Source organism: Cucumis sativus, chromosome 1 (genome assembly GCF_000004075.3).
Source record: "Cucumis sativus cultivar 9930 chromosome 1, Cucumber_9930_V3, whole genome shotgun sequence".
Taxonomy (NCBI): Eukaryota; Viridiplantae; Streptophyta; class Magnoliopsida; order Cucurbitales; family Cucurbitaceae; genus Cucumis; species Cucumis sativus.
In genome coordinates this window covers 28,420,683-28,552,993 of record NC_026655.2, presented here as the reverse complement: position 1 = coordinate 28,552,993, position 132,311 = coordinate 28,420,683, and the positions used below count along the sequence as shown (strand labels likewise).

Sequence of the window (132,311 nt, the reverse complement as noted above, 5' to 3'; positions counted from 1 at the left end):
AAATGCTTAACAAATTATTTTTAATAATATCTATTTATTTCACACTAATTAATTCACACCATAAAATCATTGATAATATTATTCCTTCAAGGTACGTTTCATAAACTTTGCTTAATAAGGCCAAATATCACATATAGTGTATTTGCAAACTACAATCAGTTTAGAAAAATATTAACTATGAAATTTCGGGATTGACAAGATTTTCTCAATATCCACTAAATATATGTCTATAATTCATAATAAATTTTTAGATTTTTAGTATTTAAATCAAATTAATTAACTGTTATTTATTTAATTCATGAAAGATGTTTAATAAAGATTTACCTAAAAAATTGCTAAAAGATTTTTAACTCTTCCTTATTCATTAGATTTCATAATATTTTGAATTCAAATATTATGAAACCTAATCCCTAAAATAATGACAATTAGTGATTCAATATTTTTCGTATGATTTATATTTCAAATTATTTTTAAAAAATTATTAGATAATAAATAGTACGTATGGTTAATATAAAAAATGCTTATGAGAATTTCAACCATTCCCGAATCATTATATTTCATCCCTACAATCGTGCTGATTATAAATACACTTATTTTAGTTGATTTTTATTAAAAAAATTAATTTATTGTGCCTCTTGTATCGAATAATTATCTTTTCATCTTGCGTTTTTTAATTAGACATTTTATTTTGTTTGTGGCATTTTATTTCCTATTATCTTTGCTATGCATGTCTAAATCAAGAAATATAGTACGTGTTTATACCTTTTTCTATAAGATAATACGTATTTTACAGATACGGTGTATTTGCATGATACAAATAATGAGACAAAATACCATACAGTCACATATACAATATATTTGCAAATTGCAATCAATTTTAAAAAATATTAACTAATTTATGATATTATGATATTTTCGAGATTGACAAGATTTCTTCAATATCTTCTAAATATATGCTTATAATTCCTAATCAATTTTCAGATTTTTAGTATTTAAATCAAATTAATTAACATTTATTTATTTAATTTATAAAACTTATCTTTAATAAATATTTCCCCTAAAAAATTGGGAGATTTTCAACCATTCCTCAATCTAATCCCTAAAATAATAGCAATCAGTAATTTGAATTTGAATTTATTATATTTTATTATATACAATATTTTCAATTTTGTTATATTTTAAACCATTCATTAAATAATACATAATATATATATTTTTAATAATAATTTGAATGTGAATATATATTTTTAATAACAATTTGAATTTAAATTTTGCAACCTAATTATGCCTCAATGTTATTTTTGCAATGATTTGAATCTTCATCTTTTAGGTTGTATTAGAGAAAAAAAGAGATTGAGAGAGGGGACAGTCGACCAAAAACAAACACAATGACGGGGAGGTTACATTGATGTATGAGTACTGTAGGCTATTGCTTTACTCTTGGCTATGGTGTTTTCTCACGAGGCTCAGATAAACGAGAAACTATAGCCCAATCCACCAAGCAATGTTTATTGCTTTTGTTGAGTGAAATAATAGTAAATCTAAACTTGTCTTCATATATTAAGTCCATAACAGAAAATGTCGAGTGATATGATATTAAATTTGTCTTAACTTAAAAGCGGAAGCTTAACCTTTTTTAAGTGATATAATTTTATTTTTTTCTTGATCTAGAGGATTAAGGAAAACACATAGATCCTTGTTGACAACCAAGATACTGTTTAATTATCTCTCATAATCTTCAGTTTCACAGGGAGACTAAACATTTTAACATGGAGTTCCGTTCATGGAATGAAAATTGTTCCAACTAAACTCTTTACGCATGAATTAATTTCCATTGTAGAATAGTTTCTTTATTCCATGATAGTTGGTTTTTGCATATTCTAATACTTTTTGGGTTTGATGTACTTGTAAATTGTGTCAAACTTGATTGGAAATATTATAATTAAAGCTAAGGTTGTTGTTCTCTTCTGTTGTGTACCATTTTCACTGTCCATTAATTAGCTTTAAATAGAACTTTCTTTTAGATGATGTTCTTTAGTTATACTCTAAAATGAGATTTCGTTTTCTTAATAGGTTTGGAAGAATCCATTGGAGCAGTGAAGCCTACATGGAACAATGGATTGATATAGGATTTTTTGTATGGTTGGTGGAAAAATCTTGGTTCCAATGTACTGATGTTAGACTTCTTAGTACCTAAAGATGTTAATGTTTATTCTTTTTGTATGTAAACTACTTTTTAACAAAAAATGATTATTAGTCAATGAGTGTACGAATATTACAAAGTGTATTATAACGTATATATATTAAAGTGTCGACTATTTATTTTTATATGGGTGTGATGTATTATAATATTATTGTCATTCAAATGGTTTGTGTAATGGCAGAGCGGCAAGAAGAACAGGGAAAAACTGTAGTAATTGAGGAATTTGCAACAGAAAATAAATGTCATAATACATGAATTTGTGACATTCTTTAATTGTTGTCAATATTAAAACAATGACAATTTTTTGATAAAAAAACTGTCACGATTGGCCTATCTTTGATAGGTAAAAAAAGTTGTCACAATTTCGAAAAGATGACATTTATTTTTATAAAAACTGTCATGATTGACATATCGTTGACATTTAAAAAATGTCATAATAAACGAAGTTGCGACATTTTTTTAACTGTCGTTAATACGCAAATGATGACAATTATTTGTTATCATAATATAAAATATGACAGTTATTTGTTGTCATAAAATAGTAATTAACGACATTTATTTTCTGTCATGAAAAACCTCGTTGCGATAGTTTTCAAAAACTGTCATGGAAGGACTTTCCGTGACACCCGATATGACTGTAAATAACTGTCACTGATTTTATTCGTGACAGAAAATAACTGTTGTCGTAGACCATTTTTGTTGTAGTGAGAATTACACTATTGTGTAGCAATGATCTAAATGATTGTATACCATAGTTAACCTGATCGTTTAGGGTGGTAAACACGATCGATCGTTTAGATTATAAGCAATTTTTTCTATTGTTAAAAAGAACTACACGATCGTGTATCATTTCCTACATATTGGTGTATCATGTAGAAAATGATAATAAATATTGGTTGTGAGACCTTGATCGCAATCTAACTTTACACGATAAGACCCCGACAATCTATGCGATAAGAACCACTATGTGATGAGAAAAAACTACGTAGGAAGCCTTGTTGCAATGTAAGAATTCTTCACCCTTAACTAGTTAGCATCATCCTTGCATAAGAAGGCCGGTGAAAGGATTTGATCTTGCCACCTAATTGAATTTAGGATAAGGTGATGACAATAACACGTGGTGTTCGGGCATTGGTTAGCTCTTTTCGTCGGGTAGAAGTCATCATTTATGCATGAAAAATGCTAGTGGAAAGACTTATAAATAGGTGAAGTTTGACCATTGTGAAGCTGTTTTTACTTTATGATTGTTTAAAATAGAACTAGAAAATTTACACTTTTTCAGAGATTTTTAGAAACTTGAATTCGACTAGCAGTACAAGGTAATGCAAGAGAGTTCGTGGCTAAGGAGTAGGCCAATAAGCTAACTTATCTGTGAGTGGTTCTTTTGTAAAATGTTTTAGAAAACAAAAAGAATTTCTAATGTATTCATATATTTTAGTATGTTCCATTGAAACCTTGAGAAATACGATTTCTGTTATGTTTCCAAAGGCATGTGATTTATAAATGTATAAATTTTGATGTGAACTGAAATGATGAAATGAAATGATCCTTGTACCTTATGTGATGAGATGCCTCAAACTTGTTGTGTGTTCTACTGTGGGATGCTTTATCCTTGTTATGTGATCTAAGATAAAACGTTTTATTCTTGTTGTGTTCCTTATACTTGCTGTGTGATCTAGTATGTGATGTTCTTTGCTTGTTGTGTGATCTAGCACTGAAAGATGCATTATGCATGATGTAATTGATGGAAACTTGTTAAGTGTGTTGAGACTACTACGAGTAGTTGTAACTTGGAACAAGAGTGTGGTAAACACTCGAGCTGAGAAAATGGTACAAGATATATATAATTAATATGCAAAATGATTCTACCATACAATGATGAAATTATAAGAATGAATGTGTTTTCGTGTGATATGAGACTTGAACTTGATTTTAAAAGGAAAGGATCTTCCATTCGATTTTAAATGTTGATAATGAGATTTGAATTGTGTTATTTGGTTAATGCATTAAAAGAACTTGTTTTGAACTCAATAATCTAGTATTAAAATGCAAAATGTTTATATCCCATAATTTGGTGAAATAATTGTAATGCATCTAAGGCAAATTTTGATTTATAAAAGTATCTTAAGTGGGCCCAACAACATCGGAGCCAAGCAAACACTCCAATGGCGATATATATCCAGTAGCACATGTATTGAAATATCTTTAAGTAACCATGGTTAGAGACTAATTTGAGCTTTGATTGATATTTAGACTATATGATTTCCTGTTTCAAGTCACTGGAGTGAACATTTCATTGCAAAAGAAGACTAACTGAGGTCTTGGGTCACTGTTGGGAAACTCTACCCCAAAGAGAAAATTAGATACTGATAAATGCTATTACGTTAGTTGAGCATTCTTGTTTGTGTACATCAGAATTGGCTGAAGACATGCCTTGTAGCGATGAATTACTTATGATGTTGACTCAATTACAGAGATTTTAAAGTAGTTGTAAGCTTATTTTTCGGCCACCATTGATTGCAGATAAAGTTGATGGAAAGAAAGAAGAAAATGGGAGGGGACAAAACCGCGAAGGAAAAAAATGTGTCTCACCTATCACCTCCTTAACAATGTCTTCATCATTATAGAACCTTTTTTTTTTACTTGGACAGTCCTTTAGTAATACTACATGATGGAAATTCTAATGTTTGTCATGATAAAATATAGTTTGATTTGTTAAAGCTTTCTTTGTTTCTTCTCTGCAATTGATATGGAAGTTAAAATTGATGCAGTTTATTAAGATCTTAGAGTTTTGATTGATATTAATAGTAGATTTCCAACAATAACCTACCTAAAAGAGATAAAAGAGTCTTGACACCCTATTTGATTCTGGTAGATTTAGAAGTATATAGATGGTAGTACTAGAATTTTCTAAGGGTTATAGTTTAATGGGTTTATGCTTGTTAAAGGCTTTGGTTGCTGATGGGTTTATGCTTGTTAAAGGCTTTGGTTGCTGATGGGTTTATTGGTATTTACTTAATGTAGTTTTTTTGCTTTGTATGTACAACAAACTTCATAGTGATGCGTTGAGAGAAGCCATTTCATCTATATTTGCTGATAGCGGTGAAAAGAAGCGCAAATTCACCGAGACCATTGAACTTCATATTGGACTGAAGAACTATGATCCACAAAAGGACAAGCGTTTCAGTGGTTCAGTGAAGTTGCCGCATATCCCTCGCCCTAAGATGAAGATCTGCATTCTTGGAGATGTTTCACATGTTGAAGAGGTAACTTAATCTCCTCTTTTACATCTTCACTTAATCACTTGTTATGCTCAGTTACTGTTTTCCTTGGTTTTTTTTCCGTAGAGGAGATGATTACTAGTTTGTATGTTGCTTGCTTATTTCGTTATGCTCGATGATGTGCGATGAAATTTATGAAAAATCTCAATAGTTGGAGTTAAAAGTTAAAGGTCAGAGTTTTAATGTTATTCTTATTTCATTTGTAGATTTCAAGGAGTTGAGGACAACAATCGGTGAGACTTTGATCAGTTTGGAGTTATCTAAGAGTGTTGTGGTACTTGGAGGAAGGTGATGTCTCCGTTTCTTATTATTACATATACTTTGTGTTTATGATTAAGAACAATGTTCATAACTCATTTTGTAATATGAATAAGAACGATATGTTTCCATGTTGTAAGTATATTGTAATGACAAACTATATGTATATGTTCAATGATATATATGCAATTTGTTAGTTATTTGATTGAAGTTTGGGGTTGATTAAAGAAATGTAAATAGTTCAATTGATCGTGTTGTATACAATTGTTGGACTTCAAAACAGGTGCAAAATATAATTATATGGGTGTTTTAAATTGTACAATTTTTCATTTGAAAAAAAAAATTCTTGACATGTAAAACGTGTCAAGAATAAACAAATTCTTGACGTTTATAAACTGTCAAGTATATATTTACTTGACGCATAAAAATTGTCAAACAAAAAACTCTCTTATTCTTGACACTGGATTACTTGACGCGTGAAAAGAGTCAAGTAATCTTATATATTTTATTACTTGACGCTTTTTACCTGTCAAGTAGAATTGTACTTAACGCTTAAAAACTGTCAAGTAAACCTCCATTATTCTTAACACTGGATTACTTGACACATTGAAAAGCGTTAAGTAAACAGATACTTGACAGTTTTTAAGTGTCAAGTATTGCCAGTTTTATAGTAGTGTTTATCGAGTTTTTCTTCTGCAAATTCTACTTTTGATAGTACAACTGCTATTTCCATTGATCGAAGACTTCTAGCCACAACATTTTATTGCAAACATCTTTTTACGTGTGAGAACCACGTTGGTTTAACACTTTTTTTTTCTAGATTCACAAGTTAAATCACAGCTATAGCTAATCCTTTAACAAACATAGGATGTAACCTATTCCTATCTTTTTCGATAGGTTGGAGATCAAAGTATTACAAATTTATTTTTTAGTTTTAAGAATTAAACAACTACACTCACGAATCAAACTCTCATAATAAGTTAGATGTAGAAAAGTTTAACTCCAAACGATAACAAATGTAATTCATAAAGATAACAAATGAATCCTGAGGTAATTAATACTGAGCATTTGGAGGAATTGAAATCATCGTTGATTTTTAAAAGGAAATTACATCAAACGACAAAAACATTTAGAAAAGAACAGTTCAATGGCACCAAGTTTTTGCATATTACGAATATGGCAAAATTAGCGTTATTAGACGACCATCAGACGATAATTATAGGACCATCAGACGGTAGTTATAGGACTATCAAAGAGTCATCACTTTTAAATTTGCTACTTTTGTAAATTTAGAAGATGTTGATAACATGGACTCTATTACCATAATTTTTTCTTTGCTATTTTTACTAAAACTTCATTTTCAAATAGGTAATTATTGAAATTTAAAAAGAATTTTCAACTAGTTACAAAGACTAATACTATTAAAACGCACCATTCTATCAGAATAGAACAACTTTTTAGGTGCTTAAAAATATATTAACACTTGAAAAACTGTTCTAAATATGACAGACATCTAATTCTAAAATCAACAGTCTAATAATAAACTCAACTTTTCTATACAGATGAAGTAAGATAATCAAGTCATAACTATTTATCTTTAAGTCTCTCTTTCTTATCTCTTTCACTCTTTTCTTCCAAGTCTGTCTCTTTTAGTTATGAAACAAGATCTGAATAATTTAGGAATAACAATTCCACTGTCCACACACTATTATATCATAGGTTAACAATTCCACTTTCCACACTATTATATCATAGGTTTTGTCTCAATGACTCATTCCAATTAACGTCATACTTGATTTAATCGGTTCTCTAAGTAACGATGAAACTAATTTAATATAATATGATGAGTTTGTTGAGTAGAAATGATGTTAGGATCCAAATTTAAAGAGTTAGTAAGACAAAAGTTTAGATCTATGGATTATTATTAAAGAAGAGAAGGGTTTTGTGGGTCACAAATCACATGGAGATGGAGAAAGAGGCATGTGATGAAATGTTCAATATGTCCACAGCATTCATTCAGAACCTCTGACCAAATTCAACACTTATTATTTTGGAATAGAATCTTCCTCATTATTCAATTCCATTCCCCTAACAAACATCTAACCCTTACTCTCTTTTCATTTCTTTTTTTTTCAAAAAAATCACTTTGTATTCCTCAAATGATTTATTTACATAAAATCAATCTCTTTCCCATCTAAATTTCTTATTTAATTATAAAATAAATTGTTATTGAAAATATTTACAAATACAATAAAGTTTTACATTTTATCGATGTATTATTCATATATAGATCCATATGGTGATGATAGATGTTTATCTGGATCTATTGCGACGTAAAATTCTGTTATATTTATAAATATATTGACTAATTTTGCTATATTTGAAAACATTTCTTCTTTAAAGCTTATTTTATTTTCAGAATTTATCTAAGTATTATCAACTATTTTATTCAAGAAAATTAGAATAATCATAAGAACGAGAGAAAATATACTTAATTTTAATAAAACAAAAAGCTAAATAGTTACCTATCAAACTTTAGTTATAATTTTTAAATGGGTTCTTATACCAAACTAAGATTAATTTCTTTTTAGTTTTTATAAGTAATACATTTGATATTTTCCAATCAATTTATTGATTTACATACATTTAAAAAAGGGATATATATTCAAATACAGAATGATTAATCAAAATATAGTAAAGTTTTACGTTGTATTAATATATTCACCTATTAATTATTTACAATAATTTTCCTATAAAATAATTGTTATTCTTAAAATAAGATTTTACATGGTTGGGACCGGGACTACATTAACTTTATTGATTTACTTTCTCTCTTCTCTAAATAGCTTTTTGGAATCTCTTAGTAAAATAAACATTAAATTAAAAGCTAAAAGAAATTAGTTTGAGAAATGTCTTTTCTTTGGTTTGTCTAGATTTTATGGTTGAGATTTCAAAATATGCTTTTGGAAGATAGGAAGACAGTATTTAACAAATTCATCTTTATTAGATAACTAACCCTAAAAACACATTTCAAAATCTATGCCCAAACTTTAAAATAACATAAAATATATATACAATTTTAGTTTTGAAACTATTTCCTCTAAACCTCCTCCCATCAGACTCATGATTTAAATTGTCAAATAACATAGATTCAATCTATTTTATACTCTGGTTTAGAGACAAAAGTTATATTGTGTTACTCTCCATTATATCATCAAAATCAAACAAGAAATTAATTTAGTATTTGCTTGAACGTTGAATATCTCGCATCAAAAGGTGTATAGATCTTATAATCTTAAAAAAAAAAACATATGAGTTACTCCTTTTATACCTATTGATTTTAAGATAAAATCTCGTCTTATCTAATATGCTATTAGACTTAAAAAAAATTAAGATCAACGTTAGTGAATTCAAACAACATGTTAAAAACGGAGCGAAACCTTCTGTAAGTTTATACTAGTCCGATAAGTTTAAAAAGAAAAAGAAAAAGAAAAAGTCCAAATTCTTTTGAAAAAAGAAAAAGAGAAAAGGAGAATTGAAGGGGTTGGGGGATACAGCAGTAGTAGGGGGGTGGGAATGAGATGGCTGGATTTGTCCTAGAAACTAGAGAAAGGGCTCTCAAAAGTGCAAAACAATAATAATAAGAAAAAGAGAAAAACAAATATTCTTTTTAAAGACAGTGATTCAGTGTCCCCTTTCCCAGTTTTGGCAGAAGAAGTAGGAAAAAAGAAGCATATAGAATATATGATTTTTCAGTTCTCAGATTTTCTTTTTTTGTACCACCAAATAATATTATTATTATTATATTAAAGTTACATTATTCCCTCCTTTCCACACACCAAAACAATAATCCTCTACTATATATATATATACACATTTCTTTAATTTTAATCTTAATATGTGTCACGGGCTTGCATTGGGATATACAAAGAACAAATAATATACAAATGAATAAAGCCTAGGAATGTTCCTACCTCTCCCTTTGCCTTATATGCACAAAATAAAAGCTTTTCAAACTTTGGGACCCTTCTCTCATCTTTTTGCTTTCCTCTCTTTGTTTTTATCACATTGCATTTTTATTTATCACCTTAATTTCAAATGTCACGCAGTACTCACAACTATTCCAAATTTGATCAACTATAGGTAGGGGTATGAACATTCATATAATGAAATTGAAATGCATGGTTGGATTAAACGTTTTGAAACCCCATCTACAATATTAAATTCATTTTGTTTCGATAGTTCCAATTGAATCTCTATTTTTCATCGCTTTCACTTTTTATGATTTCATTTTTATTTCACTTTTAGTTCAACACACATTCTAAGGAGCAATGGTACGTCGAGGTGTGGCTCGAGTAAGCTTTTAGAGTTGTGGGGTTCAACCTCTTCTAGGCTTGGTTTGGAAGAAAAAAGTTAGAAAAACTCTTATGGTCAACTTCAAATCATTGTAACACTAGCTAATATGGAGACATGTCTTACTGAGTCAAACCTCGTTTTTAAAACCCTAACTTTACAATATCCTTTTACTCTATTTTTCTGACTTACTTGAAGCTAGTGTTACAAGTACCCCCACTAACTTTATATTTATCATCAAAATAGTGTTATTGATGGCATGGTATCTACAAAAAGTTAGGTAACTTAGCTTCTTTTATCTATCCTAATGTAGTTATAAGATTATTTCTATTTCACAGCTATCTAACTATCATCAAATAAATTAAAAAAAATACAGACGTTTGAATTTATTTTTAATGATCGACAAAAATTACTAACAATAATCAACAATTTGAAAAATTAACAACCAACACAAAATAGGCATGACAATTAATTAGACACTAAACATATACATGATATAGAACAATATACAATTGTATATTGTTCTATATCATGTATATGTTTAGTGTACACTAAAACATAACACTGGTGTGTTTTGCTTTCGTATATACACATACATTTCACCTATTATAATTATAATTAGCCATAATGTTAGAGGTTCAAAATTCATCATATGTTAGTTTTGTAAAAAGAACAAAAAAAAGACACAAAAAAAGTTGAATGATATAGTATTAAATTTATCTTCACATATTAGCTTAAACTTTTGGATCAATCATTTATTTAAGATGATATCAAAACAAGTGGTCTATAGAGGTCTTGTATTGATTTGAACATGTACTACTCCAAAAACATGTTTATATGAGTAAAGAAATGTCAATATCACTTTTCGTTACTCTTTTTTTTAGTACTATATTCCATCATCAACCTAAGTGAGAATAGATGTGAAAAAAGTTTCATAATTGGTTGTTCAATTTGTATATAGTAGTGCAATTGCAATGTTATTTACTCTTCAATTAAAATTAAGTTCAACTTGTTTAGATTTCTAGCCAGTCTAATGATTATCGTCATGATATAATGAAATATAGAGATAGATTTAAGACAATAATATTCATAAATGCTTAAATTTTAAACTTGGTCTTCTATGGGTAAGAGAAAATAGAAAATTAGAAATTAGTTATTATGATTTTAAAAGTTTAAGTTGTAGGGTTTTGATTAAATCCTTATTAATAATATAGTTTCTATATGAAGGATTTTTTTTTTTTTTTGACAAAACCGAGACTGAATCCTAATTATAAACTGAAGTAAAATTACAATTTAATCATTATAAATGTATGGTATATGTAATATATATTATAATATGGTATAGAAACAAATATTTTACATGTGAAGGTCATGTGGCTTCTCAAAGGTTGAGTGAGAGAGAGAGATAAAAAAATAGGAAGAAGAATAATAATAGCTTTACACATTAGTGACATAGTCATATGTTGTTGTTTCTTAAAAAGTAAAAGCAATTATATATAATAATAATGAGAGAGAAAAATTAAAAGGAAAAACAAAGTGGGTGTGTGTAAGTGTGAGTGGGTGTGTGTATATAGAAGAAAGAAGGGTGTGAAAGAAGAAATTAAATGGAAGAGAGAATGGAAGAGAATTATAATGCAGGATTGTGTAGTTCATCAGTTGAGTCTCAGAAGGCAAATAATCCGGCGCCGTTTTTAAGCAAAACTTATGATTTGGTGGAGGATCCTACCACCGATCACATTGTTTCTTGGGGCCAATCTCTTACAACTTTTATTGTTTGGAGACCCTCTGAATTTGCTACTCATATTCTTCCCAACTACTTCAAGCACAACAATTTCTCAAGCTTTGTTAGACAACTCAACACTTATGTATGACTCTCTCTCTCCCTTTCTCGTTCTCGTTTTGTTCTTGTTTTTTGTTTTTCTCTCTCTCCCTTTCTTGTTCTCCTTCTCCCCTCATAGCTCATTACTAGAATGTAAGGGAAAAGAATTTGAACTTGTGGGCTGTTGGGTATAGGAGAAATTAAACTACCTGAGATAGCTATGATGATGTAGATTAATTCAGTGATGGGGATTGAACCTATTACTTGTAAATAAAGGGAAAAGGGCACTAGGGCACTGGGGCACTGGGGTTTAAATATTTGAGCTATATACTTTTTGCTTCATTTTCTTTTTTACTAAGGGTCAATGTTTAACTAGGGTTAGCTATCTCTTGATGGCATTTTTAAATTAAACCTAGTTACCTATAAAACAAGATCACATTAGCTAGTATCTTCAATTACCACCTCAGCATTATCTCAAGCATTATGCGGATCGATCATGACTCTTTTCGTAAAATTCAACCCCTACTACACCTATATGAAAAAGGGACCTAAAGCTAAGTCATATGACTTTTGAGTTATATGTTTAATGTGCTCTCTCGTTTGAAGAATAATTCCAACACTAACAACTCTCGAATAGAAATATTATATTAGGAGTGTTAGAATACGAATTGATTATAAAAAATACTGTTAATTAATTTTGTAATATGTAGTTTTACGTATTATAATGTATAATAACAAATTATTGTGTAATACTTTGGATTTTTTTTGGCTCTGGTAGGGATTCAAGAAAATAGTAGCAGAGAGATGGGAATTTGGGAATGAGAACTTCAAGAAAGGAGAGAAGCAATTATTATTAGAGATTCAAAGAAGAAAATCCCATAATCACAACAACAATAGTCAACAAATTCCATTCCAATTATTCCATCTACATCAACAACAACAACTAAGCCTTTGTTATACCACCACTTCCTCCTCCGATCCCGACATCCTGGCGGCCCTAACACAAGACAACCGCCGTCTACGGCGGAGAAACTTCATGCTATTGTCAGAGCTGGCCCAGATGAAGAATCTCTACTCCGACATCATCTACTTCATACAAAACAACGTCAAACCACTCGATAACAAATATTGCAACAGGTCGGTTCCCAAATTGGTCGAGCTGGACCCTCCATCATCACCGACGCCAATGTCGCCCGAGATCCGATTAGAAGAGGGAAATGGAATGGTGAAGCTTTTTGGGGTTCCTATTAGAGGGAAGAAGAGAGTGCTTCCTGAAGAGAGTGAGGTTTAGATCATGATGAGCTCTCTCCCATGGTGGATATGATTTTTACATTAATTTTTATGTTTTGTTGTAATGTGTTATTGAGATTTTTGTACATAGATATTGATGGAATCATCATGATATTTTGATTGGGAATGGTGATCATGATTATTCAAAATAAAATAAGGTTTAATTTCATTTTATTCTTTGTAATTCGTTTATTTTGATCTCATGACTATTTCGGTCATCATTTACATAAATTTAATTAGTACAAATTTTATGTCTAATAATGAAAATATTTAACTACTTAAAATGAACGTAACTAACAGTGTAAGATGTGTATAAACCCAAAGAAGTTTGAGGTTCAAGATATTGAATTCAAAAATGGAAGGAAAAAAAAACCTTTAATATAAAGTTATGGCATGCTAGTTTTAAGAGATGATCTATGGAGTGTAGGGCTTTTGATGATCACTTCTAAAAATATGGGAAAGGCTATAGTATCCAAACATTTTAACTTCCTAATTTCCGTTGAAGGAAACTTTTTTAAATGATTTTTTTAGAAAAAAAAAGTGAGGTAAACACTACTATAAATATGGACCTAGTGTCACGTGAAAATCTGACTTTAATGTCGTTTTTTAAAAGACAGATAAACCGACATTAATGATCCATTCGTTTTTAATTTTCTTTTAAAAACTTTATTGGGTGAAAAGTGACATTAATGACCCTTAATTTCTTTTTTAATTTTTATAAGTTGAAGAAATTACATTTCTCTTTCTCTCTTGCTTTACCCTTTTTCCTATCAAAATTTCTTTTCTCTCCAATTTTGTATTTCCTTCTCTATTTGCTTCTCATTCTGTGACCTAAAACTCATCGTCGTCTTCGTGCCAGAACTCATCCCAATCGCCGTGTGGCCGCCTTCAACTCTTCGTTCTTCCGTTGCAACTCTTTTCCTTCAATTCTTCAACTTTTCCAGTTGCCTTCAACTGTTTGTCGCAATTTCTTTTCTCTCCAATTTCATATTTCCTTCTCCCTTCGCTTCTCATTATGTGACCTAAAACTCATTGTCGTCTTCGTGCCAGGACTCATCCCAATGGTCGTGTGGCCGCCTTCAACTCTTTTCTAGTCGTCGTCGCAGTCGCCTTCAACTCTTCGTTCTTCCGTTGCAACTCTTTTCCTTCAATTCTTCAACTTTTTCAGTCACCTTCAACTCTTTGTCGCAGTCGCCTTCAACTCTTTACTGGAATCATTAAGATCTTATATGGACATGCCGTAAACAATATGAAGGATGTAGATATGGTTCGCATCCCAATGACGAGCTAATATTCAGTAAAAATAAATTCGTTTATTTAGCTCGTGAGGACTTGCTTCATTATTACGGCATGGTAGAAATAGGCTATATGTGCATCCTAGCATACATTACGTAAGTAAACATCTTTTACTCGTCTTTATGTCCAATACTATAGCTATAGTTATTTTGTTCCTTTTTAACTAAGGTTGCTTTTACTTAGATGTCTTTGGGATGAATATTCGGTAAAAATAAATTCATTTATTTAGCTCGTGAGGACTTGCTTCATTATTGCGTCATGGTAGAAATAGGCTATATGTGCATCCTAGCATACATTACGTAAGTAAACATCTTTTGCTCGTCTTTATGTTCAATACTATAGCTATAGTTATTTTGTTCCTTTTTAACTAAGGTTGCTTTTACTTAGATGTCTTTGGGATGAATATTCGGTAAAAATAAATTCATTTATTTAGCTCGTGAGGACTTGCTTCATTATTGCGGCATGGTAGAAATAGGTTATATGTGCATCCTAGCATACATTACGTAAGTAAACATCTTTTACTCGTCTTTTTATCCAATACTATATAGCTATAGTTATTTTGTTCCTTTTTAACTAATGTTGCTTTTACTTAGATGTCTTTGGGATGAATGTGATTGTGGAAGCAAGTTTTTTGTTATCGACCAAGCAAAAATAACATCACATATCAAGGATCGTGATCTCCGATCTAGAAATTTTGCCAACCAGTTAGAAGCGCCTACCTTGGAACAAATAGTTCTAATTTCGTATAATACTTGGTAAATAAATAAGAGGAACACATTATTATGTTTTTCATTGAGGTTAAATGTATACTCACATTGAAGATGTTTATTGTAGCTTTCATTGGATGTTTCATGTCATCGATCTTCTAGAGAACTGTGTTTATGTTTTGGACTCTCTTCGAAGTAAAGCTAACGAAGACATCCATGGAGTCATAAACCTTATCCAAACTTGGACTTAACGCCTGAAAACCTAAGGGAGGAAAAACATAAAACATAAGTCAAAGTTTAGTGAGTGATAGTTTTGAAAACCTTTTTGGCATACAACATTTGAAATCATTTTCATAAACATGGGTTTTAGTGCCTCATTTCATAAAACAGAAATCACTCATTAGTCTTTTGAATTCCTATCTTCCAAGAACATGAACTATTTTCACGCATAGACTACTGTGATGTCCTTTTCATCAACAACATCCCTTGGAAAATTCCTTGGTTCACTTCTCGGTGTTCTGGTCTCTAAACTCAATATGCTTCTTTTACGCATTGGCCAATTTTACTCCACCATACAGTCCATTTCTACATGATTGTCATTTCTCCTTATGTGCACATAATAATTAGTGTAACAACCCAAACTTTTAAACTAAGGTCATTACTCTAAAGACAAATAGCAAAAGATATTTTCTTGAAAAGAGGAAACTAATTTTTTTATAAAATTCATATTAAATAAATTATCGAAAGAAAAAATTTGCAAATTCAATAAAATACTGCAAAACATGACCCGCGGGTTTTAACAATTTTAAAGAAAACAAAAATAGATAAGATAAAACTTTAAATAAAATTTTTAAAAAATCATAATATTGATAAACTGATAAATAAACGGGAAAGCAAAACTGAGTCTCCATATAGCATGCCACATATCCTTCATGTCGCTCGCTAGCTTTCCAAATCTTTTACCTTTATCTGAAATATTAAACATCGAAAAGAGGAGTATATAAAATATACCTAATAAGGAACTCACAATTAATCACACTTATAACTTGTAGAAATACAAGTTATTATGGCTTTTTAGGTAGAACAATGGAGTCAGAAGGTGAGATAAAGTGTCAGAACTCGTAGCTTTCATCGTAAATTTATAAAGATAAGAGAATATAACTTGCATGATTATGAAGAAAAGAAAAAACATTGTGAATCGCAAGAAAAGAGTGTGCAAAAGCTCTATGATAGGAAGATTGTCTAGCGATTAACTTCCGTAGGCAAGACACCACATCATCATGCGATGAAGATTCACTAGAAGACAAGAATGGTAGTTGGAGCTGATTTGACTTGACAGGACTGCAATCGAAGCTGACATGTGCAGAAGAATAGGAGTTTCCTGCCTAAAGTAGTCTATATAAAACCTTCATCCCTACCATGTAAATTTGTTTGGTTTGAATGAACCAAACCCTAAAAAGTGTCATGTAAGGCAATGGAAAGGACTAACCTTTCCCATTCTATAAAAGTTCTTCCACCTCTTCTCCTGTCTACCTTATGAGTGAGAGCTTAGAGAGAGAATCCATCATCTTCTTCCCCCTAACTTGTAAAAGAGCTAAAGAGCTTAGGTATTATGCAACTCGACTCCCTTCTTACTTCCCATTTTTGTACTTTCTTTGTAATGTTTGACTTTTATACTGTACAATGGCAGGAACGCCTACAACTTTCAATACATTGCATCTTTACACCCTATCAATCTATCATTCCTTTATTGTTCATCTATTGAAGTGTTATAAGTAGTTATGCTTGTGATAAGTTCTTGATAAGATGACTTTACTTAGAGAGAAAGAAATTCATTGAAACTATCATTAAATAAAACATTGAAGACTGTCAATTGTAAAAAAGAAAAACTTTGATTGCAAAGAGTACGACAAGGTTTGGTCGGGGATTCAGTTGCAACTACCTATAAAAATTTTGAACATTTTTAGCTTTGACACGCTTGCATATAAAAATGTCAAAATGTCACACCCTAGGTCGGCAACATAAAAAGGTGTAAAATGATTATGACACACGAAAAGACACGAAACGCGAGATGACTTGTAATAACGGATAAAAAAATTATTATGATTTAAAACATATGATCTTACGTTGACTCAGTTTGAATATTGTCTATCTTGAATGATTTATGTTTATTGAATAAAAGATCTCATTCACTAGACCTTTTTGTCTAATCCTTTCCTTTCATGACTATTTTATTCCCCCCCCCCCCCCCCCCCCCCAAGTAGTGAAGAACATCTAGCGTTGAACTTGCTATCTTGACCATCTACCGTGCCTCCTTGATTGTATCATTTTGGTAGTGGTCACTGTCATCTCGCATATAGTTTAGAAGCTAGGCGAGAAAGGTGTAAATGTTGTTAAGTTGTATTTTGTTCTCTTAGGAGAAACTTTGTACTAAATACCAAATGTAGTCACTTGTTTTGAAAATCAATGAAGTTGTCTTATTCAACTCATATTCGCATTCCACATTTAAAAATTTTGGTTGTATTTATCTCCGCTTACTAAACGTTTAGAAAATGACTTTTGGGGCAGGACGTGATAGTCATTGTGGATAGGCTCACTAAATCATTAAATTTTCTTTAAGAAAGATCCACTTATAAAACAAGCAAGTAGGTTGGGTTATGCCTGATAGAAATAGTGAGACTACATGGAGTGTCCATGTTGATTGTTTCTGACAGAGATGCTTATTTCACCTCTAAATTATCGAAATGACTTTAGGCTGTCTTAGGCACAAGATTAGACTTTAGTACAGTTTTCACCCTCAGATGGATGGTCAAAGTGAGCATTTGAACCAAATCTTAGAGGATATGTTGTGAGCTTGAGTGTTAAAGTTTTCAAGGAGTTAGGACTCTCACTTGCATTTGATGGAGTTCGCATATAATAACAATTATCAAGCTACCACTGGCATGTCACCGTTTAAAGCCTTGTATGGTAAGTGTTGTAGTTCCTCTATTTGTTGGGATGAGATTGGTGAGCATAGGATGATTCGTTCTAAGTTAGTTCAGTTCACCAACGAAGTCATATAGAAGATTAAAGCATGTATGCTGACAGCGTAGACCAAACATAAAAGTTACGATAATGTATGGTGTAAGAATCTCAACTTTAATACAAGAGACATGGTATTCCTGAAGGTAGAACATATGAAAAGGTGTCCTAACGTTTGAAAAGAGAGGAAAGTTGAGTCCTCGTTTGTCGAGCCATTTGAAATACTTCAGCAGATTGGTTCTATAGCTTACCGTTTGGTGTTGCCTCCGTCACTTTCAACAGTTCATGATGTGTTTCATGTCTTGATGCTGAGGAAATCATCGCATATAGTGGATTATGAGTCATTGGCAACTAATGAGAATTTGAGCTATGAAGAGCAACCATATGAGATATTAGCAAGAGAGGTAAAATTGCTCCATAACAAAGGAATTGCATTTGTGAAAGTCTTATGGTGAAACCACAAAGACGAAGGGGTCACATGGGAATGAGAGGATGACATGAGAGCTCGATATCTTGAGCTGTTCAAGAACTAAAACTTTCGAGGACGAAGAGGCCAAAGATTTTCTTTTGGCCAATCTTAGATAAGAGATTCTACTACTGAACCTTCAAATGAAAATTAAGAGTGCTACAGGTACTGAATGATTTATGCATTGAAGGTTGCTAAAATGCATAGATGAGTATGTAGGAGTTGTTGACTGATCTTACATAATGTTTATGCTTGATTAATTATATGATTGTGGATTGTTGACTGATGTTGCATGTTATGCTTATTTTCGACTGAGTTGATTGTTACTTGCTTTTTGGATTGTTGGTGCTTATTAGCTTTGGCTATTAGGCTATGTACCATACATGTAGGGTGTACCTCGGGATCACCACCTTTCTACTGATATAACTTTATCTGTTCAACGGGACCATCAGACTGTTATGATTTATGTGTGATTCGATGGGATCACCAAACTACCCGGCTTGATGTATGCTCCTATGGTATCACCAAACTAATGAATGTTCCTGCGGGATCACTAGACCATGTGTGTTCTTTCTGGATCAAAAGACTAATACGACTGAGGATGCCTCCTAATAGAAAGTTAACAGTTTCATCTAGCAAGACTAGTAGTGGCTCCCTTACTAGGTATATTCATTCTTTTTCTATGTTTAATGTTTGTAGAGAAAATGAAAACCTAGCAAACAACAAAAAGGGTATGTAATTGTTTTGCTTCCACTTTTCTATTTGTGATTTTCATGATTTGACTGTTTGACATTTTATTTTGAATTTGATGTTTGTTTGATGTTTGTTCTCTTTAAAATTAGATATCTCAATGTACCCAAAAACCACAACTCAAAAATAATTTAGTGCATATTCTCTAGTCAAAATGTTCAAATTCTCATACTTCAAAAAAATAAAAATAGCTGTGTTGGATTATTGTGGAATTCTACCAATCTTTATTAAGAACATTACCAAACATTATCTTGACATTCATCAAGTTCATTCATTGACACAAGACTCAACTTCATGTATACGACAAATCATACATTCCTTAAAAACGAAATTACTCCGTCTCCTCGGTAGCCTTCTCTCTTATTTCAGTAAATTTCGCCATGTACTATTATCTATAATATTTGCTAATGGTTTCTCATCTTAAGAATATATTACTACGATGATCTATTCAATTATATCCATACAGGATTACATGTTAGATAATTGTTTCAAATCATTTTGTGAAAAAATTAAATCGGTGGAAAATTATTCAAAATGGCTCAAATCACTTTCAAATTTTATTTTAAACAATCTCAACATAACTTAAATAAAAATACCCTTTTTGAAGGACACTTTTCTAAACAAGCCCTTAAAACATGGATACATTTGAGAATAATCAATTCCTACACTAAAATGGAAAATTCAATACTCTTTGAGGAAGTAAAGGTTGGTTGAAGGCAGGGCAATAATACAGATTATAGCTTGGGATTTTTTTTTTTTTTTTTTTTTTTTGTTCTCAAAATGTCAACGAGATCAACAAAGACACAATTCTAAATTATTACATTTTCATATAAAAATTATAAATGACCCTTATAATTTAGAGAGTTTAGAATATCACCACTACAGTAAGTATAAATCAGCAATTATGGACATGCTGATGTCAAAAGCATAAATTTCCATCCCCAATTGCACCAAAAAATAAATAAATAAATTGCATCTTAAAGCCTCATAATTGTCTCGAACCATAGGAATGAATTCTAAATTTAATCCATGAACGCTAGATTCTAACTTTCTCTAAATCACTGGGCCAAATTCCAAATTGAAGGTTCTTTTTTTACATTCTTTCCTTCCGTGTATTAGTTAATCACAACCTTGCTAAACAAAACACGTTAATCCCAACCTAAAATCGGGCAATGTGGACAAAAATAAAAGGAGTGAAGTTACATTTTCTGAATAGTATAAAAATTCTAAGCCTCCCAACTAGCAACTACTGTTAGAAATGTATCACGAAGCAAAACAAGAGGTAATAATATCCAAGGAACCTGACACTAAAAGGGCATACAAAGATGCACAAAATTACGAGGAATGAAGGTGGGTTAAAATTAAAAACACAAAATAATAAGTTAGCATCCCTTTGATCTTACACGGATTTGCCCTTTTAGTAGATGATACAACAGCCTCTTCCGACCCCATCGCCAACATATCGGAGCCACCACAGCACGTCTTCTCTGCTTACATGGTTTTACTTTTCCTCCTGCATATGAGAAGTCTCAGCATAGCATCATTAGTCTAGACTGTCGCACAACATTTTGAAGTGCACAAATTTATAGGATACCATTCCTTCTAGATGTGCAATCACTAATAAGACTAGGAACGTATAACTTAAATTGATTTTCAGGCTATCCTTCAGGCCATAGACATACAAATCATTGTAACATGACCAAAACCCACGTGACTATTTTTTAAATCCGATCGTTTTTTAGGTTTGTACATATTTGCACTGCCCAATTATAGAGTAAGAGGTCTCAAAACACAATATTACAACTTGAGACAGGCAACAGATGTCAAATATTCTAACATAACAATCCTTAGCAACATGAAACTCCATAGAATCATACTGGTTCGCTTCAAGGATTAGTGTTCTCTGCTGCTTTTCTTTGATGCCTAATTAAGCAGTCTTTTTTCTCATTTCAATTTATCATACTTATGTTCTAACTGGTGTTTTTTCTATTGTAACCACCTAACGGTGTTGTATTCATTCCTTTGTTTCATTTAACCATGAAATGTTTCCACTACCAAAGAATCATATCGTGGTTGATAAATCCATTCTCTAAAAAGCATAAAAACAAAAAAGGAAAAAATTGATAAACCCATGCACATAAAAGGTTTTTCTTTTTATATCCGTGAGTGTCTGAGCTAGCTTACGCGCACCTTTGACTAATCTCACAGAACAGCCCGTCTAACCCTACAACATTTTGGGTGTCAAGAAAACTCATAGGAAATTAATTCCTAAGTAGGTAGCCACCATGGATTGAACACATGACCTCTTGGTTAGTAACGAGACTATCTCATTTCTTACCACTAGGCCAACCCAATGGTTCATGCGTGCGTAGAAGTTTGAATTCTTTCAAACCCTAATCCTTACTTCCTGTCACTGCTTTTTGCTTGAAAGGGAGAATTTTCCATCATAGCTAAATTTGCTTTATCCAATTAATAGTGATAACGACAAAAAGGATAAACTTAGTTGGAAAGGTTCTTTAACTTTATTTTATATCCAATCACTCAAGTTGTTTACCTCCAGCTTGGTTGGAATAGTTCTTTAACTCAATTTTATATCCAATCACTCAAGTTGTCCACCTTCAGCTCCAGCCTAATTAAACCCCATTAAACTAACTGCTCCACATAGACATGCACATCAGAGGGAGAGAGTGCTTACTTCTTTCGGTGGCAAATATCTCCAACATTGACTGCAGTTTTGAAAAGCTAGATTCCAGCACAGGCCAGAAATTTTTTTGAATCGCAAGCACATCTAATACTGTTTTCATCCCAGCGCTGGAGGGTAAGTGATCATCCAAGTCACATTCAGGACTTTCACCCAGCAATACCTTTTTCAATGTCATAACAGAAACGGAAAAAAAATCAAAGAATCAGTGACACCATGTACACCCTAAATAGACATCATTAGGATTCAGCTTAATATGTATATTTAGATATATGAATTGGAAACTATAAAAAAATTGCAACTTATATAACAAAAGACGATATCCTGTTCAATTTCAAATTTGATTTTTCCATTGTTCATAAGAAAGCACCTTGATAACTGCAGTAGCTGAAGATGAAATGGAACGAAGATTATAGCTGCAAACAGAGATCTCAATCGACTTAGCACTTCGCAGGTGAAAATCTATTTAACCTACCCTAAGCACAAGCCAGAAGGATCAAGAAATGAGCAACAGACCCGCCTTCCAGGATAACAAGCAGTTTCCCACCAGAGACGGTATTCAACAAATGAGTCATCTGTGCATACCCGGTAGGAGTTACCTGGAATATGAGAAGAATAATGAAGTTTAATAGAACCCACAAGTCAGATAACACATACACCAAGAAATTTTAAATATTGAATCTAAATAAGGGTCATTCTTAATAATAAAAATAACTCAAAAAAGAAATCTTTACATCACACATTCCCAATGGATCACCCCTAGCAGCATCAAACCCTGCTGATATGATAGTGAGATCAGGGGCAAAAGCAGAAGCTGCAATGAGACGGATAAAAAATATACATATATCAGGATGCAGATTTAAAATTAGCACTATATGCCATCTTTAACATTTAAAAGTTAGTGGTCTAGATATTCTAAAAACTAATGCTCTAGAATATATGGTAACAAATAAACCAACAAGAGACAAATTATAAGCCTATTCCAGAATGGTAATACTGAGTTGATCCGTCAAATTTTCTTCTCTTCATGTCACCAAAGAAATATACCGAGTTGATCGTTTGTTGAGATTTTAGATACAATATTATTTACTATTATCCTTCAAATATCATTTCTTGAGATTATAGATACATTGCTATGTCATCTGAGAAAATGTCACCAAACTAAAACAAAGACATTAAAGTGAATTATGCAAAATGCAATTTAACGTAATTTTGACCTGCGGTCAAATCCATAAAAAATCTTTTGAACCCAATTATCATAGGACAAGGATAAGGGAAGCAAACAAATGACGGCGTGGTAGGAATTATAAGCCTAACCCATTTATAAGCCCCGACCGATTTTTGATGTTATGTTTCAAGGATATGAGAGGGTGCTAAGGGGTGTCAACCTAGTTGAAATGTTCGGGTGCGCCTGCTAATCCTAGTTATGCTTTATGCTTTACGTTCTTTGTATAACCCTCATGTACTTAGAGGATTAGTCACTTTCATTGATAGATGTATTTTTCCCTTTTCAAAAAAAAAAAAAAAGTGCTATGGTCAAATCCTTAATTTATTAGAATTAGGATTAGTTTCGATGTTTATTAGGAGTAAGATCAGTTTTTTTTATTAATTAGGATTAGGACTAGTTTGTTCAATTATAAATAGAGTACATGTATTCACAACTTTTAAAACGTTAACAAAGTTCTCTCATTTGGTATTACATCAATTTGGTATCAAAACAGCCGTTTGGACCAACGTTAACTGGCACTGATGGAAGACCAGGAAACTCTTCGTGACGCCGATCATAAGAGAGAGCTTTGTGAGTTGTGCTCGTTGTTGAACAACACACATCTAACAAGGGGGAACCCTTAAGATTCCAAAAAAAAAAAAGAAAAAACCAAAGATTTATCGAGATTCTGCAAGAATCGTCTATTACAGATCAAGGAAGACAGCGAAGAAAAAATATATTTTCCTTCATTCCTTGAAGAGTCTGCTTATATTTTAAGCACAAAGGATCTTTTTAGAATAGTTCTTGGATTAATTCATGGTGATTTTGCTTAAAACTTATTCCGTTTCAAAAGACAAATATTGGCTCGACTTGTGCAATTTGGATGTTGATATTAGTTTTTCAGTGTTGTTTTTGTTCAAGTACCTTGTTGTTTTTACCTTCATTTTTGTTTTAAAACTCCTGGACGAGTTTTTTTGCTTTTAGGGATAGAATGATATAGTAGGAATAAAGTATGTGCAATTTGGATGTTGATATTAGTTTTTCAGTGTTGTTTTTGTTCAAGTACCTTTTTATTTTTACCTTCATTTTTGTTTTAAAACTCGTGGACGAGTTTTTTTTTTTTTTTATTAGGGATAGAATGACATAATAGGAATGATGTATTATGGTCAAATCCTTACTTTATTAGGATTAGGAATAGTTTCTTTGGTTTATTAGGATTAAGATTAGTTTTTTTATTAATTAGCCTTGTTAGTTTGTTTTTCAATTATAAATGAAGTACTTGTATTCACAACTTTTAAAACATTAATAAAAAACTTTCATTTGGTATAAATCAAATTAAGAAAGCCTCAAAGATAACATTCATGACTAAATTATAAATATAATCACATTAGGTGAAGGTGTAACAACAAATGGGACTTTATTTATATAATTAGTTATTTAGAGAAGAAGAACCCAGAGTGATAAATCACCATGATACATCTGGCTTCCCTTGAAAGAAAAACAAAAATAGAAAACTAGACAATGAAGAGGTGAGGGGCTGGAGTTACATCATCATGCTTAAAAAAGATGGGGATAACTAAAAAAGATCAAAATTGAGAAGTAGACAGACAACTCATAACCATCCTAAGTATGACTTCTATTTCTAAGACCCTACCAATGTGCACGCACAGATGCGAAAGAGGACAAAAGGGAATGATACTTGGAGAGAATGTATCAAGCACCACTGGCCGGTTATGCAATTCAGGGAGTTTATTGAAGGGTTTTGGCAAAGTGAATTGGGTGTGAAGAATATTGTGAAAGAATCTGAGGCTTAGGAAAGGATTCGTCTAGCCCTCTAGAATGCACCAGTGACTTAGTCTATATTTATTTGTTCCTCTGTGTCGATCTTCTATGATATGGCAATCATGAGAATATTCTTTATGTTTATCAATTTAGGAACAGGGGATTTTTATTACCCCGTTTTGCATATTTGTTGGGTTTTGCTGAGTACAGGATATTTGATGCCTAACAGTTAACACTATCCATATCACTTTAAATCATCACATGCCACATTTCAACACAATTTATCTTCCCTGTGTCAGGTAAAATAAGTGTTGTGGTTGAAAAGCATGATTACTAGTAGGTGCAATAGAAAAGGTACAAAATTCTATTCAGAAAATAGTTTGACACAAGCTAAAACAAATAGCAGTGAGGGAAATAACCTATGGGAAGCACAACTTGCTTAAACGCAAAAATGTAATCGTTATCACCAACTCCTGACCGACTCCAAGGAACATTTACACAATATCCTTCTGCTCCCATAGTGCCAACCTGAAGAAGTATATACAAGTAATAAATAATAATGCTCCCACAGTAGCAGGCCCACTCTAAGGCAAGAAGCTATTTGGTTGCTTGGAATCCAAAGTGCAGAAAAGGAAACTGTATGCTTGAAGAAAGGCACAGAAGATGAATTTTATAACAATATCTGCACTATGCGTTAAGAAAACAAAAGGAAAAATGAAAAATAAATTTCAAATGGAAACAAATATGATGATTGTCTCTAATTGCTGGAGCCTGGATACAAATATTATTTAAAAAGTGATGAAAGAAAACTACAGTTCTTTTCCCAGAAACGTTCGATCAGAATTTCATGAGTTTTAACAACCATACTACAATTCAGTTTCACTAGTTAAATTGTAGTAGATCTCATGTAAAAATTAGAACTAGCTTCGGCTTCACAGCCATGTATAAGTACAACAAATTTAGAAGACAAAATACTTGATTTGTTGGACAAATTTAGGACACGTGCTAAACACATGTCAGACGGTAACATACATGTCAAATATATGCTAAATACAATAAAAAGGTAATTGTTATTACAAACTTGCAAACATAACTTGAACATCTGTGACTTGTTTGTCAGACGGTGGTATACATGTCATATATATGTTAAATACGATAAATAGGTAATTTGGTATTACAAACTTGCAAACATAAGTTGAGCGTTTGTGATTTGTTTGCCACTTGAACTGAAGCGTTAACTTTTTTCCTTTTGCGACAAAAAAATGTTGAATGTGTAGTGATCATCGATTAAACTAAACAGGTACTGCAGATTAGCTATTTAGTATAAGACTACATGATTAACTTATGCCACGTGACAGAATGAGGTGGCAGATTTTAAGAGATGACGAGGTATTACCTCATCAGCAGCTCCTGTTCCAGGATAGAATCTACCAAACTCATGCCTATGTAAAGATATATACAAGACCTACAAAAGTGAGTCAAATTGTCATCAAAGCTTATGAAGTCTGGAAATGTGTCTAAAAAATAAAAAGGAAAATCAATCTACCCCTGTTTGTAAAAATAAGTGAAAGAGCAAAGGTTGAAGACATGCATGTTTGAAAACGTGCATTAACAAATTAAGTAGTTCTAAAATGGCCCCAAATTATAATAAAGAATGTTCCAGACATCAATCAACAGTACATTCATGAACACCAGTAAACGCTTGTGATTATAACTTGCAACAATTAAATCATCTTGGGCAAAATTTTCCATCTTTTGAAAATCAGAGATTAGAAAAGGAAGGTAGACCACAAGGTAAAAAAATTCATTTCATAATGCACATACCGATTTATTTTGCTCAAATATTTCCTGTGTTCCATTTCCATGATGAACATCCTAAGGTAGATAGAATGAAAAGAAAAGGCATTGTAAGAGTAAATATAATACAGTTATAGGCCCTGCTACTTGGGAGAAAAATAGAGACCTTACCCAATCAACTATTAACACCTTCTTAGCACCAGCAGCCTGAGCTGCCAATGCAGAAACTGCCGCATTGTTATGGAGGCAAAACCCCATGGCTTGTTTAACACCTGCATGGTGGCCAGGAGGACGAACCTGAGATATAAAATAGTCAGACAACATTCTAAAGGAGAATTCACAATGAAGTTCATTTTATAATAACGGCAAAATAAATTTTAGTATTCAAAAATGTTATTCTCCATACCAAAGCAAAACCATTTTTGGCACGACCAGAAACGATTTCTGAAGCAAGATCGGCACATAACCCTGCAGCAAGCCTAGCAGCCTGTGCCGAATGCTTATTTGCATATGTGTCAGGGGTAAAATAACTGTCATAAAAAATAAACCCAAAACCAATCTTACTAACCATCATGAAGATCACACTCACAACCACACCTCATAAGCAAAGTTATTTGATTCGATAAATCTTTGTTCCAACTTTCCTTTTGATGATAACTGAGTTTTCATAGAAAGGAAAAGAAAGAATACAATAGAATATAAAAATAAACACAATTCAAACATGACTACCCACTTCTACGATTTCAGAGAGAACTTAACCATCAGGTAGTGGCTTTTTTATATCAATTTTTTTTTCTATGAGAAAATTCAATCAGAAATTTATTGATGTATGAAATTACAAAAGGGCAAAATGTACCGTGAGAGATTACATCATACTATTCCATGACAATATAAGAGATGTGATACTTTAATCAGAAATAAGAAGGGAATTTACACCAAGAAGATTTTTTTATGATAACAACTTTCACTGAGAAAGAATGAAAGAATACAAGTGCATACAAAAAAAGCAGCCCCACAAAACCACCCCATTGAAAGAAGGGGGGCCAACAAAGGAGAGATTTCCTCTTTTGTTCCAAGGGAGTGGGCAGATAGCTTAATTATTCTTTACTGGTCTTTATATTCCAACGTAGAAGGAGATTCATTTGTAAATATATTGATTTGGTTGCAGATAGTACTGGAAGTCGTCTTGGTGATCGAGCATCTACGTCTTTTTGACATGACTTGGCTTAATTGTGGTGTTCATATCAGCGGCCTTTTAGAATTCAATAGTCTGAGCCATCTGTGGCAAATGTTTGGATTCCTTCTACATTTTTTTGGAATTTAATTTATGTCATAATCTTACAGAGTGGGAGATTTCTGAATGGTCCTCTTTATCTATTCATTTGACCCCTGTCAGTTTGTGTTCCTCTCCCGATACTTGGTTCTGGCTGCTTGATCCTTCTGTAAATTTTTCTGTTAAAAGATCTCATATGGCAGGGTCAGTGGTTGCTATGGATTCAGTTCAATCAGATAATTACTCTATGATTTGGAAAGATGATATCCCAAAAAGATTACAAACTTTCTTTGGGAGCTTAGTTGGGTGCTATTAATGTTATTGATTATTTGCAACGCCATTTGCCTTTTATGTATCTTTCTCCCTCTTGGTGTCATATGTGTCACATGACAGTCATGCCAAAACGCCAGTTCACTTGTTTCTGAAGTGTTCTTTTGTTGCTAGTTTTTGGATATTGTGTTGACTGCATTTGGTTTGTCCTACACTCACCTTCATAACATCTCTGATGCCTTGACATTGATGTTGGTGGGTCTTCTTTTGGTCGGTCTTTGATAAAGCCCGGGATATAGTAAGGCGCAATGGCCCTCTCAAGCCTAGGCGCAAGGCGCACAAAAAGGCATAGGCTTTTTTTAAAGCACGCTATGGATAAAAAAACATAAATATATGTGTGTATATACAAAACAGAAAATGTTCATGGGTGTCAATGAGGCCCAACTACAATGTATAAAATATAACCAAGGTTATAATATTAGCTTTTCTACACAAAATCATGCGAGAAACTACCTCACTAGTCAATTATCGCCCCAAAAAAAACAAGACACAACACGTAACTACACAATAGTCAGCATTCAAAATAGAAGTTAATTCCTAAAGATCAAACTCATCATCACTAAATTGGTCATCATCTTCATTCACTCAATTGTTGAACTTATAGCCATCTATATCTTCTTCTTCCGACTCAGAGTTATCCATATTTACTTGTGTGGGTGTGGGTTGAGTGATGGACGAGGATGAACATGAAACATTAGTCTTAGCTCTTGAGGTACTAGCTCTAGAATAGTAGGCTGTTTCTTTTGCCTAACAACTCTTGAAACATGATCCCTACTAGCTCATCCTCCTCAAAATCATCATCCAATCTTCCAATCAATCATTCATTACTATCATCAATATCATTTAAAGAGATGAGGTCGATGATATCTTGAAGGTTGAATTGACATTTTAATGCTCTATTGTATTTGATGAACACTAAATCATTTAGACGATTTTGAGCAAGCCTAAAGCTACAAAATTAGAAAGTTCCATTGTCATTAAATCAACAAAACTTGATTCTCATTCTCAAGGTACTTAAAGGAGAGAAAAGCTAACATGCTCAAACACGGATCAATTACACATTCGCATCCAGAAGCACTATAAAAAAGACCTAAAATTCTTATCGCAGACTTTTGCAAGTTGGAGTTGATTGTTCAAAATTATCCCATCATTTCACTACAGACACGAACCAAAAATATATATTAAAAGAATAGCTTATAATTAAGCATCGTTGAGTAATCATTTAGTTGAAATTTACCTAGAGATATGTTATCCCTTTGTCTCATTGCTAAAGTTTGTACAAACAATGCTTCAGCTCTCTTGTACTTGCTTAGCTCATGCAAGTATTTTGTCTTGTATGTCCAATGAAGCAACCATTTTTGTTATACATGAGTACAGAACATTAACTATTTCATCATTCTCTTGAATGGTAGGATTCAAATAATAGAATATCGAGTTTAAATAATACTTTGCTGCATGTAGAGGATGATGGAACTGAAGATTCTTCCATCGATCATGGTGAAAATGTCCTTGTATTTTTCTTCCTTGTTATTGAAAGATTTAACAATAGCTTACTTATCTCTGTCCATGGCCTCATAAATATATTCCATAGGAGGCTACTTCTCGCCATCAACCAATCTAAGTACTCTGATTAGTGGGCGTGATACTTTAAGAGCAAAAACAATTATAGTCCAAAAACTAGCCAACAAAATAGTTTTAACTAGTCATTTGCCTAGTTGCTACTTGCTCCATTAGTTATCCTACCATTCACATAAAGCAAACTTCCTCAGGTTGTTCTTTTGACGATGTATACTCGATAAGGTGATGCAAGCAGTAGCAAAGCGAATCTCAGTTGGTCTAACTAAGACCTTTTCATTAGTAAAACGTCTTATCATGTTTAAAAATCCAGGACGAACATATATGAAATTGCTAATCTTCATGCGTCTTTTCAATGATTTACAAATATTCGAGATCTTGTATATATCTTCCAACATCAAATCTAAAGCAATGAGCGGCACAAGGAGACCAAATTAATAGTAGTCACTTTGCTTCTCCCTATTAATAAAGAAAATGAGTACACATTTAGGCTTCTGAAACGTGTAAATATAAGTGTAGCGTAGAACTAAGTCTAACAAATTGAAGGTGTAAGTACTCTACATTCTTAACTGCCATAACATTTGCTGAGGCACTATCCGTAACTACTTGTAAATCATAATTGCTTCTCCGATGCACTCTACAAAATTGAAGTAACTCAAACATCTTTCCATTCTTCACATAAGATGAAGCATCAATAGACTCAATAAACACGGTGCCTTTAGGACTATTAACCAAAAAGTTAATTAGTGTCATATTTCTTCTATTGGTCCATCCATCAACCATAATAGTGCATCCAACCTTGGCCCACTCTGCCTTATGGCTCCTCACCAACTCATTTGTTGCTTCTAATTTATTCTTCAAACATGAGACTCTCAACTCATGATACGATGGTTTCAATCCAGGACTGAATTGCCCTATTGCCTCAATCATGGGGGAAAATATCATATGTGCAAGCATTTAGAAAAACTCAAGCATCATAAAATCATCAAGCAATTCTTTGGATGGTGTGCTCCCTCATTTTCCTTTTGTATGTCGCATTCATCGAATTTTGTTTTCCCTTTCCTTGTCATTCTTTCTATTTTGAACCACAGTTTTTGGGTTGAGTGTAAAAAATGCATCCATAGACATTAAACCCATCTATCTAGGCTTCTTTAAGCTCGAGACACTTGGTGTTGCTCTTTTATTCAAATTGTTTACACTAACACTCCCTTCATCTTCATCCGCGTCCTTGATACCGTAATCTTCTATACCAATATCCACAATCAAATTTCTTTGTTCTTTAATCATTTTTTTCTTGGACATGTACTTTTTAATTTCCTCCTTCACATAATCCGGACATTTTCTACAAGTGGTGACATTTCTATAACCACCAACGAGGTGTTGTTGTTTCATTATGTATGCCCCTCCTTTTGTTATTTTCGAACAAAATCCGCACACATATGTATTTATATCTTGGTCATTTTGTAATCGACCATATTTCCATGTCGGATCTTTTCTCAAACTATCATCAACCATCTATGACCTATGTTATGAAAATTAGTATGAAGTAACAAAACAAAAATAATTAGAAAAAATTTGTCAATTGTATGGCAGTAGCATAGTACATCATGAAGATTGCAACTACAAAGCTTGGCTAACCACTAATGATTTTGCAAGGATTAATGATGAAAAAAATAGACTTGGAAAGCTTCTTAGTCTTCTCTGTTTTTGCTCCAAAAGAACCGAGTAATGGCACCAAATATTGGTTCTGAAGAAGATGGGATGGAGACCAAATTGAAAAGCTTGTCGTGAATTTGAAGTTATGATCGTGATTTGTATGAAGAAGAAAAAGGGTGGCAAATGCCGGTCACAGACTCACAACTTCTTTGAAAAAGAATAAGGGTAGACGCTTGGGTTAAATAGCAGAGAAGAAAGGAAAATGACGGATTTTTTTTACTAACATTGAAGACATGCAATTAGGGTTTAAAAGAATACATTTTAACGTCTTTTTTTAATTAAGAAAGCCATCAGAAGTCCCATAGAAATAAATCCCACATCTTGCCATTTTTTTGCACCTTTGCACATCATGGAAAGCGCGCGCCTTAGTTAAGACTTATGCAAAACGCCTCGCCTCTTCAAGGAGAAGCCCCAACCGTGCAACTTGAGCCTAGGCATGCACCCAATGGCGCCTTTCAAAACACTGCTTTTGATCATATTAAGAAACTGATTTGGTTGGCTCTTATTCACGTTTTCCTTTGGAGTTTATGGAGTGAAAAGAACTGACGGCTCTTTAGTGATTCCTCTCCTTTTCACCTATTTTATGGAACTTGTTTATCTATGGCTTTTTTTTTGGTGTAAAACTTAGCACACTTTCACTCAATTTTGTTTATCTTTTTTAGTTAGTAATTGAAGTTCTCTCTCATAATACATTGTAATGTGTTCTCCCCTGAATCAATGAATTGTTTCTTTTACAAAAAATTCCAACGTAGAAAATGTCTTGCCATACAAGAAGACCGAGGTGGTTCAACCAACCAAATTCTGTGAATTGAGTTCTATTTTCTTCTATTAGTGTCACCCGTGTTTGACTTGTGGTGTGATTTTTCTTTAATGAGAAACAAACAAACTGAATTTCATTGATTGGTTGAAATTACAAGGGCAAAGGATGTTATGTAGATTACAGAAAGCAAATCTATTGGGTACAAGAGATGCAAGACCGTAGTCACAAAAAATGGAGAAAATTTTCATCATGATCAGTGTTTTAAAAAAGCCCTCCCAAGCACCCACCTAGGAATTATGCACAGTCCACAGATATGTCCTTTCACTTTGTAAAGAGGCGTCTTAAAGCTATGCATTAGGTACACACCTTTTGTGATACCCCAAGGCTGGAACTCTAAACTCCTAAGCCGTGAGGCTTTTTTGTTATTCTTAAGAAATGTTTGAGGTTTTTCCTTCTTTATTAACTATACAATAACTCAAAATTCACTAAGCCTAAATGCAAAATTCCTCATGTATAAGGGTTTTTCTATATTTTCACATCAATTATGCTTTGTCTCCTTCATGCAGTAATATACAGTGCACTAACCAGAAAAAAGGTCCACACTTTTTTTGTATGCTTTAAAAACAGACCAAGATAAGAAAATACAAGTAAAGGTGTCCAAAGAAAGATGTGAATTTCTTCTTCTTTTTTTTTTTCATTTTTGATATCTGTGAGTGTTCAGAATAGCTTATGAACACCTCAAATAATCTAGCAGGACAACTCCTCTAACCCATCAATATTTGGGTATCAAGGAAATTTTCTTCCCAAGTAGGTGGCCACCATGGATTAAACCCTTGATCTCTTAGTATTTATTGAAATTGACTACTTTTTACCACTGGACCAACTCAAGATGATTAAAAAGGAAGTGAATTTCGTAGCTTTGTCCTCAAAGGTGGGGTGGTTATGCTCGGGCCAAATATGCCAAAATATGCTTTGATGAAGAAAGACCATAGGATCTCTTTCTCTTGGGCTTCACTTCCATCATCCATGGTCCACTAGGAAGAGAGCATATATCAGCTCTTTAATTTAGGACCGGGAATTTTACAAATTATTTGAGGAGGAAGGATATTTATCTCAATACCAATTTAGCCTCGCTTTGTAAAGTTAAGTTCTCGAGAAGGTCACACTTATCTGAAGCAATAATCCACAATAGAGTTAACATCTAGGACAACTTAAGGAAATCGTCCTCCTTAATAGGATCAAGGACATTGATCACCTTCTAACTTGCAATTATACCATCGATCTCATTTTGTGGATGGAGGCCCTAATTGGTTTAGGTTGCCTCCTCTCCTATGGGGCCTTTTTCTCTTTTACGTTTCTAGTATTTTTTATTCATTTAATCAAAAATTGCCTTTTAAGAGAAGAAGCTCTTTTCCTCTAGTTTCCATGAGTTGCAAAAAGATTACTTCATAAAAACGTCAAATATATTCTATTTACATAAAAGCGAAATACATTCTATCATTCTATATGGGAAATGATAGAGAGAGAATATGATATACCAAGAGATAACATTGCTTGTAACCTCAACAGCTTGAATGTTCTCCAGGGAATGAACCTATTACCCAGTACATGGTCAAAAAAAAATCACAAAATGTTTCTCACAAAATAACTGAAGGAATGTCTATGTTATAATCATCGATTTATATCAATCCACAATTTTAAATAATGCATATCGGTTCACATGATATTTCATTGACGCATGTACGAAAATCCTCACTCATTCCCACATCATCAATATTCAGACATATCCAATTGATATATCAGTCTAAGATTAGTAGGCAAATCTGTACAAGCCAACATTAGGACAATGCCTGTGTACAAAAATTACCATCATAATCTCTTAAGAGTATGCTCATCAATCAGTTTTTATGTTTGGTATTACATATTAACTTAAATTTCACTTTCTAGTCATTTTTGCAATTACTCTTTTTCAATGATCATCATTCATACCCAACTTTTTAGGACTCCATGGTATTTACAGGGCTTTAGCTTCCTATTGTATACCTCATCCACCAATGAAAAGTGTTCGCACCAAATTCTTAAAAGAATCCCTGAAAAATAAATGCAGTTGCTTACCATCTCAAGTTCTTCTTTGGTAATTTCTCTAGCTGGAATTGGATAGCATTTTCCAGGAAAGATTCCTACAGCAATAAATTAACTTATAGTCCAATGATAAAATGTTGAAAGCAATAAACTACATTACAACATATTAAATTGTAAACACCAGCCCAACTATTTCCTACCTTAAAAACAAAAGAAAATATGAAATAATGATTACCAGCTGTAGCCAAGCTAGCAGCAATAGCTCTCAGACGATCCGGTCTTTCTGGGTGTGGGTGTGACTTCATTTCAACCTTCTCTAGCAAGAATACCACAAGACAGGAAGTAAAGCACTAGAAAACTAGAGATTAAAAAGTTTACAACAAAGCAAAAATCCTTTTGAAACTAAACCACAGACTAAGACATATGACAATAATATTACAAAATAAGATCAGTGTCATGCCATTTCATAAATTCATAAAAATGAATAATATAAATTAATTAAATTTAGATTTAAAAAGAAAAAGAAAACTTAAAAACATATTAATGTAGGCATGTTATATTTTTCTTTTTCTTTTTCTTTTTGTTTCTTTCAAAGAAACTACATTTCCATTGAAAAAGTGAGGATTGGAAGAAGGAATGATAAGGATGTATCACCTCCAATTGTGAGTACATACTCCATGAAGGGTAAGAAAGTAATTGAGCAAGAGTAAGTTTGTTGTTTATCAGAAGGTAGTGCTTTGGTACAGAAATTGATGACTGAAGGTTTATGTAGGTTTTTCATATGCAGGGGAGGGTGTGAATTTTGGTTGTTTGGCTCTGGAGAGAACCAATTCTCCAGACTAAAGTATCGTTTTCTTTTCTCCTTTCTCCTGTTTCGGTTGATATTCTATCTATGTTGCATGTGTGTAGATTTTTATGTTATTTGCAGGAACTATTGATAGATATGTCACAAATGAATTGCCCTCAGGGCCAACAGAATTTAGAAACAGCTCTCGGTTGGCATAAACCTTGTCATAAAAACAAAAATATTAGGCAGGAGAAAGCAAAACATTTAACTAAATACCAAAGCACTTCCAAAGGATGGTTCATGTCCGCATTTGTCCAAAGAAATTGAGCTTTGCTAGAAAAAATCGGCACATAGCAGCTGAATCAAAGCCATGGCCATCTTGTACTATCGAAGGAGGATAAACCAAAAAGTTGGATAGGAAGCTTCAGCATTTAGTTGCAACTAGCATAGACACAATGAAAGAGAGGAAGGTTTTGGTCCCCTGTAACATTATTGTCAAGGAAACACCAGATAGGAGCGGCATAGAGGGAGTAAAACATATTTTTGCAATTAGAGACTCCTGATATTGGAGCTTCTGCTTACAAGACAGTCCCCATATTGCACATGAATTTTGAACTGTGATCCAATTTTTAAATTAAATTCGAATCAATTAAATAAATAACTGAAAAAAGACTTGCATCTGAAATTTTTCCACCACATTTCGGGTTTAATCTTTCAGAATCAGGCACGAACAATAGTATTATAGTATGATGTGACATAGACACAGTACAAACATGTAAATTAAACTAGACGTCAAAAAAAGAAATTACATCAAAAAAAGAGTAGAATAGCTGTAAACTTTGAAAGTATGAAGATTTCCACAGGAAAATACATGCATTTGCATCCAACAATCAGAGCCGAAGACACAAAAGAAATGACAAAAAGAAATTGAATGCTTGAGAATCTACAAAATAAAAAGTTCTGAACGAAGTCCCATACTTCTGAATGCAGCAACATTCTCTCATCAAAGCCTATTGCCGTGGAACTATTAGATGTTGATACTTGTGAAACCATGGCTACAAATACAACATAAGAATAATTGCAGTTAGACACTTAAAGCTATAAATAATGACAAATGAAATTATAAAGAAGACGTAAGAACAGGAATCACTCTGAATCAACCGAAACCACCCAAATATATTTATATCAAAACACACACACACACATTACATTTAAGCAGGAGATTCAACTATTGGAGTCCAGAAAAAGGGGATAAGGGATGCTAAAAATTAGTAAAATTCCAAACCCTTCCGAGACCCGTTATACCCAAGAGAGCTCTCTAATTCAAGTGGCAAACAAACCTAAAAGAGAAGGTCCAAGATAAGTTCCTCCATCATTTTACAGATATTAAAGAGGACCTCTTTTCCCTTGGCAAAATTGTTTTGTACGCTTGTTTTCTGCCGATGTTAGGCCCCTTGTATTCTAAAGGGCAACACTTCCGAGATTCATTTTCCTCCAACGACAGTGGTGTGGATTTGCATTTGTCTTGTTTAATTGAATGATATGATATTAAATTTACCTTCACCCATAAGATTGAGCTTTTGGATTAATTGGTGATTTAGATGGTACCAGAGCAAGTGGTTCAAGATGTCCTACACTCAAACCTCTGCAATGCTATTTCCCCTCCAATTAACATTAGATTTCAAGCCGAGGAAAAGTGTTAAATGATATAATATTAAATTTACCTTCACTCGTAAGCTTAAACTTACGGGTCAATCGACTAATTTAAAATTCATATGATTTGTATTAGTGTAAACTTTATAGGCCCTTTTTTTATAGTCTTTCTTGTTTATTTTTCCACTGACAAAATTTTATGTAATCGTTGGGTGACTTGGAGTTCTTCCTCCTTTATTTCATTTATCAATTAAATTGTTTCCATTTCTCTTTTTCTTTTTCTTTTTTTCTTTTGTGAAAAGGAAACAAAGACTTCCTGATAGTAAAATGGATACAAATAGGATAACTTATGTACAGCCTTGTTACAACAGAAGAAACATCCAAGGAACATAAGAAACAGTACGGAGAAAATACATTGAAGTGGAAAGCTCAACAAAGGTCAATGGAAATACATTATAATGTAAAAAGGAAAGCATTCGAGTTTAGGCAAATTTCTTGAATTGAATAATCTGTGAAAAGCCGAGAGAGATAACCAAGAGGAAGCTAGGAGTCATGCTGAGGCAAACAAGTCAGACCATGCAAGGTATGTTATCATGGAAAACTCTCTGATTTCTTTCAAAACAAAGTTCCAATAGCAGTGCTTTGACTGCATTAGACCATAAGATATTCGATTTTTTAGGAAGGGATGGGTCACTGAACACTGAAAGTATATTGTCTTTAAAGCAAAAGCCAAACACCCACGAAATCTGAAAAAGTGAGAATAGCTTTCACCAACATTCACGAGAGTAAGAGTAAACGAAGAAAAGATGTTGAAGATCCTCTCCTGCAGCATGACAAAGTGGACAAACTGAAGGGGAATGAGCTTGGAGTTTTTGTTGAAGAGTTGCCGCACAGTTTAAGATTCCAAACAACGTAAACCAGACCAGAATGTTTAGTCTCTTTGGGCTCTTAGATTTTCATAGAGCTTGCTGAATTCATTTATCAATCTGTGAAGAGGCAGTTAAGAACTTAAAAGATTTTACCAAGAAAGTTTCTGAAGAATCCAAGGACCACGCTCTTGAATCTAAGGCTAAGGAAATGGCTTTACCTTGTAGACCACCGATTAGAAGCTGAAATTCTTCAATTTCCTCATCTTTTAGTGCTCAGCGAAAAGAGGGGCTCCATAAAGATGTTGAAGAGTCCCAATTTGCAATAACCTTGGCCACGGGATTGGCTGCAATTCGGAAGAGATTGGGGAAAGCATGACTGAAGGATTGGGCTAACTGCTAAGCACCAAGGATCCTTCCAGAATGTGATTTTTGGCCATCACCTAGCTTGAAAGATACATGATGGTTCAATGAACACCAAATTTTTTATATACTAATCCCGGGGCTGCGAAGACTTAGACCAGATTTTCCAGAAGAGTGCCATTGGGAGGAGTTAGATCCATGGATGCTTCTCGCTATTTTGCACCAAAATGCATTTGGATCCTTTAAAAATCTCCAATTCCATTTAAATAGAAGAGCCAAGTTTCTGTTTTTCAGGTTTCCCACACCAAGACACCCAGTCTCCATAGTTTGTGAGCAAGGTTTCCAATTTACCAAGTGAATTATTTTGCTGCCTTTTTGCCCTTCCCAGAAAAAATTGCACATGATTCTCTCTAATTCTGCTACCACCGTGCTTGGCATGACAATGTTTCCCTTCTCAACCAACAAGTTAAACTAAAGGAAGAAAAGAATCTGGCACGATGGAGGATGGCAAAGGAGAACAACTGCCAATAATAGGAGTAGACGGCTAGGAGAAAAGAAAACCCAAAAAGCGTTGAAAACCCACAACGACAGTGAAACGACAACAAGGACAATGATAATGACAATGGTGACAGAATATGATGATAGAAACAATGGCAGATGGCAACGGAAAGACAGGATATTTTTAATTCAAAGACATCGAAAAGCCAATGCTAGAGACACAAAAGACAGAACGAAGAACCCACAAAGGTTCACAGTGATGGCAATGACCGTTGACAACGAAGACTATGGCAGCAGATGGTGATGGCTGCATCAGAGGCTGGAGTTTAGAGTTAGTGTTTAGCAAGAGGGGAGAGAAATATTCAAAAAAGAACTAGTAACTACGTACAAGAATTTATAGAAAAGCTAATTAAAAAAAATGGGCATGTATCAAACAAGGAGAGGAGAAAAGAAACAGCATACATGGTCAAATATTAACATCCAATTAAATTCAAAATAGTATAAGTTCACTATACATACTTAACAATAACATATCTAGGAATATTTCAAGGAAACCAATGGTCAGCTGTCTTAAATTAAAAAATAATAATAAATAATACAATATGACATGAAATAGGGCCACCCATTTACCAAGCAAATAAGACTAAAAGTACAAGAATGAAGAATACAAAGACAAGAAGAAGCTTTAATGGATTAAAATTAAAATACACAACACGTGTATTTGCAACAAGTGACTCACCTTTATCAGTTCTTTTCATTTCAAGCTCAGTCTTTAAAAAATTTGAATCTTGTACAAATGAAGGAGCAAAAAACCCATGCTTGAGAATTGCAGATTCTTTATGTTCGCCACATGACTGTAAGGGAAAATATACATTCAAAAATGCGAATCGCATCCTGAAACCAAAGGTTAAAGAAAAAACAAAACATAACAGAAGAGAGAAAAATTATGTTGAAAAGGAGCACAAACAGACGTCACAGTGTACAGCAACATCAAGGTTGGCCATGGTACAATTGGTGCAGAACCACTTCACTATTTCCCTGAGTTTCTGTAACGGTTCCCAGTCACTATCGTCGTCATCGTCATCATCACCATCATCAAATATGTCGACGTTGTTACCCATATCTTGGAAGCTTATTTCTCTCTGTTTTCTTGTCTTCTTCTGAAGTAAAACAGTATTGTATTTACTCACAGTGCAGTCAAAAGACACAATAACATTGCATGACAACTTTAAACGCACTTACTACTAAACAATGTTTTCACTTACACGTAAAGAATCAGGTTGCATATCTATATCTACACTGCTTGGTACATCTTTATAAGAAGCTACACCTGTATTATCTTCTCGACAACTATCATCTGGACAAGATCTAACACTCTTTCTTTCAGAGCCTGATTTTCCACATCTTCCATTTAAACTATGACGTGGGTGTTGCTCGCCTTGCTTCTGAAGATTTACTTCAGCCTCTCCATTCACCCTCTTTTGAAGAGCTTCTGAAACCATTTTGTCTTGTTTTCAGGGGTTGGATGAAAAATGATCAGCAGTGAATACCATCGAGATGACAATAACCACTAAAAACCAGATAACCAAAATTATGATATGGTAAATAAATCGTGAAGAGAAGATAAAGGTCCAAATGATTGTACGATGAATAATTATAAATAAATAAATAAACAAAACAGAGGGTGAGAAAGAGCAACATAAGTCTGATAAACCCCGATAGTAAAGGTGTACACTCGGAGGCAACAATGTCTTGAGTCTCTTGCTTTGTTATGCTGTTTTGCTGGTATGGTTAGGTATTCATCATGTAATTGGTTTCTCTTGGGTAGCTAAAATTGAGACTAAGGCCTATCAATTTTGGTATCAGAGCGGTTGTTTCTCAAATGGTCAGGAAAATAGAGGCAAGAGTCGTAGAGCTGGAAGAGAAATGGCTGGATTCGCGATCAAGTTATCGGAAATGGAGAGAAATGTGAAGTTTCGATTCCTTGAGGCAGGTGAGCATTATTCGAAACCAAGACAGAATCACAGTTCCAATGGAAGAAGGATCGACCAAGAAACAAAGGGAGATGATAATACTAACCTCTCGAGTAGTGATGGAATAAGCGCCCCCAGTGCCCCCAAACAACCGTGAAATTCCTCCTTTCGAATGCGAGTACGGAAATTGGAGGTAACAATGTTCAAACCTTGATGGATGGTTGCATCGTGTCTAGCGGTAGTTGGCGGTAAATCGGTTGACGGAGGACAAGCTTGATGCGGCTGTACTGTGCTTGGAAGGAGAAGCGCTTGACTTGTATAAATGGCAGAAGGACGGAGCAAAGGTGGTTTAGATTTCGGAAGCTCCTGCGGGGAAAGCTTCTGGGCCTCCGATCAGGGACACAGACACGAGCGATTGTTGAAGCATCAGCAAGAGACGACCGGTCATGAGTATCGGCGGCGATTTGAAAGATAACGAGTGATGCGGCCCTAGAAAGCAAATTGGGAAGTTAAGTTGTACTACTACACAGTAACATTTTAAGTTCGACTTTTGAATTTTGACCAATATAACAAAAAGGGGTAAATTTGTGTGAATATAACAAGAGTGCTTGACAAAATATTACATTTCATAAATTTTATATTGCGAAATTTTATATTTGTTTAATGTTTCGTTGATTTTTATGTATGTAGATATGAAGTCTAACTTTCTGAGTTGTATACATGAGGAAGATTATTTACTTAATCTTGATGCGTTAGATAACGCGGGTGGTTCGTCGTCAGTACGCGACGTTCATAATAATATCAGCATATTTAATACAATTTCTCTTTCATATGATCATGTCTTTAAGTTATGCTTGTTGTATATAATCATAATATCGTTTTTAGTAGACCCCTCTCATTCGACTCCCACTGCGAAGAGACTACGACGACATTCTAGAAACATAGATGTCGACCGATACGTACAGCAGAATGGAGGGGACAGGTCGTCTCACCACATGCCCCTTGTTTAAGAAAATCCACAAACTCACCAGAAAGCACCAAATCTGCCGACATGAACAGATCCGCCAAGCTAGCAACGACACAACGCAACGTAAGGAGCTACAGACGAGGAGCAATGCAACAACTTTGAACGAACTTGGCTTTGCATGGCAAATCTGTAACCTGAGCAACTCGCAACAACTTCATCATATGTAAACTCGGTCTATAGCTACACAACTGATGATGACGAACATAGTGGCTCACATGGCATGTTGGTCATCGTTCGATGGCGCAACGACAGTCAAGGTTCATGGTGGTGTCAGCGTGAAGGAGAGGGAGAGATGGTGAACGAACCAATAGAGATAGGAGGTCAAAACATGAAGACGAAGACTCTAGATTTCTTTCTATTTTTTTTTAAAAAAAAAGTAATACTAATAATATAAAAATGACCATATTTCCCCCTTACTTCAAATGAAACTACATTTTTGCCCTTAGTTTCCTTCTTTCAACATTCAAAATTCCAAGTCGTATTCCAAACTAAATTTGTTCCAATTTCATTTTTCTCAACTTAGAAGATAATAAAATAAATGACAAATAAAGGAAAGTGGAATGAGAGCTTACGGTTGGCTGTCTTGCATGGTTGTATAGACAATTATGCAAGGCCAACAGTTATTGATGGGAAGGACATTGCAGACTCTCTTCTATTGCTACACATTCAGACATGGGATCGATTTTCTCTCCTAAAACCTCATCGACTACATCGGTATGAGGATCACTTAGGTGACAAACCGCGAGCAATACAATAAGTACTTTTATTTGTTAACAATATTTAACATGTTTATTAACAGCTCCTTATACTGAACTTATGATTGGTATTGTAGATGAAATGACAACTTCTCCGTCATTAGAACACCTACATATGTTCTACTTCAATATCGGTATATATTGGACACAGTTGTATATACTCAAGTACGATTCAGTTCATGATATTACTTTGTTTTTTTACCCTGGAATAATATTTATCTTCTTTGTTTGATTAATAATTTAAAACACATATAGATTTGTTGGGAGCAATATAACTACCTAATACAAAGCTTTCCACTTTATTGTATCGTGGGTATGAGTTATGGACATCTAGATGTCTGCTCATATGCTTTTTCGTGGTGGAATGACATTATCCAGATCGTGTAATGCGTCAGTTTGGGATGATACAACAAATATCTGAACCTTGTGACATAGACGCCTGATTACATTCAAATGATTTACGTGGTCGGCACGAGCGTGATTGGGTTAGATATTTGGCTATCCAAATTTCACTTTGGGAAGATCGAAGTAGCTTTATTGCAAGCGCGCCTCTAATCAAGGACAACATAGATGTTGCGCTTGGGTACATGCAATGGTATTCCAATATTAGCCGATGATACATCACAAAGGCAGAAGCATCATACCAATTTTTGGTAAGAGTTTATTATTTAATTGAATTAGTTAAGAACGGTTTAGTTGCATAGTCTAATTATAGTTCTGTGAATTATAGGAAAAGTTTGCACAGTTGAAAATATCTAGTACACCATCAAATGCGGTGGCTATAACGAAAAAATTGATATGCTTAATTTGACATCCATATACAGAGTAAGTTATTTTGAAGGTGATGTTTTGGATGAAAAACAAGGTGATCTAGCTAAACATGAGCATGTTCCATTTCAACCTGATTTTCAAAATCAGTATGCAACATCCTCGACTGATCATTTCACCAATACTCCCATAATTACCATTGACATTCGACTTCTTTTGGACAAACCATGACACATTGCACATGGAGGAAGGTCAAACCTCACAATTTCATTCAAACATGGGGCAATAAGCAAATGTAAGAGATCATAGTGATCTTGGACACTACATGAACCAATAGGGTCGGATTCAACGTAATAAGTGATCTTCCTCTGCACAAGAATAAAATTATATGTATTATGAACATTGTTAATTCTTTTAATGTTTTATTTATTAGTATGATTGATTAATTATTTTTTATGTTTTAGTTAAATTTAAATTTTATGTATTTGAATCAATCTTTTTAAAAATGGTGCCGATTTAAGAGTGATAGTATAAACTCGATACATCCAAAATAACAAAAGAAATGAAACTATAGAGATTAATTATTACATAAATCTTAAAAAGATCATTCCCTAAACCCTAAATTATTGGCAAGATTATCAAATCATCATGAACATTATTATTAAATAGATTTTGGAGAAGAGCATACTACTAAAAGAAGATATTGTCAAACAAATTACAAAAGAAGTACAATAATAAATTATTACAAAAATCATTAAAAGTTATTAAGTATATAATCATTAAAATAACATTAAGTAAATATGAATCTACAGACAAAATCAAAAAGTATTAAGTAATAAATAATAATAGTGAAAAAATAAACAACTAAAAGTACATTAACCAAAATTGAACAAAGATCAAGATATAAATACCAAAATGGTATTTTAACCTAAACAAGATATGATGTTTTCAATGTAAAAAAAATAATAACTAAATATTTCATATATGTTTCTTTTTATGGCATATGTTGGAATTTAAATGGACTTACTATTTGAAGAAAATAAAAAAAAATAGTAAGAATATATAAAACAAAAAATGATATTGAAGAAATCATTAAGGGTCAAGAGACGCATTTCAACGGTGCCAAAAATTCTACCCCATTCACCTAAATAGTTTTGAAGTCGCTCATATTTTTTCAATTTTATTTTAAAACTGTCCGATTTTTCCAAATCACCATTTTCTTTCCATACTAACCATACATACATAAATACATATAATTACCCAAAATTTCCTTAAATCTACAACTTTACTTAAAAACCTTATAACATATAATATAATTAAAATCCAACAAACACCATAACAAATAATTATTTCGAGTTAATTACGCTTAACTTTGGAGTTCCTATTATCGAGCCATTAAAAATGAAGGTGCACCTTGTTGGTATAAATAGTAAATTTTTAAATTTTTTTAAGTATTTCTTAACCTTACTCTCATGTCCTCAAGATTCCTCTAATTTGGATGGGATATTGGTTCATTCATGTCCCCCTCTAAACCCAGGACGTTACAAATATGTTACATAATTACCCAATAAACATAAGTTAGTAATAAATAACTAAATTTTCATTTATTAAACCAAATAAAAGGTGTAATACATTGATTACAAAAGTGAAAAAAAAAAAACCTAACAATATCCACACACATATTTTCTCAAATAGATTTGCTACAACATTTGGTAAGCAAAAGTTCTTATTCAACCTTCTAAAGGTTAAAATTGAGATATATACTACATATAATATTATATGCGCATATTTTGTAACTTGAATGTACCATCATCGATCTTAGAGAAGCTTTGAACTTTAAAAATAGGTAACGAGAACAAAGCATTGAAATCCACAAAGGGTAAAACCAACTGCTACCGAACGGACTGCAGTCGACTCGCACATCCTCCGAGATGTCATTTCACAACCCAACGGACTCAAGTTCCCAAAGGGTAAAACCAACTGCTACCCCACTATCACGTTCCTTTGTTTAATACCCTTGTTTACAGTATAAAAATAATCGTTATCATATCAGGGTATTACTTCCTTTACAACATGGGGTACCCAAATGCGGAAGGATTTCTGGCCCCTTGTAGAGGCCAACTATATCACCTCCAAGAGTGGCATGGAGCCGAAAATGTACCAACAACGTCGAAGGAGTTCTTCAACATGAAACATTCTTTCGCATGGAATGATATTGAACGAGCATTCAGTTTATCAAAGGATCGTTGGATAATCCTCCACCAAAAGTCATACTACCCCGTTCAAGTCCAATGTCGCACAATTAGGGCGTGTTTTCTACTACATAATCTATTAATCGAGAGATGACAAACGTCAACATCTTGGACGACGACGAGGGTAACTTGAACTACTAACAACTGGAGGTGACAACATCAACTACATTAAAGCCTCAAACAAATAGATTCAATGGAGGGATGACCTCGCAAAGGTGATGTTCAGTGAATGATAGTTGCGTAACCACCAGTACCATCTTAGTTGTTGTAGAACCACGTTAATAAAATGTTTTTACTATGCCGCATGCGATTCACTTTTTTATAGAATGTTTGTTTGTATTGACGAATTTGTTTTACATAAAACCTATTTTTGTAATTCCCATTTTTTGAAAAGTGTTCATTGTCTACATATGTCACTTACACTTTTTTTTTAAAATTCCATTTGTTTGTCAGTATAGCCAGTTCATCGAGGAATCCGAAGCATCCATAGATGAAAGCAGAGGAGTCATATCTCGTTGACTGTCTTGTGGACTTGGTTAACACTGAAGGGTGGAGGTCAGACAAATATGGGACCTTCCAACCCGGTTACTTGGCCCATTTGGTGAGAATGTTGGGAGAGAGGATGTTAAGATGTCGTTTGACGTCGACCACTGTTATCAAAAGTAAAATCAAGTTACTGAAAAGATCGATCCAGACAATTGCAGAAATGAGGAGACCGGCGTGCAATGGCTTTGGCTGGAACCACGAGCTTAAATGCATCATTGCGGAGAAGGACGTCTTCTACAATTGGGTTAGGGTAAGTAGCTAAGTGAATTTAAAGTTTTTACATCATGATAATCGAAAAATGATGACCACTTATTTATTGTTTAACAAACGCATCCTACAGCCAAAGGCCTACTGAACAAGTATTTCCCACATTACGACGAGTTGTCGTGTGTCTTTGGGAAAGATAGCACAACGGGGTCCTCCACAGAGACATTAACTGATATTGGGTCTAATGTGACAAGCGGAAGCAAGGGAGTTGAACCGAAAGTGGGTTGGATATGGAGTCTCCCGCTATGTTTAGCGCGGGAATGAACATGTCGCCTAAAGACATGATGGGCGCACGACCCGATAGGTCCAGCGACTATAAATCGAATTCCAGCGGATCCAAAAGGAAGCACGAATGGCATAATTTTGAGACTGTCGAGGTCATTCGCGACACAATGGACTGTGTTGAAGATAGGTAGACAAAAGGAAGATGCTCTGCGGTAGGAAGTCATTACGCAGGATATCCCTCAGCTTTAGTGTATAGGACAGTATCCAATGTATGATGGTAATAACACAGAAGTTGGCCGTCATGAAAGTTTTCTTGGATCTGCCTAATGAGATGAAGCTCGCCTACTACAAGGTCATTCTACGCGATAACCCATAATTTTCTGTTCACTTCAACCACATGACTCGTATTTGTTTTAGCTTTTTTTTCTTGTCTCAGCATGATGTCCGATGTAATTGACTTCACCATTTAAATGCATTCCTAATAATAACTATACATTATTTCGTATTTCATTTTAGTTCAATTCAATTACGTTGGTTGTTGCTAGTTTAAACCAATTGTTAACTATACACAACTTCCTGATATTGCATTCACAATATTAATTAAAAAAAGAAGTATAATTTGTTCGCACATAACGTATCCATTGATTTATTTGCATAGAATACTTGCGTAAAAAACCTTTAAAATTTACCTTGTATTTACGAAAACTAATGGAACATGTTTTCCAAAAAACAATTAACAATCTCAGTAAATTAAAAATGCGAATATAATTATGAATACGAATTTAAAAAATAATCATACAATAATTAATTTTCATAATTCTTTCGAGAAGGGTTATCTCTCAAACAAGGATTATCATAATCCTCTCGTAATCCTTAATCCTTCTCACATAATTCTTCCTCCAAACGAGAATTATCATAATTTTTACTTTTTCATAGTCCAAGGATTATCATGATCCTTTCCTTCCCCCAAACGGTCTCTTAAAAAGTAAATACAAACACGCATTAGCTCACCTCCAACACCTAATAGTTAGTCCCAACTCAGTTTCTAAACTGTTTATTCTCGTTGGACTTCTTTTTAATGCAATTGTTCGAAGTTGAATCAATTAAACCCAAACTAATGTTTTTGTATCATTTTATGCCCAAATCAATTAGAACCATTTGTTAGTGATTTAAAATTATTTTTACCAATCTAATTTAAAATCAACTCAAAATATCTCTAACCACAAAATCTATTTACCTAAATCATCACCTAAACAATATCATTTTAAGTTTGAATAAACTTACTATGTTAAAAGTAACCAACCACCCTTTTTAATATTAAAGAAAATGAGCTCAAATTAGAGTGCAGTTGACTAGAATTAATCATTGTGATGAGTACATGTTAACGTGGACGGACACTCACGAATAAATCAAATAAATAAACACTTTTATAAACCTATGTCCAACAAACCAATTAACTGGGAATTTTCATTGACAATTCATCAATGCTGAAAGTAGGAGGCTGCAACTTCTCAATCCAAAATTTGCTCAATTGAAATAAAAATAGACAGTATGAACAACTTTTGTACCAAAAAATAATATCACTTGAAACGAGCAGGAAAAAAAAAAAAAAAAAGAACCAGTACTACATCCGATGGGCATTTGTACAGTAATAAAAGAAGAATTTTCTTTTCTTTTTTACGTTATGAATTATTCATATACATTCTGTAATGAAAAGTTGATTTGTATCTCTGACCTTATCAGTAACTTGATAAAACCAAAACTCAAGAAGATTAAAGTCCGTGTGGGAGGTTTACATGTTTGTCTCCAACCAGAAATTCCTCAGGACCATTACTGCAGAAGAGAGGAAGGAAAAGATTACTGAACAGCAAAAAAAGGATAAATTTTAAATTTTAAAATATATATATACACACTGCACTTCGAATCAATAACCGTTAGAATGTTTGAAAAGAAGTCAATGTGTCTTAAATCCGTTCTTTTAGACTTAGATAAGTGTCTTAGTCAAAACCTCAGTGATCTTATGTTCAACATTCTAACAAATTTCTGTTTTGAAGGAAATCTTGAAACGTTTATAAAAGAAAACATGTAATACTACAACTAGTGAAAGAATATAGATATAATTGAAATAGGACAAAGTTTAAGGCTATTTTTAATAATTTAGCAAAAAAAGAAAAAAACCTTGTCTATACCTAAAAATAAAATGAAAAATGGGTTACCTGAGATGACTCAGTGCTGACATCCTGTAAAGACATGTAAATACCAAAATATGCAACCCGATTGTGTAGAAAAATGCAAAAGCTCTGGCATATCTGAAAGAAGGTTAATGTCTTAGCGATGAACTAAGATACCAAATGTTTCCACCAAAAAATGAAACAAAATAAGAAGAAACAAGACAAAGGAGTTGACGATGGCGTTTGGAAGTCATAAATGATCGTAAGAGGGAGAAGCACGTACGTATAATGTTCATAAATGGCGCAGACATGATGGAAAATGGAAATAACTTCTCAAGGATTTGATGCATAATTCAGCTATTGCAAAAGATGAGAGTGCTGTTACCCTCCAGAGTTAAATAGGTTGGGTTTGTCATATCTTTTGGTTTAAGTACCTTTTTTTGAAAAAAAAAATAATCTCTTTTAATTAAAATACTTACATGTATCACATTTTCTTAAAATTGATTATAATACTAAGTTTGTTAGGATGCACCTTGGATTCTAAAAATTTCAAACTAACACAAGGTGATCAGTGATTCAGTCCATCACCTCTTGATCAACTAGTTCCTTAAAAAATATTTCTTTAAAAGAACTTTTATTTGTTACCGAAAATTTTAGATTTCAGGAGGGAAAAAAATCATTTAACCATCCCAAATAACTTGAGGATGTACTGTAAATCCTCAGCCATTTCTCCTAAAACCAGACTTGGCCAGATAGTGATTTAAGAATATCTGATATTTATTGTGGTTTAGAAGGAAGTAACGTTTGTTTGAATGATAGAGCATGAAATATAAAGTGGTTATATCAAACTATATAGAACTATTTACGCTGCTTGTGCACTCCACATTGACAAAAAAAAGAGAATGAAATTATAAAAATCAGAGAGAATGTGGAGTCATACTTGTTCCCCAAAAGAAATCGCCCACTGCTGAGTGTGATCCTGTCTCTGAAGCCCAACTCTTTGTACCTCTGATCCTTTTCCTAAAACAAACAAAGTCAATAGTATACAGTGTGATGGTTATGTGATTTGGAACGAACAAGTAAAAAAGAATCAGTAAATCAACAAGAGGCATTATTGTTCCCTGAACCGTGCACATGGCCAAATTTTGCAGAGGTGGAAGATGTCATGTCATTCTATTATAACATTATTGATTAGAGTGTTGCAAAGAATGTAGGAAGGAAATTACTGGTCCTAATGCAGCAGTGTTTTCAATTTTCATTTAAAAAGTGAAATGGTATGTTTCTATATACTTTCTTTTTTGAGAGAGAGAAAATGCAATGTACGCATGACCTAGAGAACTAGATGAACATCTAAATTCTAAAATCAATAAGAGTGAGGAGCAAAAAACCTTTCTGGAGAACGCAGCAAATGGGTTTATATCATCCTCATATATTTTTTTATACTTAGATTCAACGTCAGACATTGAACCACTTTCGAGATCCTCTGCATGCTGAAGTAGATAATTGAAGTTATTGAAAGAAGCAAAGAAATAAAAAATGATGGGGGAGGAATGATGCTCTATTTTAAACAATGACACAAATATGAGTACCTTCTTTGATCCCCTGGACACTACTTTTTCAAGGTTGTAATCCTGGACATAACGTATCTTTCCATACAATTTGACGTTATCAGCTTTTGTCTTTTCTAGATCAACTGTAAGTTGTCCTATCTTCTCCTTCAATTGTCTTATTTCCTAATGCATCAGAAGAAAATATTACACTGCTGGATCTGTTATCTCAAGACAAAAGAAAGGTCTCATCCTAATTAAAAATAAATTATGCAATGAGGATAGATACAAACTAAGAGCACCTCTTCTGCCTCTCGCAAGCGAGCTCTAAAACGGTCCCTCTGACTACAAATTACTTTTAGCATTGAGCTTTGATCTTGATCCAAGGGGAAATGTTTTCGATCTACATTCTGACATACAAGTGGCCACATACATTAGGACTACAAATGGAAAAGGAAAGAATTATACAATATGGAAAAATATAACACCAACATAAACTCATCAATAAACAATGAAACATATGGATGGATATAATATTAAATTTGTCTTCACCCATTTGCTTAAACTTTTAAATCGACTAGTGATATAAGATAGGACCAGAGTAAGTGGTCCTAGAAGATCATGCCTTCAAGACTCTCGTTGTTATTTCCTTCCCAATTAAAATTGGTTTCTACTTGTTGGGTTTTCTTCATAAATCAAGCCCACAATTGAGGGAAGGTTGAATGATATAATATTAAATTTTCCTTCACCCATTAATTTAAGCTTTTGGGTCAACCGGTGATTTAAAATAATTTAGTATAGCAGATCAAGGGCCTTTTTATTTTCATGTTTTTTATTTGTATATTTTCTGCTATGCTGTGGGGTATTTGGCCTAGGGGGAATAGAAGAATCTTCATAGGGTGGAGAGGTAAGGTCTGGAGGAAGAGGGGAAGGATCCTTAGGATTTGATTAGACTTAATTCCTCTATAAACATGTTTGTTAATAAGGTTTTTGTAATTCTCGGCCCAACTTTTTTTTTTAATTTGCTAATTGGGTGGTATATTATTTTTTATCTTTTATTTCTGTTTTTATATGCCCTAGTATATTTCCTTCAGCATTCTAACCTAAATGTCAGAGATCTGTGATAATATTCTTACATAAGAAAGTAAGAAGTGGAATTAGTTATCAACGATAATGCAAACTAAGATGCTTGGCCAGGAAAATAATGATCTTCAATGCAACTGAGTAAAAATGTGATCATAGGTCTTGGTTTGCCACAGAGAATGCATAAATGAGGTTGAGGTATAAAAATCACAGAAAATAAAAATATGAGGTTGAGGTATAAAAACCATAGAAAAGAACTGAGATTCATCTACATTTCCAATTTTTTAGAACATCTTGGAAACTTCAATGATCTTGTGTGTAAATCATCCACATGTACAAAAAGGGGACAAAAAGGGAACGTCACAGATGGCTATGCATTAGGGTATGTGGATCAGTGGAGAGGTTTATGAAGGGTTTTGGAGGTATTGGTCTGGGGGGGCATGGATAATTTGAGCTCAGAATCTTGAGAAGGAGAGGAACAATGCTCTCCAATCGACTAGAGGAGATCTTGTTCTTATTTCTTGCTCACATGATTCTCTTGTTCTGTTTTTGTAGTTGAACTTGTTATAGGTTTTTTTCATACTTGTTATTATATTCATTACCGTATATCGAAGTACACGAGGAAATTTTCCTCTTTTCTTGGTTGTTGGGTAGTGTAGGGTTAAACTTGGATACCCAACATCCTGTATTTCAAATTTCATTTTTGCTTTAAAATAAAAACCAAAACATGTTGATAATTGGTTTTGGTTTCTAATTCTTTATTTTTTATTAGAAAAAGGAAATGGGAAACAGAAACTATCACCCAGATTGCTAAAAAGATCATTTTGTTGTCTCCCAAAAGTCAAGGTCATTATTGCAACTTCTAAATAAAAGTAAATAAGACCAAAAGTTACATTACGGTCGGAATAACAAACCACTTGTTAGAGCTTAAGCTTTCAACAACCGCAAGAGGATGAAGATTGACAGAAAGAATACCTCAGAAAGCTCACCCCTTGCCTCAGAAAGATCCCATTCATCAAATAAACTACCCTTTTGGTCCTTGGAGTTGTAACCCTGCTTTCAAAGAAACGGCACTTAAGAGTTACTATCATAACTCTAAAGGATTATCAAATATCAAAATAACACATACGAGCGCAAGAGCTATTTAAACTGAATGTCAAGTCAACAGTATATATGTAAATAACCCTTTAAACAGGAGCCAAACTTGCATTTATTTTGGAAAAATCAAATTCAACTTTCTTGACCCAAATAAAGAACACCCTCTTTCCGGAGAAGAAAAAAGAATTTAAAACAGAATACCCCTGGTCACCTGATGCTTCCACATATACACATCATTTTGAAAACCAGGATGTACCAGAAGAAGTTAAATGAACCATAGAAGGAATTTCTGCTAGCCAAAGATCGAAACCTTTAAAATGTCTTCTTCCAACTTCTGAATCAACTTCTGCTGTTCAACAACCTTTTCTGTGAGTTCAGCTATCTTGCTTTCAGCTGTATCCAGTAAAGATGACTTTTCTGAAAGTTTAACCTGAAAAAGACATAAGAATCACACTAAATGATATGAGAAAAATAATTTCCTTCCACCTACTGATGAACTAAAAACTACAGCACCATCTTTCAAGTTCATGTTTTGAGCACTATCCACATTATCCAATGTCATCTTATCAATTATCCATTATCCACATTGATTTGAGCATGTAAGAAGAGATAGCAGAATTGTAAATTGGCATCGCACCTTAAACTGTGTAAGTTCATGTTCCATTTTTCGGTTCTTATCAAGAAGAAGAGACTCCATTTTGCTCATCTCTTCGCCACTGGTGGCAACTTCCCAATCTTCAGCCTCAATTGAGTTATAACCTACAGCCTGAGCATGCAAGTAAAGTTATTCACAGATGAAGGAATACATTATTAGTGTACCATGCCAAGAAAACTATTCAGAGGAAGACTTTGGTTGCATCTAACCTGAACCATTTCAGATTGCTAAAAAATATAAAATTCATAATCGTAGGACTTATATATGATCACACGAATCAGAAAAATAAATTCTAACATTTGGCAACACTTTTGACAGACATCTTAAAGTAAGATGCAACACAAATCAGAATGCAGAATCAAAATCCGGAGAACAAGTCTTCAACTATGTGCCACTGCCTAATGGACAAGGACAAGTCTTTGAGAGGCAAGGAACCAAAATGCAAAGGAACCTCACTATACTACATAACCAAAATATCATTCATGCTTTAACAATGTGCCACTGGCTAAAAAAGATGTGCATAGTCACCCATATTATATAGTATATCTATATATATACACATATACATACATGCATACATACATACAGCATACGTGTGTGTGTAGAATACGTATTTAACCTAAATATATATAATTCACTAAAATCATTGAAAGTTAAGTCGGTTAAAAGATGTAAAAGGATATAATTGGCTATGAACAGAGAAAGAATATGTCGTCCTAATGCTTTCATAGTGATCAATTTATAAGGATATAGGGAGAATCTCTATGCTTCCCCCCCAGTTTCTAGGATAAATTTTTCCAGAGTTGTGGCCAAGTCATGTCTGGTTGTGTTTAAATCGTGTCCAAAGTTTTAAATAAAATATATTTGATTCAGACAAATTTTTTAATGTGTCTGGAGGTAGACAATTTATCTAAAACAAGGTGTTCATACTTCCTAGGAAATAGACAACTTTAGAATTTTGAGAGATAATAAAGGTAGATGATTTTTCTTTTTCATGAAGGTAGATTACTTACTTGCAAAATCTTCACTTTTTTCCGCAAATCATCAACCATTTTTTCTGTTGGTCTTGATTGCAGCTCTCTCTTCATCTCATCAATAGCAGTTTCCTATTTTATCATAAAGGTAGAAAGTAGTTAAACAAAATTCAACCATCAAATAGTAGGGCATCTTGTCGATTAAGAAGAACAGATGTTACAGACAATGAAAATATATACCAGTTACTTCCAATTGCATAGAAAATGAACTTAAATTCGTAAGGTTGATGCTTATTGATTCAGATTGGCATATTCAAAGTTAAATAGTTCAAACCTGGTAACTGAAAACATAAATTTGGTGACAATTTTAGTTAAGAACCTTTCCTTTGTGTAAAGGCAAAGAGAACTTGTCTCATCTTAATCCACAACAGCTTAACCGCTTGTTTATAGAGTAGAATTGAGGTTGGTAGCTACCTTTTCATTAATCAATGCATTCAGATTCTTGATCTCAATAATATGTTGTTCTCGTTCACTTGATAAAGTCGTCTCAATGTTGTGAAGTTCCATGTTTAATTCTGAGATAATCTTTTCTTTCGCACTCAAAGAATTCTCAAGGACACTATTTAAATCTAAATTATCACTGCAGCCAAAGAACAAAAACCAATTAGCACAATACAATTCTACCTTTAAAAACTTTGATACTTCCTCTTAATCAAAGTATTGGAGAAGAATCTTTTCTTTTTTTAAAAAAAAATTGAACTGAACAAGATGAGAGCGCCTGTGTCGTCACGATTGAAAAGCGGAAAAGGCGAGCGCCTTACTAAAGGTGCTCGCCTTGGGTACTTGCAAAACATTAAGGCCTTGCCTTGCCTCGTCTCTCGCCTCAAGAGAGTGCCCAGCTGTGCCTCAACAACACTGATAAGCATGAGGAAGGATGGTTTGGGGGAAAAAAGAAAAGAAAGAAGATATACTATTTTTCCTTTTAATTTTGTTTCTACGAAAACAACTTTCAATGAGAAAAAATGGAAGAATACATGGGCATACAAAAATCCAGAAACACAGCAAAAAAGGGAGTATCCTCTAAAGAAAAAAGGGCTACAACCATGTGTAATAGTGCCTATAGAGTAGCAACATAGGGACTCCAAGATTTATTGCACAAGGAAGCAGGTAAAACAAGAAATTTCTCTTTTCTTTTTAAGAAAATTGTGATAGGTTCAATAATCAGACATAACGAAAGAACAGTCTCAAATAGAATGTAGTACAAAAAGAAACATTCCAACATGAATCAGAGAGGAGAGTAACTTTCAGACTAACAAATACTGCCTTCATCAACGTGTACATAGTATTAAACTGGATAAAATCCATATTTCTTTAAAAGATTATTATCAGAAAGGGAAAGCATACCATTCTTTTCTGCATCCATTTAAACAGTAGATGCTAAAGATAAAGTTTCACCACAACAGACCCGGAAAGTGGTCAAGAAAAATGTTAAAATAACTCAAATTAGTGTCTTCCGTGCATCAAAAACACTAAATTTCAGAAGCATCCCTTGACTTATGGTTCCATTAGAGCCACAGGGATTAGAAAGCTTTGTTTTTTCTGGCATCACCTGGGTTATTCAAGCAGTTTTTAAAGCAAAAGTTTGGTGCTATCACCCCTCCAAATCTAATTGCTGAAATTAGCAGCCCCTTTGGCTCTTTTGGATAGTGAGAATTCATAAGGTTTTTTAAGATAATTGTAGAGGATTGAAGGAAGGTTAAGATTTTATCACACTTCTCGGTTCTTCTTCTTCCTCTTCTTTGTTTTTATTAATCAACATCTCAGTTCTTCTTCGTGTAGCTAAATAAGTTCTTTTACAATTATCATATTTCTTCTTATTAATCCCAAGTGGAGTACTTTCTAGCAAACTTTGCCACGTTACAAGTTGAAGTCTTATATCACTGTACTTCCTTTTGTTCCAAATTTTATCATTTCTTTAGAACTCAGAGCACAGTTGTACAACCTAGAAAAGATCCTTCCAAGTAAATTATAGTAGGGCATCTTTTTATGAATCTCAACCTAATAATTTTGAATAATTAATTCTTAGTTAGGTGACCAACCTGGATTGAACCCATGACCTCTTAGTTATTGAGACTATGTCTCCTTTTCTACCACTAGGCCAATCCATAGTGGTTAGGGAAAGTAAACTACTTCAATCCAAATCTATATACTGAATATCGAAACAGAACATTGATTACATTAAGTGATTCCTATATGGAAAGAAAGCCTATATTTTTATTTTTTTTGAAAAGGAAAACGGATCTCTTTATTAATATAAAATAATAAAAAGACAAAGCTCTGTGGACATGAGGGATATACAAAAAGCAATAAAACTATAAAACTGAGAATCAGTAGGCACACCGGGACATCTCAACTAGGTTGTGGAAAGAACATACTAAAACAATAAATGTCATTCATCAACATATTGATGTGAAGATGATATGGAAGTAGTATCTCACCTTTTCTTATTGCCAGTGTCATCGTTCGCTGATTGTAACTGAGAGCGCAGGAGTCCCTGAATATTCGGCAGATAAAAAGTATAAAAAACATAGGCAGCATGTAATACCTAAATATCAACAATTAGCATGTATTGAACCCTCGAGATAACTCTCCTCTCGCACCCACACACTGGTTCTAATCAATGTACTTCATAAAAAAAATCGGTAAGAAGAAGCTGTTAGTAGTCTGTGCAGTTAACAGACACTGTTTGATGGTTTAATCATGAACCATAATCTCCACATGCTCAATCCGCACCATCACCACCACAAAAGAGAGAGAAGTGAGAGAGTGAGGGAAAAAAACTAGCCATGTGCAAATATTTGCAACAAATCAGGCACGATTTTCACATAGTTTCTTCTACAATGATGTGAAATTAAGTTACTAAAACTTTGAAATCTTGATTTGCAGCAATTCAGGCACAATTTTACACATAATTTCTTCTGCAATGATATGAAATTAAGTTACTACAACTTGAAGTCCTTTTTATATGGGAAATACGGACTCCAATAGAAAGACTTATTGATGATACGTTGTTACTAATAAGAGAACAGTTTTCTCTAATACAATTATCGATAATGAATCCTTTAGAAGGAGAATTTAGTGAAAGAAAACCTTTTCCCGTTCAAGGCTAAGAAGCCGTGTCTGAGCCCTCTCAACTTCATCCATTAGAAGCGTCACCTCTGACTGCTTTGCAGCCCTCTCTTCATCTAAAAATATCAATTGAATAATAATCAACATCTAGTATCAATGCATGCTAAGGAGAAATGGCTTTCTAGGGCTTAAGTACAACTTCAATAGAGTGAGACACAAAATAAATAAGAACTTTATTAAGAGATTGTTCACATTTTTGGTTAAATATGTCATCTAAACTACATACTAGAAACTGGCAAATTCACCTGACTGAGCACGAAGTTCAAACAATTGACTCTGGGCACGTTCATGTAGCTTTTGCATGTTTGAAACACTTTCTTGTTCTCGTCTTAGTTGATCTTGCAACAATCTCTCCCTAAACATTATTAAAAATAAAATGAAAATCACAGTAGAATTCAAGGTCCAGTTAAAATGTTTAACATCAATGACCAAAAAGAAGGCTCTACTATCAACAAACACAATGCAACCTCCGTTTATGTTTCCACACATAACCCCAAAAAGATGTAAATATCCATAGTATTCAACAAATTACCGTTGGCAAAATTCTTTGCTTCAATTTTTAACATCAATATCATTGTGGAAGAACGTTTAGTCGGATACTGGTATGGCTACAAATTTTAAGAAATAAGAACCATACATACTTTCTCGTCCAATAGATTTCAAAATTACATCTAAATTTTATTAAAAAAATTGAATGAGAAAAAAATATCATCAGTATCCTTCATCATATCAAGTATCGATAATGCCATTTACATTCTACATACCACACATATAAATCTATATAATTACTTTTTTTATTTAAAAAAAAAAAGAAGAAGAAAAGAGACTCAAATTTTATTAATAAAACGAGACTAAAGTCTAGATAATTCCATTACCCTAAAAGAAGGGTACCTTTCTTTTATTGCATCTAATGCCTTCTGGTTTTCTTCAGCCAAACTGCGTTGCTTGATTTCCACAATTTCCTTTATTTTCTCCTCCATCTGGACAACTAAAAGAAGATTAGCAGATGAAACGAGGAAGAGGGTAATAACTACATAACCTTTTCATTCAAAATGTGATCGAATAGGAATCGTACAGGTCCAAAACATTATTAAGTATAGTTAAAAATAACAACACAAGTAATAAGAACATTTTTAGGTAAGAAGCCGAGCTTTCATGCAGAAAAATGAAGCAATGTACAATAATGACATACAAAAACAAAACCATGAAAATACTCATCCACTACAAAAAAATAATAATAATAAAATATAAAAGGACTCCAATCCAAAAAAAATGATTAACAGATACCTATAAAAACAATCCAAGGCAGGAGGCAAGAGACCTCCTTCAAGCTCAAATTGTCCGACATTAGCAAACCATGTCTAACCTAAATGGGTTGATCTAAATTGATTTGAGGCATTATGGAGAATCTTCAATTCCATAGTGTGGGCGTATGATTTAGTTATATGGAAAAATGCCAATGTACTATTATATTGACATCATTCATCATAGAACACAAAGATATTACAACCTGTTGCTCCAATTGCCGATTGCGCTCTTCAAGTCTTCTAATAGTGGCCTGCTGATTCTTTAAATGAGTTGCTTCTGTTCTAAACTCTTCAAGCTCAACTTTCATTTTCCTGTTCTCAGATTCTAATTCAGACAACTTCAAATCTTGTTCCTGCAAAGAGAACATTATGCAGTAAAATCATTACAAGATGAGAAATGGCATAAAACAATTGCACCAGGTTTTGATACAAACAGATATGTTTCTTGATTTCCATTTCCCCCATTGAGTGGAGAGGAGGGAATTCAGACTTCACATATGATTGATGCTTCTCAAATGCAACACTCATACAAAAGCCTTTGGCACTTACACCAATTGAAGCAAGAGCAGGGTAAGGATCTGGAGCCTCATAAAGTTTTTGATAGATGTTAAGAAAAGCATTTTCTCCAAATTTCGCCCTCTTCGTGAGATTATCGACTTCTTCTTGGTAACTTTTAAGTAGAGAACTAAACAAGTTCAATTTTTCCTCTGGTTGAGCCTTCTTGAAATCTATCAGAATGCAGAGACCAATAATTTAAAAAATCACATTAGAAAATATATTTCCAGACAAACACGTGTAAAAATAAAAGAATCCAGAATAACATGACCATATAGAAAAACATTACCTCTTGTACTTTCTGCAAGCTTCCGGCGATTTTTCTGGCTATTTTCTTGGTTTTCAGCTATCCTAAGTCCTTGTTCATCCAATGCACTTTTCTCCTTCTCTAAATCAAACTCTGCAGATAGGAAATACAAAATGACCACATTGTGTACGCAGAGGATAAATTTTTTGATAGCAGTTTTAAATCAAATAGACGACAATTAAAAGTATTACCAGAACTTAAAATCTAAAAAACACAAAATGCCTTGCAACTCGTTAGTACTATTTAACTCAATACTTCAAAATGCAACATACTTTTCCCCAATGGATAGATGAACCATCGACAAGAACCACTAGTGTGTGTGTGTGTGTGTGTGTATAAACTAGTCTTCTCAGATCAAATCTTTCTACAAGCAGAGCTCAAAGTGGAAACTAAGGCGTAGAAATCAAGCAGAAGATTTGCAGTTAAAATTGAATTATGCAGCTAATGAATCAAAACGTAACATAGACTACATGATTATCTTCAGCAATAAATGCAAGAATTGAAAGAGAATTCGATTTAGAATTAGACTATTACCTTTCCAGAAACTAGAAACGACGGAAACGGCGGAAGTTGAGGATGAAGAGTTGGGCGGTTTGTCCCTCTCGGATCCACCTTGGGGAGACTCCATATTTGGGAATGAGAAACTTGGAGATGGGCGCTGAAGGAGTTCAAGAGTGCGATCACTTCCAAATATACTGGAATCCGAAAACTTTTACAGTAATTGTAGGAGTGATTTGGAGATCAAGGAGTGGTGAAGATCCCGGGGAGCTTCGACATTTCTGGCATGCCAAATTCTACGTCTCTTCTTATGTGTAAATTTGGAGAAATTATGTGAAATTTTGCATTGCAATGAAGGCAAAAACAATCCAGTTCGTTGAAGGTGAATCGGTTCAGCAAGACCGACTGATGTCTACGGGGCCAAAACCATGGGCCGCTTGGACCTTTTAGAGACTAGTCCTTAGATAGATTATTTTTTATGATAACAAAATTTTCTTTACATTAATTTTCTTTTGATTAAAAAAAATAAATCAATTATACTACATTAGTTTTCTATACTAAATTTTAGGATGGACAATGGAATAAATATAGAAATAAAGAGAAATAACAAAACACAAAATCTTCGTATATATAGATATTCTTAAACACGTGACAATTGATGGAATTTTTTAACAATTATTTCATAAATCACTACCAAATAGTTATCATTTAAGGATGTATTTTTCTATTAGTGGGTCTCGTTCTATTGTTGTTTATATGGACTTTCAAATATGCTTTCACTTTTATTGACACCTATAGATTTACATATTATACCAAATTTAGAAACCTCTTAATTTGATCCGTCTAGCCTTTGGTGGATAGATCAATTAGACACTCGACAGTTAATAAAGATGTTCTAAGGTGTAATTTTTATATATCAACTTGAAACATTGATGAAATGTAAAAGATTTTCTAGAGATATAATTTTAAAACAAACACATTTACGAAAGTTAACAACAACAAAATTAAATAAATAAGTATAAATTAAAAAGAGAGAAAGAAAAGAAAAGACTTGCCTTGAAACTATAGGATTAGAATCATGCAATCAAACAAAGATATTTTACTGGTTGAATGCTATCCAATTTGTTTGCAAACTCGGGAGGTAAAAAATGGATATTTATAGTAATCCAAAACTAAGGTTTGTTAATTATATTAGTTAACTTATTTAGTTATTAAATCTTTGCATTTAAAAGTTGGATAAATTTCCAGCTACTTAAGTTGCAAATTTATAATTAACATAATTATCTAGTAAGGTATTTATAAATCATCTCATTTCTTTTTTATTTAGCATAATTTCAAATAGAACAAGATAAAAGAAGAAGATGAATATAACTTATGAACCACTCATAACTCAAGAAAACCAAAAGTCCATCCAACTTCTAAAATAAAAACAATCAAATAAAACAAGAAAAGAGAAGAAATGGAAAAGAAAAAAGAGAAGAAAAGAGGAGACTCCCGACAAAGACGCGACGACAACGCAACTCTCCTCATCTCCCTCTCTTTGGCCTTAAATTTGAAACTGATATGGATACCACTGGATCCAAACCTTGCCTTCTAGTTGAAACTTGAAGCGTTTATGCCTTCTTTTTTTCTTTTGCAATAATGGATACTTTCGTAAGTTGTATGCATTCTAACACTTTTGCAGGACACACAAAATGTCTTAAAGAATTGTCTCTTCAACGATTTCGACTGATTCGTGGTTGAGGCTCTTTTTTAATTGAATAATTGAGATCATCTTCATTTCATTTGGCTGTTTGATTTTTCGATGCATAATTGTTAGCGTAAACCCAGTGATCATCAAACACTTGGCAAGGAGAATAGGTATTACGTTAAGTTCAAGCAAGAATTGCATCTCCAATACCACATCAAAGTGGTCCATTTTAACGATCACAAAGTCAGTTGGCCTACTCAAATCTCCCAACTATACACTTGCTCTTTCCACTACCTATGTAAACAATAATTTGGCATCCTTCTGTCAAGTGCATTATTGTCAAAGTGATATTTGAATCTTCAATAATAATATTTGTTTCTTTAAAGTATTATTCGATGTCAAAAACGATATTTTTTAGAGTCTTTACATCACGAACACCACATAAAAGTTTATGCTTGAGTATCTTTATCTTATTGACTTGGACTGCCCCCACAACTAGGGAGTGATTTCTCATTACTCCATGGTGAAATTTACCTTCACACTGACATTAGTGAGCCGAGCTCTATCAATATCGAAAGTTGCTCAAAAATCTTTGGGCAAATTATTTATCATTTACATGAGTAACTTTTGGGAGTTATCCACCTCTCTCACTCGTTGTTCCATATGGGCAATAGAGCCCGTCAAACTATCTCTACATGGGCAATAGTGATCCATAGAAACCTGAAATAGGTCAAGGCCAATTCACACTTAATCCAAAAGTTTCAATCTTTATTTTTTATTTTTCATTCTGCCGCAGCTTTTCTGTTTGTGTTTGTCATGATTCATAAACACTGATAATATTATTTCGAAACGAATTTGATTTCGTTCAAAAACCATGAATTCTCAAATCCATCTCCTCAAACGTTGCTCTGCTCGAGTTCTTCGTATCCACCCCTTTTCTTCGACCCCTTTGCCAAATTCTGTTTCCGATATCGATTCCCACTTAGTTTCCCTTTGCCAAAGTCTTACTCCACGAAACGCCAACCACGCCTTTTCTCTCTTTCATAGTGCCATAGCTTCTAATTCTCTTCCTTCTGGGTTTACCTGCAACGCACTCATGGCTGCTCTCACCAGGACGAGAAATTACCCAATGGCTTTATCTGTTTATGGTAAGATGACTTATGCAAATGTTTTTCTGGGTTTCAGATCACTTTGTTGTTTAATCGAATGCTTTGTTTATACTCGTGAAGTGAATTATGCGTTTGGGGTTCTGGGGTTGATTATTAAACAGGGTTATGTAGTTAGTACCTTTGTTTTCAATGTTATGCTCACGGGGTTGTGTCGAATTGGGGATGTAGAGAGAGCAATTGAGTCGTTTCATGAAATGAAAAGATTTTCGGTATTACCAGATGTGATTACTTATAATGTGCTCATGAACGGACTTTGCAAGAATGAGAAATTTGAAGAAGCGCTTCGATTTCTTGACGAAATGGAGGTGATTTGCCAGCCGAATATGGTGACATATACGACCATGGTGGATGGGCTTTGTAAGGGTGGAAGATTACAAATAGCAGAGGGTTTATTGGAGAGAATGAAGAAGAAGGGATTGCAAGCGGATGTTGTTATGTATAGTGCAGTTATAAGTGGTTTTTGTAACAATGGAAATTCCTCTAGGGGAAAAGAACTCTTCAATGAGATGCTAGAGATGGGAATTTGTCCTAATGTAGTTACATATAGTTGTTTGATGCATGGTTTATGTAAGGAAGGGCAATGGGAGGAAGCAAAGGCAATGCTGAATCTTATGACGGACCGTGGTATTTGCCCTGATGTTGTCACTTATACATGTTTGATCGACGGGCTTTGCAAAAATGGGAGAGCTAAGCAAGCCTTGAACATATTAAATCTGATGCTAGAGAAAGGTGAAGAACCTAATACTGTCACTTATAATGTTCTTCTAGATGGTCTGTGCAAAGGGGGACTAATAGAGGAGTCCTGTAAAGTCATGGATAGTATGATCAAGAAGGGGAAGAATCCTGATATTGTTACTTATAATACTTTGCTCGTAGGACTTTGCAAGGATGGGAAGGTTGATGAAGGAATTTTACTTTTTAATTCAACATTGAAGGATAACTGCCATATTAAACCTGATATTGTCACCTTTAATATGTTGATTCAAGGGCTCTGTAATGAAGGTCGTGTTGAGGAGGCTGTGGAGATCTTTAATACAATGACAGAACAAAGAATCTATGGCGACTTAATGACTTTCAATTTACTAATTGGAGGTTATCTCACAGCAGGAATGATCAACAAGGCTATGGAAATGTGGAAGCATGTATTAAACTTGGGGTTTGTTCCTAATTCAAATACCTACAGTGTAATGATTAAAGGACTTTGTGGCTTGGGTATGATTAGCATTGCTAAAGGACTTTTTGGCAGAATGAGAATACATGGGCCTAATCCAACTGTGATCGATTACAATACATTGATTTCATCCATGTGCAAGGAAGGTAGTATAGAACAAGCTAAGAGGTTGTTTCAAGAAATGAGTAATGTAAATCTAGAACCAGATATTATTACATTCAATACCATAATCAATGGATCTCTAAAAGCTGGGGATTTGTCGTATTTCCAAGAGCTACTAATGGAAATGGTTGGAAAAGGCTTAGCTCCAGATGCTGTAACATTTTCAACTTTAATTAATCGATTATCAAAAAGTGGTCTGATGTCTGAAGCTAAAATTGTTTTTGAGAAATTGATTGCTTGTGGCTTGACTCCAGATGTCTTTGTATATGATTCCTTACTAAAGGCATATCGTTTAAACAATGAAACTGCAGAAATTATTGGCTTGCTCAACGATATGGCCAAAAAGAGTGTTGTTCTTGACCAAGAATTAACTTGCACCATCTTAACATGCCTTTGCCAGAGTTCAGATCATGCTGCTATCTTGGATTCCCTGCCAAACTTTTCACAACCAACATCGGATGGAAAACAAATAACATGCAGTGAATTGTTGCTTAGACTTCATAAATCTCATCCAGAGCTTAAGTTACCTGTTGAAAATTAAAGACCAAATCTAATTTCTTAAGATCAGACTTGGTATCTTATCATCTGTTCTCTGCGAGTCCTTTATTCTTGCTATTTCATATCCTTGATCAAGGTTCACCTCCCAAACAATCTTTTTCAAGTAAGTCATTTTGCACGTTTCCCTTTTTTAATACTGACTTCTCTTACTGTCTTGTAATGTGTACAAGTTTTCTTTTAGCAACAATTTATCCATTTTGTCTCTGGCCTCTCACTCTTCCTTTTCAATTTTCCATTTGCTTCCATAATAGCATGAAAACGTCGAGTTCTAAATGAATAGATTTTCAGTTTCCATGCTGGGGATGATAAAAGCATTGAAGGAAATAAGAATAAGGATATCAAGGTGGTAACTGAGGGACTAGGTTTCTTTTCTAACGATGATACTCAGTTATACAGAATTACATTACCCTGGTCAAAATTAAATACCAATCAGGCAATACTAATATGTTCATTGAAGTATTCAATATTCAAAATTGTAGTAAAATAGATCTTCAGGGAGTTTTAGCTCTAGTTTATGATTTCGTGTACTTTTGTTTATGATTAATCATGCAGAGTTTCTTAAAATTATTGCATATAGCTGCTTCACATTTGGTTAACATCAACCATTACCAGTACATCTTTGGAGATGTATGACAGATATAATTGTTGTGGTAGTATGTTTTTTAATTTTCACGTGATTTCTGAGAGTAGACTTGCACTTCAGGAGGATGTGCTCATGGTGCTACTAAAGAATGGTGGACTAATGGGAGCGAGTGTGGTTCAATGTTCCATTGCTATGGTGTTGACAGTGTCGATCTATGATGAGGAGTCTTGTATACATTTATAGCATTTGAAGAGGATGTTCAGCTCTACACTTCTACATTTATCATCACTCTTGTGGGAAGAATTCTGTTGGTCCATTGGGATAAGGCTATGTTGTGTTTGGCCCCCATCTGCATTTCTCAGCAACATCTGTTGGGCATGTTCCAAATCCAGAAGGGTAGAAACTGTAAAAGGTAATCAATGCTTTCCACTTTCTCTTTATTGGTTTGAAGGCAAAGGAGAGGCAGGTCGCATGGCGTGGAAATGAATTTACGACATGTCTATGAGTGATCGTGATTCTAAAATGATTCATTTTTGTGATTTTTAAAAATCACTCTATAAAATGTTTTTACATATTCAAAATCAATTTTTACAGCACTGAAGAAAAAATGTGTTTACAAGTTTCATTCAACATGACAAAAGTAAATTTAGTTATTTCATTATCACTCGTAAACATGCACTTAAAACTGGCGATATATTTAAAACAGAAACGTTATCAAAAAGATCTCTAGGATGATCTCTAAGATTCCACAGTTTTGCTGGGATTGAAGACAAGTTAGGAGATTTTGCTACGTCAACGGAAGAAGCTAAGTTCTTGTTCTTTGTTGTAAGCCTGTGATTTGAAAGATGATTTTTTTCTATTGAATTTAGAACTTAAATAACATTATTGTACAACTTGTGTGTGGAATAGATCTTGTTCGGCCTATAAGTTAAATATCTTACCAGTCATCTTAGCAACTAAATATTAATAGGGTTAGATGGTGGTTGTTTGAGAATAGCTGAGACGTTCACAAGTTAACATCAACACTCTTTTTTTACATTTAGTGATGTTACAACTTTAGCTTTGGTAGACCCATTCAAAAGATGCTATACATATTTTGTAACTATGGGTACAGATGTACATGTTTGTGTAAATGAAGTTATCATAAATTTTGACATAACTTCGTTTTTAAGTATAGCATTAGAAAAATGTATTTACCATTTCTCATGAAGTATTGAAGTGGCATGATGCTATGTTGATTGATAGTCATAAAAGAACAGAGTAGATTTATAATTATTATTATCATTCAATTAGGTGGAGGGAAATTGGATCACATCCCTCGTGATCACTAATTAGAACCCAAACCCAAAATAAGATGGGGATTCAGAGAGGGGGGGAGTGTATGCCCCACATTTTCAAAAGTAAATTAGTCACTTTTCTTTTTAAAAAAATGTAAAATTTCAACTAATAAAACTAAATAAATAATATTTGCATGAAAAATAATTATTGGAGATAGTTATATAGCTAATCTAAAATACAAAGCCATAGATAAGACATGTATTACATTTTTTTTAGAGTTGGAAAATTTGATTTTCCACCCCATATTTCTTTTAATTTGAAAGAAAGAAAAAAGTATATATATATATATATATGTTCATATAAAATAATGCTTGTATTTAGTCAAATTACCATTTGAGTTACTGAATCCAAGTAGGGTTATTCAATTTTAACTCATCAATGTATTGACTCTTTGAAATATTATAAATGAGATTCGAATAAATAAGATAGGAAAAGATGTACTTCATCCCATGGTATAATATTTGACATATTGATTTTGTGTAGCTAATTAAAAGTTAAATTATTAAGTATAAAGTAACTAAATTTTAAACACTTACCTTAAAAATGAACAAAATGTGATAAAAACCGTAAAATGATAGATAAGAAGCCTGCAGGGGCGACCTGAGAACACATGTTGAATGCTACGTAAACAACGTAATTACATGTGTTTTCAGGACGACCATGTAAGAATCATCTATCTCAACAATAATCGTATTATTGCATAGTTGCTCTCCGTCGTTGGCAATGTCCTCTGCGTGCCTATGTTTATATACACAAGGTGAGAGAGGGAAAGGGAACTCAAGGCTTTAGTTTGAGTACTACACACCCTAACACATGTGACTCAACATTTGTACTACACCTTTGTTTCTTCTTCTCCAAAGTACTTTCTTTGTATTAGTTGTACGTTTCTTCAATTTGTTGTACTTTTCCTCCCTCTCCCTTAACCAACACTGTACTGTCTTTACTCATCTCATCATTTATCTCATACTATACATTATAGACTTACATTTCATGTTTTTTTCTTCATATTTTTTTATTTGAAACATTATGTTCATATAATGCTTTTTTTGTACATATATATGCTTTTTACTTCATGTAAAATGAACGGAATTTAAACTTCTCACTTCTGTGGTGTGTGCCGACCATATTTCTTTTTTAACTGATGAGTTGTTTTAACCTACAATTTTTTTAAAATTTCTAGAGAACTTTTTGCTTTTTCATTAATTATCTATAAGAGGAAAAAAAAATTGAAAATATCTAATACTATAACTATTTGTGAAAGAAAAGTCGTTGTATATCCTAAATTATGATACTTGTATTAAAACGTTGAACTTTGCCGAGTGAATTTGATTGAGATCTTTTATTAATAGTTTAGAGATATTCTCAATTGAACTCTTTTAAAAACAACTCAAAATCACTTAATTCCCTAAAGATTTCACATGATGACGTAATTCTTTTTAAATAGAATAAAGAACATGAAAAGTTGTTGAAGTGTAATAAAAAAAAAAGAGTACTTATTTGGTTATTACATTTCTTTATAATTTATAATTTAGATTAATCTTCGTCTTTAAAGAAGCCTCGTACGCATGTAAAAGTAATAATTCTAAAATATAATTATAATAAATAATAAATAATTATAATGAATAATAAAATGATTAGATTATTAAAATTTAAGATTTAAATTAATATAAGTGTTAATTTAAAGTTTTCATTGAATTAATTTTTTCCTCTGTTTTCTTATCCAAGCTATCTTTTATTATCTTAGACCATTATTAAACATTTCAATTATCCAAGGTAATAAATAAATCATTTACTTTTCCTAGATACCCATTTAGCCTTATTGGTTTTTATCTGTACAAGTCCAAAAGTTTCCAACATAAGACTTTATGTTGCTTTGGATAACTTCAAATTTTATTGATACTATACCTAGCAATCGATGTGCCATAATAGAAAGCTGACACCAACAAAATGACTAAAATGCCTGTGTTTTGAAGTTCTCAATTCTATGATATAAAAAAATGTACACAGACAACACATTAACTACAGCTAAAACACTATCTAAAAGAGATGCTAAATTGTTGCCCATCCACTAATTCTACACCAACAAAAGCCTCAAAATAAAACCCAACAATGTTTAACTTATGCTAAACTTCCCAGATTATGTCAAATAAATTTCTGAAGTTCAAAAATGTCTTACAAAATGGATAGTTTTCAAAACACACATGTTTATTGAACACAAAACTAGATTTACCTTTCAGCTTTGCGTCAAATACTTGCGTGAATTTTAAAACTTGTCTAATGGGTCACACAAAATAAAAAATTAAAGAACTAATAAGACACAACACTTTTAAAGTTCACGAATTAACCAGATACGTAGTTGAAAATGAAAGATTTCATTGATATTTTTGAAAATTTAGAGACTTATCAAAATTCAAAACTTAAAGCTACAACTGCAAGAGCAGCATTCTTAATTAGTTAATCATCTTCACTCTTGTTTCTATCTTCATCTTCTTCAAACAAGTCTTCTGGTGGATCGTAGACGATCATATCAGGGAAGAGCTCCAAGAAGTCATCTTTAACTTGTTCTCTCAATTCTGGATATGGAATAAGGCCCTTAAGAATGACACGAAAAGGCAAAGATAAAGGCCTATCAGGAGATTCTCTCATTTCACGATATATATCCATGGCCTCAGAGAGCATTGTATTATCCAAGTATGCTCGAATAATGTCTCCAAAAGTATGCTGATCAAATAACACTCCCTCTTTTTTCAGATCCTCCCATACTTGTTTTGTTTCCTCTACCCTTTTGTTCTTTGCAAGCATCATAAGCATATCTCTATAAAAGAACATGTCGGGCCGGTACCATACTTCTTTACGGACCACGTTATACAACTGAAAGGGTCAGGCAGGAGTTAATAATGCGATTAATGGGATAAAAACAAAGGTGAGATCAACTTAAGAAGACATTTTTTTAATAAAATACAAATGGTGGGTTTGTTAAATAATAAAATGTTTGGTTTAACTTATCACATATTTAATTTTGAAAACAAGTCATTTGAAAAAAAAAATCGGGCTTCAAACATTTTCAAGTTTATATTAAAGTTTTTAGCAAAAAAAAAAAAGTTTAAGTAAAAAACATTTTTTTGCCTAGTCAAACAGGAAATAGGGATAACACAAACATCGGAAATAGCATAGTATTCTCTGATTCATAGGGATAGTAAAAAGTATTTTTAGTACTAAAATGAGGACTACTAACAAAAGGGCGCATTTTTTTTGTTACATTACTATTAAATGGATATGTTGTTTTTTTCATCCAAAAAGAAGACCTTTCTTTATTATTCATTGTTAATAATGAGAAGAAAGGGAAGTTTTTTTTAGTGTTAAAGACAAAAGATTAAACTATCAAAACAGATCATAAGACATCCAAACACGCACGCATCATAGACAATATAATTGAAAAGAGAATAGGCCCCACGACAATAGGATAAATTTTCAGTAGAGTAGATTCTTTAGGACATATAGTCATAAGCATGCATTGTTGCAAGATAAATGTAATTCTATTTTTATATCTGTGAGTGTCCAGACCAACTTACGTGCAGCTCGACTAATCTCTCGAAACAACCCGTCTGACTCGAAAATAATTCCTAGCTAGGTGTCCACCATAGATTGAACTCATAACCTCCCAGTTAGTACTTGAGACTATCTCATTTTTTTATCACTAGGCCAACTCATGATGGTTTAAGAGAAATATAATTGGGAAAAGAGTAGGCCCTTCAAAGCCAAAAAGTAACCAGAAAAACAAACAAATCTGCCTCAATTTTTTTCTTTTAATACAAGAAAAATCTCCCACCTCTGTGATGGAAGGTCATGCATCAGCTAAGCTAAGCTCACCTTAGCCAAATCTGCCTACAAATTGTTTCTGACATAATATTTTCAATTTTTTTCTTCAACATCTCATGAACATAAAAGTACAATATAGTAATGTAAATTCATCAAAGGCCTACTGCGAAACACAAAATTAAGCATAAGTAATATTTTTTTATATATTTTACTTAAAACTTACATAAGAGGATTGTTATTTGTTAAATTACTTTATTGTCACCAGAGACATACACGCCTAGTTATGCAATACATCTTATGTCATAGTGGACTTCACCCCCTATTAATAATATAATGCTACAATTGTTGTTTTTAATAGATGTATCACTCATGGACACATTGCATCTCGCCTCCTGGGAAACAAACATGCCTTAAACTAATGTAAGGTGTACATTAAAAAAGGCTAGCATACTTCAAGGTTTTTATCTCCAAAAGCAGCACTCCTGACCCAATGACATCCACTCATAGACACATTTTATCTACCAAACTTGCAATCTGATAAACTGAAAAAGGGTGAAGTTCCCCATGCAGAACTTCAATTGACTCCCTATAACCCGGGAAGCTAAGGCTATAAAAACCAAAATAAGCAGTGAAAACACAACTCCAAAGTATATGATCAAGGTCCTCAAGCCACCTGCGTGTAAACAACACAACAGTGAGCCCAACCAAGGAGGACTCTATGGCCAAGATCCAAGCCAAAGTGTTAACTCATCTGTGCAAAATTTGCTGCACAAAGAACTTCACCTTCTTGGAAAATTTTACCACCATGTCGAGGAGGAGATAGAGGCATTAGCAGGGGACAGATTTATCAGGCAACTCAGAAAGAATAGCAAGATCTACTAGTGATTTTTGGTAAGGGAGTTGATCCCCGACCCAAGATCCATGTATTTTTGGTTTTGGCATTGCAACATTTCCCCGCCAAAAGCATGAGGCTCCAAATAGGAATCGCTATAACTAATTTGCCAATAAAACATTACAAAGTTTAAGTTCTTGTATGTATCGATTTTCTTTGTTCTTTTTCTTTTTGTAAGAAGCACAAGGTTGTATTATATACAAAAGAAATAGGACGGCCTAAAGGATCAGGGGATGAAAAAGCCCCTGACATACAACAACTAAGCCAACAAATCCAGAACCATTCAAAATAATGAGGTTGTAAGTAGAAAAAACTTTTTGTTGTTTGTACACCATCAAGATGTAGTATACAATACATTGTTCCTAAAGTAAACGACCAACTTAGACATCCAAAAGTCTTGATTTATTTCCTTCCAAGTCTGAAAAAGGACAGTTCTAATTACACAATAGGCTTCCAAAATCCATACTTTGCCCTTAAAATCCATGCTCCCAACAATGACAATGTCCATTGGTCAATAAGGGTCGTGAAAATAATAAAGAACTTAGAGGACATGGATGCAAGGTGTTGAATGATATAAAATAAAATTTTCCTTCACGCTCACTAGCTTAAGCTTTAGAGTTAATAAGTGATTTAAGATGGTATCAGAGCAGTAGGGCCCAAAGGTCTTGTGCACACCCTTGCAACGTTATTTCATCCCCATTTAAAATTGATTTCAATTTGTTGGGCATTCTTCATATATCAAGCCCACAAGTGAGGAGGAGTGTTGAGTGATATAATATTAAATTTGTCTTCATCAATGACCAAGTAAAACACTCATGGGAACCTTTATCTCCCATATATAGTCAACGAGTACATTGAATTGGCATTGAATTGGCATGAGACTGCATCAAATGAAGGAAAACAGATTTAGCATTCAAAGTGCCAAAGAGGTCAACTTCCACAAGTCAGTCCAAACTACTTCCAAGCCTACCAACCTTAATATGCTCTATGAACTAAGCACCTATAAGAATCTCAAAGTAAAAAAAGTGCCTCCTCGACCCCAAATACCAAGTATTTACAGTAACTTACCAACAGTCTGAGATTGAAGCCTCTATTTTGGAAGATAAAGGCATATAGAACAGAGTATTTCACATGGAGAGGAGCATGTGAGGTCCATGTATCTTTTCAAAATCGAATTTTTGTGCCATCTGCACACTTCTAATTTACTAGATCAAGGAACAATTACCTATTTTTATTTTCTCAAGATCTATCCAAGGCCTTCCATTGGCAACAATTTTAGCACGTTTAATTAGCCAACCATTTGACTATATGGCATACATAGCAACAACAACTCTCCTCCCCATACTATTTTCTTGCAGGGAGAACGGCCAAAACCACTTTAACAAAAGAGCAGCATTTCATTGTTTAAGACAACCCACCCCTAATTCATCCGACCTCTAAGACATGTTTTTTTATACAACTCGCCTAACCAGCTGACCACACAACATTTGGGTGTCAAGAAAACTCTAGAAAATTTCCTTGGTAGGTGGCCACCACGGATTGTGTTATGATATATAGTTATAACATATGTCTCTTATTGTAATTGTACATAGTGTCTAGGGTTTATTTTGTTCTCTATATAAATATGTAAATTTTCTTTGATTCAAATGAATAAGTACACTTCTTTGAATTCTGGATTACATGGTATTGGAGTTGTTAGGCTTTCGAATGGTCGTTAGCTTCCTTCTCCATTAGGCTTAAGTTCAGGTTACCTTCCACTGATCGTTTGTCAACATCGTCCAGACCATAAGAAGCGCCACCTCCATCAGCCCAAGACTGCCTTCGTCGATCGTCGGAAAACACCGCGCGTGAGCTTCACACGCTGTCGAAATATCTTTGCACGTCATCCACGCGCTAGTGCGTGAGGACTCCGATTTGACCTCCGTCTTCTGGGCTTGTCTCAAACTTTGTTTTCGGTCAATCTGTGTTGTTATCAAATAGTATTCGGTTTGACAAAAACTGAAGGCTACGCCATTGTTTTAGGGTTTTATTCCAATTTTCTATCTATTTGGATTGATTTTTTCTTTGATTGTGTAGACTACAATCAATGTGTGACTTCAATTTTGCTGACATAAAAAAATTTGATAATCTCCAACATTATTCCCTTAGCCTCTAAGATTACAAAACATCAAGTTAAATTAATCTAATTATTACGACTGGCGTCGGACAATTTTGTTCTATTTTGAGAAGTACTAATATGGATGATCATATGAGCAAAGATCTCCCAGAAGATGCAAAGCAGAAAAATTATTGGCTTCGTGATGATGCCCGTTTATATCTTCAGATCAAAAACTCCATTGAGAGTGAGATAATTGGATTGGTTGATCATTGTGAGTCTGTTCAAGAACTTCTGGAATTTTTAGATTTTTTATATTCAAGTAAAGAGCAAGTACATAAAATGTTTGAGGTTTGTATGAAATTTTTTCGTGCTGAACAAAAAGCTAAGTCTGTTACCAACTACTTTAAGTGCCTTAAGAAGATAACTGTCGAGCTTGGCTTGTTGTTACCTTTTAGTCATGTTGTTAAAGTTCAACAAGCTCAACGAGAGAAGATGGTTGTTATGATCTTTTTGAATGGACTCTTAGCTGAATTTGAAATGCCAAAGGCACAGATTCTCTCTGACTCTAAGATTCCACCATTAGACGACGCTTTCGTCCTTCGCATTGAAAGCTCTCCAACTGGTGTGTATATTCCCCAACCCAGTAGTGCTCTCTTCAACAAGAAAAATAACCCCTAGACACTGTGTACAATTACAATAAAGGACATGTGTTATAACTATATATCATAACACTCCCCTCAAGCAAAAGCAAATATGTCGATCATGTCCAACTTGTTGCACAGATAGCTTATCATTGCTCCATCTTTAAAGCTTTAGCCAAAATATCTCCCAATTGTTCTCCAGTCTTCACATATCCTGTGGACACCAATCCATCTTAGATTTTCTCATGAATGAAGTTACATGTTTAGTTCGTTCATAAAATAATGGATTAGATGCAATGTGAAGTGCAACTTGATTATCACACCATAATTTAGTTGGCACTGTAATGCTGAAACTTATCTCATATAATAGTTGGTGAATCCACACTATTTCGCACACAGATTGTACCATAGCTCTATATTCTGACTCAACACTCGAACGAGAAACAACATTTTGTTTCTTACTCTTCCATGATACTAAGTTTCCACCTACAAAGACACAATATCCAAAAGCTGATCTCCTATCCTCACAAGATCTCCCCCAATTAGCATCAGAAAAACATTCAACTCTCGTATGTCCATGATCTTTGGATAAGATCCCACGTCCAGGAGCAACTTTCAGATAACACAAAATTTGCTCTACTGTAGCCCAATGATCTACTGTAAGAGAAGACATGAGCGGACTTACAACACTTACAGAACAAGCAATGTTTGGTCGAGTCACTGTTAAATAGTTCAACTTCCCAACTAATCTCCTATATCTCAGGATCTTTACATAATTCTCTTCTTTAACAAGTTGCTGATTAGGAATCATCAGAGTGCCACTTGGTTTGGCTCCTAATTTTTCTGTCTCAGACAACAAATCAAGTACATATTTTTATTGAGACAAATAAATACCTTTTTTGCTTCTCATCACTTCAATGCCCAAAAAATATTTCAATTGGCTCAAATCTTTCGTATAAAACTGACCCTGAAGGAAAGTTTTGAGAGACGAAATACCCGATGCATCATTTCCAGTAAAAAAAATATCATCAACATATACAACTAGTAGAACTATACCATTATCAGATCGACGATAGAAAACCGAATGATCAGATGTACTCTTCTACATACCAAATCATACAAGAGCTTGACTAAACTTACCAAACCACGCACGAGGACTCTGCTTTAAACCATACAAAGATTTTCGAAGGCAACATACTTTATCACTCTCCCCCTGAGCAACAAACCTAGGTGGTTGCTCTATATAAACTTCCTCTTGAAGATCGTCATGCAGAAAAGCATTCCTAATGCCAAGTTGATGCAAAGGTCATTTATGGATAGCAGTCATGGAAAGAAATAGCGGATGAAAGTTTATTTGGTAACCGAAGAAAATGTATCTGAATTATCATTTCTATAGATTTGAGCATAACCTTTGGCAACAAGGTGAGCTTTCAATCAAGCCACGATTCCATCAAGATTCATCTTGACAGCAAACACCCATTTATAACCAATGGCCTTCTTTCCTGCAGAACGAGATACCAAATCCCAAGTACCATTATCATCTAAAGCAGTCATCTCCTCAATCATTGCATTTTGCCATCCAGGATGAAATAAAGCTTCATGAACAGAGTTAGGAATAGATGTGGAGTCAAGAGACGTAATAAAAGCATATGTGGGGAGAGACAACTAGTGATAGAAACAAACGAAAAAATATGGTAAGTACACTTGCGTTTACCTTTGTGAAGAGCAATAGGAAGATCATCACTTAGCCTCAGATTGCATGATGGAGGACATGAGCCTGAAGGTTGAGGTGGAGGTCGTCGAAAGTAGACTCGAGAAATCAACAGGCGGGAAGGAGGCGCATCAGTGGAAGAGGATGGTGTGGGAGAGGTAACCTCATATATAAAAAGATTGTCATCCTCCCCTGACACGAACTCGATGGTGATGAGGTAAAGAGTATATCCTCAAAAAATGCAACATCAGGCGAAACAAGATACCTTTTAAGGATAGGACAATAACACCGATACCTTTTGAACACATGAATAGCCCAAGAAGATACACTTCAAGGATTCGGGATCTAACTTAGTATGATGAGAACGAACGTCACGAACAAAACAGACACAACCAAATATCTTAGGAGCAATAGGAAACAAATTCTTGGTAGGAAAAAGAACAAAGTAGGGAATCTCACCATTAAGAAGAGAGGAAGGCATTTCCTTAAAGACCTGTCCCAAGATAACTTCAATACATTGAAACTTGACGAACTTTGCATCACTACTCTTCCCTCTTCCCATATTACTACTAGTACAGATAACATGAAATATTTCCATTCCTATATTACTACTAGTACAGATAACATGAAATATATCCATTCACATACACAGTCTCAACTCAATAACGGTTGGTATTTGATAATTTAGCCTACTTATTTAAGCCGTTCTTTTATATTAAATTCCCAGTACACCCAGCCTGTAGAAGAAAATCTTTCAGCCCTGATCTCAATCAACGGGACTTCTATTCACTTCAAACAGACATAGTGTAAAGGCTAATGCAAGCAAGTACTCCTAATTTGAATTGAGCTAAAAGAAGGTTCGCATGCCATAGTCGTATCTATTTTCACCAACCACGCTTCTAGAGTTCACATAACTTTCGACTACTTCAAAACGCAGTCATCAAATACTTGAACGGGAATTTTACTAAAAAACACACAAAGGTTGATGAAAAATCGACAAAAACCAAACCTATGTCATTTCCAATCCGTGAATGCTAAGGTAAAAATGATTCCCATATACGTAATTCATCCCAATTACGGCAATTCCGAATTAACCAATACACTAGCAAGAAACTAATTAACTTCTCATGTCGCTTAACAGAGCTGAAAATTCAACATATGTCATAAAGGGGAAGAGAGATAATAATAAAGCGAGTAAATGAGGGCATACCTTCATGCAGAGAAAGACATGATTCTGTCTCTGAAGCTCAACAAGAACCGCAACAAGGTCGGACTTGAGCAAGCGAGAGACATGGGAGGAAATGAAGCGGTCGAGGCGAATGAAATTGGACTGAAGTCTCTTGAGTTCTTTGACTACAATCAGACCCTCCTTGCCCATCTCCTTCTTCCTCCTCCATATTGAGAGGCTAGGGCTGGAAGCAGAGCCAGTGATGAAGCGTAACAGCAATTGTTGCTGTAACAGATCGAGGTTGAGAAATGTGGAAAGGGAAAAACGATGGAAAGGGGTTGAGGAAATGGGGCTGCTTGAGATTTTGCGAAGAAGATTTGGAGCAAGACGAAGCATCAAAATTATGGAGGAACCTTGAAGCAATACAGGACCGAAGTTTCTCTCTTTTCGAAACGCAAGAGAATTGGGCGGGGTTTGTGCAGCTTGTGAAAGTGGATACTATTTGGTGAGGTTTAAAACCATTTTCTTAAATTTAAAGAAAAAAAAAAGTGTGGCTATTGGATAATTTAAATCATTGATCTATTTAGTTAAATTTAAAACTATTTTGCTCTGGGTTCAGTAAAGTTGTTATTAAGTCTTCCAAATCAATTTTAACATAGTTGAATTAGCATTTAGGTGTATTTGTAAGCACGGGATCTACGTGAAGAATGACGAGGATGCTAAAAGGGTGATTACCTAGTAGAGATGACCGTGTGCATTTATTGTTGCATATTTCTTTCCAAAATCTTCTTGTTGCGTATCTCTTTCTAAAATAAAGTGAGCATGAATTGCTATAGAAAAAAAATATACAAAATATGGTTTCATTTTCGTATCCTAGTTGTATTTAAAAACTTAATTTTGATTAGGTTAAAATTTAGGGTTAATTAGATTAAGTTGTACTTGGAATTTAGTTTATCTTCTTAAAGAAGTCAATTGGTTATAAAATGGGTGTTTTCAATTAAAGTCAATTTTGTAGTTATGTAGCTCGATTAAAAGCATACCTCGTAGCCAAACGCTATTCACAAGCTCATGGCGTTGACTATGTTGATTTTTTTTTATAATGTCTAAGTTGGGCTTTGTGAGGTTGTTTATTTCACTAGCTTCAATATCAATCATGGATCTTTGCATCGGCTTGATATTAAAACTGTATTTCTTCGTGGTGATCTTCGAGATAGGAGCACATGGAGCGTCCACCATAATGTGCTGAAGGTATGTCGCATTCAAACAATTTTGTATGGATTAAAGAAAAGCGCCTAAGCTTATCTATTCCAAGAAGTAAAAAAAAAAAAAAAAAGTAAAGTCCCCAGATTTGGTTTACAAAATTTAGACAGGTTATTGAAAACTTTGAAATGTAGAAGAGCACATCATATCATTCAATACTTTTCAAGAGGTCTTCAATGGTGTTATCTTTTTAATTGTACATGTTGATCATATTGTGATTACTAATGATGATGCTCTAGGTATGGAGTCCCTAATAACCTTCTCCGTAGTCAATTTCATAAGAAAGGTTTGTGTATGTTAAAATACTTGTTAGGAATTAAAGTAATAAGAGGTAAGAAAATAATATTTAGGTGACTTGTTGGTTAAATCCGAAAAATTTGGGGGCTAAGCTATGCAGCACCTCGATGATGTACAATTTACAACTCACAAAATATGGAGAATTGTTAAAAGATTTTAAAAGTATATACGAAGTTTGTAGGAAAGCTTAATTATCTTATAATGACTAACAAAACATAGTATGTTGAGTATTATGAGTCAATACATGTTATGTTATGCAATTGAATATTGGACTGTATTGGAACAAGTCTTGTGTTATCTAAATGTTGCTCCAGGACGTAATTTATTCAAGGACTGAAAAAAGCGCAATATATCACCAAAACGGAATTTTCGATAAAGATAACAGGGTTAACATCTTTTTATCATGAAAAAATTGATGGTAACATTGAAATATTGGCAATATATTGTTTTGCGAATATTATTTAAAGGAAAATTGGTAGACATAGATATTTCGAAATATCATATGAATATTTGGCAAAATTTCAAAGGATACACCAAAAAAATATCAAAAATTTCATTTATTTCAAAATACATAATTTTCCACGTGAAATTTCCAATTACAATTTGTTTTCTTTTTTCAAAAGTCTAACATATTCCAATTTATTAAATTGAACACTTGAATTTAGTAAATTCTAAAATTTTGACAAAATATGGATGTGTTCCAAAATCATTATTACCTTTAATTTTCAATTTTGAATATCAACATATTTCAAATTCTTCTCTCAAACTCTAATTAAAGATTTATTTTTACTGAATTGAAATTTAAAAAATAACGTATATTAATCCTAAACATAATTCAAACGTTTTCCATCGAATTTTCTCATTATTTCATCTTGAAATTTAATTGGGTTGATTTTTGCTTTCACTGTCCAAATTTTCATTTTCGAGAAAGAAAAAAAAACCAATTTGGGAAAATAACATTGGAAAAATTAGTTTGTTGCTCTTACAACATAAAGTTGAAAATTAAGGGACATGCAAGCTCAAGCATAGGATATCTAAAAAATCACTCGCTATTTGGATCTGCACGAGACAAGGTTTGACTAAAGTGATTGAAGAAAATAATCTACTATATATGTAAGCTATGTGGCACTCCCTTCTGAACCACCTAATCTCGATTCGAGAGACGGCGTGAAGTCAACTAATATCGTATTTTCCTCAAGAATACCCTACTGACCTGCTCAAGGAAGCCTGATCATTACTTGAAAAGTGAGAAAACATTATTTTCAAAGAATGCACTAAAAATGCTCAGTGAGTAATGGTTTTCTAAAACACTTTTCAAATAGTTATGCTCAATGCACGATTTTGAACGTATAAGTTGTTGTAATCTTAATATAATCAAACTTTTGAAACATTTTAGAACTCCCTAATCATTCATAAATACATTAAGCTATCACATACTAGCTTCTAGTTATACATTCATAGTTTAACATAGGTCAGTATAAGTTGAACCTTCCTCATAGGCACTTGTGCCTTCACTGATGTAATCGCTCTATGCCCCTCTATAAAGCTTTCACATTAGTAGTTGAGAATCCTATGTGCATATTCAGAAGTAGTTTGTATAGTATGACCATAGCTTAATGAAAACATATTTACATGCAAGACACTCACAAACTATACTTGAGAAGTTTGAAATCCAATTTGAAAATCTTAAGCATTTAAGTAAAACATTTAAATGCAAGCCACTCACAAACTATTGCTTGTGAAACTTGAAATCATGCCTAATAAATCAAACTTAGAAATATTCTTATAAACCATTTAAATGTGTATGTTACTCACAAACTTGAGGTTTTCTTCTTATTTGAGAAAAATTCTCCAAATTCCACTTATCCTGAAAATAGGGCAATTTATACTCCATTTAGTCTCCAAAATTTAAAAAATATCCAATCTCCAAGTAAAAATTGCTAAAACACAAAAAAATGGTATGTGGGTTGGCTGGCATGCAAAACATGAGCAGACGGCTGCACGTGCAAGTGCAAGCCCAGGGGCTTGATCGCATGCTAACCTTGCAAACTGATTATGCACGTCACACACGCTGCATGTTTGCATGCACAACCATGCATGTGCTAAATATGTCGCGCGTCATGCGTTGCTCATGACTGACCTAGTTTGTGCGAGCATGCAAGCCTGCATGACCTAGGCACATGCCTCACGTCGCTTGGTTGTGTGCTAGGCATGCCTCTTGCATGCTTCAAGGCCCAAATAAACTCTCTTGTCTATTTTTCATGTCTATCTTACCTTATCTTTCTAACACTCAGCCCACCTTTGAGTCTTGTCCAGAAATTGAATTTTAGTTCAGAGTCTTTACTCAACTTTGAAGCTTAATAACTAAAAACCTAGGACTAAAATCAAGAAATTTCCTTCTACAAATTTTCTTAGATATGTCTTAACTATTGTAACATCAAATTTTAGCAAAAGATTTCAAGTATTGAGTTCTATAGCTCCAAAATACTCAAACACTATCTAGATTTCCTTTTAAAATGACATTTATGGATTTCTTCTCTTCAACGCATCCCTTCCTCGCGTATTCTTTGTTTGGTAGCTCTACCTTTGACACTAGACTCAATTTAAAAGATTTTTCAAGTGAAATTACCCAAATGAAACGAGTGGATTGTGAACATCGTTCACTCAAAGTTTCATTTATATAGAGATCCTTGCATGACTTCTTGGTGACACTTCCTACTAACCTCTTCACACATCCTACTTGTCACTTTCCACCGCACGTTGATCACTTTACACCTCCCTACTTAGCAAAAACTAGGTGCCTTGCATGTCACGCATTTGTACTCCACTTCTCCTATTGCCCATAATGCTTTAGACACTCTTAGTTGTCAAAGCCTTTGTCCTTAGAGGCTCTCTAAACAATTCTTGCCGCCTAGCTTTCTTTATAGCATGCTTTATCATGGTCGTATAGCCTAGCTCGTGTGAGAGTTCCTTGGTCGCATGCTAACCTCTTTAGAGGTTCTTAACATCTCTTAAATGTCTGACTTTGCATCTCTCGCCTAGCCTTCCTTACCACCCTTAGCCACATGCCCTTTACATGGCTTGGTCGCATGGTTTCTTTAGAGGTAAATTGCACTAGGTTGGTCACCTAGCTTGCTTGCCTAACGTGTCTTTGGCCGCCGTCACAAGCTAAAATGCCTAGTTTTGTCGTCCCACCTTAGCTCACAATGACACTCAAACTTCTTGAGTCTTAGAACAAATTATATTTCAATATAGTCCAACAGGGCGTTTTACAGTTGAGGAGCCTGCCCGAATGGACAACGATGGCACGCATGATGACAAGGTCATACTATCACCATCAACACAAATTGTATTTCTCTAGTGGCACTTAACTATTTATACACATTTGTCTCTCCCAAATGTATCAATGTGAGACAACATTATAGGTAACTGTGTATTGGGCCAAAAGCCCACAGACTTTTCTAACAATAATAACCTTTCCCCCAAATAGCCCCTTAAAGCTCATTTTAATTTTTTATATTAAATTAATTTATAAATGTTATCATATTTGACTAAAAAGTGAGCATTCAATGAAAATTTAAGACTAAGAGGTTAATTTTAGTTATAAAAAATTAGAGAAAATATGCAATGAGGCCATAACCTAATTGAACCACCTTGGCTCGAAAGGCTGAGACCAAGACTAGTTGAGCCTCTTCAATCCATTGCCTCACCTTGGCCTCATCGGGCAAGGCTAAGGCTGAGTTGAGACAAATTGGGCCTTAGTGGTTTGTTTGCTCGACACGGCCTCATCAATCGAAGTTGAGGCCGAGCACAATAATCTCATTATAAATATAACAACTCTACAAAAGCAAACTAACTCCTCCTTAAAAGGAAAACTACTTGCTCTCACTCTATGCATAATACTAACTAACAACCACCACAAAAATGTGTTTTTTATTTTTGTAAGTAATTTTTTTCTTCAAATTATAAATGTTTCGTTGGCCGCATGTAAACATAAGGTGAATTCGTTTGGTTGAATTTTACCATGAACAAACAAATTTACCATTTAAAACAATTTGTCAATTGCTATGTACTCTAAAGAAACAATATTTATATGATTATATACAAAATTAAAATTAGGACGGCGGTGTCATTAATAGAGAGTGGAGAATACGTCTAAGAGAGCTAAAAAAGGAAAAGAAAAGAAAAAGGAGTATTATTGAAACTATAATGTAATAGCGGTAACATTATTCTTGACAGCTGTATCGTGCACAGTACGAAACTCCTTCTCCTAAATACTAATATGCAATGCTCATAATAATTTCTGTTGCGTTTTAAATTTTAAACAACCCTTGTTAAAATAATTCTCAAATAAATTCCTAATCACTTCCCCCTTCGCCCCGCCCCCACACTACTTCATCCCTCCCACTATTTCAAAATTAATAATATAATAAAATTCAAACTTTTTTAATTAATAATTTCTAAAATTTTCTTATATTTATAAATATTTTATTTTATTTTACTCATTTAAAACACTCCACAAAAAATCTATATCTCTCTTTTATTTTAATTTAAATACTAGCATAACCATAATTTCATATACCACCATTAACATCTTATCTTAAGAACAATTTTTTAACTTAAAAACGAAAAAGGGATTCAATTTTTCTTAAATATAGAATAAGGTTGATAATTTAGTTTTAAGTTTCAAAATATTTTAATTTTACCTTTGAAGATTTAACTTTTTTTTACTTGTCATTTTGAAGATTTACTCTTTTAATCTCGAATTTTCACTCAATACTAAATTTTCCAATTTTCACTCAATACTAAATTTTCCATCTAAGAATGATGTCTATTGAATAAATAAATTTTTAAAATTTACTTTAGCTATTTTAGATTTATCAATAGATATTAATGTCTATTAAGGTTAAAAGTATACAATTTAAAATTTATGGACTATATCGAAACAAAAATTCAAATACGAACAAATAAGTTGTAATATTTTAAAATCTCTCAACTAAATTGAAATTAAACTTAAAATTCGACTACCGCTCAAATATTTGAAATTTAAACAAGGAGTGAAAATTAAGTCCACCACCTTATAACCCGGGTTATAAGATAAATTTTCTAACCTCTCTCTTGTCAAACTTAACTTCATATATCTTTGTTTACTTGGGATTGAATGTTCCTTCTCACACCTACACCTTACCAAATCTCACAATATTTTAAATAAATTACAAAAGTTATATCTAAGGATTTTAGTTGGAACTTTTCATTTCGTTGACCTTATATGCTTCGATTTTAATTCTAATACTATAATTTACATAATTTCACACAGTCATAGGACAACTTCTCTTATGACTTGTCCTGGTCTTCAATATTAGTTCACATATATTTCATTTTTTTATATCAAATATTTGATGTTAGTTGATCGTGTGCGTATATATATCAAATATTTGAATCTTTAATAGGTTAAAATTTTGAACATTTTTTCTGTTCTCCAATCAAAGTTTAACAATCGTGACATTGATATTGAACTATCAACCTCTAGAATAATGATTGATATATTTATCTACTAAATAGTAATTTAATTAACTATGAATTAGTAACGTTAGTTAAGTTTATAATATTTTAGTTATGTCGTTAGATATATTTTATGGTTGATTTTGTAGGCAAGTCTCCATATTTTTACTTTTAAAATGGTCACTCATATTTTAGTATATTATTAGTGGACTTAAAACAATTCAGCTCTTGTTACCTCTTCTTATAAAATTTTGTTGCATTAAATTTATTATTAACTAGTTTTGATAAATTTTAACTTAAACACTCAATTTTATTAAGAGGTATTTTCAAATCTAACAAAATAAATAAAAATATTTATCAAATATCAAATTTTAATAGACATTAATATATTGGTATTTGAAATTTTATAGATTTTAGCAATTTTGTCATTATTCAAGTACAGTTATAGTAACTTTAAAATTTTGAAAATGTAATTACTAAAACCAAATGAAATATATATATATACACAAACGTATGTATACCAAAAGAAAAATATATTTGAATATGCAAGCGGACACGTGACACCCAAATTTAAAATTGGTTTAAGGGTAAAAATTCAAATTTAAGTCGTAAACAAAAATATGAGAAATGAATTCATATTATTAATTTAAACGATGAAAGTTGACAGGTACGACCGGTAGCAAGAACCGTAAAAGACAAAAACGTGAAGCGCAACTTTATTGGCTATTTAACCGAAATGGACAAGCGACATCTGACCGGTTACCGTCCAAGCCAGTTAACCACCAAAAGAAAACAATGGATCCTTTCTCCGTGTGGTTTGCTTCACCCTCACGCTCTTGCCCTTGCGCTCCAAGGCAACTCACTGAAACGTCGCTTTCCAATGCTTTTGACTTCTGGGTCCCACTCCCATTTTATTTGTTGTGATGCTCACGCGCTGTAGCTTCGCGCGTGCTCTTTCTTTTTTCCTTTTTACTTTTTCTTTGTAATTATTGTTGCTATTTTCTCTTTTTTAATAATTAGTTCTATTTTTTAGTGTGGTGGTAATCCTCTGCCTTTTAGATACTGAGTTTCTTGGACGTCTAGTCATTGATATGTTGCCACGTACTCACTCCCTAGATTGTGGATACTCTAGTGCTCTTTTAGCCGTTGGAGTGACTCTTTCGTTTTGATTAGCTTTTTTTTTTTGTTCTCGAAGTCATGTTACTTTATTTTATTTATTTTTAAGGTTAACATATTGTTGATTACGATTTTATTTTATTTTAGTCTTTCTATTCTAATTTTAAATATTTATAATGTCATTGAATGTACTAATTTTTAAAGTTTGTTTGGAGTGACTTCAGAGGAGTAGAGTGAATTATTTTAGTTCACGTTATGTTTAAGGTGTAAATTAAGCAAATGGAGATTAGAGTTATTTTACTTCATGTCACACGCTATTTCACTTTCTTCGTCACGTGCATATTGAGACCACTATAAATTTGTTATCATCGGATGCAATTTTTCATTATCAAATATCCTAATAAAAAAGATAAACATTTTTAAAATATAAAAATATAAAAATTATTTAGCAAAATCAATAAAAACTCTCATTTTAATTTTTTTTTCTTGCTTTTCATTTAAACAAAAACGACAGAATAAAATATGATAGAGAAAATAATTGTTATTGATTATATATTTATTTTTTAAAACATATTAGTCATATATTTATTGAACTTTGCAGGTGTTTCTAATAAATATAATAATAACTAGATAACTCAATTATTTTATCATTATTTAGCTGATTCCTTTAACCAAAATTCGATTTATTTTTTAACTTCAGTCCTTTTGGATGGCTCCTTGGACAACCATTCATGACAGAGAGTAATCACAAAATTATTTGTTAGAAAACCATTCCAATATTCTAAAATAACTCAAATCACTTTTCATACTTAAAATATGACCGTCTATTTATTATAAATCATGATAGACTGTCATTTGTGTTATATCTATAATAATTCATTTGAGTTTATAACGATGTACCATACAAATATTTTTATTTATTTTACTATATTTGAGAATATGATAATTTTATTTACAATAACAAATGATTTAATCTCAATTCATTTGTATTCTTTAATCAAATTCATTTTTGACATAATAACAATAATTTTGAAAGGTTGTATTTTGTTTTGTTTTTTTTATATTATATGTTAGCTAGATTTTGTAGGACACTGGGTGTTCATTGAATGTGTGTGTAGTAGTTTTGTAGGACATTGTTTTATATAGTTATATTTTCATAAACAAAAATGTCTATGTTAAAAGTTATTTCACTTATTTCTACTTTTAATTTGTATCATTGCTAATTTTAAACAAAACATTAAAAGCACTTGATTTGATTTATAATAATGAGAATACACACTTCGAGAACATAATGCTCAAATATCATATTGATGAGTTGATTGAGCATGTGCTATAGCAAGTCATTGAAACATAGGTTGTATTACTTTATGCTTGCCTAATTATGATTTTATATGGTAACATTTCTTTTGTAGTTTTTTAAAAGGGACAATTCCAAATGAAACAATCATTTTTAAAATATTAGCATATTTCTATCACGGAACAAACTCTTGTGATTTATCAATATTGACTATATCATTAGTAGTTTATTATTAACAAACCATATAAATCTATCAACATATACTTCTATGGCTCTTTAAATTTTATTAAATGTTGCTATATATTTTATTATTATTCCTAAATTTGTTACTTATTTCTCTATAATTACCTTTTCGAAAAATATGCATATTATTTCCCAACTCTAAATTTTATTTACAACTATTTGTATATAAATTACATACAAAAGTTTAATTATTAGCCATATTACTAAAATAAAAACAAGTTTTTAAAAAATATTTGTTTAGTTCTGTTTAAATTTAACTCGATTTAAAAGAAAAATTGATTACAAAATAAATAATGATAAACACGATTTAGAGCATATATAATTAGATTTTAAAAATAAAAAGACAAATGATTACACAATCAAACTTGCTATTTCAAAACTTACAAAATAAAATTGTTACTAATGGTAAAACTACTTATAGCAAGATTTTACAATTTATGTGATATTAAAATCTAACAATGATAGATATACATAGTCTATTAACACGTATTTGTGATATTTTACTATACTTATAAATATTTTAGTTTAATTTATTATATTTGAAAACATCTGAATTGATTGTATATAGTCAATTAACTTTAATATTTCTAAAATTTAATAGTTTATCATACACGAATTGCGAGTTTAATCGAATACCAAATTTAAATGATTTGCAAATTAATTAATTTCCTAGATTTTGAATTTTTTTGATTGATTTATTATACACATTTGAAAATGTAGGGACGCATTTTGAATTTTGACAAAATTTGTAATTTAACATTATTTATTTTTTAAACAATTATATCAATAATAAAAATGATTATTATAATTACTATTATATAAAATTTTGTATATTATATCTAAGTAAACTACTCAAATAAAACTTAAGTAATTAACTTTTTAATTAAATATCTTAGAAATGATTATAAAAATTAGGGTTGAAATAGATTTTTACACTAAATATAAATGCTATGTTTTTTTCTTTCAATTATTTGAACTCCTCCTCACTCCCCTTTTACTTTAAACTTTTGAAACAAATTGAAAATAAAAATTACTAACAACGGTAGAAAAACAGTTTAAATATGGTGTGTTGTCATCCTTCCAATTTTAATTTATTTTGGTATTGGTGTTTTTAAATTTCCATTTTCCATTTTGATTTATTTTGAGGGTCTTAGTTCATTTAATCATTGTATTCTAAAAAAATATATATTTAAAAAATGTGATGTTATTATAGTTATAAATTATAATAATTTGTATTTATTGTTTAAATTACTATAATTTGAATTATAATAATAGTAATCATTCAAAGGTATTAGATTAAAATAAATTAAAGTTAAAAAGTAAAAAAAACAAAATAAATAATTTAAAAATATAAAGAGAAAAGTAGTATTGAAACCTAAAAAATGGTCACGTAAAAAACAAACATAAAGAAAAGGAGTTAATAATGGAATTACGAACTCAGAATTTTCATAGAAAGACTTCAAATTTATTTAAGAGTTGAGAGAAAAAAAAAGGAAAGTTAACTAAATATGAAGAAAAGAACAAAAAGAAATAAAAACGAAAAAGAAAAAATCCTTTTCCACTATTTTTTTTCACTAGGCTTCACAAGTCAAATCATTTTGACAAAATTAGCACAAAGTGGTCTTTCTACTCTATAAATCTAAATTACCTCCATAATTGGAGCCTATATTAAAGGGGTTTTCAAAATATAATCTTATTCACACGTGGCGAATTTTCATTGGCTTTCATTTTCACTTTGACCGTAACTTGACTATACACGACTGCAGAGTAACATTACCGCCACTTCCATGTCCAAATTCCCTCTTCCTCTCTCTCTCTTTCCTCACGGCCAAAATTAGGTGAAAAGCAAAGTAACTCTCTTTCTCTCTCTAAAGCTCTCTTTCCCTCTCTCTCTCTCTCTCTCTCTCTCTATTACCATATTACTACCACAACCACTATTGTTCTATCTACCTAATCCAATACAAAATCGAAAAGGAGAAGTTTGTGCCAAAAATTTTGTTTCAAGGGAGCAAAATTGGAGGGTTGTTCTTAATTTCATCGGAATTTCCTTCAATCCAATCGGAGGAGGTGAGAAATGGAGGGAAATTTGGAGTTGAAATGAGATGGTGATTGGTTTTGTGTTTCGGTGCTCTGCTTTCATGTTTATATCCAAATCTTAGCCCTAGGGATCAGTTTTCTTTTGCTTTGGTTGTTGGATCTTACTGATTCGTTGCTAGAGCTGTTCTCTGATCTGGCATTGTGGTCGTGTGTGCGGCAATCGATGCTTGCTGTGTTTGGAGTAGTGGGGTTTGCTATCGGACTTGTTTTTTTGGGTGAATGTTTAACGGTTTGAGTGATTTGGTTACTTGCATTGGCTGTGCTCTCGATGCCGTAGCTTCAGAGTGAATCGGTCAGAATGTCTGCTTCATTGGCGGCTTTTGAGCGTCCCAGAGCTGGGGCTTCGAATACGGTAACTTTGTTTTGGATTTGATGTATGCTGCGAGTTGATTTTGTGAGCTTTTTTTTTCTTTTTTCTTTTTTAATGGATTGACTAGTTGGGAAATGTTTTGTTTTCATTTGTTTCGGAACAATGTACGAAGAGCATTATAGGTCCAATCCCGTAGAAATTGATGACTTTCAGAGTATACTATATTAAGGTCGGAATTGACGAAGCGAAGGAACACAACCATTTAGTTTTTTAATCTAAATAATTTTAGTAAATGTGTTAAGTAAATATTTGGATCAACTTAGGATTACTGTAGTGAAATTTGAACTAAGTTTCTCTTGTTTATTTGCCTAATAGCCGTAGATTGTCTTCAGCTCTTTTATGAATACATCCTCAGTTCAATCTTGTTAACTTCCTTAATATTTGGGTTCGAGTTATAAAATTTGGAGTTCAAACAGTACCTATTTGGCCATTTGGATGGAAATCGAAGTTTCAGTCTTCAATTCATAATTTTTAATACGCTCTTGTCTTTTTTCCCCCTTTATTTATTTGAATGGATTGACTATGGCTTCTTGATCCATAATTTTTTTTGAATTTTTGAAAAGGAAACAGCCTATTTATTAATATCAATATAATAATAATGAGACAAAAGCTCATAGTACAAGAGAATTATACAATGAGCATGTAACCATCAATCAGGGGGTGCACCTGGACATCTCAACTAGGTTGACACCCCATAGCACCCTCATCATATCCAACCACGAAAACCCATAACAAAGGAGCAATGCCCAAAGGCAAAACAAACAAAACAAAGTTTAGAGAAATACAAATACAAACACAAGACTAAACATCCTTCTAAATAAAAGACGACCAAAAACTCGCACCGAGGCAAACTCGAGATCATTGGAGAAAGAACACCACAAGGAGGCTGAAAAATGGTGACTCCATTGGGGACTTATGCTAAGAAGCTTGCACTGAAAATATCTCTGGAATCTTCCCAAGCACAATTCTGACAATAATACAAAACAATTGAGAAAAAACAAACAGGAGCTGCAAGGAGTCACCAGCGGCAGAGCATAAATGCAGACTGAAGGGGATAAACAGTGACCAAAAACGAAATTCCAGGAAGCTGCTTTCTGATAAACAGCTAAACATCTTCTTCTTTCGCAAGTCATACTGATTGCTAGAAATCGTCTTGCCAAACTTAATTACCTCCACTTTGATAAAGGAAAAAGTTCTAGTCAAATACGTTGTTTCTATATGATCATATAGTCCATATTCAAATGTGATCCATAAGTCTTTTTACAAGTGGTTCATAAGCAACAAAAGAGCAAAAGATCTTCGCAAGGAATTGAGGAATTTGGAATAAAACTTTACTTTTTGATATTTGTAGCTAAACCAAAACCGGGGTGATCTTCTTTATCTTCTTCCTAACCACCATTTTTTTTAAAACTCCCAACTCCCTTTAATTCGAGAAGGACTTTCAATGCACTCTCTCATCCAAGACTAATTACAATGCTGGAGAAAAAGTTTAAAGAACTCAAATGAAAGAAATACCACAAGCTTCAATGATGTCATGCAAGTGCTTTGGTGTTTCTTTACTGAATTTCTGGAGAGAGGGTTGTTCTTTTTCTAAACCTTCCTCCACAAACAAGCCACGGACATCCTCAGAATCTTCAAGAGCTTCTTGAGCATCAAGACTGTCAGCTTCTTCTGGATTAACAATCCCATATTGCACCTTGCTTGGATTTCGCTCGCACTCTTGATGAGAGTTCAAAGTACCTTGCTTGGTAATGCAAATGGTAGCTTGGATTAGAGAGCTGGAAACTTCCAAAAGATCTGAATTTACTTCAGTGAACGAAGACTTGAAAGATTGATGAGATTCATTTCTTTAGTGGGGAATGTTACGGTTGGGCAAGGGAGAAATGATTTTTGTTGTTGGAGTACTAAACCTTCTAAGGGTTTTCTTGTAATTTTTTCTTTAAGTATTTACTAGACCCCCCCAAAGGCACGTGTTGTTGGCTAAGCCCTCATGATGAATGAGTCGTGAGGGCTGCCTTGTAACGTAATTTCCACCGAGCGATGGATAGATTCCTTTGCAAATGACTTAAAAACGTGATAGAGTATTTCTTTTATAATTTTTTTATGGAAAGCACAATTTTGATTGAAAATACTTGAGAGGGTATTTTAAGTGACGGAGTGGCCTTGTTGCCGCGATCCACTGAGATTCAACTCTTTGTTGCTTTGATTGGATAAAGTAATTATTGGATCCCTCTCCCTTCGAAGAGTCAATTCTTTTTTTGTTGCTCTTTGGAAGGTGAAAATTTCAAAAGAAGGTTATAAATCTTTATATGCAGGTTATTCATGGAAAAAGTCACCTTGGATAGACTCTTGAGGAAGATGCCCTTGGTTGGGCCTTTCTGTTGTATTCTTTGTCAGAGGGTAGAGAAAGATTTGGCTTACTCCGCAATTGCACTTTGGTTTGGAACAACTTCTTTGAACTGTTTGACCAACAGCTAGGCCGTTGTGGATACTTTAGTGTTTTGATCAAGGAGTTCCACATCCATTCATCACTTGGATGGAAGGGGGCTTTTTATGGAAGATCGAAGTGTGTGCACTGATGTGGGCTATTTGGGGTGAGAGAAATTGTAGAATCTTTTGAGGGGGGGCGAGACGACCTTTCGATGTTTGGTCCTTGGCTAATTTTAACACCTCTTTCTGGATGTTTGTGATGAGCTCTTCTTGCAATTATTCCTTAGGTCTTATTTTGTTAGATTTGAAACTCTTCTTCGAGGGTGCTTCTTTTTGAGGGCTTAGTTTTTTTTGTGGTCCTGTATTCTTTCATTTCTTTTGTCAATGGTAATTGGTTTTCTATCAACAAAAAAGCGAAAAAGGAAAAAAAAAAACAGAAGGGCTAGAGAAGCCAGAATCAAAAGGGAAATTGTTATGATCGTACTAAAACCAATGCTATTTCCTTGGTCCTATTGAGAAGGTGGCAGAATATTGAAAAATCAAAAGGCATAGAAAGATGGGACTTGCAATCTCTTTTCCCACTTCCCATCTCCATAAATCAAAATGGGGAGGATTGTTGCCACCCCCGTTAGAAATGTGAATTCGCCATGTTTGGGGAAAATTGACACCTTTGTAAACATGTATTTAGCATAAACTTCTATCAGCTCCTTTGGCTTAAAGTGGGCTGATGCTTGATATTTTATCTTCCCCTACACCCTTTGAACTTGTTTTAGCCATAGGTTTTTTTTTTCTGGGATGAGAAATGACTTTCAATGAGGAAAAAGGAAAGAAAGGAAAAGGCAAGCCCACGAAAAGATGTGACATAGAAATTGATTTTATTTTATTATTTTTGAAACTGAGACAATGTCACATCTATTTGAGTCTCAGTTTCAATAATAATCATGAAGATTTATTTGGCTTTCACTTCGAATCGAATTTGACCTACTTGGAATAAACCAAGCTTTCAAATTCAAAAGATGCAATTGAATAAATAGGAAACCTAGCTTTCATTAGGAAAAGTGCAAGAATATACAAGCAGATAGGGAGAAAACCTCCCCCACAAAAGGAGTCCCAATACTAACTAAGAAACAAACTTCAATCTAGGATAATAAAACCTAACTGGTAATTACAGAAAAAAGGCATTAAGTTAATGGCTGGATTCGTATTTAAGGCTTTGCTTATGAGCCGTTGTGTCGACTTCTTATTCATTTTCATCTAAGTTACGCTTTTTGGAAAGAAATATAGATTGTGGTAATGTTAGATACCTCTGAGTTTTCAATGCACACTGCTTGATAACGTTATACTTGTGAAAGATTCAATGACAAAATCATGGGAAAGATGCAGCTTCATGTTTAAGCGTTATTTTTTCCATTTGATTGATTCAGTGCCCTGCAAAATTGGTGTAGTGTAGCACCCATTATTCAGCTTTATTTCTAAACTATGCATCTATCTGGCAGGTTTTCAAGAGTGGCCCGCTTTTTATATCATCCAAAGGTTGGAGCTTCTTTTCTTCCCCATCACTTCAAAATTTTATCTTCACTAGGGCTTCTTGAGAGTTATTATAATCATGTACATGATGTGACTGTCAACTGTACAAATAAGCGACTATTTGAGACAATTTTTCTTTGTGCACCATTGTAAACGAGTTAAACCATGAATTAAAATTTATGTTTCCTGTTTCTTGTTTCATTTATAATTTCTTTTTGTTAAATATATAATCAGACTTTTGAATAATTTCTTAGGTTGTGATGTCATCCTTGATTATCTCTTACTACTATTTTCTATCCATCTTTTTTTTTGAGCAAGCAACATGAAATTCAGTATCAATGAGGAATACCAAAGGGGTAGATGAGTGGTCACCATCAAGCCAAGGGGATCACACAAAATTTCCCAATTGGCAAAAATATGAACTTATTTTCTGCATTTATGGATTTTGCTTTTATATCTTATTCTTAATTGTGTTGAGTTTTCCTCCAGGCTATGGTAAGCCAAGGGTTAGAATGTTTAGCTATTATGATCCTCTTCGGTGAAATAACCCACATGGTGCTTCAAACTCAATCTTGGGACACATGCTAGCATTTCGACCTACCGTATCTTACACCATGTTTCTCTTGATTTTAAACCTCTGAAAATTTTCGTTATTGAACTTGTGCTAATGCTCACGTTTTCAAAAATAGGGCTTGTTTTGCATAGATAGCTCATTCATTTGTTCTCTAAGTATATTTTTGAAAATTTTCCTCTAGTACCTATGCTATAATGCTAAACTCGCTTGTTTATTTCTCTTGGAAAGGGTCTTCATTCTCAGTGTTTTTGCTAATGTTCTTATATTTGTTCAGGACTAGGCTGGAAATCTTGGAAGAAGCGCTGGTTCATCCTTACACGCACTTCCCTAGTATTCTTTAAAAACGATCCTGTTAGTATAGTTAAAGTTTTCTCATTCTTTCTTTCTTTCTTTCTTTCTTCCTTTTAGTTTTATTTATTGTTTTGGTATTTTGGATAATCATTCTATGCCTTGTTCCTTTTCATCTATTGTATTTTCGATGATCATGATAGGGTATGTTTTGGGTTAGAGAAACATTATGAATTATTGCATGATCATGTAATAATGTAATAATTTTTGTTTGCCAGTTTGTGCAGTTAGAGATTTCAGCTCCATCAGTTTGATAATTAACATGACCAATGCCCTTGTTTGGTGTAAAAATTTACAGCTCCTCTAGATACAATTTTAATTTTCTTATATCTAATTGGAGGAATCTTTTCTTATCCCGTTTATGGCCTCATTTTGTTTTTTTTGCATATTTAATTGATCAATGAAATGGTTTCTTATTCAAACAAAACAAAACAAAACAAAAAGATAAAGATTTCTTGCAATTAATGTTTGAAGTTGGATGATTGAAAGATAAACACAATGCAATTTTCTCGTAGGCAACCAATAGTACAACTCTTTCATAGTTTGAGGACCTTTCAAGTTGCCTTAGTTTCTGAAGATGGATGTTGTGAAATCTTTACCAATGGGTATCAGATTGAGAGAACAAAGAACTAGAGAATTGATTGCTTTTCTTGATTGTGTTGTTAGTCATAGCCTGTGACCCAGTTGGATGGCCCCTTCAGGTGGAAACTATAGCTCTTCTAAATTATAGACATTTGCTTAGGAAAAGACCTTGGAAAAACCAATTAAATGGAGTGATCGCCCTACAGAGATGATTGAGTAATTGATCTCATCTGGAATCCCACTCCATTACATGTTCAACTTCCTCCTATTATTAAAAATGGGATTAAATCGGGAAAGAAAAGAGGATCTTCAAACTGATGAAGAGAAATCTAGACACCTCTTTAAGAGGATACACAGTTTCTTTTCCTTGAGACAATGGTGGGTTTGGACTTGGTAATCTTTTGAAGATTTTCTATTTTGTACTTTGGATGGCCCTTCGAGCAACATTCTGCATATTTTTGCTTAACATCTCCCCCCTTTGTTATTTAGTTTATTTGTTTCCTGATGAATCAAGTGTTCATTGACTGCTCCGATAAATGTTGTTGCTTGTATAAGATTCATTCACTTGTTAGCTGCATTAACTTCAAATGTAGACAACGATGTAGCATGATGGATTTAGATCAACTGAAATATCTTTTCTTATTTTCTATTTAGAGTGCACTTCCTCAAAGAGGGGGTGAAGTAAATCTTACTTTGGGGGGCATAGACTTGAATAATTCAGGGAGGTAAGTTTTTCTATATGAATGTGAATTTCAAATTTTATTAGCTATAGTTGAAGTTAAGCATGCAACTTGGTTCATGTAGTGTTGTTGTTAGAGAGGATAAGAAGCTCTTGACTGTATTGTTTCCTGATGGTCGTGATGGACGAGCTTTCACTCTCAAGGTACTCTAGTTAGGCCATATCATATCTGCAAAGAATATTTTGTTTCCTAGAAGTTTTTATTAATCTGGTCTTTCTGTTCCTGTGCCTCACACATGAAAAGGCCGAAACCTCAGATGATCTGTTTGAATGGAAAACTGCACTCGAACAAGCCCTTGCACAAGCACCAAGTGCTGCCCTTGTCATGGGACATAATGGGATTTTTCGGAGCGACACTAATGACAAAATTGACAGCTCTTTTCATCCATGTTTGTATTCTGCTTCATCTTGCAATTACCTGTTCATTATGATGGTTGATTCCTTTTCAAATGCTTGGGGTAGGTATATGCGTGTTATACTTGCTTGCTTGATCCATCAATGTTCCATTAATTATAACCAGGGAGGGATAAGCGTCCTGTTAAATCTTTGGTGGTGGGAAGACCTATTTTACTTGCATTGGAAGATATTGATGGAGGTCCATCTTTCCTTGAGAAGGCACTTCGGTTTCTTGAAACATTCGGTAAGGGGCTATGTTGAAATTATAATGAAATCCGTGCTATTCTCAGTTGGTTTCTTTTGAATTTTTATTATTTTATTTCTATTTATAGATTTGTTATATCAAGTTGTAAGGAATTCAAACGTTCTTGTAATAATGATTTAGCTGCCCTTGTTTCTGATTATTAACAGCAATGGTTTGAGTTTTAGTACTCTAGCATCTCAAAATGCTTTGATAAAAGTAAAACATCATTTGGTGCTACAATTTCATGCCCATCTAGAATCAAGATTGAGCTATTCAGCTATTTGGACAATTTTGTTGCTTTTGGCCAACAATGAGTCTAAAATTCTAGACCGACTCCAAAATCATCGTCTCACACCAAATTTTGCATACTATTACACACCAATGGTGAAAATGCTGAACATAGTCCTGAAAAGCCATTTCACTTTACCTTTTCTCTTTTGACCTTATGGAAAACACTATAGTAAATAAGTACTCTAAACCACTTCCCATGTTCACACCATAGAAAACCTCCTATTTTGTTGAGCTAGATACTCCAAAAAATGGTAAAGAAATTTGCCTGTCACAGAAGTTTCCCAATCTTACGTAAAGGTTCGTGTGGAACCTCTTCCATCAGGGTCCTTACACAGAACCTAAATGATTCTAAAGGATCCATCAAAAAGGAAAATCCCAAATCATTCCAAAGTAACTCCGATAGTTCAACCAAATGTTTATAGCAAAAGAAGATCCGAGAATATCTGAATGTTTACAGTAAAAGAACTGGGAAAATCTGATGGAATCCTTTGTGAATTATTGGCTCAGCACACCAATGTGGGCTGAGCATCAAAAGAACCCATGAAGATTTTTTTTCTTGGATAAGAGACAATATTATTGATAAAAGGAAATATTTGACGCTATCTGAGAGCAAAATCTCAGCCTCGGCGAAAGGAGCTTCAAGGAGGCAATTCTGTTTGGTGTGGACTCATGCACTCGGATGAGGCAAGAATCTGTTTTTGTAGAAAGAAATAAATTCAGCTTCAATGTCCATATCTTGGAGTAAACTAATGCCTAGGATTTCTGTTATGCAGCTTTTCCTTTTCTTTTGGCAGCAGCAAATTTGTCGAAGAAGAATGTGCTATTATCACCTTTCAGAAATCAAATGGATTTACATTTCTGTCTATCACATTTTCTCATTAGCACTGATGGAAAGAAGCTGCTCTTTGATAGAATTTCTTCTATCAATGCGTGTCTTAGTGAAGGATCCTTCTCAAAGTTTGAAACAATAAGGGACAGTTTCTTCATCATTGAGTCTCGTTGAGATGTAATATTCCGAAAGATCTGTTGATTCAATTCCTTGATAGCAAATTTCATCCCTTCAAGCTTTTTAATGAACGTGTGGCTAGTAAGACCACCAATCTTCAACAAAAGGAAGATAACTATTACAACCAATCCACATGTTTTCAAACCTAAAAAGTGATGGGCCCCATTGTTGTTTACCAAGTGTAAGGAGAAGGGGGAAGTGATCTGATGTGGGTCGCTCAAGCCTTTTAACAAAAGCATCACATCACTAAATTTGTTCGGCACAGTTTCTGTGCACAGGAATCTATCAATCTTGGTATGAGTAGGTAGATTTCTAAAGTCTGTCCAGGTTTAAATATAACTGTCATTTGGAAGGGGCAAATCAGTAAGATCCCTCTGTTCTATGAAAGAATTGAAGGCAGACATCTATATAGTAGGTCTACAAGAGTTGGAATTTTTCTGAGGCCATCTGAGGAAGTTGAAATCTCCACCAATAAACCAGTTTTCATCCACCAGGCTGAAGAGATCATGGAGTTCTTGGATGAAAAAATTCTTTTCAAAATCAGTAGATGGTTTGTAAACACCTATTAACCAAAAATTGAATCCATCAGCTATAGAAAAGGACTGTTAGCATCTTTGGTTATAGATGAGACCGGGAAGGATGCTACCTTCCAGATGATAATAAGATCACCTGAGGATCTAATAGCATCCAAGGAAGTCCATTCAATACCTCTGGAACTCCATAGAGATTTGATGAATGTTCGGTCAATATCTCCCCATGAAAAAAGTTAGAGGTGTCAATTCCCTACGAAGAGGCATGAGAATGGATTAGTTGCAAAGAACTTCAAATGCTGCACCAATATTCTCATAGCTATAGACTAACAACAAAAATATGATCGAGACAATATCAAGAGGCCTACTGCACAAAATACATCAATGTGGGCCAGCACCAAAGAGGACGAGGGGCTACAAAGAAGGAAGTCAGCGATGTTAACTTCATAAGGAAACCAGTCAAAGACTCATTTTCAAATAACCAGATGAATTTGATGAGTTAAGACTGTGTATTATAAACACACATCACTTTTGATTTATTTAACACTTTTCAGGCAAACCAAACAATAAATTATAAAATGAGATACAAAACAAGGCATGGAGAATTGGAGTTGCAATAAGTTATAGAATAAGATATTCTTGGCTGATTATGATGCAGACATGCAAACTTGGGGTTAAAAGTATTGATATAACTAAATTTACCATAACCCATCAACTTAAACTTTTGGGTTGATTGGTAATTTAACATGGTACAAGAGTAGGAGGTATTGTGTTCGAATTCTATTATGTCATTTCCTTTTGTTGGTTCTTCTACAAATTTTCATGCCCACAAGCGAGAGGGAGCGTTAAAGTGGTAATATTATTAAATTTACTGTAATTCTTCCATCTAAGTTTTTTGGTTGATTGGTGATTTAATACGTGGTATGTTGACATATTGTCAAATCAATTTTATTACTTTGAACTTCTTTTCAGGCACTAAGGTAGAAGGGATTTTGCGGCAATCTGCAGATGTTGAAGAGGTAGACCGTAGAGTACAAGAATATGAACAAGGTATTATCTAATTGTTTCTAATTAATGAGGGAGAGAATAAGTAGACCAACAACTATGCAGATGATCCATTTGCTATCAACTAGATGCATGTCAAATTGGAACACATGCCCTAATTTGCTTTGTCTCTTCCAGGCAAGACAGAGTTTGGTTCTGATGAGGATGCTCATGTAATTGGTGATTGTATCAAGGTACTTTCCTTTACTATTTCAACGATATTTTGATATTTAATATATATGTACAATTTCAACCCCTTAATGAGTGATTTGAAAATGTAGCACATTCTAAGAGAGCTTCCATCATCACCAGTCCCAGCTTCGTGCTGCACTGCATTGCTTGAAGCTTATAGTAAGTTTGCTAACCCCATTATAATTCTTTGAAACTTTATGTGTGTGAAAGAGAAATCTGGTGGAGCTAATTATAAGTTGTGGATAGAATGCGAGAGAATTCGTCATTTAAAGTAGAGGATGATATAACAAATCATCTTAAATCAGGGATGATCACTTTTTGGCTTATTTATTTATTTTTAATTTTGTCCATAAAATGTAAATGTATTGGGATTGATCATTTGAACTATTGTTCTTATTGTTTAAGAAATTGATCGAAAAGAGGCACGGATTAATGCCATGCGATCATCTATATTGGAGACTTTTCCTGAACCAAACCGGCGTTTATTACAAAGGTTAGATGTTAATCTGTAATTGCACTTCTTTCTAATTAATTTTTTGAATCTTTTATTGTGACATATTCATATTGCAAAAAGTGTTTATAAAAAAAAATCGTATTGCAAATAGTACTGATGAAGGAAAGGCTTTCATGGCTTGGTCTACCAATTGGCCGATCATCTCATTCTCTTTAGTCATTGAAATCTTAATTTATGGCAAGTGTCTAATGGGCATTTGGTATGTAGTAACGGAAACTGGTAATTTAAGAATAGAATAGAACAGTTGCCTTAAAAGACGTTTATGTATTCAGTTTGTAAAACCTGAAATGAATGTATGTTTTAGGTTGGTGTGAATTTTAAGTTAATATTATAATGTCTAAACATTTAAATGCTCTAGTACACGTCTTATTTAGCAACTGATCTCTCTCAGGTCTCAACTCAAAATGTCTTCATTGATCCCTATTCCCTGTTCTCTGCATTTTTTTCGTGTCCCACATCATCCTTATCAACATTTGTAATTTTGATTATTTATTTTATATTTTCTCTTGGTTTTGATTTTGTTTTTCTTCATCCTGCGAAGTTAAAGATCACAGTTAATAACAGTTTGTAGACGGTTGATCTTATGCTATGCATTCTAGAATTATAATTTATAACATTCTTGCATTTTATGATAGCTCCAATGCACTTGCCTCTGTAAGAATGATCTTTCGCTTATGGTTTGTTTCTTGCTTGGAATCATCTTGTTTCTCTAATTTCGGCTTAGTATATATACATGTCCTAATTACTAATTAGGTATTTTTTTTCTTTAATTTTTTCTCAATCAAAACTTGTTTTTCCATTTAAATTTAGTTATTTATTTCTTTTGCTGTAAGCTTTCTGTGTTCTTGGTACTTTGTTAGGCTCACTTGAATCATCTATCTTTAAATAGTGCTGCAAATTTTGCTACTTCCTATGTTTGCTGCATTTCCCAATATGTCAATTTGATGTTTTCATTCTCTTGCCAGAGTTTTAAAGATGATGCATACCATCTCTTCTCATGCTCACGAGAATCGGATGACTCCATCTGCTGTTGCTGCTTGCATGGCACCTTTGCTGTTACGGCCTTTATTAGCTGGTGAATGTGAGTTGGAAGATGAGTTTGATGTAAGTGGTGATAACTCTGCCCAGTTGCTAGCTGCTGCCAATGCGGCGAATAATGCCCAAGCAATTGTTACAACACTTTTGGAGGAGTTTGAGAATATTTTTGATGTAAGATATTTGCCTCCTAAGCATTTTCTTAACGATAGAGGACTGCGTATTAGTTTTGAGCTTTATCCTCTTTGTATGAAATGATTTCAGCCAAGTTGGAAGATGCTCTCCACTTTTTTTTTTTCTTTTCTCTTTTTTGCATTCTCTCATTTTGTTTCAGTTCCTTGTGGGATGGACTGTATTCCACGCTGGTATATCCTTCCATATAGAGTTCATCATTAAACGAAAGAATCTTCAACATATAATCTTTTTGTTCTAGTAGAGGGAAAACAAACATGTTAGTAGTTGGATAACAATATTGAAAAACAGTCTAATAATCTATTAATTGCATTTCAAACTTTTTTGTTCTATGATTATGCATCCCTTTTATTTTTTTGATTTATTTCCAGGATGAGAATCTACACAGATGCTCAATTTCAGCTGATTCTCAGATTGAAAATAGTGGAAGTGATGACTCCACTGATGATGAAAATCTTGATGTGAAAGGAAATGGCTATCACAATGTGGAAAATGGGGTTGATCCAGACACAGATGATGATCCCGAGCGTGTGCTTAGTGGGAAATTGAGTGAAAGTAGTGGCTATGCTGGAAGTGATCTTTATGACTATAAGGTTCTCAGTGTGTGCGTGTGTAATGCATATGCATGGAGCATGCACTATCTTTGTCCTCGTTCATTTACTTTTGAAACACTGCATTTTTGTTGGTTAAATTTTACTGAATTTTTATTTATTTATTTAATTTTTCAGAAACAGAGGCATATTATTGATCTTATAAAGGTTTGGAAATAAAACCAAGCAAAATTCAAAATCTCCTTGGTCTGGAGGCAGAGATTTGTAGGAAGCATCATATGTTAAATTGAGGAAAAAAAACATTTACTTGAAATTTATAGCATTTATTTAGCAATCAACTATCCTAATTTCTTTCTTTTTTCTTGGTTGGATTTCTGATCTTCAAAATTTTTCATTATGTTTTTTCATTTTCTTTCTTCTTCTTTGTTACTAAATGTTTTTAAAATCTGATTTTGAAGAGTTTGTATCTCTTGAACATTTAATCCTTTTGATTATATCACTGTGATGCTGTTCCTTGTTAAAAGAAAAAAAAGTTGACCTCTTTTTTGTTTCCTATAAAGAACAATGTTAGAGAATGGAACTCTTGCTACAATCAACAATCCTATTGGTTAAACTCTTATAAAAAACAAAAGCAATCATATTGGTGAAGCTTCATTTTGTACACTTAATGATAGGAAGAAGGAAGTTGAATTTCTCTAATTGTAACTAGAGAATGGTTTTTTTGAAGTTTAGGGATTCTTACTGAGCTCTTTTTGTCGATGATTTATTAGCCAGCTTTATAGCCTTCAATAATGTAAGATCTTGATAGCTTTGCGTTTCCACAAGTTAATTCACTGCTTCAGTTCTATCCTCAGATGCCTATTACCCTCTCTAGTGAAAGACCTGTACGTCGGATAAAAATGGAACAAAAGTGAAAGCCCGTATTAGTTACCGTACTTATCATCTATTAATTTTGAGTTCACACAAGATATAAAATTGATGGAACTTTGTGCTGTTCTTTTCAGGACTATTTGTTTCTCTTCCTTGAGGCTTGAATAACTGTGCTTGTTGACGAATGAAATGCTAATTAACATGCTCTAATTTCTGTGCATGAACAGGCTTTTGGAGGAGATGATTCGGATGTTGGATCCCCAAGAGAGAATCATGATTTAGCTCAGAGTTCAAATTCGTGTCTTGATCATCATAAGAACTCTGAGACCAATGTTCAACCGATTGGGGACCTAACCAAACAAAAGAAAGGAAATGCAAATTCTTTGACTGAGGTGGAAACTCCGAATATCTCACTTGCTGGCGAATCTTACCGATCAATGGGAGAAATTTTAAATTCAATGGATCCTGGAAATGAGTCAAGTTCTGGGAAGCCAGTTGGTAAAGTTTCAAGCTCTAATATTAATGCTAAGAGATCAACTTTCTGGGGAAGGAGCAGTGTAAGTTTTCTTTTTTTCAGTTGAAGAATATTAAACTAGAACTGGAAGTGAATCTAGTATATGTGTGTGTGTGTGTGTGTATGTATGTATGTATAATATTTGTATATATATATAAATTGCAAAAGAGGAAAGTCTGTCAAAGTAGCTACAAAAAATTTCTGCAGTTAACCTTTAGATCACAAAAACTATAATTAGTAGAAGGCCTAACATTTTAGAATGTCTGTCATTAGAGAACTACCACTTTCCATCTGCTTATACTTATAACAACAATCAAACTCTTTCCGTATCCTCTTTAAAATAGCCTCGTAGTTTGGTAGGTTTTATTGTCCCTATGGGTTTCTGTACTTCTGTATCTACCCTTCTCCAATTGTGTAGTCGAGACACAAAAGCTGTTTTAGAAGCTTTTTTGAACTCTGCAGTGGTGAGAAGCTTGGAAAAACTCTTGCTGAGGGGGCATCATCCCCTGTCCAGTTGTCAAACCAATAAGATGTGTATCTTCCATCTTTCATTTTTATAGGTTCAACCTCAGGCTTTTGAAATTTGCACAAAACGGTTATGTCTCTAAGACTATCCTTCAGGAATCCCTCACAGAGCTCTCTCTTTTTCTAGTTGGAAGAAAACATAGTGAAGGAGATCTATGTTCATTGAAAGGATGAAAATATACAGACGGTAGGGAAGGCTTCCTAACTTCAATGTGTGTAACAGAATCTCTCTACTCTCTAGTTGGAAGAAGACATAGTGAAGGAATTACAAATCTCTTTTAAGCCAGATTCCAAGAAGCTACGATAGAAAGCCAAGAGGTGTAAAAGTAGCAAAGGCTCTCCATAGGCTTGACATCAAGGGAAGCTCATGAAAAGGTGGTGCTAATATCTTACCCGTTTGATGAAGTACAAACGGCCTGGAAGAGAGTCCTCAATGAGCCCTTTAAGCACTTGCCACAACAATACTACACGATCCATGCATTTGAACCATCATGAATCATTGTCCAAGGAAAAAAAGACGAACTTTTTGGTTCAAATGATGCTTCTGGATGTCCTTGCTCACTTCTTTTGGGAAGGACGATTAGATTCTGTGCTCAAGGAGTCCTGAACGCATCAGTAGCCAACTGCCACATGGAATGTGACAATAGAGAGATTCCTCACCTACTGAGGAGGTTGAGGATTTTAAGGATTTGACATACAAATGCTGAGGTCTTAGGTTAGAATCTCCCTTCGAGTTTTTTGAGATATAATGTGGAGACATGTGCGGTATCCTTATATGATTAGGTTTTGTTGAGGTGCTGCTTCCCACCTAGAACCACATAGTTAGAAAAACAAATAAACAGATGTTATTCTTTTATTGTTCTTGATAAAAGCTTGATTTTTCATATAAAAGAAAGAACGGAAAAAAGGAAGCAAATAATACCGCTAGGACAAAGATTATTTGTTGTGCTATTTAATCATTGATGCAGGCAATCTCATCAAAAAGGATCCTTAATACTTACCAGTGTTATTATTATTACAGGCACTGTTGTGCTATAGTTTGAACTGAATGTTAAAATTTCTTTGCTTGTTAAATTAAAACTTGATCTTCTTGATTTTATTTGATGCAGGCCAGAAAGACGCCATCTATTGAGTCGGTAGATTCTTCTGGAGAAGAAGAGTAAGATTTCAATGGCTTTTTCCTTCATATATGAAATCTGTTTGTGTCTTGCGATCTGTATGAGCTCAATCTGAATTTTTTTTTGCATATTAGCTCGTCAAATAAGTTCTATGATGAAGTTAATTGGCTGTTTAAATTCATCACACGTTTTACGTTTTCTTCATACTGAAGATGGATAAATTATGTTATTGTTATGGAAGAATGAGGTTTGGCATGTTAAAAGGTGTGTATGACTTGTTTTGTAATTTTCACCTTTTGGACTTTTGGCTAAAATGAAACAGAAAATTATTAAATGACAAGATGAGAAAGAATGATTATTGTTATTTTCTTGAAAAGGAAACCAACCTCTTTATTGATAAATAATAAGCTCAAAGTATAAAAAGGTTTACACAAAGAGCTAAGCAATAACGAGACCATAGGATCAATAGACACATCCGGACATCTCAACTAGGTTGACTTCCTCTTAGCGCTATCATCATATCCAAACAAAAATAGTCCTAAGATACAAAATAAAGTCTTTCTAGAGTATGGTCAGCATGTGCTGTAAAGCCAAAAAACTATAAACAAACATGGAATAAACAACGGCGGTACAATGGTGTAGACAAAGAGTCTTTCAATGATGGCTGCAAAACATGATTTGTAGAAGATGGCTACTAATGATCTGGAAGAACAATTATTGTTATTCATTTTTCCTTCTATGATTTTCCCCTTTTAAAACTGAGGGTTGTATCTTTGCATAAAATATAAGAAGAAACAAACGTGTCTTTATGGTATCAAAGCAAGTGGTCTAGGACGTGGTCTAGGAGGTCCTGTGTTACCACCTCTAGAATGCTATTTCCTTACCAATTATGATTTCCACTCGTTGGATCTTTCACATATTTCAAGTCCACAAGTGAGGGAGAATGTTAAATTTACCTTTATCCATCAGCTTAAGCCTTTTGGTCTATTAGTTATTTAACAACTTTATTGTATTTTCTGACAAATCTCTTATTTTATTTGGTTGTTTTATTTGTTTCGCTGTTTGAAGGTTTTTCAAGTGGATTGGTCGTTATTTATATGTTGATTAGTTGGGATTCTGGTCTGTTGGGTTAGAGTAATTTTGAATTGGTTAATATCTCTCTTGGTCTACACCAAGATACAATTGGGCAATTGAAGGTCCAGTTGAGGTTACAATATCTCCTCTACATTCATCACGATAACTGCACAAAGTTTCATTAATTGACTTTTTGCAAGAATGCAAAGCTAACTCTGTAGATAACCAAAGTGGCTTGTTTTCTACAAATTGCATCTTTTTTGTATTTTTTTCTAGAATATTTTTACTTCTTGGTTTGTTCCACGGGTTTTTCTTCTCACCTTCTGAATGTTACTTCACCATGAACTAAAACTATTCCCTGAAGATAAATTTCAACTATTTTTGTAGGCTTGCTATTCAGAGGCTTGAGATGACAAAAAATGACCTGCAACAGAGGATTGCGAAGGAGGTAGTCAAACTCTCTAACTTTGTTATCCAAAGATCCAGTGGTTGATTAGAGTATTTACTGAATATCCATATTGTGTAGGCTAGAGGCAATGCAATTTTACAAGCCAGCTTGGAAAGAAGGAAACAAGCTTTGCATGAACGACGGTTGGCACTTGAACAAGATGTACGTTTCAGGGTGGCGAATGCTTGTTACTTGAACTTTATTTTTCTAATAAATCCTTGGTATAGTTTAGGAGAGGAGCTATATTTAATACTATAAAACTGTTCTTTCAAATTACTTTTAGAAAATGTTTGCGACTATTAGTATGTGAGATTTGGTTTGGTGATGGGAGTGGGCTTGGAAGTTATTTATGTGGATATAGTACCATTTTCTTTTTTTTTATATAACAAGGAAACGTAGACAAAAATGCTGATAGAACACTAATATAGTTGTTCTTTATTCAATTTGGTAAAAGAAGTTACAGATTGATAGTTTATCAATCTGGAAATTACACACACAAAATACAGTAAGAAAGCTAGAACAATCCACTCTGTACTCCTCTCAAGGATTCACAGCCTACACACGAAAATAACTGATACTCCCTCCTCTCACTTACCCTCCCTCTATTTATAACAAGTTGTAACCACCCTAGTAACCATACTTACACAATAGCTACTAGTACCCACCTTTAGACAATAACTACTAGTAACTTCCTATCTTATTCAATTACCCTTGCACCGCACCCCTAACCCTATACTAATCTAGGTATCTAACAAATGCATATTTGTTTTTTAAATTACATTTCTTGGGTTTGAATGACCTTGTAGGTTTCAAGATTACAAGAGCAATTGCAAGCAGAAAGAGATCTTAGAGCTGCTCTGGAAGTTGGCCTAAGCATGTCTTCTGGACAATTTAATAATTCACGGGGCATGGATTCGAAGGTTTGTCTGCATGTTTGGCATTTAATTTTTTTTTTCACCTCCATTGGTCATATTCATTCTCATGAGGCATGATTATACTGATGTGAAGACAAGGGCTGAGCTTGAGGAGATTGCTCTTGCTGAAGCAGATGTGGCTCGGTTAAAGCAGAAAGTTGCTGAGCTCCACCACCAGTTGAATCAGCAACGCCAACACAACTATGGTTCTTTATCTGATGCATGTGACCGATATCAGCATGTTCAGAATCATGGCTCCCAATTGTGAGTTCCTGATATTATTATTGTTATTATTATATGTTCTTAAAAAGTATTTCATCGTAAAATGAATTGAGAAAGATTGAGAAAAATGTAAGGAGTACAAAGAAAAGCCTACAAAAAGGGGCTTCAATCATGAGAAATAAGACCTAGTGAGTATTTATAATATAACTTTGTTACCAGAGTGTTATTATTATTATTGTAATTTTTATAAAAAAATATTTCATCATAAAATAAATTGAGAAAAAAATTAAGGGAGTACAAAAGAAAAGTATACAAGAATGGGCTCCAATCACGAGAAATAAGACCTAATGATTATTTATAAAATAACTTCATAACTAAAGTCCAAAAAGAAACATGAAATCTAACAAGGAACAAAACATCATTTGGAGATCTCTCCTATCCTTTAAGGATTAAATTGTTTCTCTCGTTCCAAAAACCCCCACAAAATACCACATTCCAACTTTCCACGAAAAAGCTCACTTCTCACAAAAGGGCAGGTGGAAGAAACTGTTCAATGGTTTCTCCACAAGTGAGAACTAATGAAAGTTTGTTTTCTATTCATGAAGTTTAGGAGGTCAAAGTTATCTCACCCACCAATTGTCTATCACAGTTGGTTGTCTCTTTTTCGCCTCTTTCTTAGTCGTCCCCTCTCACTCTATTTGGGTCTTTTTGTTGTCTTCTCACTACTTGAGAGTCTATAGAGATGGTGGGTTTTCTTTCTATTACTTTTTATTTGAGGGTTTATCTCTGAGAAGGAATTTATGAGCTTGGGATCCTAATTCATCAAAGGTCGTCGGTTCCAATCACCTTTTTTCATATTTTGTTCCCTTTCTCCCATTTGGCTGACTTAGTGTTCCATTTGTGGAAGGTTAAAATCCCTAAGATCGTTTTATTTCTAACAAGTTACAAGGGAGAGTAAACATAACCTTTATGGGTTGGCTTAGTAGTAAATAGGGGGCATGATCTTGATAAAAGAGTAAAAGATCATGGGTTCAATCCAGGCCACCTACCTAGGATTTAATATCCTACGAGTTTCTTTAATGTCCAATATTATAGGGTTAGGTGAGTTGTCTTGTGAGATTAGTCATAGGAGAGTAAACATTGAGAATCAAATCTAGCAGTATTCTACTTTGGTTTTGCATCCACCGTGGTGTATCCTTTGTAGATGGTAGAGGAGGATCTCAATCATCTCGTGTGGAATGGTAGAGGAGGATTTCAGTTAGTTAATTCCCTCTGGAGTTGCTGCTTCAGTTTTTCAGAGTCGTGCAAAATAGGGGTGTTCATTGTTGAGAGGATCTTGATGAACTCTCCCTTGATAAGGGAGAATCTTGTGGGAGGTTTTAGAGAAGTGGTGAGGTCTTTAGAGGAGGCTTGGAAGGTGGTAAGATTTAATGTTGCTTTATGGGTGTGTATCTGTTAGACATTTAATGTATTCGAACAAGAAATTATCGGTTTAGCATTATTGTTTTGGTTTGGAATTCTTTTTCGTAAGTAGTTGAGGATACTTTTTGGATTTATCTTTTTGTATGTCCTTGTACATTTTTTCGTTTCTTTGTCAATGAAAGCCCATTGTCTTACCATATATCTATGATTGACATTAAATCCTTTGATAAATTTGTAGCGTTGAATAAGTTAAAACGTCACTAAGTTAAGTGCTTTCTACGTTTCTCTCAAATAGTCTTACTTCCCGCAGGAGATTTCTTCAGCAAGATTTTGACTCGACACTTGCTTTTGTTAATCATGAAAGGAAACAAAGGAATGAGGTATCTTTTTGTCATGTTACTTCCATGTCCATTGTCTTTCATTGTTAAATAAACCCTTTTTCTTTTTGGTTAGCCAATGAATATCATCATTTGCGTTTCTTTGTATGATTAAGCTATTATCTTATATAAAGTTCTTATATTGTTTCTTAGACAATGCCTGCATGTTGTTGCACTCGGTTTATCTTTTATTTTCATTTATATTTTACCTTTTAAGGGATAATTTTTTTTGGATGTTTACACTTGCTCTACTGCATAATTAGTTGCTCAACAATTTAGCTCTTATGCGCTGGGTTGCTGTTTTGATGAGTGGATAAAAAGCCTAACCATTTATGGACTTGGTTGTCTAGTCTTTTTTTTTTATACGGAGACAAGCCTCTTTATTAATAATGGAAAAAGAGACTAATGCTCAAAGTACAAGAGAATTATACTAAGAGCAAAATAATAAAAGACAAAAACATCCAAACAAACTGCCCAAAACTGATCTCGGCCAATACAAGAGAAAACGATCAAAACAAACAATCGCAAAGAACATCCTTTGTTTTGAACCATAGATGTCAATGACATAGCCACGTACCGAGTGTATTTGTTATCTATATTATTTTAGTCTTTTAATGACTATTAACAATGATTTAAAAAAAAAGGAAAAGAGAAAAAAAAAGACACAATTGGATAATACTTTAGAAAGAAAAGATTGCAGTGGGGCTTTACTTGATTTGAGAACTAAATATAATATTTATTGAAGTACGAGGAAAAAATTTAAATTTATTGGAAATGGAGACTAAGTTTTGGACAATTGAAAGTACATGGACTGCAATAGAATGCAACCCAAAGTAAGAAAACCAAAGGGCATTTTGACCAAAAGGAAACTCAGCAAGGTAATATAAGTATCCACGGCCCACCACAAAAGCATTTAGATTTCGAATTTACTCTTTTCATCTCGTCGGTAGACTAAGGTAGCGTTAGGCCACCAATTACTTGGCAGTATAGTAGAAGAGGAAATAAGGGGAGCGCACGCGTTATGGGGAGTGTGGTTGCTAGAGCTGGGACCCACAGTTAATTGGAGGGAAGAGAGGTTTAAATAGTGAAAGGGAGGTCCGTGAGTGGATATGAGAGTTTTGTTAATCATTTGTCTACATCCTTGAAAGATAGGAGGGCAGTGAGGGAGGGTGATTCTTTCTTTGTTCTTTACCAATTACTTTCTGTTTAGGGATTGCTAATCTATCAATCCCGTGTACTTGTAATGAACTGATATTTTCATTGAATAAAATTCATCTCCATTCCCTAGTTCTATCAGGTAGCTGGTTGTTTAGCTTTATCAACTAGGCAGATAATAGCTTCGATGTATTTCTACTTCTGACTTCCACTTTGGAGTATGATGTTGCCTTAATTCATTTGGATCTTACTCCTTGTTTGGTATCAATTTAATTTTTGGTTTTTGGTTTTTTATTTTTTAAAATTAGGCCTATTTTCTCTCAATAAATATTGTGGTTTACATATTTCTTTAAGTGGAAGAATTGAGTTATTAACAAAATTCCAAACACAAAAACAGGTTTTTGAAAGTACCTTTCTTGTTTTCAAAACTTGGGCTTTGTTTTTAAATCATTGGTGAAGAGTAAATAACGAGGATGGAAGGGATGCATATAGTCTTGATTTTAAATACTAAAAACCACAAATCAAATGGTTACGGATCAAGGTCTTAACAATTAATTTCCCAATTTATTTGACCTTAGCATTCTTCGTCTTATAAATTAAACTGAAATCTGTTTCTATTTTTGGTACACAGGAAGGTTTGATGGGAAGTGATTGGAGAAATATGAAAGGACAAGTATTAGGTTCTGCCAATAGTAGTAAACCAACTCCACGGAAGCTATTTGTGGATTCATTAAGCCCAAGTGACTCAAAAAGCACCGAGGTTTCAACTAGCATGTCTGTGGATGAACTTGCTGTCGATTCTGCGTCTTTGCCTTCTACTTCAAAAGCAGGAGAGGTAAATACATCTGTTGTCTCGTCCTCTCGTCCTCTCGTCCCAACACGACCGTTGCTTAAAAGCTGAATCTAGATGTCTTAGATCTGGAAAATTTTCTACATTGAAATTTAATCTTTGTTTCCAGGTTTTGGATTACACAAGACATTCAACAGTGCCTTCCTCAACATTAGTAGAATTAACGACACGGCTGGATTTCTTCAAGGAGAGACGTTCTCAGTTGATGGAGCAGCTCCATAATCTCGATTTAAATTATGGTGCATCATCCTCACAAGACTTCATCTATAAACAACCGCCATCTCCGCCATGGAAATAACAAACAAAGCTGGGCACATGCAAGTCTCTCTATATCCATAATTAGTTCCAATCATCCATTTGTTGTATATCCTCCTCCTACACCTATATTGTAAGCAGGTCCATTGTGTGTGCTTTTCTAATATTTAAGTTTGGTCTTTCATGGGGATGCCATCTTTAATTTCATTTCTTCCTTATTTTTCTTTTCGCCTCTTTCTTTCTTCTTTTTCCTTCTCCAATGAGGACTTTGGTTGGTTTTGTTATTATTGTATCTTCTACTTCACTTGTTTTGCTTTGATTTTTATTGAGGATTAGACTAAGCGAAGGTGGGTCGTGTTGTAACAATAGTAGTTTTAAGGCTTTGTCATTGAACATATATAATATATATTAAGTTCCAAATATTGGAATTTTTATTCCTTTTTGAATGTCAAGGAAAATCTTCCATTTTCCATATATGAGACTTTTCTGATTATTCTGTAAGAAGCTTTACAGTTTGTATATTCCAGTTTTCCAATTCTGAGTGAACTCAAACCGAGCACAACTTAATGAATAAGACATCAATTCAATTATCCTATCAATGGTGGTTGCCTAGATGGTTTGACTCTGGAGTGCAATTGTTAAATTCAAAACAGACGGAAGCTTTTAAAATATGCCTTGAAATGTCAACAGCCTTAACTTAAGACATACTGCGATTATTTATTTATTTATTTATTTTTAGAAATTTAATTCAAAACTCATTGAAGATTTGAACACCTTTGGAGGTTAATTATGTTTTGACTAATTCAACTGTGCTTATATCGAATTGAACTGCTAGTAACTATATCAATGGTTAGTGGTTAGTTATTGTTAAGGTAGGAAGTTTGATCTCACGACTTGTAATTGTTGTATTAAAACAGTGATGGTTCAAAAATTACAAAAGTTCCTTTCAAAAGACTTTGTTTGAAAAGCAATTTTAGGCAGTTTAAAGTAAAATTATAATTGTGAAAAGGGTTAAAAAAATCATATTCATCAGAAGTTTAGAAGGGTTTTTTCATTTTTCTTCTTTTTTGAGAAAAACATGTTCATCAGAATTTTTTTAAAAAAATTAGTTCACTTATATATATATATATATATATATATATATATATATATATATATATATATATATATATATATATATAATATTTTTTAGAAATTAAATCTATATGTGCCTAGAAAGTTCTCATTAGTTTCCTACTATTTAATATTTTAGTTTGAATTTATAATGTTCAAACATATAAGGCTTTACATAAATCAAAGAGAAGTTCCTTTTTTCTTTCAAGAAAAAAGAAAAAAGAAAACAAGGAAAAGAAATATATTCCCTTTTGACCTTCTAAATCAACAAGAGATTACATAAGCAAATGTGTCACAAATATCAATAAAAATAAGTGTTTGAAATAAACAGTCCAATACATTGCTTCATTTGATGTATATATAAGTATATAAAACGTACTTTAAGCACTTAAGTCATCAACCTACAGATAAATTAAGATTGAAATTTAAAAAGTTGATCACAAGTAAAGAAAATTTATGAATAAAAGAAAAAATTTAAGAAAACACCAGAAAAAATAGCAAAATAGTGAAACTATTTGCAAAAAAATATATTAAAATTCATTGAACTCTATTAGCCTATTCTATTTTTCTTTCAAATAGTTTTTCACTATTTTACTACTCATAACGATTCCTCCAAATTTAAGAGGTTGGTAAGTTATACAACAAATTTGGCGCACAAATATTGAAATCTAAGATTGCTAAATTTGTAATACAAATTTGACCACACATAAGAAAAATCATCTAAAATGTGTTAATTTTGCAAAAAAGATTTGATGACAGATAGAGAAAATTCAAAATCTACAAAACTCAACAAACTTAAAGACAAATTAATAAAATTGAAAATTCCAATAATTATTAAGTTTGAAAACAAATTGATAAACAAACAAAAAAGATTCGTAAGTTTGTTAAATAAAACAAAATAAATTGCAATAGAAAGTTATTTGCAAATTATTCTTTGAGAGTCGAGCATAAAATGTGTTGAAGAAAATCTAAAATTTGTAAATACAATACTCAATCAAAAAATTCAACAAAGATCAATGAGAAATGAATAATAGAGAATTCAATAATTTCATTTTCTTTATGATATATTTGAAAACCCCATTGATTTTGAAACAAATTGACTTTTTTTTTCCCCAAAGAAATTAAAACTCAAAAGCTTCAAACCACTTGGATCCTTTTTTATTCACACCATATTTTGAATACCATCCATATCCAATAAGCCACCATGCCATTTATAAAACACAAAGAAATGTTTGCTGAATAGGACAATTTTGAATTGATTTTTCAACATACAAGTATATATATATATTTAATGAATTGATTTTTCTAAAGTTACTTTCTATAATTATCTATAAATAATTCAAATAACACTAATATATTATTATTTAAGAGACAATTTAGAATTATATTTTTTTAAAAAGGAAATTATTTAGAACTTTGTTGGTTACATATATATATAATCCTCTACACACAAAAGAAGAAGAAGAAGATATTTTTCTCACTAGAAAAAAAACTTATATTGTTGCAATATTGTGTTTTGTGACTATAAATTTTCGAAAAATTAACAAAAAATTAAATTTTTATTAATGATTTATTTTCAATAGTGTAGAATCAGGAAATTACACTTTTCTTTTTAGGAAAAGGAAAGAATACCAAGAATAAATTTAACAGAAAAAAACAACATTTTTAAAAAAAAGTGAAAACAAAATAAGATTAGTTCTTAAAACTAATTTTAATAAATATATATTTGGAATGTATAAGTGTTTTGAATTTGTGTATGAGAATAGATTTTGAATAAATACAGTGAATTAGTGAAGAGATGTAAATTCAGAGTTAAGAAATTTCAAATGATATTTTAGAAAATAAACCCCAAAAAAAGAATAATATTTTTTTTTTGGTTATATTGAATTCATTTGAAGATGTAAGAGAGAAAAAAACAAAAAATGTAGATAAAGAATATAATAGAACGTCATACATTTATTTAAACTTTGGATAAGATTTAAAGCCTCACTCCCTCACTTGGTTTATAAACATTCAAATAAACTCAAAAAGGAAGCACGTGCTGTCCTCGTGATATATATACATATTTTTTTAATAAACTAAATTTTGTTTGTTTGAGAGTTGATGAAACCACGATGGTGTAGGGGAAGGGAAGAGGAAGAGGAAGAGAAGAACTAAAATTATGTTTGTTTATTTGTTTCTCAAAAGAGAACGAAAAGATTGGTAGCAAACGGCGTCGTTTGGTTTGGTGGAATTAGAATAAGGAAACAAAGAAAAGGACGAAAACACATTGAAAAAGAAAAGAAACGAAAACAGAGAGAGAGAGAGAGAGAAAAAAAAAAAAAAAAAAAAGGAAGAAGGGGGAAAGAAATTGGTAAAATCTCTCCTAAATCAAAACCAAACGAAACCCAATCTCATCCTCTTCGAACCCACCCCTTTTTCTCCTCTTCTTCCCAACCCTAAATCGTAAATCCCAACCCTCTTCTTCTTCTTCTTCTTCTTCTTCTTCCTCCTCCTCCTCCTCTTTCTTCAATCCCAGTTTGATCCTCCATCCGATCGCTCTCCTCAGGTACTTTTCTATTTCTTCTCATTGCTCTTTTTCTTGATTTCCGTCTCTTTTCTTTTCTTTGGGTTTTCCGGCTGATTCATTCTAAATTCTTTCCGGGTTTCTAGATCTGGGTTTCTTCTTTTTTTCTCATTTCATTTCTCTACTCTCTTTGTTTTGTTTGACCCACCCTTTTTTTTAATTGTTCTGTCGATGTTTTCTAGATAGGATTTGATGATTATTTTCTGGGTTTTCCTCTTTTTCTTCTTTTGGAGTCTTGGAATTAAGTCAAGCTGGAATTTTGTAGGTCAACCACGGTGTGATTTTACGTATTGTTAATTGGGTTTCTTTGGGGATTATGAATTTCTTTTTGGTGTAGACGACTATCTATTGGTTATTTTTTTTCGTTCTGGTGAATGTGAATTGGATATTATTTGGGTCTCTTAGGGTTTAGACCAATTTTATTTTGGGTGGGTTTTGAATCTTATTTTCGATTCAACTGTCTATTTTGTGCATTTGATTGGATTGGTTTTTTTTTTTTTTTTATTGTATATTATTTGGATCTCTTAGCAACATAATTTCAAGATTCTTACTAGGTTTTTCTTAAATATGAATGAATTTTCAAGTATAGTGATCATTACATGTTGAGCCGCGAATTTCTCTTTGAGGAATGATTTGATGGATTTTGGAAATTTATACAGGAATTGTTGGTACAGGCCGAGTGGCCATATTTAGGTTAATTAGGTTGATGCAGTTATGCATCTTGAGGGTTTTCTCCCACCGTCAAGCTTAAAATATTTTAGGCTGGACAGCAGAGAACATGTCATCTTCCCGCTTAGCAATGGATGAAGGAAAACATATATCATATGTCTGATTCTGAGTTTGAAATTGTATTCTGATCATTGGGTAATTCCCACGAAGTTACTAAATGTGATTTGAGGTGACAGAATTCTAAATTATTTACTTGTGTTGATTGCTAGCCTCCTTATCTTCATGTTATTTTTAATGCATGCACTATTGATTTGGCCATTTTTATATTTGATTTCATCTGATATGAAATTGTATTTGGGATCTTTCTTTGCAATTTTTTGACTTCATCATATTCTGATTTATTTTTAGATATTTCCAGTTTTTTTGCTTGATTGATCCTAAAAGCATTCGTTGAGTTCACTTTGAAAGTGGTCCTTTTTGAATTCTTTGTGCCAGTATGTAATAGCCAAGGATGGATAATAGTATTAGTTTTAAGATTTTTTTTCTTCTTTAAAAGCATTAGGTTTAAGTATATCTTTTGTTTATAGTGAGGGACTATTGTTTTTTTTTTTTACAAAGCATACAATTCCATTAGATGGCTTTATGCTTTTCTTTCACTATTTTACTTTCTATGCACTTCTGTTGTTCAACATGCTGATGGGTTAAGAATGTCCTGCAGATGTATGTGGTATGAAGAATCTGAATATAATTGATGGAAGATAAATATATAGATGGCTAAAATGTCTGCTTCCGCTTCTTCATCGTGGGAGCGTGCTCAACGCCTTTATGAAAAGGTAGTTTTGTTTTCTTTCTTTTGCTCTTCTTTCACAACTGTTTTTTTTTGCTTCTAATATATAATTTTGTTGGTATAAAACGTGGATAATGATTTAACCATTATAAGCAGTAAAACACACTTTTATTAGTGTGGAGACCAGAATGAGATGAGTTTTGTGTCTATAAGATATCTGGATGCGATGGATCTCTTGTAGGTTATGTCTTATGTGTGTTTTTAAAATTTTAAATAGTTTTAGTTTTTATCTCTTTTCAGAATATTGAATTGGAAAATCGACGTAGAAGGTCAGCTCAGGCTCGAATTCCGTCAGATCCCAATGCATGGCAACAAATACGTGAAAATTATGAAGCAATAATCCTTGAGGATTATGCTTTTTCTGAACAGCACAATATTGAATATGCTCTCTGGCAGTTGCATTACAAGCGAATTGAGGAGCTTAGGGGACATTTGACTGCTGGTTCTAACAATGCTCAAGGCGTGCCTACAAGGCCTGACAGAATTTCAAAAATAAGATTGCAGTTCAAAACATTTCTTTCTGAAGCTACTGGATTTTACCATGATTTAATATTGAAAATCAGAGCAAAGTATGGGCTCCCTTTGGGTTTCTTCTCGGAGGATGCAGACAACCGTATGGCTACAGATAAAGATGGAAAGAAGTCTGCTGACATGAAGAAAGGTCTCATTTCTTGTCATCGTTGTTTGATATACTTGGGTGATCTTGCACGCTACAAAGGGTCATACGGGGATGTTGATTCAAAGAATCGGGAGTATACTGCAGCTTCAAGTTACTACCTGCAAGCAGCATCACTTTGGCCATCAAGTGGCAATCCTCATCATCAGGTCTATTGATTTTGAATATTAATCCCTTATTTTGATTTCTTTATTATTGTTTTTTAGCTTTTGCCCTCACATTATATGCTTCTCACCTTCATTTTGAACTTCTCACTTATGTTTGAGGTGTTTCCATCTTTCAGCTTGCAATATTAGCTTCGTACTCAGGAGATGAGTTGGTTGCTGTTTATCGATATTTTCGTAGTTTGGCTGTTGATTCCCCATTTTCTACTGCCAGAGATAATTTGATTGTTGCGTTTGAGAAGGTATTTTCCATTATTACGACGCATACTGCAGTCTATCTTTTGTATTTTCTTTTTGACTCTCATGCTCATGGCATAGATATTATTTTTAAAATGCTGAGCTACTAGATATCATATTGCATTATTTGAAACTCAAGGCCGAGTGCTCAAGTTGAATTAGTAACCTGTTATGATTATGTGTGTTGTTTAATTACTTGATGACTCTTTCTGCTTCTGAACTTTTGCAACCAACATGTCTTGGTACCATGTTTCCAGCTTTTTGTATTTGCCTTGGAAATTACTGTATTGACTTCATTGATGGTTTAAGGTGCTATTCCATTGGATTGGACCCTCTCTCTCTCCCTTTTTGTAATGTAATTTCATCATATTGATGAAACACCCATGTTTCCAATAAAAAACCAATTGTTTATTTATTTATTTTTGCTTTTTTTTATAAAAGACAATTTACATCACTTTGATGCAGACAGCAGTTTAGATGTTTGTCAGCCAAGTTCTTCTATTACTGGTCCTGGACATTTAGTTCAATGTTGATGCTGAACTAACAGAGCTATTGGTTGTTTCCTATTTTTTTTTTGCAGAATCGTCATAGCCATTCCCAGCTGTCAGGGATTGCTAAAACTCCTCCAAAGAAGGAATCACCTCTTCGATTTAGTGGAAAAGGACGGAAGGGAGAAGTAAAGCTTGCAACCAAAGATTCTAGCACTGAACCCCCAAAGGAGAGTGTGTTATCTCCACAAGATCTTTTTAAATCCTTTTGCATTAGATTTGTTCGTCTAAATGGAATTCTTTTCACACGCACAAGGTAATTACTTTGACTATTTACTTGTTTCCCTCCCTCCCCCACATTTTCTTCCTTTTTTCTCTGGGCCCAGCATATATATGAATCTTATTTTTCTTCTCATCCAGCCTAGAGACCTTTACAGAGGTTCTCTCATTGGTTATCAGTAATTTCTCTGAACTTTTGGCTTGTGGACCTGAAGAGGAACTGCTTTTTGGAACAGATACTGCTGAGAACAGTCTCATTATAGTTAGAATTGTTGCAATTCTTATATTCACTGTTCACAATGTGAATAAAGAAACTGAAGGACAGACATATTCAGAAATTGTACAACGGGCTGTGTTGATCCAGAATGCACATCTTGCAGTCTTCGAATTGATGGGCTCTATTCTAGATAGATGTTCCCAGTTGCGTGATCCTTTGTCAAGTTTTTTTCTGCCTGGCCTTCTAGTTTTTGTTGAATGGTTGGCATGTTGTCCAGAAATTGCAGCAAACAGTGAAGTGGATGATAAACAGGCAACTGCTAGATCAAAGTTTTGGAACCTTTGCATCTCCTTCTTCAATAAGCTTTTGTCAAGTGGTTCTGTGTCTCTAGATGATGATGAGGATGACACATGCTTTTTTAACCTCAGTAAATATGAAGAGGGCGAAACTGAAAATCGACTTGCATTGTGGGAGGATCTTGAATTAAGGGGATTCTTGCCACTTCTTCCTGCACAGACGATATTGGATTTTTCAAGGAAGCATTCTGGGAGTGATGGCAACAAAGAGAAGGTTGCTCGCATTAAAAGGATTCTGGCTGCGGGGAAGGCTTTAGCAAGTGTAGTCAAGATTGATCAGGAACCAATATACTACAATTCAAAGGTGAAAATGTTTTGTACCGGTGTTGAACCTCAAGTGCCAAATGATTTTGTCGTTCCATTGTCTTCTAGCATGATCCCTAGTCCAGGCAGTGCAATTCAAGAAACTCAAGTTGAGAAAACAAACAATTTGGCTGTCAGTAAGCCAAGTTCACAGCTAGTTTTGGAAGGGGAAGAGGAGGATGAAGTAATTGTCTTCAAGCCTTTAGTTGCAGAGAAGCGAATGGAACTTGCTGATTCATATCGGTCTGGTTATGAGGGTTTGCTACTTGGAAGAAATTCTTCTGGAGGGGATCTAAGATCCTATGGTGGTGTGATGACCTCTTCTGATGATGTTTACCAATCAAATGGTTTTGAGTCAAGTTCTCAGGCACCTGTGACTGCTGCCAATATTAACACCCTCCACTGGCAAACAATTCAGGCGAATGCATCTAAATGGCCACTTGAACAGGAAGCTTGTCTTGTTGACAGCTTGCAAAGTTTGAGGTTATTGGAGAATGGGAATGGGATGAAATCTGATCTTCAGAATGATGTAAGCATGTTCAATCCTGCAGCTCACTTGATGCCTATCAAGCAAGCTGTTAATAATGATGTTTTTTACAGTGATAAAATGCCTGTAGGAGCTCTTGTACAATCTAGGAATGATGTACCTGCTTCGTTTGGAGGCATCATTGATCCAATGACTACAGGTGCATTTTCTAGCCTTCAAACAGGGTTGAGGAAAAACCCAGTTGGTCGACCAGTTAGGCATCTTGGACCTCCTCCTGGATTCAACCATGTTCCAACTAAGCATGCTAATGATTCCCTTCCTGGTTCAGAGTTTAGAAGTGAGAATCAGGTGATGGATGATTATAGCTGGTTGGATGGATATCAGCTGCCCTCTTCTACAAAAGACTCTGCTAATGCTGTGCATCTCACCTCTCATATGAATGCTCAGCAAATTGGTGTTAGTAATATGTTGAGTGCAACAATCAACTTCCCTTTTCCTGGAAAACAAGTTCCAAACGTGCAGTCTCCAATAGGAAAACAGAAAGGCTGGCCTGATTTTCAGGTGCTTGAGCAGCTAAGACAACACAATGAACAACATTTGCAGCCTCATCAACAGCTTGTGAATGGTGGTAACCAACACTTTAATTCGCTGCCTGAGCAATATCCAGGGCAGTCTATATGGACAGGTCGTTACTTCATGTGATGTCAGTATGAGAGTATAGATGGTATGTCAGTTATCTACACTGATTGCTTAACTGTGGTGATATTGACAAGTTTATGGAAAGGATCATAGTCTTGTCTTAACTTATTTCCTTGATTCTTGAGGTCCTTGGGAATGATAATGGTGATTGTACCACATCCTGGTGCCAAATTGAACTCCACCTTTGCTGCTTCTTGAAGAATTTATTGGAGCATTTCTGGCCTTGGATTTGAGCAGGCACTTGCAACCATACAGGTAATTCTCTTCCCATATCTTCCATTTTCTTGTTGCTATACGTTTTGAATTGCTTTCTCACTTCCTTTTTTTCAGTAAAGAAGTCTCTGATCAATTTCAAGTATGTTTTAGTTCTGCTTAGGCTAATTGGTTCTGCATTCTTGTTTCTCTCTCTTCCCATTAGTTTTTATTTGTTCGAAGGAAAGAACTAAAATAAATAAATAATAATGACACTAGTTATTCACTTTGCTGCCTTGAAAAGTACTGTCGTCCGATGATAAGTTAGGAACTTGATAAGACCTCGTGCACCTTTAGAGTAATCTTTTTCAGGCTTAGATGAATTTTGTGTGTATCAGTGTTTGATAACTTGCATCCTTTCCAGTATGGGGTGGTGGATGCTAATTGAAAAAACATTTGCAAGTCTTATTTGTACCAGCAAATTCTTTTGGCTTGAGAGAAATAATAGGATTTCTAGAGAGATGGGAGGTTGAGTGATTAGATTTGGGAGCTGCGGTTTAATTCCTCTTTGTGGGCTTCAATTTCTAGGTCTTTATGTAAACAAGATTTTGTTTAATTTAATCTAAACTTATGAACTTCTTTTATTGAAGTTAAGCGCATATGTGTATTTTGAAATGCATCCAAGCTTTCTTTAATTTTAGACTTGAACAATTAATGTAAACAGAGGGATTTACAAGCTATTGAAAGAGCAACTTTATAGTTATGTTAAATTACAGTCATTCATGAGTTTCGAATTTTGTGTTTAAAAGTCTTTTCTTGTTTTTTCTGAACAGTTGAAATTATGATAATTAGTTGTTATCATGACATTTTTAGAAATGTAAACAAGATTTTGTTGGATCGGTACATACATTAGTTACATCACTTTAAATCTATTATTATTATTATTTATATTTATATTTAAATTTATTCATTTTTTGATGCATGACCTTATATTTTCTTTCAATGAAATCTTCGTTCTTTAAATTAAATTGTGTAAGGACTGATACATTCGTGTAAGTTGTCTATTTTGATTGTCAGTGTTTCTTTTCTGATTTTGTGTGTATACCTAAACATGGATGGTTAGGTGTAAGATGATTTTCTTCTACACGTTCTCTGTTGTCTTTTTTGTAGCAAAATGGCCGAGCTCTCCAGTAAAAGGAGGAAGAGAAAATTGGGAACGTTGTTCGATGAGCTGTTCGTATGGAAGTAAATTGCCTTGTCAGGTTGGTTTTGGTGGTTAGAAGGTCTTCTTAAGTTCATCGGGGTTTTATCTGAAGGGATTGATTGGTGGGATAAGATGGTGTACTCAGTAATCTACTTAACTGTCGAGTCTAGCTGTCGAAATTGCTTTTACTATCATCCGAAGGCAGGTGATGATATTGTTGTGCTGCTTGGCAAGTTCTGTCTCTGAAGACTTTTTGGCGTATTCTATGCGGGTAGGAATGAGTCTACATTACCTGAACTGCTGGATGATGGTGTGGGTTTCAAAATCTTCATATGTTTGGTTTGAATGACTACACTCTTTGAATATGAAATCAACCCCTTTGCTCTCAGTTGTGAAAGAGGGGGGTTGCTTATTATGCACTATTTTGTTATGACTGAGCTGGAATCTTTAGGAACCTTCCTAGTTTTAATTGTTGTCGATGTCGAGTCGAAAATAATTTGTGAAATGCGTCAGACGTGTTTGTTGGTTACTAATGTACTGTTCTGGTTTCTCTTTTTCTATCGTTGTGCATGAGATTTGAGAATTCTGTTTATCACGTATGCTTCTGTCTGAAATTTGCTTGTGTAGGAAGATATTCACATGCTGCCTTTTTTGCTAAAACAATTATCTAAGCTTAATCTAAGCTAAGAGCCACATTCGAAGCCATGGTTGGCAAAGTGCCATCCCACGTTGTTCGAAGAAAGAAATAACGTCGTTTTGTTTACGGTTCTTTTCTTAGGTAAATGAATACTATTGTAAAATTGCTTCTGTTTAGTTTTTTTTTGCATACAACCAAGGTGTTACATTTTGACCTTTTTAAAGGACTCAATTTAGGTTTTAAACTTTGGTTTATCTAGGATTCATGTTAAATGGAGAATAGTTACATACATTAGGAGATTGACGTTCTTTGTTCAACATGGGGCATTTTCTTCAGAGATGAAATGTTAAGTTAAATCATTTTATCTCTAGGTTTTAAATCACTTTGAAATATATTTTTGATAATGATAACTCACCCTATCAATGATGTCTCATATTCTTCATTGGTATTAGACCATGGAAACTCAAATTAAAATTAAAATTAAAATTATACAAATGTGAAATTCTCCAATTGAGGATTTTAAATTTGAATCTTGTATACCACCTTTATTCCTTGGTTCTTGAAGATTCATTGCAGTTTAAGGTTTTATTGTACATATTAGATCTGTTGATATGCCTATCTGACTGCAGGTATATAATGATAACGGAATATGAATTGGATACCAAATATATTCTTTGGATAATAAATGCATACTACATTTGAAAAAAAGGACTAGAAGTCCTTTTTGTTTATGTGAAGTCAAAATCCAAAAAAAAAAGAAAAAACTACCCTGTGGAGTACGGATGGAATCAACTTAGGCCACATTTAATTTTAGGTTAAACATAATTCTTGAATGATAATCTTAAAAGTTAGCATCATTTGATTATGTTTGTTGTTTATTTGTGTTTAATAATTCGTTGAGGAATTGGGGATGCTCAATTTATTGTGTTTGAAAATTATGTGGGGTTTAATATCCTTGCTTACAGAGCATGGGCTCAATTTTAAGGTTGTTCTTTTAAGTGTTGATTTCGAGGTTTGAACAATGAACTCTCATCCTCTCGTTGACTTGAGAAGAACTTTGTTTATGGTAGGACAATGGTACTCAAGAAGCAATATTAACTACAAGAGTATAATGAAAATTTGACATAGCTATAGTTACAAACAATTTGTAAAGAATTGGCTTATAAAAAAACGACATGAGTTAGTGAACATGTAAATACTCTAAAGTTTATAAGAGTGCAACTATGAGTCTTTAGTGAAGTGTCCCATAGTTAATGAATGTTCATCAGTGTTCATACGAGATTTTTGGAGAAATTTTGTTCGTGGAGTTGGATTTGTGTTGATGTTGTGCTTGCGTTGATTTGATGCGAAGTGGTTCGATCTCTATAATTTGATAATTTGATTTTTTCTCGGTTGAACACCTACACTTGATTTGGAGGAAGCGTAGCATGTGATGTTTTTAAAGTTGAAGTTTTGGAAGAAAACTTGTATCTTTAAAGGAGCTTCAATCTTCGAGAACGGTTGACTTTGGGAGTTAGAGAGTAGTTATATTTAAACTTTTGTTACAATAGTATTAATATTGTTCTTTTGTGATATGTACATATAAATATTGTTCTTCTGTAAAGATCTTATCATATGAGAATTTGATGACTCTTATAGTGAAGGAAAAGAAACTCTAACTTTAGAAGAAGGAAAGTCCACTTTGCTTACTAGAGACTCTTGTCTGAATGCAACTAGTTCTAGTATAAAAAATTAAAGGCCTGAGTTAGCTACCACATGGAGCAAGGGACATGGAAATCTTAGAAAGCAAAATTCGAACTAAAACCATAAATATTTGAAGTTCAAAGGTTCAAGTCTAGTGATATTTGCCGTTACTGGAGAAAAAGACCATTGGAATAACAAAAGTCCTAAGAGAAAAATGCGTTAGTAAAACATGTGGATTGACTCTAAAGAAGTTGAGATAGATCGTCCGTAAGAAGTTGAGGTTGATTCTAAAAGAGATGTAGCCTCAGTTGTGATTGAACATTCACATTATGATAACATGTGGGTTCTTGAATTTAATTGAGGCATCTTACCATATGTGTATGAACAAAAAGTGAATTTGAATGTATTAACAAATTGACAAAGGGAATGTTAGTATTGCTAACGGTAATATGTACATGATAGGTAAAATTTTTTCATTCAGATGAAAACATATGATGGTGTGTCTTTTACAATTTAAACAAGGTTAGACATATTCCACTAATGATGTAGAGCCTAATATCTTTTAATGTGCTCGATCATAAGGGTTCCAGTTTCAAAGATAAAGATGGTGCTATGCATGTTTACAAGGGTTTTAAGGTGGCTCTAAGAGATACCAAAACGTGGAACATTAAACTTTCTATTAGGTTCCACAATAATATGTTATACTTTTGTTGCATCATCTATCGTTTACGAAAATATGATTAAGTTATGACATATGAGACTTGGTCATATGAGTTTGAAGTTTGAGTACGAACAAGATAGGACTCACTGCATTTTCATATAAAGAACATATAATATGTTGATATATTTTCAAAATATATGGTAAACATATTACTAGATAACCTATCTTTCTTTCTAAATTAGAACGATGAAAATAGTATATTTTTTCTTAAACCATTAAATAAAATAATATACGAAAGGAGATACTTTTGTTTGTATGTGCTTTCTTTTCGATTTTAAGTCGTAGAAGTGGGGTTGAAGAGAAGGGATTCAAAATTCTTGTTTTTGGGTAGAGCACTAAAGTTGAAACTAACCAAGTCTAACATGTTTAAAAATGTCTCAAAAAGAGAAAATCTTGGTTTCCATCTACTTTCAAACAAAAATTGCAAAGGTTCAAACAAAGAATATCCAAATTTATGGAAGATTTATGCTTACCATACTTAAACCTGCTAAATTTGAGTTTAGAAAATATGGACATATCATAATGGGCATTCAATATATTGGAAGCAAAATAGGAAGGGGAGTACATACTAATTTATTAATGTTTACCGGAGATAAACATGGGGTCTAAATTTTGTATTACGCAACTTTTTACTATTCAAAGTTTGATGCATGAAACAAGTGGAATTGGAGAATTGAGGAAGGCAGTGAGAGACTAATTTGTTCTTCTTTTTATTACAAACTTATTTTAACTTATTGGTTTCTCTCACGCATTAGCTTTGCTTTTCGGGAAACCTGACTTCAATTTTTTTTCCTATGCATCTGACGTTGTCAGACCTGTTTCTGACAGCTCGGAATTAACTGATCACAACAATATCAAAATTATTATTAGTTGAATTTTTAAATAATTATTAGGAAGTAAGAAAAAATACAATATTTACCGAATATAATAAAATGTTAGATTGTATTAATAACACACTTCTATAGGTATCAATTTTGATAGACTTTACCTCTTTTAAGTTTATAGCTAACAATTTAATCTATATATATTTTATGATTGTGATAATTTAGTTTTCGTTATAAATGATATTATCAATATTGAATCAATTTTTGTTTGTGAGACGATCAACCAACCAATTGGGAAGCAGTTAAGTTTGTTACCGTTGTTTGGGTTAAACTATAAAGATTAAGTTGTTACATAATAAAAGTTTACACTTAATTTTGAAAAAAGATTTTTTTTTTATGATAAGAACTAAATTCTTATAAATTTCAAAGTGTAGGGAATAAATTGTTATTTATATTAAGATTTAAAGGATGTTTGGAGCCAATAAGTGGGTTATTATAGTCTTAGTTATTATAATTGAGTTATAACATGATCTGCTTGAGTAGTAAATTATTTTAGTTTGAGAAGAAAATAGTAAACAGTGAACGAAAAAAAAATGATAAATATAAAATAGTAAAAACCGTAACGAAAAAAGTTGGATCGTTAAAAAAACGAGGTAATTCGACCAAGTCGAATTACCCAACCCAAACTGTAAGTGTTGGATTGGGTTGAAATTTTTTTTTCTAAAAATTTCGAATTGGGTTGAGTTATAGGATTTAGTAACATAGTCAACCTAACCCAATCCAAATTTATTATTATTATATATTAAATGGATTTGAATGTAGACTTAAACTTTGCATGTAATTGTTTTTAAATACTTTTTATTTATATTTTGAATGAATTTGAATGGAGACTTGAATTTTACATAAACTTAGGTTTAAAGTGTTTTTATGTATTTAAGGGTAAACACTTGAAATTTACTTGTTTGTTTGATTATAATTTTTTAAAAAATTGATGTAACATATTTAGGTCATTTATGATATTTTGTTCAATGTAAAAATTCAACTTTTAATGTAAAAAAGGAAAGAATGATAAAATAGTCTAAATTATAAAAAAAAAAACCAACCTAGTGACATAATCGACTCAACCTGTAAATTATGGGTTTGGTTGGATTGGGTTGACCCTTGCATATTGAACTAATAGGGTTCAATTTTTTGTGATGACTTTGGATTGGTCCATAATTTATCTTTAACTCGATCCAACCTGACTTGTGTAAAAAGAAAAAAACATAGTAAATTGGAAATTTTGAAATAGTGTTTTACTGTATATAGCCTAATTGAGGATTTCTAAATAATATTTATTGTAGCAAGAAGGGGTTATTCTAGTCTTTCATAGATTTTGCTCCAAATGCCCCTTTAAGGACTAAATTGTTACTTCTATAAAAATTTAGGAACCAAAAGTCACTACAAGAAAAATGGAATCTCCCAATGCACAAAAGCGTAAGAAATTATATGAAAAAGCGTCGAGAGTTATACGAAAAAGGATCTCTTGACGCATAAACGCTCGTTGGAGTTGAGGTCGAAAGAAACGTGTCTGAAGAGAATCTCCCGACACACAACATGCAGTGTCCGGAGATCTTAGACATCTCCCAACATCGTATGGATGACATCGACAATTTTAAACTTTCGGTGCAGTCCACACGACATCGAGAGATGTCTTGCCATTTAATACTTATACTTCTTAATGTTGTTAAATGAGCAAGATCACTCCATCGAACTCTTATTTTTCAATGCAATCAACTGTAATTGGCCCAAGATCACTTCAAGAAACCTTTAAAAGAACTCCTTTATCTCTAGTCTCGAAACACAGTCCGATATAGCCCCGATAACCATTTGATATCTCTCTTAATCTCGGTCGGACTCGACCTCGAGGTTTCCTGAGAACCCTTATATATCATTCTCTATTTCTAGTCTTGCTTGGAAACTTTCCCGAGTTGGCGTGAGTTCTATCTAAAAAACACTTTGTCCTTCAACTCGAGCAAAAAAGTATGAGATATGCCCTAGCATGTAAGCCCTCATTCCATTCTCCTTTTATGTATATCAATATTCTCTAAGTTATAAAAAACAAGTTTAAAATCCAAGTGTAAATTCTTTATGGGTTATATCTTTTTTTGAGAAAATTTTATAATCAATTTTATTTTGGTAATGATTTGAAAATTAAAACTAAGAAAATGGTCAAGTTGAAGTTTGGTTTTGAGTTGAGGGCATAAAAATTATTTTATGTTTTTCTTTACAAGAAAAAAGTGGAATTCTGGATTCGTCTTCCCCTCTTTCTCCACGCACGTGTCCCCTCACAAAATCTACTATGCGTGATGCATCTCTTCCCCGAACAACCAATCTTCGCCAGTCAAAGCTCTAGTCATATGACTCCTCTTTATTTTGTACTTGACCAACCTGCTCCACTCAACTCGTTGACTTCAACCACCGTGCATCGCACCATCAAACTCATGTCATTCAGTTGTGCCAGATCTCCGAGCATCGAGCCATTGCACCTTCTTCATCGTTGTTTGGATTTTTTACCATTGATAGTTGAGCTCGACATTGAGCCCTATTATGTGTTGTGATTGGTTGCCTATGAAGCTTGATCTCTTTTGTTGGAGCTATTGTGGATTTGAGGTATTTTTTTTAGTTGGATTTCTTGAAGAGTTTTGGCTACCCATAAAGTTTTGACTTAATTTTCATAATACCCATAATTTTGATGCTAGGTTTGGGTTTTAGAAGAGTTTGAGTCGCTGTCTAGCCTTGAGGAAGCTTGGAATTGGGCATTTTCGCACCACTTGGGTAAGATTCTAAGCTTTATTTAGCGGGTCTTGAGTACCCATGGTTTTTGGATGTTAGGATTCGATAGTTGAAGGTCGTTAGAGGGTTTTTCATTGAAGTTAATGGTACTTTGCTAAGTGCTTGGTAAGTGTTGGAGTAATTTAAGTGAGTTTTCTTCGAGTTCTTAAATGCCCATTGATTTTAATTGTTAAGATTAAATTACTCATATTACTTGGGTCCTAAAGTTGAATGTTAGAGGTCAAGAGGAGACTTTCTTCTAGCTTTGGAGGTTGTTGGGTGTTGTTTTTACATGTTTGAAACATAAATGATTTAGGGAATCTTACGAAGTATTTAAGGTTAATTGACTTGTTGATATAATGGATATAAATCCCAAACATCATCAATAATGAGGATAAAAATGTATTTACATAAAAGACTCGTTGAGTTTTATCTAGATTTCTAGTTTAAGGGTTCATAGGCGAAGAGTCTATTCTAGTCTAAGGCGAATTGAGAATTCAAGGACTTTAAACACATTAAATAGTTTGAGTTTTACCTTATGAAGTGATTTGGAGATTGTTGTGTTGTCTTGCTTTGTGAAAATAACTAATAGACTTTAATCTTTGCTCCAGGCCAAATTGAAGTGGGGAAAGCGTATATCACCGGTGGATCGAGTCATTGATAATGTGTGGTTTATTTTCAAGTATTTTTATTATAAATTTATATATGCTATTATAGTACACCATGATTGTTTTATAAACTAAGTGTTAGAAATGTTTTCAAATATGGTTTTCGGTTTTCATGAACTCTTATATTTTGAAATTATTGTTGAACCTAAATTTATTAGTCATGTTTTAGATGACAACTGGTTTAGAATAATACTCATTGATCTGTCATTAAACTTGGATGGTTTGAATGAAATGTTATTATAAAAATATGTGTTGATGGCTAAGGATCGCAAATGATTTGAAAATGTGTTTCTAACCACGTTGAGTTTTAAACTTTAAACATGTGATTTTTATGAAATAATGTTGTGATTTTCCTAAGGCTATGTGAATTTTTTTCGTAGCGTTACCTATGGTTGTTAGGGGGTTTCAGAGTTGAAAGAAGTCGTGACTGGAGATTCGAGATCCTGAACCTAGGTGAGGATATGGATGGAGGATTGTGATTTGGCTTTGGGCCTAGCTTAATTCATGGTGGGTGTGCTATCTGTATATAGAAGCGGATCATATGGAGGTTGTTATTGTGGTAGGTGCTAAGTTATACGTGAGCTTAAACCCTAAAACAAAACTACTAAAAGACAATTTTTTACACTTGATTTTTCCTATGAAGTGTAGGAATTTTGTCAAATTTTGTTTACACTAGAACAATTGTTGCTTTTGCTCCTTATGTTTGTTTTAGTGTTACCATCGTTATTGGTCAAGCTTGTTGACATTTTGCCTAGTGCCTACAACATAAATATTTTAAAACCAATATAAGAATTGAAACATGATTTTTCAATTTAAAACCAATATAAGTAGTTGCGCCGTTGCCAAAGTGAATCATGGAAATAAGGGTTTGAGATTTACAAAATAAGGGTTTAAACCAATTTCAAACCCTTATTTTCATAGTTGGTGTGGGACCCGAGCCTAAAAGAGAAATGAAATCTCAAGACAACCTTGAGTGATCACGAGCAAGATAGAAAGTAGAGAGCAAATTCTAGTGCTATAATGAGGGCATCTAGGTGCAGTACTACCAAGGTAAAAAATAGAAGGGTTTTAGAGTTGGGTCTCGAGCCATCTCGTGTATTACTTAGATGGGACTGGAAGTAGAAAAGTAATTGAAGATAGAAGGTTCATCTCGAGGCAATCTCAGTGCTTGTTCATTGCAATTTGGGGTGGAGAAGCAAGTATAAGAAGATCTCGAACAATCTCGAACACGAGTTCGACAGAAATTGAAGGTAAAAGGGAAAAGTGGAAGGTCTCGAGGTGATCTCAAGCCACTTCCGCTCAGGATCATTAAGAGTTAAATGTTCGATAGAGTTGAAATCCAAATGTTTAAACATGCAAAGGACTTAAAATTGTAAGAAGCAGGAGGTGACAAGTTTTAAGAACTTAAGGATGACTAAGCTATTTTGGAAATTAAATTAAATAAGGGAGAAAGGACGATAGAAGAAGGATTAAGCAAACGAAATCATTAGAATTACTCTACTGTAGAAGAAAGAAGCTTGCTGACAAGAAGCTTTTGAGGTTTCAAGGAGTTCTAAGCAAAAAGAGGATTGAGAGATCTACCTAAAGGAAAAAAGAATTAATAGATCTACCTAATGGAAAAAATAATTAATTCTGTGAGTGGATTTTCAAAGAAAAAAAAAGTTTTTCAAAGTTTTTTCTTTAGTATTGAAACATGTTATATTTTGGATAACGGAAAGCACGCTCTCGTTTTTTACATATTTATGTTGAGAATCAATTTCTGTAAAGCATGTTTTATGAAAAAAGTTTTAGTATTATGTTTTAGAGTTAAAGTTCATGTTTTATTGATTGTATTGTATGCTTTGATTAAGAGTAAACCATTAGTCATATTCCTATAAATGATCTAGCTATTATGTGCACATAAGAAGTAAAGACAACCAGGTGAAAAGAATTGCATGTTGGAGTGAAGTTTGTCAATACATAAAAGGAGTGTATTGAGCTTAGCGGCCCGAACAACAAGAAATGAACTAGAAAATTCTCAAGGATGTTGATGATGAAAGAGACCTCATAGTATTCTACGCATGAGGATGATTCATGTTCTTGGCGAAAGGAATAGTGAAAAACTAATGTGTGTTTATGTGATTTATGTTTATTGGTTTGAGGCATTGAATCTGCGTTTGTGAAACGAAAACTATATTTATGTGATTGTATTATATTTTCCCAAAAATATTTTCAAATATATCACTCACTAAGTCATTGACCTTATGTTCTAAGCTTCCCCTTCCCTAAGATTTAGGTGTTGAGGCCAAGTTTGGGTTAAAGAAGGTGAGCAAGCTAGGCTGTTGAAGGTTGAAGGTTGAATGTTGTGAATGTGTTTAGAATTTCTTTGTTAAGTTCTTGTATTAAGCATGCTTGTACTTTAAAGTAAAATTTGTAGAATGGATGATTTTAAGTTAATAAGAGAAATAGTTTGCGATATTAAAATTATTATGGTTAAGTTGCTTAAGTTAGGTTTTCTAGTGCTTATTTGTTTAAAGTTCAAAGTTGCTAGTCGCGTTCTATCTCATATTGCAGGGTTAAGGATGCATGCGGGGCGACATGTGACAAAGAGTTTGAGACTTACCATTGTCGGAGTGAAGGTTGTTAAGATGGTTTGAAGGGCATTGCAACAATAGTTGCTAGAGTTGCCGAATTTTGAGAGGTTTACCATTGCCTCACTTCACACAATAAGGGTCAGAGTGAAGGTCATTGTTGGAGTTGATATTGAGTCGAAGGGTTTTCATGGCAAAGGATGTCGTCTTCGTCTCCCTATGCTTTATGAGTGTCGTTCGAGTTCTACGTTTTCGAGTATTGTTTACCCTAAGTTAAGTTATACTTATATATTTTGTTTTTTTAAAAATAAAGTAGTTCAATTCGGTTTTAGAACCAATTTAATATCTTAAACCGAATCGAATCGCATAAGAAGCAGTTTCAATTTAACACAAATCGAATTGAACCATATGCATTCAGTTTCGATTTAATTTGTCTATCGATTCAATTTTCTACTATTTTTTGCATAGCCCTAGTATGAAGATTTGACCCTCATACAAAAAAAAGTATGTATGTTAGAGCATAATTATGATTTAGAAAATTATTTTTTAAATAAGTCATTTCTATATAAACAATTTTGTTTAAAATACACATAAAATATTTGTAAAGCTATTTGAAGACAAAAGATTTATTTATTTTAAAATAGTTCATTACTATTTTCAAATGTAGCAAAATGAAGTAAAATATGTACGAAATATAATAAAATATACAATCATTATCTAAATGTATCAAGATAGACAGCGATAG

At 33.4% G+C, this 132,311-nt stretch overlaps 8 protein-coding genes and 2 long non-coding RNA genes across 20 annotated transcripts; 5 read left to right on the top strand and 5 right to left on the bottom strand.

Moving 5' to 3' along the window:
* The first annotated feature begins 4,408 nt into the window (after nucleotides 1-4,408).
* On the top strand, nucleotides 4,409-5,920 carry LOC116401710 (60S ribosomal protein L10a-like). The gene is made up of 2 exons (XM_031880161.1): nucleotides 4,409-5,469; nucleotides 5,691-5,920. The coding sequence occupies exons 1-2, from the start codon at nucleotides 5,242-5,244 to the stop codon at nucleotides 5,703-5,705; spliced, it is 243 nt and encodes an 80-aa protein (XP_031736021.1). The 5' UTR covers nucleotides 4,409-5,241; the 3' UTR covers nucleotides 5,706-5,920.
* A 5,681-nt stretch (nucleotides 5,921-11,601) lies between these two features.
* On the top strand, nucleotides 11,602-13,378 carry LOC101221373 (heat stress transcription factor B-4b). The gene is made up of 2 exons (XM_004139018.3): nucleotides 11,602-11,960; nucleotides 12,693-13,378. The coding sequence occupies exons 1-2, from the start codon at nucleotides 11,700-11,702 to the stop codon at nucleotides 13,203-13,205; spliced, it is 774 nt and encodes a 257-aa protein (XP_004139066.1). The 5' UTR covers nucleotides 11,602-11,699; the 3' UTR covers nucleotides 13,206-13,378.
* Nucleotides 13,379-20,456: 7,078 nt separating this feature from the next.
* LOC101218292 (histone deacetylase 15) lies at nucleotides 20,457-41,339 on the bottom strand. Of its 6 annotated transcripts, none has more exons than XM_031884007.1 (18): nucleotides 40,914-41,339; nucleotides 40,100-40,404; nucleotides 39,806-39,991; nucleotides 39,574-39,688; nucleotides 36,433-36,509; nucleotides 34,903-34,978; nucleotides 34,701-34,765; nucleotides 34,124-34,179; nucleotides 27,338-27,461; nucleotides 27,103-27,228; nucleotides 26,959-27,009; nucleotides 26,531-26,599; nucleotides 25,554-25,662; nucleotides 22,880-22,959; nucleotides 22,662-22,744; nucleotides 22,516-22,561; nucleotides 22,140-22,308; nucleotides 20,457-20,972 (listed from the first exon to the last, which is right to left on the bottom strand). In XM_031884007.1, exons 2-18 carry the CDS (start codon nucleotides 40,334-40,336, stop codon nucleotides 20,827-20,829), a joined length of 1,815 nt encoding a protein of 604 aa, XP_031739867.1. In that variant the 5' UTR covers nucleotides 40,337-40,404; nucleotides 40,914-41,339; the 3' UTR covers nucleotides 20,457-20,826. The 6 variants fall into 6 exon arrangements, with proteins under 6 accessions (XP_031739867.1, XP_031739857.1, XP_031739863.1 ...); XM_031883997.1 differs by having other exon boundaries at nucleotides 39,806-39,994; nucleotides 40,914-41,337; XM_031884003.1 differs by having other exon boundaries at nucleotides 39,806-39,994; nucleotides 40,100-40,341; nucleotides 40,914-41,337.
* On the bottom strand, nucleotides 36,942-39,566 carry LOC116403324. The gene is made up of 2 exons (XR_004216018.1): nucleotides 38,195-39,566; nucleotides 36,942-38,093 (listed from the first exon to the last, which is right to left on the bottom strand). It is a non-coding gene; the product is annotated as an uncharacterized LOC116403324 (long non-coding RNA).
* A 6,816-nt stretch (nucleotides 41,340-48,155) lies between the features above and the next one.
* On the bottom strand, nucleotides 48,156-60,429 carry LOC101221135 (protein CASP). Its single transcript, XM_011661866.2, has 19 exons — nucleotides 60,068-60,429; nucleotides 59,516-59,626; nucleotides 59,221-59,399; nucleotides 58,875-59,024; nucleotides 58,256-58,344; nucleotides 57,610-57,719; nucleotides 57,326-57,420; nucleotides 56,674-56,729; nucleotides 54,650-54,815; nucleotides 54,215-54,307; nucleotides 53,184-53,312; nucleotides 52,857-52,976; nucleotides 52,424-52,501; nucleotides 50,668-50,775; nucleotides 50,408-50,551; nucleotides 50,207-50,308; nucleotides 49,759-49,838; nucleotides 48,864-48,956; nucleotides 48,156-48,480 (listed from the first exon to the last, which is right to left on the bottom strand). Exons 1-19 carry the CDS (start codon nucleotides 60,159-60,161, stop codon nucleotides 48,420-48,422), a joined length of 2,058 nt encoding a protein of 685 aa, XP_011660168.1. The 5' UTR covers nucleotides 60,162-60,429; the 3' UTR covers nucleotides 48,156-48,419.
* A 1,920-nt stretch (nucleotides 60,430-62,349) lies between these two features.
* LOC101220977 (pentatricopeptide repeat-containing protein At4g28010) lies at nucleotides 62,350-66,467 on the top strand. 3 transcript variants are annotated; one of them, XM_031888402.1, is made up of 3 exons: nucleotides 62,350-64,884; nucleotides 65,485-65,776; nucleotides 66,071-66,467. In XM_031888402.1, the coding sequence occupies exon 1, from the start codon at nucleotides 62,596-62,598 to the stop codon at nucleotides 64,762-64,764; it is 2,169 nt and encodes a 722-aa protein (XP_031744262.1). In that variant the 5' UTR covers nucleotides 62,350-62,595; the 3' UTR covers nucleotides 64,765-64,884; nucleotides 65,485-65,776; nucleotides 66,071-66,467. The 3 variants fall into 3 exon arrangements, with proteins under 3 accessions (XP_031744262.1, XP_011660167.1, XP_031744266.1); XM_031888406.1 differs by having other exon boundaries at nucleotides 62,731-62,869; nucleotides 63,151-64,884; nucleotides 65,485-66,445; XM_011661865.2 differs by having other exon boundaries at nucleotides 65,485-66,445.
* A 2,353-nt stretch (nucleotides 66,468-68,820) lies between these two features.
* LOC101220743 (pentatricopeptide repeat-containing protein At1g62350) lies at nucleotides 68,821-77,541 on the bottom strand. Of its 2 annotated transcripts, none has more exons than XM_004139016.3 (2): nucleotides 77,074-77,541; nucleotides 68,821-69,573 (listed from the first exon to the last, which is right to left on the bottom strand). In XM_004139016.3, exons 1-2 carry the CDS (start codon nucleotides 77,425-77,427, stop codon nucleotides 69,157-69,159), a joined length of 771 nt encoding a protein of 256 aa, XP_004139064.1. In that variant the 5' UTR covers nucleotides 77,428-77,541; the 3' UTR covers nucleotides 68,821-69,156. The 2 variants fall into 2 exon arrangements, with proteins under 2 accessions (XP_004139064.1, XP_031735976.1); XM_031880116.1 differs by lacking the exon at nucleotides 77,074-77,541 and adding an exon at nucleotides 75,867-77,050.
* Nucleotides 71,582-75,286, bottom strand: LOC116401695. The gene is made up of 2 exons (XR_004214021.1): nucleotides 75,047-75,286; nucleotides 71,582-74,366 (listed from the first exon to the last, which is right to left on the bottom strand). It is a non-coding gene; the product is annotated as an uncharacterized LOC116401695 (long non-coding RNA).
* An 11,030-nt stretch (nucleotides 77,542-88,571) lies between the features above and the next one.
* Nucleotides 88,572-111,598, top strand: LOC101220273 (rho GTPase-activating protein 7). The gene is made up of 22 exons (XM_004139014.3): nucleotides 88,572-89,195; nucleotides 93,140-93,176; nucleotides 94,019-94,095; nucleotides 95,329-95,399; nucleotides 95,479-95,557; nucleotides 95,658-95,802; nucleotides 95,934-96,053; nucleotides 98,853-98,930; nucleotides 99,063-99,118; nucleotides 99,206-99,275; nucleotides 99,522-99,609; nucleotides 100,596-100,839; nucleotides 101,229-101,450; nucleotides 102,506-102,835; nucleotides 104,427-104,476; nucleotides 105,897-105,957; nucleotides 106,036-106,119; nucleotides 106,764-106,877; nucleotides 106,966-107,135; nucleotides 108,826-108,895; nucleotides 110,679-110,882; nucleotides 111,007-111,598. Exons 1-22 carry the CDS (start codon nucleotides 89,142-89,144, stop codon nucleotides 111,193-111,195), a joined length of 2,613 nt encoding a protein of 870 aa, XP_004139062.1. The 5' UTR covers nucleotides 88,572-89,141; the 3' UTR covers nucleotides 111,196-111,598.
* Nucleotides 111,599-114,552: 2,954 nt separating this feature from the next.
* Nucleotides 114,553-122,241, top strand: LOC101220502 (protein SMG7). Of its 3 annotated transcripts, none has more exons than XM_031886480.1 (9): nucleotides 114,553-114,813; nucleotides 115,491-115,695; nucleotides 116,219-116,333; nucleotides 116,588-117,172; nucleotides 117,307-117,429; nucleotides 118,005-118,228; nucleotides 118,333-120,278; nucleotides 120,379-120,508; nucleotides 121,616-122,241. In XM_031886480.1, exons 3-7 carry the CDS (start codon nucleotides 116,271-116,273, stop codon nucleotides 120,254-120,256), a joined length of 2,919 nt encoding a protein of 972 aa, XP_031742340.1. In that variant the 5' UTR covers nucleotides 114,553-114,813; nucleotides 115,491-115,695; nucleotides 116,219-116,270; the 3' UTR covers nucleotides 120,257-120,278; nucleotides 120,379-120,508; nucleotides 121,616-122,241. The 3 variants fall into 3 exon arrangements, with proteins under 3 accessions (XP_031742340.1, XP_031742327.1, XP_004139063.1); XM_031886467.1 differs by having other exon boundaries at nucleotides 115,491-115,729; XM_004139015.3 differs by lacking the exon at nucleotides 115,491-115,695.
* The last annotated feature ends 10,070 nt before the right edge of the window (nucleotides 122,242-132,311 follow it).

Excerpts from the sequence above, each read along its gene's own strand:
- LOC101220977 (XM_031888402.1), top strand. The coding sequence starts at position 62,596 with ATGAATTCTCAAATCCATCTCCTCAAACGTTGCTCTGCTCGAGTTCTT.
- LOC101221373 (XM_004139018.3), top strand. The coding sequence starts at position 11,700 with ATGGAAGAGAGAATGGAAGAGAATTATAATGCAGGATTGTGTAGTTCA. Across the intron at positions 11,961-12,692 it reads TTAGACAACTCAACACTTAT|GGATTCAAGAAAATAGTAGC; the intron begins GTATGACTCTCT and ends TGGCTCTGGTAG.
- LOC101220502 (XM_004139015.3), top strand. The coding sequence starts at position 116,271 with ATGGCTAAAATGTCTGCTTCCGCTTCTTCATCGTGGGAGCGTGCTCAA. Across the intron at positions 116,334-116,587 it reads CTCAACGCCTTTATGAAAAG|AATATTGAATTGGAAAATCG; the intron begins GTAGTTTTGTTT and ends ATCTCTTTTCAG. Across the intron at positions 117,430-118,004 it reads TGATTGTTGCGTTTGAGAAG|AATCGTCATAGCCATTCCCA; the intron begins GTATTTTCCATT and ends TTTTTTTTGCAG.
- LOC101220743 (XM_004139016.3), bottom strand. The coding sequence starts at position 77,427 with ATGCTTCGTCTTGCTCCAAATCTTCTTCGCAAAATCTCAAGCAGCCCC. Across the intron at positions 69,574-77,073 it reads ATGTCTTTCTCTGCATGAAG|TTGTATAACGTGGTCCGTAA; the intron begins GTATGCCCTCAT and ends TGACCCTTTCAG.
- LOC101221135 (XM_011661866.2), bottom strand. The coding sequence starts at position 60,161 with ATGGAGTCTCCCCAAGGTGGATCCGAGAGGGACAAACCGCCCAACTCT. Across the intron at positions 57,421-57,609 it reads TGAACTTCGTGCTCAGTCAG|ATGAAGAGAGGGCTGCAAAG; the intron begins GTGAATTTGCCA and ends TGATATTTTTAG. Across the intron at positions 48,481-48,863 it reads TCAGCACTGAGTCATCTCAG|TAATGGTCCTGAGGAATTTC; the intron begins GTAACCCATTTT and ends TCTCTTCTGCAG.
- LOC101218292 (XM_031883997.1), bottom strand. The coding sequence starts at position 40,336 with ATGGTTTCAGAAGCTCTTCAAAAGAGGGTGAATGGAGAGGCTGAAGTA. Across the intron at positions 34,766-34,902 it reads TGCTAGCTTGGCTACAGCTG|GAATCTTTCCTGGAAAATGC; the intron begins GTAATCATTATT and ends TTATTGCTGTAG. Across the intron at positions 34,180-34,700 it reads CCAAAGAAGAACTTGAGATG|GTTCATTCCCTGGAGAACAT; the intron begins GTAAGCAACTGC and ends ACTGGGTAATAG.
- LOC101220273 (XM_004139014.3), top strand. The coding sequence starts at position 89,142 with ATGTCTGCTTCATTGGCGGCTTTTGAGCGTCCCAGAGCTGGGGCTTCG. Across the intron at positions 105,958-106,035 it reads AACAGAGGATTGCGAAGGAG|GCTAGAGGCAATGCAATTTT; the intron begins GTAGTCAAACTC and ends CATATTGTGTAG. Across the intron at positions 106,878-106,965 it reads CACGGGGCATGGATTCGAAG|ACAAGGGCTGAGCTTGAGGA; the intron begins GTTTGTCTGCAT and ends ACTGATGTGAAG.
- LOC116401710 (XM_031880161.1), top strand. The coding sequence starts at position 5,242 with ATGTACAACAAACTTCATAGTGATGCGTTGAGAGAAGCCATTTCATCT.